The 144,179-nt window shown below is 44.3% G+C and overlaps 2 protein-coding genes across 2 annotated transcripts; both read left to right on the forward strand.

The window, feature by feature from the left end:
* The first annotated feature begins 47,508 nt into the window (after nucleotides 1-47,508).
* On the forward strand, nucleotides 47,509-87,019 carry LOC142203271 (vomeronasal type-2 receptor 26-like). The gene is made up of 8 exons (XM_075274286.1): nucleotides 47,509-47,567; nucleotides 51,654-51,945; nucleotides 59,049-59,837; nucleotides 70,321-70,551; nucleotides 83,220-83,343; nucleotides 85,455-86,354; nucleotides 86,535-86,634; nucleotides 86,875-87,019. The coding sequence occupies exons 1-8, from the start codon at nucleotides 47,509-47,511 to the stop codon at nucleotides 87,017-87,019; spliced, it is 2,640 nt and encodes an 879-aa protein (XP_075130387.1).
* A 12,979-nt stretch (nucleotides 87,020-99,998) lies between these two features.
* On the forward strand, nucleotides 99,999-137,217 carry LOC142203986 (vomeronasal type-2 receptor 116-like). Its single transcript, XM_075275550.1, has 5 exons — nucleotides 99,999-100,004; nucleotides 102,623-103,411; nucleotides 130,921-131,044; nucleotides 132,857-133,238; nucleotides 137,100-137,217. Exons 1-5 carry the CDS (start codon nucleotides 99,999-100,001, stop codon nucleotides 137,215-137,217), a joined length of 1,419 nt encoding a protein of 472 aa, XP_075131651.1.
* The last annotated feature ends 6,962 nt before the right edge of the window (nucleotides 137,218-144,179 follow it).

Below are 144,179 nucleotides of genomic sequence, written 5' to 3' on the forward strand. Positions count from 1 at the left end.
GTATTACATACTGATAATTTTCTAGGTGAGAGTAATATTGTATCAGATTTCTTTCCCTCCATTTCTCACAGAGATGTGACTGCAGAATTTTCAGACCGGTGAATACACATAGCCCCTCCCCTGCTGTCATGGTTTGTATAGGCAATGACATGGGGGCGGGCCTACATGTATTGCCTGATTGACTACTTCTTGTCCTTGCCATCTGGATTTGCATTCTTGAAGACTTATGGAAGAAGGAGGAGGGGTTATCAGGTTCAGATCCCTTTACTCAGTTACAATACAATAGCAGGGCAACTCCTCCATCATGTGTATTAAACATATCAACCTCAGCTTAGAAAGGGATGAGTCGATTATTATCAAGACATCTAATAAGCGAGGGAATGTGGTCACTATGGATAGGCCGGCGTACAAGTGTCTAGACATTGTCTCCAATCATTATGGCATTCTCACCGGTGACCCTTCGTCTACCTACACTCTCGAGCTCATTTGGATCAAAGTAACTATAAAGTAGAGAAAGTATTTCATTGAGTCAACGGAAACATGTTAATACACTGAATAGATGATGTTGATAACTATTAGAGATGAGCGAACACTAAAATGTTCGAGGTTCGAAATTCGATTCGAACAGCCGCTCACTGTTCGAGTGTTCGAACGGGTTTTGAACCCCATTATAGTCTATGGGGAACATATACTCGTTAAGGGGGAAACCCAAATCCGTGTCTGGAGGGTCACCAAGTCCACTATGACACCCCAGGAAATGATGCCAACACCTCTGGAATGACACTGGGACAGCAGGGGAAGCATGTCTGGGGGCATAAAAGTCACGTTATTTCATGGAAATCCCTGTCAGCTTGCGATTTTCGCAAGCTAACTTTTCCCCATAGAAATGCATTGGCCAGCGCTGATTGGCCAGAGTACGGAATTCGACCAATCAGCGCTAGCTCTGCTGGAGGAGGCGGAGTCTAAGATCGCTCCACACCAGTCTCCATTCAGGTCCGACCATAGACTCCGCCTCCTCCGGCAGAGCCAGTGCTGATTGGTCGAATTCCGTACTCTGGCCAATCAGCGCTGTCCAATGCATTCCTATGGGAAAAAGTTTATCTCACAAAAATCACAATTACACACCCGATAGAGCCCCAAAAAGTTATTTTTAATAACATTCCCACATAAATAAAGGTTATCCCTAGCTATCCCTGCCTGTACAGCTATCCCTGTCTCTTAGTCACAAAGTTCACATTCTCATATGACCCGGATTTGAAATCCACTATTCGTCTAAAATGGAGGTCACCTGATTTCGGCAGCCAATGACTTTTTCCGATTTTTTTCGATGCCCCCGTTGTCGTAGTTCCTGTCCCACCTCCCCTGCGCTGTTATTGGTGCAAAAAAAGTGCCAGGGAAGGTGGGAGGGGAATCAAATTTTTTTGGAGTTTGCCACGTGATGTTCGATTCGAATCGAACACATCGAACAGACTGATATCCGATCGAACATGTGTTCGATAGAACACTGTTCGCTCATCTCTAATAACTTTTAATTATTATTATTATTATTAATTATTATTATTATTATTATTATTATTATTATTATTACTGCTATGGTGCCCATGCCGCAGGAAAGCAGCTGCCATCTTTAAAGACTACTATTACAACAAATGTAAGGAACGAGTTACCAAAAATGTAGAGGTCTCTTCAACCGAAGCAACAATTCGCAAGTGGAAAAGACCATAGGATTCAGGTGACCCTAACCTGTCTATTAGTGAGCTGGTTTGATATTGATGAATTCTAGTGAAAAAAGTCAAACAGAATTGCAAAATGGTTCAGCCTAAGAAGACCATGTCTATGCAGTGCCTGCAGTGACCTCCACTCCTTGTAGTGCTCTAGCAGCAGGGCAGGCTTGAGATCTTTCTCAATTTAGGCTGAGACGCCGCTAGTAACTCAGTGCAGGATGTGCAAAGGGCATAGTGAGTAATGAATGTAGTGTACTGTATAATTTATTGAAGTTGGCTCAGTGGAGGTCAGAGAGGTCTCGCCTTTTCAGCAAGGAGCGGAGTTGGTCAGTGCTCAGAGGTGTTTGAGCAAGTCTTTTATGGTTATGTCATCTAACCTCAACCAGAAATCTATAATTAGACCCGGCAACTCGGAAAAGGAGCGGGGGATCAGGGAAGCAGGCATTAATAGAGATGAGCGAACAGTGTTCTATCGAACACATGTTCGATCGGATATCAGGGTGTTTGCCATGTTCGAATCGAATCGAACACCGCGTGGTAAAGTGCGACATTACTCGATTCCCCTCCCACCTTCCCTGGCGCCTTTTTTGCACCAATAACAGCGCAGGGGAGGTGGGACAGGAACTACGACACCGGGGGCATTGAAAAAAATTGGAAAAAGTCATTGGCTGCCGAAATCAGGTGACCTCCATTTTAGACGAATAGTGGATTTCAAATCCGGGTCATATGAGAATGTGAACTTTGTGACTATGAGACAGGGATAGCTGTACAGGCAGGGATAGCTAGGGATAACCTTTATTTAGGGGGGAATGTTATTAAAAATAACTTTTTGGGGCTCTATCGGGTGTGTAATTGTGATTTTTGTGAGATAAACTTTTTCCCATAGGGATGCATTGGCCAGCGCTGATTGGCCGAATTCCGTACTCTGGCCAATCAGTGCTGGCCAATGCATTCTATTAGCGTGATGAAGCAGTGCTGAATGTGTGTGTTTAGCTCAACTACACCGGTGGAGTAGTTGGCTAAGCACACAGATTCAGCTCTGCTTCAATCAGCGCTGGCCAATGCATTCTATTAGCTTGATGAAACAGAGTGTGCACAAGGGTTCAAGCGCACCCTCGGCTCTGATGTAGCAGAGCCGAGGGTGCACAAGGGTTCAAGCGCACCCTCGGCTCTGCTACATCAGAGCCGAGGGTGCGCTTGAACCCTTGTGCACACTCTGCTTCATCAAGCTAATAGAATGCATTGGCCAGCGCTGATTGGCCAATGCATTCTATTAGCCCGATGAAGTAGAGCTGAATGTGTGAGCTAAGCATACACATTCAGCACTGCTTCATCACGCCAATACAATGCATTAGCCAGTGCTGATTGGCCAGAGTATGGAATTCGGCCAATCAGCGCTGGCTCTGCTGGAGGAGGCGGAGTCTAAGGTCGGACCTGAATGGAGACTGGTGTGGAGCGATCTTAGACTCCGCCTCCTCCAGCAGAGCCAGCGCTGATTGGTCGAGTTCCGTACTCTGGCCAATCAGCGCTGGCCAATGCATTCTATTAGCCCGATGAAGTAGAGCTGAATGTGTGTGCTTAGCACACACATTCAGCTCTACTTCATCGGGCTAATAGAATGCATTGGCCAATCAGCGCTGGCCAATGCATTCTATTAGCGTGAACTGAGTTTGCACAGGGGTTCTAGTGCACCCTCGGCTCTGCTACATCAGATTGCTAGATCTGATGTAGCAGTGCCGAGTGTGCATCAGATGTGTAGTTGAGCAAAACTGACTCAGCACTGCTAAGTCTCTGCATTCGCATAGGAATGCATTGGCCAGCCTTCGGCCAATCAGCGCTGGCTCTGCCGGAGGAGGTGGAGTCTAAGGTCGGACCTGAATGGAGACTGGTGTGGAGCGATCTTAGACTCCGCCTCCTCCAGCAGAGCCAGCGCTGATTGGTCGAGTTCCGTACTCTGGCCAATCAGCACTGGCCAATGCATTTCTATGGGGAAAAGTTAGCTTGCGAAAATCGCAAACTGACAGGGATTTCCATGAAATAAAGTGACTTTTATGCCCCCAGACATGCTTCCCCTGCTGTCCCAGTGTCATTCCAGGGTGTTGGTATCATTTCCTGGGGTGTCATAGTGGACTTGGTGACCCTCCAGACACGAATTTGGGTTTCCCCCTTAACGAGTTTATGTTCCCCATAGACTATAATGGGGTTCGAAACCCATTCGAACACTCGAACAGTGAGCGGCTGTTCGAATCGAATTTCGAACCTCGAACATTTTAGTGTTCGCTCATCTCTAGGCATTAATAATAATGGGAAGGGAGCCAAAGCGATGCCACATTTTAGCAAGGGCTATCAATAGAGGACTGTCAATCTTGTTGCAAGTTCTGTGTGAACTGGGCAGCCAGAGGTCTTTCATAAAGTTGGGTCCATATGTGAGTCGCAGAAAGCGTTCCACTGAGGGGTTCCTAGAGGGACGGACTAATTCCAGCCACTGTATACAGCTTATGCATTTCCAAATTATTATTGCTATAACTGTTCATCAGAGGTGAGTAATCCTATCTGGCTAGTATTCATTCTATCTACAGTGTTGGCCAAAAGTATTGTCACCCCTGCAATTCTGTCAGATAATACTCATTTTCTTCCAGAAAATGATTGCAATGACAAATTCTTCGGTATTATTATCTTCATTTAATTTGTCTTCAATGGAAAACCACAAAAAGAATTGTCAAAAAGCCAAATTGGATATAATTCTACAGCAAACATAAAAAAGGGGGAGGACAAAAGTTTTGGCACTGTTTGAAAAATCATATGATGCTTCTCTAATTTTTGTAATTAACAGCACCTGTTACTTACCTGAGGCACCTAACAGGTGGTGGCAATAACTAAATCACACTTGCAGCCAGTTGAAATGGATTAAAGTTGACTCAACCTCTGCCCTGTGTCCTTTTGTGACCACATTGAGCATGGAGAAAAGAAAGAAGACCAAAGAACTGTCTGAGGACTTGAGAAGCAAAATTGTGAGGAAGCATGAGCAATCTCAAGGCTACAAGTCCATCTCCAAAGACCTGAATGTTCCTGTGTCTACCGTGTGCAGTGTCATCAAGAAGTGTAAAGCCCATGGCCCTGTGGCTAACCTCTCTAGATGTGGACGGAAAAGAAAAAATGACGAGAGATTCAACGCAAGATTGTGCGGATGGTGGATAAAGAACCTCGACTAACATCCAAACAAGTCCAAGCTGCCCTGCAGTCCGAGGGTACAACAGTGTCACCCCGTACTATCCAGCGTCAGCGTCTGAATGAAAAGGGACTGTATGGTAGGAGACCCAGGAAGACCCCACTTCTTACCCAGAGACAGAAAAAAGCCAGGCTGGGTTTTGCCAAAACTTACCTGAGAAATCCAAAAACGTTTTGGAAGAATGTTCTCTGGTCAGAGGAGACAAAAGTAGGAAAAGGCATCAACATAGAGTTTACAGGGAAAAAAGAGGCCTTCAAAGAAAAGAACACGGTCCCTACAGTCGAAAATGGCGGAGGTCCCTGATGTTTTGGGGTTGCTTTGCTGCCTCTGGCACTGGACTGCTTGACCGTGTGCATGGCATTATGAAGTCTGAAGACTACCAACACATTGCGCAGCATAATGTAGGGCCCAGTGTGAGAAAGCTGGGTCTCCCTCAGAGGTCATGGGTCTTCCAGCAGGACAATGACCCAAAACACACTTCAGGTCAGCACTAGAAAATGGTGGTGAGAGAAAGCCCTGGAGACTTGTAAAGTGGCAGCAATGAGTCCAGCCCTGAATCCCATAGAACACCTGTGGGGGAGGAGAGATCTCTTGATGGCAGTTTGGAGAAGGCCCCCTTCACATCTCAGGGGGGACCTGGAGCAGTTTGCCAAAGAAGAAGGGTCTAAGATTCCAGCAGAGACTTGTAAGAAACTCATTGCTGGTTACCGGAAGCGGTTGTGCGCAGTTATTGTGTCTAAAGGTTGTGCTACCAAGTATTAGGCTGAGGGCGCCAATACTTCTGTCCGGCCCATTTTTGAAGTTTTGTGTAAAATGATCAATGATTTGAATTTTTTTCATTCTCTTTTGTGTTTTTTCATTGCAAGCAAAATAAATGAAGATATTACCAAAGAATTTGTGATTGCAATCATCTTCTGGAAGACAACGAGTATTATCTGACAGAATTGCAGGGGGGCCAATACTTTTGGCCAACACTGTATCTATGAAGAGCTGTAATGCCCTTGCTCCCCTCGTCATTGTACCCCACCACTGTGAGATTACTATGAGCTCCCCTGCACTCAGGGTGTGAAGCGCTGCAGCTTGGATCACTGAGTCGTTCATCTAAATAACCCCAGCTGAAAGGAATTGTGACAAGGTTGTTCAGCCAGCAGGGATACTTCTTGCAGATGCACCCAGATGGCAGCATAGATGGCACTAAGGACGAAAACAGCAAACACACCATATTCAATCTAATTTCTGTCGGCCTTCGAGTGGTTGCAATACATAGAGTTAAGAGTAAAAATAGAAAAAGTAGGTCTTCAACGCTCCGAGTCTACGAAAATGCGTTCTTTATTTACTCCATGTAAAAGACAGATTTCACACAACAAATATTAGTGGCAGTAGGAAAAAACAGACATTGTGCAGATAAAAAACCGCTAACGCGTTTCAGAGTAGAGGTCCCCCTTAGTCATAGCGTACTAAACATAAGGTCTGCAACCGGATATAAAGTGTGTTGGGGGCACAAGACCCCCAGAGATTATGTTGTCTGTAATTGCAAATTAAATAACAGTCCTGGATAAGCTACCCCCATCCTTGAGGCCTGGAGAATCAAAGAGACACTTGTTATAATATATCAAAATGAATTCTGTTTATTAGGTACAGTGGAATGGTTTTTATACAATGCAGCTTGTAGAATGATGACATAGCCTGGCACCTGCTGATTGGCTAAGGCCTAATGTAATTTACATCTAATTAGTACATTCCAACAGGAAACTAACACCCCACACTCTCTAGATGTATTTCTCAAAGCTTGGTGCCAAGAACTGTTTATTTACCAGGAGTAATAATAAATACCCCTGATACCCCCCCCCCCCCCTCCCTTCCCATAGTCTGGTACATATATTTCATCATATAGGACCACATAGCTCTCTATACACTCAAGTAGAGAAAGCGTGTTCTCTGAGACTGATCATAGGTAACAATCACAATGTAATATATTGAGACAAATAATCTGCTGCAATGCATGTTGTGGCTCATGCTGAATCAGTTTATCCATCTCTAGTTGTATTCAAAGAGATTTAATTAGTACTTGAAGGACTTGCAGTCAGAAGAGTCAGAATCTGTGGAGGAGGGTACAAGTGTGAGCCTAGACCTCAAAAAGACAAAGTAATGATGTACACCATTACCAGCAGAGGGTGCCAAAGAGTTGCAGTAAATCCCAAATGTCCTGTACCCTATGACACTGCCATCTACAGTAACAGAAGAGAAAGTCAGGCACAGAAAGTGGGCCATGCAAGACAGAGGAGAACAGTGAGCTGTAGTTGCTGAGCATGGGTTTAGTTGGTCTAGTATCTGCAGCCACTGAGGTGCTATCACATGCACCCCATGTGATCACTGAGTCCTTATCACAGGCCTCAACGGTGACTTTGGGGCAGGTTTTGTCAGTAGAGGCCGGAAGACACCTTAAATTGACACTGATAGACCACCAGATGCCCAGTAGAGATGAGTATGAGTATTTATTTTTGCTCACCTCACTTGACATCCACTTATTACACTAAGAGAATAATAGTGTTTTGTGGATGACAAACTCCAAAAGTTTTGGATTTAGGTCAAACCTGAAACTTTTGGAAATTTCTTGTCTGATCTGGTTCTAAACGAATTAATTCCACAATTCCTAGTAGACCCCTGTCCTATTTTGTGGCAGCTGATAGATGCAAGTATGTTTTAGGTTGTCCTTGGCAGCATGAGATATGCGGAGGAAGGATTACAAGGGGGAGTTAACCCTAAATTGAGTACTTGGGTACAGCTGACCAACACCCTCAGACAGGGCCTAGTCAGCTGTCATAGCAGCAGGGAGAGTTTTCCTACCCCATTTCCATAGAGGTGCAAGCAGCATTCAGCATACGGTTGCTTAGGCATTGACACCACCATGACAAGTACTATCTCCAGATAAGAGTCATTGCTCTCTGGAGAGTGACCTGAATCCCCCCGGGATGTTCTCACAGTCCAGTATGTGAATTACACAGCTAGACTATGAGATTATTTCATATAATGCAGATAAAAGTCTGTAAAGTGTTAAATCTTCAGCAAATTTATTGAAAAAAATAGACTTTGTAGATTTATATCTTCTATGTATTAATATCCTCCTTGTTGTTGCTCAGTGTGTGAGTGTAAATGAGTCCCCGGCCCTGGATATAAGGAGCTGCAGACTGCCGGCTGAGCCTCGCCTGTGCTGAGCTGCTGCAGAGCTGGGGCTGCTGTGCTGAATGACAAGACCTTGTCTGTGGAATGACTCCATCTCCTGCTCTTACTGCCTCTTATCTGCTGATATTCTTATTACCTGTAATATCTGATACACGGAATCATTCTCAGTGCCAGATCCCAGGACTTCAGCCCTTATATGAGTATGAATATTACAAGGAAGGAGACGTCATTAATAGAGATGAGCGAACACTAAAATGTTTGAGGTTCGAAATTCGATTCGAACAGCCGCTCACTGTTCGAGTGTTCGAACGGGTGTCGAACCCCATTATAGTCTATGGGGAACAGATACTCGTTAAGGGGGAAACCCAAATCCGTGTCTGGAGGGTCACCAAGTCCACTATGACACCCCAGGAAATGATGCCAACACCTCTGGAATGACACTGGGACAGCAGGGGAAGCATGTCTGGGGGCATCTAACACACCAAAGACCCTCTATTACCCCAACATCACAGCCTAACAACTACACACTTTACACACTCAATACCACCTCTCTGACAGTAGGAAAACACCTTGAAACATGTGTATTTGGCACTTGCAGTGAGGAGAGCTTGTCACCAGCAGTGAATTTGGCCCTTGTAGTAAGTTGAGGTTGGCACCAACATTTGTTTTGAAAATCAGGGTGGATTGAGCCTCTAACCAGCAGAGTTTGGGCAAATTCATGGTGGAGGGAGCCTCTAAACACCCCAGTTTGGGCAAATTCATGGTGGAGGGAGCCTCTAAAAACCCCAGTTTGGACCAATTCATGGTGGAGGGAGCCTCTAAAACCCCAGTTTGGACCAATTCATGGTGGAGGGAGCCTCTAAAAACCCCAGTTTGGACCAATTCATGGTGGAGGGAGCCTCTAAACAGCCCAGTTTGGACCAATTCATGGTGGAGGGAGCCTCTAACCAGCAGAGTTGTGGGAAAACAGGGTGGAGGGAGCCTCTAACCAGCAGAGTTGGTGGAAATCAGGGTGGAGGGAGCCTCTAACCAGCAGAGTTGTGGGAAAGCAGGTTGGAGGGAGCCTCTAACCAGCAGAGTTGGTGGAAATCAGGGTGGAGGGAGCCTCTAACCAGCAGAGTTGGTAGAAATCAGGGTGGAGGGAGCCTCTAACCAGCAGAGTTGTGGGAAAGCAGGGTGGAGGGAGCCTCTAACCAGCAGAGTTGTGGGAAAGCAGGGTGGAGGGAGCCTCTAACCAGCAGAGTTGGTGGAAATCAGGGTGGAGGGAGCCTCTAACCAGTAGAGTTGGGGGAAATCAGGGTGGAGGGAGCCTAGTATTAGCAGAATTGTGCAACGCTTATGGTGGATGAGTATGAGGATGCGGAGGAATTGGAGAGGTTGAGTACAGACATGGAGTTTCATGTTGGGGTGCTTTACACAGGTGGGCACAAAAATGAAGGCTCTATCCAGTGGTGGTTCATTTTTATCAAAGTGAGCCGGTCGGCACTCTCAGCTGACAGACGGGTGCGCTTGTCAGTGATGATGCCACCGGCTGCACTGAACACCCTCTCAGATAGGACGCTGGCGGCAGGACAGGACAGCACCTCCAAGGCATATAGGGCAAGTTCAAGCCACAGGTCCAACTTCGACACCCAATACGTGTAGGGCGCAGAGGGGTCAAAAAGGACAGGGCTGTGGTCGGAAAGGTATTCCCGCGACATGCGCCTATACTTCTCACGCCTGGTGACACTAGGACCCTCCGTGGCGGCACTTTGGCGAGGGGGTGCCATCAAGGTGTCCCAGACCTTAGACAGTGTGCCCCTCGTTTGTGTGGACCGGTGAGAACTTGGTCACCTACTGGAGGAACTGCCCTCCCTGCCGCCAACGTCACATGCTGGAAACATCTCCATCATATTCTGCACCAATTGCCTGTGGCAAGCATTGATGCGATTGGCCCTCCCCTCTACCGGAATAAAAGACGAGATGTTGTTTATATACCGGGGGTCAAGGATAGCAAAGATCCAGTACTGGTTGTCCTCCATGATTTTGACAATACGCTTGTCGGTTGTAAAGCACCCCAACATGAACTCAGCCATGTCTGCCACAGTGTTAGTTGGCATGACTCCTCTGGCCCCACCGGAAAGTTCAATCTCCATTTCCTCCTCATCCTCCATGTCTACCCATCCGCGCTGCAACAATGGGACGATTCGAAGTTGCCCGGAAGCCTCCTGTATCACCATCACATCATCGGACAACTCTTCTTCCTCCTCCTCCTCCTCCTCCTCCTCCTCCTCCTCCATTAAACGCGATGAAGCGGACAGATGTGTGGACCTACTCTCCAGCTGTGACGGATCGGATGCTATCCCTAACTCCTCTGTGTGATCTGAGTTATCCCTGATGTCAATCAGGGATTCTCTCAGAACACACAAGAGCGGGATTGTAAGGCTCACCATCGCATCCTCAGAGCTCACTCTCCTTGTGGACTCCTCAAAGACCCGTAGGATGTCACAAAGGTCTCTCATCCATGGCCACTCATGGATGTGAAACTGAGGCAGCTGACTTTGTGGCACCCTAGGGTTTTGTAGCTGGTATTCCATCAAAGGTCTCTGCTGCTCAACCACTCTATTCAACATCTGAAACGTTGAGTTCCAGCGTGTGGGGACGTCGCACAAAAGCCGGTGTTGTGGCACATGCAGGCGTTGTTGGAGAGATTTTAAGCTAGCAGCGGCTACTGTCGACTTGCGAAAGTGGGCGCACATGCGCCGCACTTTCACCAGTAGCTCTGGAACATTGGGGTAGCTCTTTAGGAAACGTTGCACCACTAGGTTGAAGACGTGGGCCAGGCATGGAACATGTTGGAGTCCGGCAAGCTCCAGAGCTGCTACCAGGTTCCGGCCGTTATCACAAACGACCATGCCTGGGCCCAGGTGCAGCGGCTCAAACCATATTGCCGTCTCATCGAGGAGGGCATCCCTCACCTCGGAGGCAGTGTGCTGTCTGTCCCCCAAGCTGATCAGCTTCAGCACAGCCTGCTGACGTCTACCAACGCCAGTGCTGCAACGTTTCCAACTCGTAGCTGGGGTTAATCTAACAGCGGAGGCGGTGGCGGAGGAGGAGGCGGTGGCGGAGGAGGAGGCGGTGGAGGAGGAGGAGGGGGGTATTCTTCTCGTGTCCCTGCCAGGAATGTTAGGCGGGGAGACGAGGTACACCGGGCCAGTTTGGGAAGCTGTCCCAGCCTCAACTACATTCACCCAGTGTGCCGTCAGTGAAATGTAGCGTCCCTGTCCGCATGCACTTGTCCACGCGTCGGTGGTCAAGTGGACCTTTGTGCAAAGCGCAGAACTAAGGGCCCGCCTGATGTTGAGTGACACGTGCTAGTGCAAGGCGGGGACGGCACACCGGGAGAAGTAGTGACGGCTAGGGACGGCATAGCGAGGTGCCGCAGTTGCCATCAGGTCCAGGAAGGTGGGAGTTTCAACAAGCCGGAACGTCAACATCTCCTGGGCCAGCAGTTTAGCGATGTTGGCGTTCAAGGCTTGCGCGTGTGGGTGGTTAGCAGTGTATTTCTGCCGCCGCTCCAATGTCTGAGAGATGGTGGGTTGTTGTAAAGAAGCGCCTGATGGTGCCTTTGATGGTGCAGGAGAAGGAGATAAGACAGGAACAGGGGAGGATGAGGGAGAAGTCAACAAAGTGGCGGAGGCAGATGAAGTGGTGTCCTGGCTCGTCCTCTGGAGTGCATCACCAGCACAGTCAGCAGTGGCAGTGGCAGAGGCAGAGGCAGTGGCAGAGGCAGTGGCAGTGGCATGAACGGCAGGCGGCCTTTGTCCTGCCGTTGCTGCCTGCCACTGATTCCAGTGCTTGGATTCCAAATGACGGCGCATTGAAGTGGTGGACAGGTTGCTCTTCTCAGAGCCCCTAATCAATTTCGAGAGGCAAATTGTGCAGACAACACTATATCTGTCCTCGGCGCATTTCTTTGAAAAAACTCCACACCTTCGAGAAACGTGCCCTCGAGGTGGGAGTTTTTCGGGGCTGGGTACGAACTGGAACATCTTGGGAGATTCCGGGTGTGGCCTGGCTTCGCCTAAGCTGCTGACCTCTGCCTCTGCCTCTAGCTACCCTTTTTGGTGCTGCACCTGCCTCAACATCCACACTACTTTCCCCGCTTGACATCCCCCCTGTCCAGGTCGGGTCAGTGTCCTCATCATCCACCACTTCCTCTTCCAACTCCTGTCTCATCTCCTCCTCCCGCACAATGCGCCGGTCAACTGGATGCCCTGACGGCAACTGCGTCACATCATCGTCGATGAGGGTGGGTTGCTGGTCATCCACCACTAAATCGAAAGGAGATGGAGGAGACTCTAGTGTTTGAGCATCTGGACACAGATGCTCCTCTGTTAGGTTCGTGGAATCGTGACGTGGAGAGGCAGGTTGAGGGACAATGAAAGGAGTGGAGAACAGCTCTGGGGAGCAGGGACAGTTGGGGTTATTGTTCTGTGAAGCTTGGGAATTTTGGGAGGAAGGAGGACAAGACTGTTGGGTAATAGGAGGAGAGGAGGCAGAGTCTGACTGGCTGCTGGACAATGTGCTGTAAGCGTTCTCTGACAGCCATTGCAAGACCTGTTCCTGGTTCTCGGGCCTACTAAGGTTTGTACCCTGCAGTTTAGTTAATGTGGCAAGCAACCCTGGCACTGTGGAGTGGCGCAATGCTTGCTGCCCCACAGGAGTAGGCACGGGACGCCCTGTGGCTTCACTGCTACCTTGCTCCCCAGAACCATTCCCCCGACCTCGCCCACGGCCTCGTCCACGTCCCTTTCCGGGAGCCTTGCGCATTTTGAATTCCCAGTTAGAAACTGGCACTATATACCAGTAGCAAAAATTGTGGGTGCACGTAACCCCAATATATTCTTTGAATTACCAGTCAGAAACTGGCACTATATGGCAGCAGCAAGAAATGAGGGTATTTATAACCCCAATATATTCTTTGAATTACCAGTCAGAAACTGGCACTATATGGCAGTAGCAAAAAATGAGGGTATTTATAACCCCAATATATTCTTTGAATTACCAGTCAGAAACTGGCACTATATGGCAGTAGCAAGAAATGAGGGTATTTGTAACCCCAATATATTCTTTGAATTCCCAGTCAGACAATGGCACTATATACCAGTAGCAAGAAATGAGGGTATTTGTAACCCCAATATATTCTTTGAATTCCCAGTCAGACAATGGCACTATATACCGGTAGCAAGAAATGAGGGTATTTATAACCCCAATATATTCTTTGAATTACCAGTCAGAAACTGGCACTATATGGCAGTAGCAAGAAATGAGGGTATTTATAACCCCAATATATTCTTTGAATTACCAGTCAGAAACTGGCACTATATACCAGTAGCAAGAAATGAGGGTATTTGTAACCCCAATATATTCTTTGAATTCCCAGTCAGAAAATGGCACTATATACCAGTAGCAAGAAATGAGGGTATTTATAACCCCAATATATTCTTTGAATTCCCAGTCAGACAATGGCACTATATACCAGTAGTAAAAATTGTGGGTGCACGTAACCCCAATATATTCTTTGAATTACCAGTCAGAAACTGACACTATATGGCAGTAGCAAGAAATGAGGGTATTTGTAACCCCAATATATTCTTTGAATTCCCAGTCAGACAATGGCACTATATACCAGTAGCAAGAAATGAGGGTATTTATAACCCCAATATATTCTTTGAATTCCCAGTCAGACAATGGCACTATATGGCAGTAGCAAAAATAGTGGGTGTATATAGCCCCAATCCTATTGCTAGGGGACTTGCAGGGTATTTCTGGGGTGAAGGTGGGGGGGCACACCGTTGGAACGGGGATTTGGGGTGTATATATGGGGTATACGGGAATACACTGTCAGTGTATTCCATTCAGGATCCTGGGAAAGCTGGGTTGCGGCGATTGAGCCCGTCAGTGCCACGATACACTGACAAGCTTCTCCCTGGAATTTAGCTCTTATAAGAGCTGTTGTTGTCTTCTCCTTCCTATCCTAGCCTGTCCCTGCCTACCCAGAATCTAAGCCCTAGCTAGCTGGACGGAAACCTCCGTCCCCGGTGAATTGCAAGCTCAGAATGACGCGAAGCTGGGCGTCGCTGTTCTTTTAAATTAGAGGTCACATGTTTTCGGCAGCCAATGGGTTTTGCCTACTTTTTTCAACGTCACCGGTGTCGTAGTTCCTGTCCCACCTACCCTGCGCTGTTATTGGAGCAAAAAAGGCGCCAGGGAAGGTGGGAGGGGAATCGAGTAATGGCGCACTTTACCACGCGGTGTTCGATTCGATTCGAACATGCCGAACAGCCTAATATCCGATCGAACATGAGTTCGATAGAACACTGTTCGCTCATCTCTAATTATTATCTATATACTGTATATAGTGAGTATATCATTCCAATCACTGACATTACTTCTATATACTGCATACAGTGAGTATATCATTCCCTATCACTGACATTACCTTCTATATACTGTATACAGTGAGTATATCATTCCCCATCACTGACATCACCTTCTATATACTGTATACAGTGAGTATATCATTCTCCATCACTGACATTACTTTCTATATACTGTATACAGTGAGTATATCATTCCCTATCACTGACATCACCTTCTATATACTGTATACAGTGAGTATATCATTCTCCATCACTGACATTACTTTCTATATACTGTATACAGTGAGTATATCATTCCCCATCACTGACATCACCTTCTATATACTGTATACAGTGAGTATATCATTCTCCATCACTGACATTACTTTCTATATACTGTATACAGTGAGTATATCATTCCCTATCACTGACATTACCTTCTATATACTGTATATAGTGAGTATATCATTCCCCATCACTGACATCACCTTCTATATACTGTATACAGTGAGTATATCATTCTCCATCACTGACATTACTTTCTATATACTGTATACAGTGAGTATATCATTCCCTATCACTGACATTACCTTCTATATACTGTATATAGTGAGTATATCATTCCCCATCACTGACATCACCTTCTATATACTGTATACAGTGAGTATATCATTCCCCATCACTGACATTACTTTCTATATACTGTATACAGTGAGTATATCATTCCCCATCACTGACATTACCTTCTATATACTGTATACAGTGAGTATATCATTCCCCATCACTGACATTACTATCTATATACTGTATACATTGAGTATATCATTCCCCTTCACTGACACTGCTTTCTATATACTGTGTATAGTGAGTATATCATTCCCCATCACTGACATTACTTTCTATATACTGTATATAGTGAGTATATCATTCCCCATCACTGACACTGCTTTCTATATACTTTATATAGTGAGTATATCATTCCCCATCACTGACATTACTATCTATATACTGTATACAGTGAGTATATCATTCCCCATCACTGACACTGCTTTCTATATACTGTATACAGTGAGTATAACATTCCCCATCACTGACACTGCTTTCTATATACTGTATATAGTGAGTATATCATTCCCCATCACTGACATTACTATCTATATACTGTATACAGTGAGTATATCATTCCCCATCACTGACACTGCTTTCTATATACTGTATACAGTGAGTATAACATTCCCCATCACTGACACTGCTTTCTATATACTGTATATAGTGAGTATAACATTCCCCATCACTGACACTGCTTTCTATATACTGTATATAGTGAGTATATCATTCCCCATCACTGACACTGCTTTCTATATACTGTGTATAGTGAGTATATCATTCCCCATCACTGACATTACTATCTATATACTGTATATAGTGAGTATATCATTCCCCATCACTGACACTACTTTCTATATACTGTATATAGTGAGTATATCATTCCCCATCACTGACACTGCTTTCTATATACTTTATATAGTGAGTATATCATTCCCCATCACTGACATTACTATCTATATACTGTATACAGTGAGTATATCATTCCCCATCACTGACATTACTTTCTATATACTGTATATAGCGAGTATATCATTCCCCATCACTGACATTACTATCTATATACTGTATATAGTGAGTATATCATTCCCCATCACTGACATTACTATCTATATACTGTATACAGTGAGTATATCATTCCCCATCACTGACATTACCTTCTATATACTGTATACAGTGAGTATATCATTCCCCATCACTGACACTGCTTTCTATATACTTTATATAGTGAGTATATCATTCCCCATCACTGACATTACTATCTATATACTGTATACAGTGAGTATATCATTCCCCATCACTGACACTGCTTTCTATATACTGTATACAGTGAGTATAACATTCCCCATCACTGACACTGCTTTCTATATACTGTATATAGTGAGTATATCATTCCCCATCACTGACACTGCTTTCTATATACTGTGTATAGTGAGTATATTATTCCCCATCACTGACATTACTTTCTATATACTGTATATAGTGAGTATATCATTCCCCATCACTGACACTACTTTCTATATACTGTATATAGTGAGTATATAATTCCCCATCACTGACACTACTTTCTATATACTGTATATAGTGAGTATATCTTTCCCCATCACTGACACTGCTTTCTATATACTGTGTATAGTGAGTATATTATTCCCCATCACTGACATTACTTTCTATATACTGTATATAGTGAGTATATCTTTCCCCATCACTGACACTGCTTTCTATATACTGTGTATAGTGAGTATATTATTCCCCATCACTGACATTACTTTCTATATACTGTATATAGTGAGTATATCATTCCCCATCACTGACACTACTTTCTATATACTGTATATAGTGAGTATATAATTCCCCATCACTGACACTACTTTCTATATACTGTATACAGTGAGTATATCATTCCCCATCACTGACACTGCTTTCTATATACTGTATATAGCGAGTATATCATTCCCCATCACTGACATTACCTTCTATATACTGTATACAGTGAGTATATCATTCCCCATCACTGACATTACTATCTATATACTGTATACAGTGAGTATATCATTCCCCATCACTGACATTACCTTCTATATACTGTATACAGTGAGTATATCATTCCCCATCACTGACATTACTATCTATATACTGTATATAGTGAGTATATCATTCCCCTTCACTGACACTGCTTTCTATATACTGTGTATAGTGAGTATATCATTCCCCTTCACTGACACTGCTTTCTATATACTGTGTATAGTGAGTATATCATTCCCCATCACTGACACTGCTTTCTATATACTTTATATAGTGAGTATATCATTCCCCATCACTGACATTACCTTCTATATACTGCATACAGTGAGTATATCATTCCCCATCACTGACATTACCTTCTATATACTGTATACAGTGAGTATATCATTCCCCATCACTGACATTACCTTCTATATACTGTATACAGTGAGTATATCATTCCCCATCACTGACATTACTTTCTATATACTGTATATAGTGAGTATATCATTCCCCATCACTGACATTACCTTCTATATACTGTATACAGTGAGTATATCATTCCCCATCACTGACATTACTATCTATATACTGTATATAGTGAGTATATCATTCCCCATCACTGACACTGCTTTCTATATACTGTATACAGTGAGTATATCATTCCCCATCACTGACACTGCTTTCTATATACTGTGTATAGTGAGTATATCATTCCCCATCACTGACATTACTTTCTATATACTGTATATAGTGAGTATATCATTCCCCATCACTGACACTACTTTCTATATACTGTATATAGTGAGTATATCATTCCCCATCACTGACACTACTTTCTATATACTTTATATAGTGAGTATATCATTCCCCATCTCTGACATTACTATCTATATACTGTATACAGTGAGTATATCATTCCCCATCACTGACATTACTTTCTATATACTGTATATAGTGAGTATATCATTCCCCATCACTGACATTACCTTCTATATACTGTATACAGTGAGTATATCATTCCCCATCACTGACATTACCTTCTATATACTGTATACAGTGAGTATATCATTCCCCATCACTGACATTACTATCTATATACTGTATACAGTGAGTATATCATTCCCCATCACTGACATTACCTTCTATATACTGTATACAGTGAGTATATCATTCCCCATCACTGACATTACTATCTATATACTGTATATAGTGAGTATATCATTCCCCTTCACTGACACTGCTTTCTATATACTGTGTATAGTGAGTATATCATTCCCCTTCACTGACACTGCTTTCTATATACTGTATATAGTGAGTATATCATTCCCCATCACTGACACTGCTTTCTATATACTTTATATAGTGAGTATATCATTCCCCATCACTGACATTACCTTCTATATACTGCATACAGTGAGTATATCATTCCCCATCACTGACATTACCTTCTATATACTGTATACAGTGAGTATATCATTCCCCATCACTGACATTACCTTCTATATACTGTATACAGTGAGTATATCATTCCCCATCACTGACATTACTATCTATATACTGTATATAGTGAGTATATCATTCCCCATCACTGACATTACCTTCTATATACTGTATACAGTGAGTGTATCATTCCCCATCACTGACATTACTATCTATATACTGTATATAGTGAGTATATCATTCCCCATCACTGACACTGATTTCTATATACTTTATATAGTGAGTATATCATTCCCCATCACTGACACTGCTTTCTATATACTGTATACAGTGAGTATATCATTCCCCATCACTGACACTGCTTTCTATATACTGTGTATAGTGAGTATATCATTCCCCATCACTGACATTACTTTCTATATACTGTATATAGTGAGTATATCATTCCCCATCACTGACACTGCTTTATATATACTTTATATAGTGAGTATATCATTCCCCATCACTGACATTACTATCTATATACTGTATACAGTGAGTATATCATTCCCCATCACTGACATTACTTTCTATATACTGTATATAGCGAGTATATCATTCCCCATCACTGACATTACCTTCTATATACTGTATACAGTGAGTATATCATTCCCCATCACTGACATTACTATCTATATACTGTATATAGTGAGTATATCATTCCCCTTCACTGACACTGCTTTCTATATACTGTGTATAGTGAGTATATCATTCCCCATCACTGACACTGCTTTCTATATACTTTATATAGTGAGTATATCATTCCCCATCACTGACATTACCTTCTATATACTGCATACAGTGAGTATATCATTCCCCATCACTGACATTACCTTCTATATACTGTATACAGTGAGTATATCATTCCCCATCACTGACATTACCTTCTATATACTGTATACAGTGAGTATATCATTCCCCATCACTGACATTACTATCTATATACTGTATACAGTGAGTATATCATTCCCCATCACTGACAGTACCTTCTATATACTGTATACAGTGAGTATATCATTCCCCATCACTGACATTACTTTCTGTAAAGTTACATGAATTGCCGGAGTGACAGATTTTCCCTCTGATATAAACCATTCACTATAGAGAGGACACGCGGCTACTTTTGATGTCAGGAATAGTAATAATGGATTGGGGCAGTTTTATGGCATCTACAATTCTACTGCATAGTCCATGTGTATTACATGCTGAAGTTAAAGGAGTTGTCAGCAAATAAATAATATTGGTTGTATAATAAAAAGCTTTATACATTTTTGCAATTTTCTACCTTTCTTCACAGTTTTCTACAACTTTACTTGTTGCCATTTTTTAAATTACTTTGTGGATAAAAATCAGACCTAGGTCATGTGATATACAGTCCGTGGTCATGTGATGTACAGTCCGTGGTCATGTGATATACAGTCCGTGGTCATGTGATATACAGTCCGTGGTCATGTGATATACAGTCCGTGGTCATGTGATATACAGTCCGTGGTCATGTGATATACAGTCCGTGGTCATGTGATATACAGTCCGTGGTCATGTGATATACAGTCTGTGGTCATGTGATATACAGTCTGTGGTCATGTGATATACAGTCCGTGGTCATGTGATATACAGTCTGATGTCTGATTACTGTGCTGTGACTGTAGTGAGTTGTTCACCTCGGTTCCATCACATGACCATGGTCTGATTTTTATACACTGGCAGAATGAAAGACAGTCATGAAAGATCTGGAATCCTGTGAGGGACTGATACAGAGAGGATATCGGGACAATGCGGATTTGGAGTGGGCTTATTGAGGATTTCCTCCTTTGTTCAGGGGAAAAATCACAGTAAGTCTGAGGTAAATCTGCATCTAAATCCACCTGCAAGTAACATAAACACTTTAGACGTCCGCTTACTCAAAAGTGCCCAATTATTAAAATATTTATCCCATATGGTGAATAGCGTAGCAGGGGAAAAAAAAAAAAAAATTGCTAAATGGCGATTTCTTTATCAACACCTAAAAAAAAATTGAACAAAAAATGATCAAACCATCAGATCTTTCCCCAAATGGTATAAAAAACCCAAAAATTATCTTGTTCCGCATAAATAGACGCCGTTCTCTAGAGATGAGCGAACAGTGTTCTATCGAACACATGTTCGATCGGATATCACGCTGTTCGCCATGTTCGAATCGAATCGAACACCACGTGGTAAAGTGCGCCATTACTCGATTCCCCTCCCACCTTCCCTGGCGCCTTTTTTGCACCAATAACAGCGCAGGGGAGGTGGGACAGGAACTACGACACCGGTGACGTTGAAAAAAAAATACTAAAAACCCATCGGCTGCCGAAAACATGTGACCTCTGATTTAAAAGAACAGCGCCGCCAAGGTTTGCGTCATTCTGAGCTTGCAATTCACCGGGGACGGAGGTTTCCGTCCAGTTAGCTAGGGCTTAGATTCTGGGTAGGCAGGGACAGGCTAGGATAGGAAGGAGAAGACAACCAACAGCTCTTATAAGAGCTAAATTCCAGGGAGAAGCTTGTCAGTGTAACGTGGCACTGACGGGCTCAATCGCCGCAACCCAGCTTTCCCAGGATCCTGAATGTAATACACTGAAAGTGTATTCCCGTATACCCTATATACCCCCGATCCACGTTCCAACGGTGTGTCCCCCCAGAAACTAACTTGAATACACTGGAAGTCCCCTAACAATAGAATTGGGGCTACATACACCCTCAATTCTTGCTACTGCCATATAGTGCCAGGGTCTGACTGGGAATTCAAAGAATATATTGGGGCTATATACATCCTCAATTCTTGCTATTGGCATATAGTGCCACTTTCTGACTGTTAATTCCCAAAATATATTGGGGCCTTCATACAACCCTCAATTGTTGCTATAGGCATATAGTGCCAGTTTTGGAGTGTGAATTCCCCTAATATATTGGGGGCTGCATCCCCCCCCTTAAGAAATACACCGCTAACCACCCACACGCGCAAGCCTTGAACGCCAACATCGCTAAACTGCTGGCCCAGGAGATGAAACTCCGGCCTTCCTGGACCTGATGGCAACTGCGGCAGCTCGCTATGCCGTCCCTAGCCGTCACTACTTCTCCCGGTGTGCCGTCCCCGCCTTGCACCAGCACGTGTCACTCAACATCAGGTGGGCCCTTAGTTGCGCGCTTTGCACAAAGGTCCACTTGACCACCAACGCGTGGACAAGTGCATGTGGACAGGGACGCTACATTTCACTGACGGCACACTGGGTGAATGTAGTTGAGGCTGGGACTGCTTCCCAAACTGGCCCGGTGTACCTCGTCTCCCCGCCTAACATTCCTGGCAGGGACACGAGAAGAACACCCTCCTCCTCCTCCTCCTCCCCCACCGCCTCCTCCTCCGCTGTTAGATTGACCCCAGCTACGAGTTGGAAACGTTGCAGCACTGGCGTTGGTAGACGTCAGCAGGCTGTGCTGAAGCTGATCAGCTTGGGGGACAGACAGCACACTGCCTCCGAGGTGAGGGATGCCCTCCTCGATGAGACGGCAATATGGTTTGAGCCGCTGCACCTGGGCCCAGGCATGGTCATTTGTGATAACGGCCGGAACCTGGTAGCAGCTCTGGAGCTTGCCGGACTCCAACATGTTCCATGCTTGGCCCACGTCTTCAACCTAGTGGTGCAACATTTCTTAAAGAGCTACCCAAATGTTCCTGAGCTACTGGTGAAAGTGCGGCGCATGTGCGCCCACTTTCGCAGGTCGACAGTAGCCGCTGCTAGCTTAAAATCTCACCAGCAACGCCTGCATGTGCCACAACACCGGCTTTTGTGCGACGTCCCCACACGCTGGAACTCAACGTTTCAGATGTTGAGTAGAGTGGTTGAGCAGCAGAGACCTTTGAAGGAATACCAGCTACAAAACCCTAGGGTGCCACAAAGTCAGCTGCCTCAGTTTCTCATCCATGAGTGGCCATGGATGAGAGACCTTTGTGACATCCTACGGGTCTTTGAGGAGTCCACAAGGAGGGTGAGCTCTGAGGATGCGATGGTGAGCCTTACAATCCCGCTCTTGTGTGTTCTGAGAGAATCCCTGATTGACATCAGGGATAACTCAGATCACACAGAGGAGTTAGGGATAGCATCCGATCCGTCACAGCTGGAGAGTAGGTCCACACATCTGTCCGCTTCACTGCGTTTAATGGAGGAGGAGGAGGAGGAGGAGGAGGAAGAGGAAGAGGAAGAAGAGTTGTCCGATGATGTGATGGTGATACAGGAGGCTTCCGGGCAACTTCGAATCATCCCATTGTTGCAGCGCGGATGGGTAGAAAGGGAGGATGAGGAGGAAATGGAGATTGAACTTTCCGGTGGGGCCAGAGGAGTCATGCCAACTAACACTGTGGCAGACATGGCTGAGTTCATGTTGGGGTGCTTTACAACTGACAAACGTATTGTCAAAATCATGGAGGACAACCAGTACTGGATCTTTGCTATCCTTGACCCCCGGTATAAAAACAACATCTCCTCTTTTATTCCGATAGAGGGGAGGGCCAATCGCATCAATGCTTGCCACAGGCAATTGGTGCAGAATATGATGGAGATGTTTCCAGCATGTGACGTTGGCGGCAGGGAGAGCAGTTCCTTCTGTTATCAAAAATCAGAAGGACACCACTCCAGACCTCGATCTTCAAGAAGTATAAGGCTTTATTCACCCGGGTGGGAGAAAATGCTTATTACATTAGTAAAGTCAGATTCTCTACAGAACAAAGAACTCAGGACTTCTTATACATCAAAACTCTCGCTTATGACATCATTCTCAATTCCTATTGGTTGAAGATTACATCAATTATTATCAATCAACTTAAAAAAGAACATACTCATTATTCAAAGCACATGGTTTCATCTTAAAGGGCCCCATAGTCTAGCAGTTACAATAACAATCAAGAATGACCTTTGACATAGGCATTGGACACCCCTCTCCCGTAGGGACGTCTGGCAGGAGATACAGTCCTATGAAAAAGTTTGGGCACCCCTATTAATCTTAATCATTTTTAGTTCTAAATATTTTGGTGTTTGCAACAGCCATTTCAGTTTGATATATCTAATAACTGATGGACACAGTAATATTTCAGGATTGAAATGAGGTTTATTGTACTAACAGAAAATGCGCAATATGCATTAAACCAAAATTTGACCGGTGCAAAAATATGGGCACCTCAACAGAAAAGTGACATTAATATTTAGTACATCCTCCTTTTGCAAAGATAACAGCCTCTAGTTGCTTCCTGTAGCTTTTAATCAGTTCCTGGATCCTGGATGAAGGTATTTTGGACCATTTCTTTCTACAAAACAATTCAAGTTCAGTTAAGTTTGATGGTGGCCGAGCATGGACATCCCGCTCTCAAATGATCTGAAAACAAAGATTGTTCAACATAGTTGTTCAGCGGAAGGATACAAACGTTGTCTCAGAGATTTAACCTGTCAGTTTCCACTGTGAGGAACATAGTAAGGAAATGGAAGACCACAGGGACAGTTCTTGTTAAGCCCAGAAGTGGCAGGCCAAGAAAAATATCAGAAAGGCAGAGAAGAAGAATGGTGAGAACAGTCAAGGACAATCCACAGACCACCTCCAAAGAGCTGCAGCATCATCTTGCTGCAGATGGTGTCACTGTGCATCGGTCAACTATACAGCGCACTTTGCACAAATAGAAGCTGTATGGGAGAGTGATGAGAAAGAAGCCGTTTCTGCACGCACGCCACAAATAGAGTTGCCTGAGGTATGAAAAAGCACATTTGGACAAGGCAGCTTCATTTTGGAAACAAAAATTGAGTTGTTTGGTTATAAAAAAAGGCGTTATGCATGGCGTCCAAAAAGAAACAGCATTCCAAGAAAAACACTTGCTACCCACTGTAAAATTTGGTGGAGGTTCCATCATGCTTTGGGGCTGTGTGGCCAATGCCGGCATCGGGAATCTTGTTAAAGTTGAGGGTCGCATGGATTCCACTCAGTATCAGCAGATTCTTGAGAATAATGTTCAAGAATCAGTGACGAAGTTGAAGTTACGCCGGGGATGGATATTTCAGCAAGACAATGATCCAAAACACCGCTCCAAATCCTCAGGCATTCATGCAGAGGAACAATTACAATGTTCTGGAATGGCCATCCCAGTCCCCAGACCTGAATATCATTGAACATCTGTGGGATGATTTGAAGCGGGCTGTCCATGCTCGGCGACCATCTAACTTAACTGAACTTGAATTGTTTGTCCAAAATACCTTTATCCAGGATCCAGGAACTGATTAAAAGCTACAGGAAGCGACTAGAGGCTGTTATCTTTGCAAAAGTGAGGATCTACTAAATATTAATGTCACTTTTCTGTTGAGGTGCCCATACTTTTGCACCGGTCAAATTTTGGTTTAATGCATATTGCACATTTTCTGTTAGTACAATAAACCTCATTTCAATCCTGAAATATTACTGTGTCCATCAGTTATTAGATATATCAAACTGAAATGGCTGTTGCAAATACCAAAATATTTAGAACTAAAAATGATTAAGATTAATAGGGGTGCCCAAACTTTTTCATAGGACTGTACAGCCATTGGAACCTCCTAAGGCACCTTGGACTCATCTGTCTATGGATTTCATCACGGGCCTTCCGGTGTCTAAAGGTTTCACGATCATTTGGGTAGTCGTTGACCGCTTCACGAAAATGTGCCATTTGATCCCGTTTTCCAGGCTGCCATGTGCCAAGACACTATCAGAGGCATTTATTAAAGAAATTTTAAGGTTGCATGGTCTTCCTGAGGAGATCGTTTCGGACAGGGGTCCGCAATTTGTGGCTAAATTCTGGCGGGCTTTTTGCAGCAGGCTGGGAGTTACACTGTCGTTTTCCTCCGGGTTTCACCCGGAGTCTAACGGGCAAACAGAGAGGAAGAATCAGGATGTGGAACAGTTTTTGAGGTGTTTTGTTCGAGAGAATCAGAATAATTGGGCTGACTTTCTTCCCCTGGCAGAATTTTCCCTAAACAACCATGATTCCAACGCCACAGGTACCACACCTTTTTTTTTTGCTCCGGTGGTAGACATCCTGTTTTCGGAGTATTTTCTTCCATGTCTTCCCCAGTTCCGGAGGAGGAGCTATTTTCTAAAAAGCTGCAGGGGGTATGGTCCTGTATCCGAGAGAATCTGGTGCGGGCGTCGCACCAGGCTAAGGTCCAGGCGGATAGGAAGAGAGGAGAGTTGCAGTTCTTCCCTGGTGAGATGGTTTGGTTGTCCACCAAGAATATCAGGTTGAAGGTTCCTAGCAAGAAGCTGGGTCCCAGGTTTGTGGGTCCTTTTAAGATCATCAAGATGGTAAATGAAGTGGCGGCGCAGCTGCAACTACCTAAAAGGTGGAAGATAAACCGGGTGTTCCATGTCTCCTTGTTAAAGAAGGCCAAGAAGGGAACGTCTCCAGTTAAGTTTCCACCAGTTTCTGAGTCCGGGGAGTATGAGATATCCCGAGTTCTGGATAGCAAATATGTTCGGGGGAAGCTATGGTATCTGGTGGCATGGAAGGGATACGGTCCTGAGGATAATTCTTGGGTTCTGGAGTCGGATATGTCAGCCCCCAGACTTGTGGAGAAATTCCACAAGGAGTTCCCGAAGAAGGATGCTCCTAGAGAATCCGGAGTCTTCTCCTTGAGGGGAGGATCATGTTAGGAGTATTTTGGTTCATTGCTTTCTATTTTTCTTACCTGGGGAGTTTCTGGCTGCGCGGTGTCTGGGGTGGCATCCTGGCGCTGCAGGGTTGTCCTGTCGTGGGTATTGGTGCACACCTTCTGACTTGCATGCGTGCACTGTTGGTAGGCAGCTTTATTTCCTGGTTGATTAGTCTGTCCTCCCATTTGCACCTGGGAGGAGTGGTCTCTACTCTGTATTTAAACCCATGCCTCCCATGGTTCTGTGCTGAGTGTCTCTTTTACAGAGCTAGGCCTTAGCAGGAGGAGTAGGTGGTTATCTGGGATAGAGGAAGTTCCGTGGTTGGTTTTTGGGAGGTTTGGGTGAACAAGTTGGTTTGTGTGTTTTCCCTTCTGTGTTCACCAATCCTACCTCTGTGTATAATTGACTGTGTGAGTGAATTGCCTTATCCTTTGATTTCTACTGTTTCCCTGTGTTTGTTTCCTAGTGTAAGGTTCCTTCCCATATTGCTTTGGGGGAATCCTTTTCCACATTTTTCCTGTGTGCTGCTTGTGTTGTTAGTCAGCGCACACCCTTGTCAGTCCCTGTCAGTAGCAGCTTCACTTGTTCGTTAGGGGTGACCCCCTTTTAGTCTCCAGTCCCTAGAGATCTTATAGGGCATTCCTTCTCCCACTTCCCTCTAGGCCTACGGTATCAGTGAGAGAGGAGCTGTTGGGGTCAGGCTTAGCCTGAGAACAGCCGACCCACACCCGTGAGGCAGGGACCGGGTTAGCTAGTGGGAGTAGTGCAGGGCGAGATTTCCTACTGCTATTCCTTAGCCCCGTTGCAGCTACCTGGACTGACATAACAATTAGAGTTTTGCTCTCGGTTTCTATAACAACCCAGCTATTTTTCTTCACTGCTTTATGTCATCTTTAAAGGAGCAGGGCGCTGTGGATGACATTGTTACACAAGGTCACATACACACAGCTTTACTCCAGGTCTCCATAACAACCGATTGCAGGTTTTTCACTAATATCCAAAATGAGATGCTTATAGACACACACACACACACACAAAATATACAAAATACACCAGAGCAAAACTGGACAATTCTTACGGGGCCACTACACAAACCAAAAATGAAATATACCCGTGCGAAGCCGGGTCTTCGTGCTAGTGTTTTATAAAAATGTTTCCTTCAAGTCCTAAGAGTGTTCTGCACTATGTTTTATAGATAGGTTCCTAGGAGCCCTGACAGTGTTCTACACTATGTTTTATAGCTAGGTTCCTAGGAGCCCTGACAGTATTCTACACTATGTTTTATAGTTAAGTTCCTACAAGTGTTAAGAGTGTTCTACACTATATTTTATAGATAGGTTCCTAGGAGCCCTGACAGTGTTCTACACTATGTTTTATAGATAGGTTCCTAGGAGCCCTGACAGTGTTCTACACTATGTTTTATAGATAGGTTCCTAGGAGTCCTGACAGTGTTACACACTATGTTTTATAGATAGGTTCCTAGGGGCCCTGACAGTGTTCTACACTATGTTTTATAGATAGGTTCCTAGGAGCCCTGACAGTGTTCTACACTATGTTTTATAGATAGGTTCCTAGGAGTCCTGACAGTGTTCTACACTATATTTTATAGATAGGTTCCTAGGAGCCCTGACAGTGTTCTACACTATGTTTTATAGATAGGTTCCTAGGGGCCCTGACAGTGTTCTACACTATGTTTTATAGATAGGTTCCTAGGAGCCCTGACAGTGTTCTACACTATGTTTTATAGATAGGTTCCTAGGAGTCCTGACAGTGTTACACACTATGTTTTATAGATAGGTTCCTAGGAGCCCTGACAGTGTTCTACACTATGTCTTATAGATAGGTTCCTAGGAGCCCTGACAGTGTTCTACACTATGTTTTATAGATAGGTTCCTAGGGGCCCTGACAGTGTTCTACACTATATTTTATAGATAGGTTCCTAGGAGCCCTGACAGTGTTCTACACTATGTTTTATAGATAGGTTTCTAGGAGCCCTGACAGTGTTCTACACTATGTTTTATAGATAAGTTCCTACAAGTCCTAAGAGTGTTCTACACTATATTTTATAGATAGGTTCCTAGAAGCCCTAAGTGGTCAGAAGTCTTGTTCCTCTGCCTTCCTGATGATCTGACTCTTGGTCACATGACTGACTCTGCTCTACACTGTGGTTCTATAGTAGAAGTAGAGCAGAGTTGATGATGTCACATAGAGCTGGAGCTGCAGAGTCCTCTGGCGCCTCCCACTGCACTGAAGCTTTATTTAACTCTTTAATTATGGGTATTTTATCTCTTAATAACACTGTCATGTTTGGAATGTTTTCCCCCTTTTTTATAAACATAATGAATACAATGTTATAATACCAATCCTATTGTTATCACATTATTTCATGTAGTTCTGTATATTTAGGATTCTTTTGCATTTCCACAAGTTCTACCTTTTTTATATAAAATCTAACACAATAATATTTTTCTTTCTATAACTTTAGACAGTGATATTTGTCACAAATGCCCTGAAGGTGAATGGTCGGATGAGAAGAAAGTGAGATGTGTCCCCAAGCCCTATGAGTTTCTATCTTATGAGAAGGATGTTTTATCTCTAATCTTTTTAGTCTTAGTTTCATTTTTTTCTTCTATAACTTTGTTTATAATCGGCATTTTCACTTATTATTTGGACACTAAAATTGTTAAAGCCAACAACCGGGCTACGAGCTTCATTCTCCTGGCCTCCATCTTGCTGAGCCTCCAATGTGTCTTCTTCTTCATTGGTGTTCCAGTGCACACAACCTGCTTACTGAGACAGATTTCATTCGGAATCTTTTTACTATTGGTATCTCTTCTGTTCTGGCCAAAACTATCACAGTCTGCATTGCCTTCAAAGCCACCAAACCTGGCAGTTTCTGGAGGAAGTTTGTCTCTCCTAAAATAGCCAATGGTGTCGTCTTAGTTTGCTCTTCTGTACAACTTCTCATTTGTGTTATTTGGCTTTGTGCGTCACCTCCTTATGTAGAATTTGACTCTCACACTTATCTGGGAAAGATCATCATTCAGTGTAATGAAGGCTCAGTCATTGCCTTCTACTCCATGTTGGGTTATATGGGGCTCCTGGCCGCTGTCAGCTTTCTTCTGGCTTTCATGGTGAGGACATTACCGGACATTTATAATGAGGCCAAGTACATCACCTTCAGCATGCTGCTGTTCTGTAGTGTCTGGATTGCCATGATCCCGGCTTATCTGAGCACTAAGGGAAAGTATATTGTGGTTGTGGAGATATTTGCCATAGTCACCTCTTGTGCTGGGGTTCTTGGATGCATATTTTTTCCAAAATTGTATTTTTTGCTTTTACAACCACAATCGAACGTCCAAAAATATATTGTGGAGAAAAGTAAGACAGAGCATTAAATATGGACGAACATTGTTAGATTAGTTTTACAAATATTCACTAGGTCCAACCTCTAGTTTTCTTTCAATCTAAGTATAAAGTGATTTCATTGTCCTCTGGGGCCTCTTCGGACTTTGGATTATGATAAGCAGAGCCCTAGGGTAGGTGCGATAAAATTAAAAATGCTATTACTCACCATTAGAGATGAGCGAGTAGTGAAATATTCAAGATTCGATATTCGTTTCGAGTAGAGCTTCAATATTCGACTACTCGATCGAATATGGAATCCCATTATAGTCTATGGCAGGGGTGCTCACACTTTTTCAGTATATGAGCTACTTTATTAGCTGACCAAGGCAAAAGATCTACTAGGGGCTGGGGCGGGCCTGTGGGCGTGGCCGGGCGGGCCTGTGGGTGGGGCCGGGCAGGCCTATGGGCGGGATTGAGCCGGCTTGTGGGCGGAGCGGGCTTGTCTGTGGGTGGGGCAGGCATGTGGGTGGGGTCCAGCAGATCGTGAGAGCAGGAGACAGCAGCGTTCTGTGGTCGCCCAGGGATCCCTTGTGTCTGTTCACAGCGCAGGCTGAGAGTTATCTCTGTGCACTGGCAGGCTGGGGCTGCAGCAGCCCCGCCTGCCAGTGTCCGGAGAGGACTCTCAGCCTGCACTGTGAACAAACAGACACCGGGGATCCTTGCATCCCGCGATCGACCCATACGTCCTTTGCGATCTACCAGTAGATCGCAATCGACTTATTGGGCACCCCTGGTCTATGGGAATAAAACGCTCGTTTCAGGGGAAACCACTATTCGACTAAAGGAGAGTCACCAAGTCCATGAGTAGCAGGAGGAGTGAAATGCAGTTGAGGAGTGTTGAGGAGGAGCGCTGTGCAGTTAAAGTGCATGGACCCCATAGACTATAACGGGGTCCGTGTGCTTGCAGCGTAGCACCCGCACTAATGATTCGTGCGGGCAGTGTACGGCAATGACACGCGCCCCATTATAGTCTATGGTGTCCGTGCGCTTTAACTGCACAGCGCTTACAGTTGCGCTTGTACTCCGTCCGGGGGGGGGGGGTGTTCTCATGCGGACTGCTTCTGGACGGAACACATAAGCTAGTGTTAGGATCACATCCTCCATCTTGTATTCTGTCAGCCATCTTGTAACCTTTTTCTTAAATAAACTTTATAAGAATGTCTGTTTAGAGTCTAAGAGAGCCCTTTAGGGGATAAGGCGTGTGGAATGTTAATGGTTGGGTTATAACTCCTTATCTGTTTGTGGTAAGGGTCTCATATTTGAAGGTGTGTGTAGAAACAGGTTCTATAACCTGTTGTTCGTTAGCCCAAAACCAGAGTGGTCAGACAGCATGTGATCATTATCTCTCTTGCTGTGATATATACATCTAGAATTAGTGTAAGATGTTGGTTTACACATAAATATTTTAGATTCTTCTTTATGTCATGAGAAAGGTCATCCCAGTTTGGAAAGTAATAATGAGATGCAGATTACATTAGGCCTTATCCAATAGTCATGTGCCACAGCTTATGTTATAACCAATCATGTCATTGGAATAGTCCAACCTGCTTTTATCTGTATAAATACTACCTCTCTGTAACAATAAATCAGAATCCATTTTGATACACCACCATCTGTGTCTTTGTGATGCTCCAGGCCAAAGGATGGATGTACCCAATCCAGGCCTGTTATTTAATTTGAAACTACAACATAAGCTCTGGGGGTCTTGTGCCCCTAACAGAAATTGTCACCCAACGTGAGGGCATCGATGATCGTTTGATGTGCAGCCGATAGTGTACTGATCCACTCACCAACCGATTTGGAGCCGGGCCTGGAGGACCTCAGATGAATAAATCAGCGCTGAAAGAAAGGTAAGCCCTTGCTTTACCAAATAATTAATCTGAGTTCCTACGTGTCCTGGATCCTGTGTGTTGATAAGTGAGGTTAGTGCTGCATATAGTATAAAATCGACGCCATTTTTATATAGCTCGGAAGAACCAAAAGAGTATGTTGTTGTAGCGGGGTGGGAAATGTTATACCTCATTCTTTGTATACTGTCCATGCTGTCATTTGATTGATACATCTGTTATAAAGTGTATAAGGAGGAGGGAGAGGGAGAGTCAGTCTTTATCCTTAATCCATAGAATTGTGTAGAGGTCTGTGTGGCCCTAGAATTGTGGAAAGATCAAAGGTCTGTGTGGCCGTGGAAGGGTCTGTGTGGCCCTAGAAAAATCTGTGACGGGTCTATGTGGCCCTAGAAAATGTGACAGGTCTGTGTGGCCCTAGGAAAATGTGACGGGTCTGTGTGGCCCTAGAAAAATCCGCGAGAGGTCTGTGTGGCCCTAGAATTGTGGAAAACATAGGTTGCCACCCAAAAGTAAAAATGAAAAAAAAAAATAAGAGATAGGACTGTTTGATAGTAAATTTTGGAACCAATGGAGATTAGATCATGCAGGACAGATACAGGACCATAAGTTACAAAGAGGAATATATGCTCTGATTGAAGGTAGTAACAGAACAGAGAAGGGACAGTCTGCTGAAACATATTATGGCAGACTACTCATCAAGGTAGTAGATTCTGGGTGAAATCAGGTCTATAATGCTTTGAAAAACACCATGATTGTTGAAGCATTTATGCAAGGAATCAGACCAAAAATGGCCGAAAGGATCAGAAGCTGCCTCTTGCCTGTCTCTGATTGAGATCAGGATAATCCACAATGAAGGTCAGGCCCCTCCCCACCTCCTAGTGTCCTTTGTATCCACAGCAGAGGTATGGTATACAGTATATAAGGTTTGGTAGAAGTCAGCAAGAAGGGGGAGAGGTAGATAGGGCAGGTAGTTAAGAGGTCAGCTATAAGTGATAGATTGTAACACCACTGGTATAATGTATGGACAATTATGAATATATGGTTTAATAATTTATAACTGTATAGTGTAAGCTGTTTTCAGTCAATACCAGTATTTGACGTGTAAGCCTTGTGTAAGAGTATTGTGATGTGTTACAGTGATAAAAACTTTGATTGGAATATTTGTAAAGTAAAGTGTTACAAGTCTGGCAGTTGGCCCTCAAGGCAAACCTCAAATATAGTGTAAGAGGTTCTGAACATCTGTGGTAACGAGATTCGTGAGGTTTGCCATGGAAATATTCAAAAATTGCACAAAGATATTAATATGTAATGTTGGTATCAGTATTGGCTGTTTAAATCATATTTAATGTTTTTAGAATTGGATTAATGGCATAAATTTTAGTTAATCATTATTATGTTTATTTAATAGTGATACACATTGATGAGAAGACGAAGGCATCTAATTACTTGTTTTGTTAATTTTTTTTCCCCTCAATATTCAGCTGTGCAGGAATTATAACTAACTCTGATTATTTGTAGGAAAAGAAGAATAAGATTTGGCCATCCTGAGACAATAAGTGATATCACTGTACAAAATATATGAATTTATGATTTTATGGATGTGTGTTGTCTGGAGCTCCAGTGTGAAGTTTGCATGTATGTATGGAAGTGAATGGGCCCATATGTGTGTCAGTTATAAGTACATGTTACATGTGTTTGCTATATGTACATGCTCTGTTTGTCTATGTCTGTATGGTTACATTTTCAGTCTCCACAGCAAGCAGATGAAGATATTGATAACTCCACAGAGGGTGTTGACAAGTAGATCTGAAAGAGAGATAAAAGTTCTTTCCATTGTTGAATACATATATGTGTGTGTTCTGGTGAATATGAGATGTACTTGATATACCATGTACATGTACTATGTACTCAGTGTTTATTGGTTATGGGTTTATACTATAAATCCATGAATGTTAACAATCGGGAATTATTTTGTGAAAAAGGTTTATCTAATACTTGTACAATGTTATTGGCCATTTTTATTCAGATGATCCTTCAGATAATTTACTAGATAGCTGTCTAAGTAAATCAGAAGTCACTCACATATCTGCCCTATAATGTGTTTTTGTGTATAAATTTTGTTATGATGGGGGAGGGGGAGATAGATTTGATCCCTTAAGGTTTTTGCCTTCTCTGCTGATATATTTTGAGCATTTAATGAATTGTTTGTAATTCTGGAGTGTTTAGAAGTTTTAGAGAATTGAATTTACTTAGGATTGTATAAACAAGTCTGAATACAGGTTTGGCAAGTTTTAGCCAGCCAGCCACTTACAATGGCTGGACCCTCAGACTACAGAGTGTCTTAATTAGGTCTCAAAAGTCCTATTGTATAACTGCTAAGGGCAAATAAAGTATTGTACTGCTCTGAATAGCTTAAAGTGAGACACTGGAAATCTAATTAGAAGTGTCTGTTATTATCACCTTAACTAAAAGAGTCAAAAGAAGTGATAGTCGCTGCCAGAGATAGCCAGAGTATGAACAAGATTAGACAAATGTTTTATGGGAAATTAAGTGAATATTATTGTGATATGTTAATAATTTTATTTTATTTTATTTTTTTTTTGTGCCACAGATCGACAGACATGAACCTGCTGTGTTTCCTCTACTAGAACGGTTGTAAGGCCAGTAAAGGCAAGCTGCAATTTTGTAAGCAAAAAAGGTGGTGTTTTTAGGTCATTGTCTGAGCAAAAGTACCAAACATCTTTCAGATGAACAGATCATAGTGGTGAGAGAGCTGCAGGTGCCACCCCCCCCCCCCCCCCCTGCTCAGTTACATACCTTTTTGGCCATAGATCAGATAAACTGTGAATGGGCTTGTAAAACCAGTTTGACAAGGGCTTGCCTGACTATCAGAAACCCTTTTCAAATCTATGTCACTGAGGTAGAGGGACAGGCCACTGCAGTCCTGAGGCATATTATAGTACACGTTTGTATACTGTTGCAAGGGGAACGCCCTCTTGTGCAAGGGTTGTACTCTTCATACAGGCCCTGCTTGAGACAAGCTCAGACATTGTCCTAGACCACCCCCTGGTGGTATACAAACCACATGACATCTATGCAATCCTCACACAGATATACAGATGTCATATTTCTTTGGCAAGATAGAGCAAGATGAAATTTGCTCTACAATCCTAATCCAACATCTCATTTCAGCGTTATTTGACTTTTGAATCCTGCAACTCTTTTACCAGTAGGAGTTCATGATTCAAAAGGGGGGAGTAGATGATGAGATATTTAGTAGATGAGAATTTTTTTTAATTTTTTTTATTATTAATGAGATATTTTTAAACTCCCTCTCACAAGAGGCGGCTTCAGTCATGTTATTGATGCCCCATTGGAGAATCCTGACTATGAGATGTTTGTGGACGGTTCCAGGTACCTAACAGAAAAAGGCAAATTTGTTACAGGGTATGCTGTAGTCATTATACATGATATATAAGAAGCCCTTCCACCACACGTCAGTATAAGATGCTGACCTTATAGACGCCTGATAGCACAGCAAACATTTACACTGACTCCAGGTATGTGTATGGCATTGCACATGGTTATGGTCCAATATGGAGGTCCAGGAACTTCTTGATGGCACAGGGCAAACCAATTAAGAATGGAGACTTAGTAAGTCAGTTGATGGAGGCCATATTGCTAACTAAGCAATTGGCAATTGTGAAAGTCAGAACTCACACAAAGGGAAGAGACCCTGAGAGTATTGGAAATGAAAAGGCTGATTAAGCAGCGGCACTACTGCCATGGAAGGGTCTCAACCAGGTGAGCAAAATAGACATTGATCTAGAAGACCCTAAGGGGCTGTACTCTAAGGTGGCTGGTGCCAGAGAATGTGAAGGAATGTGGAAAATGGGGGATAGATTGTGTCTGCCCGCAGCAGTATACCCCCAAATGGCTGGTTTGGCCCACGGTAAGTTGTATGCCTCTTGAAATGCCATGGATTCACTAGTGGGTAAGTTATGGGTCGCCTCAGGTTTTGGAAGGGCTGCAGGGAATCACGGAAAAGCATGTCACATATGTGCTCTACACAATCCAGGGCAGGTAGTTAAGACACACCACATGCACACCAAAATCCCTGTATCCATTCTTGAAAATACAAGTAGTTTACATACAATTGCCTGAATCTGGAACGTACAAATATGTGTTGGTCTGTGTGAATTTGTTCTCAGGTTGGATCCGGTCAGCCGAGCAACGACACAGGTAACTGCCAAGAAACTGATATCTGAGCTTGTGTGTAGATTGGGGATACCTGAGATGATATAGTCTGGTAGAGGTACATGTCTGTATTGGGGATTGAGCAGAGTTCAGGCGAAGTAGAAAGGTTGAAGAGCACACTCAAGGTGCTTTATGGAAGGGTGACGATAAGCACTGCCAGATGTGTCCAGAACTTGTGACAAAGACTGAAAGTAACACATGAACAGGTGTTCTCTTGTATTCCAGACCCTGTTTGTTTTTTCAGGAGCAAATAGCTTGCAGGTGGTGATTGGGTGATCGTGAAAAGACATATCAGAAATCCTCTTGAACCAAGATTGCCCTCCAAGTGCTGCTAACTACTAATACTTCTATGAAAGTTGAAGGAAAGAGTAACTGTATCCATGCTTCACATGGCAAATAAGTCTCTACACGAAAAGCGATGAAGATTCTCCTGATAAATGCTGTTACAGATGGTCCTGGCAATAAGCCCACATAGAATATTTGACAATGAGTGGGACAATAAGTTTCGTGAACATCATATGATCTTGAACGAAGATCTGAATGTGTCAGATTGTAGGATATATACTCACAGCCCTATATTAGCCTCAGTCATGTTATATATCTCTGTTTTTATAAAACAACAGGAAATGTTTGAAGTAGTGATACATAGTATAAGCAAGTGAATGTCAGTAAAGTTGCAGTAATAATCTTATGTTTATTTTGTTTGAAACATACAAAACAGACTGAAAATAACAGGCCAGAACTATGATTGAGATTAGGTTGGAATACAGGAATATATGACGGGAATCTGGAAAAGTCCAGCAGTAGACGTTAAGTCACTGAAGTACCTAAATATGAATTCCTGTATCCAAATATCTCAAAATGGGGGAATTGTTAGGATCACATCCTCCATCTTGTATTCTGTCAGCCATCTTGTAACCTTTTTCGTATATAAACTTTATAAGAATGTCTGTTTAGAGTCTAAGAGAGCCCTTTAGGGGATAAGGCGTGTGGAATGTTAATGGATGGGTTATAACTCCTTATCTGTTTGTGGTAGGGGCTCATCTTTGAAGGTGTGTGTAGAAACAGGTGGTCAGACAGCATGTGATCATTATCTCTCTTACTGTGATATATGCATCTAGAATTAGTGTAAGATGTTGGTTTACACATAAATATTTTAGATTCTTCTTTATTTCATGAGAAAGGTCATCCCAGTTTGGAAAGTAATAATGAGATGCAGATTACATTAGGCCTTATCCAATAGTCATGTGCCACAGCTTATGTTATAACCAATCATGTCATTGGAATAGTCCAACCTGCTTTTGTCTGTATAAATACTACCTCTCTGTAACAATAAATCAGAATCCATTTTGATACACCACCATCTGTGTCTTTGTGATTCTCCAGGCTAAAGGATGGGTGTAGCCCATCCAGGCCTGTTATTTAATTTGAAAGTACAACAACATAAGCTCTGGGGGTCTTGTGGCCCTAACACTAGTGTGAACCAACCCTAACCTAGTGTGAACCGACCCAAAGAACCGTAAGTAGCAATCCCTGTATCCATCCTGCAGAACCAGCGTTTATTGGCCGAATGCTATACAGTGTACAGCATTCGGCCAATCAATGCTGGTTCTGCAGGACGAGTAAAAGCAAATTGGAAGGAGTAGGACATGGCACGGGGAAAATGATAGACCCGCAGGATAGTATTGTATCATCCCTCCTGCAGAACCAGTGTTGATTGGCTGAATCCTTTACAGCGTATAGCATTCAGCCAATCAAAGCTGGTTCTGCAGGAGGCTCGTCTTTGAGGAGGCAGAGTCTAAGATTGGATCACAATCTATACACTGTATAGGATTCAGCCAATCAACGTTGGTTCTGCAGGAAGGATGCTGCAATACTATCCTGTGGGTCTATTATTCTCCCCGCGCCGTGTCCTACTCCCTCCAATTTGCTTTTACTTGTCCTGCAGAACCAGCATTGATTGGCCGAATGATATATACTGTATAGCATTTGGCCAATCAACGCTGGTTCTGAAGCAAATCTTTACTGAGAATAGCGAGTACTATTCGATCAAGTACGAGTATACCATTCGAATACCTACTCATTCGAATACTACTCGCTCATCTCTACTCACCATCCCTCACCTATTCTGGACTCCTATGAACACGTCCTAGCATTTTGAGTTCTCTCCGGGCCTCTTCTGTGTCCTCACGAGCCTGCAAGTATCATGACATGACCCACATGACCTCTCACGTCTCAGAGGTTCCTGGGGGTCGGTGATATCACAGAAGTGGCTGGAAAAGGCCCAAAGAGAACTAAAGATGTTGGGGAACAAACACCAGACGTCCAAATGGAGTTTTTATACTTTAAAAGCTATTTTAGAATAAACGTATGCAATAAAGAAATTTTTTTAAATATGGCAACAGCAAATTTCTATTTTTTTTTTAAATTCCACGTACAATAAGAAAAGAAGACGAAGGATTTTTTGAAAAAGGTAAAGAATAAATTTTCAAACCTGCATGTAGTAGATATCTATGTATTATCTGTGAATAGTTATTACAATAGCAAAAAGATTGTAGAGGATTGAAAGCACAATTGGCAAAACCAGGTAGTGATTGGAAGCAATGTATCGTGTCCTTACCAGGGATGTGTTGCTGGTAGGCCGAACCACCGACTCCGAGCCTGACTCCTCTAGTTTTCCGGCACCTTTATAAATGGCTGACAGACTTTGTAAGACTCTTGTAATAAAATACATTGAATATTTTGTGTTACCACTTGGGGGCTGTCGCTACAATATCTGTTTCTGACTAATCAGTCATCTTATTAGGAAGGAGAATGGTAATTCCCAATTGTCAGTTTATTTATTAAAGGGGTATTGCAGTTTATTCTTATTGATGACCCATCCCTTGTAAAGGTTATCAGTAAGAGATCACTCGGGGGCCGACACCCGGGACTCCTGTCTGTCAACTGTGTGAGGGGCTGAAGTGTTCAAGCAGATGCAGGGACCCTTCTCTCTTTCCATTGCAAGTCATCTGTTATATAGCAGCTTATTAGATAAAAGGGTCTGTTCTGCCATCTCTGTTGTAGATCATCCCAAAGGTGTTCCATGGGGTGAGGTCAGGGTGCTTTTGCAAGTTTCTCTGTTGAGAGTATTTTTGTATCGCAGGGTATTGTATTACATACTGATAATTTTCTAGGTGAGAGTAATTTTGTATTAGATTTCTTTCCCTCCATTTCTCACAGAGATGTGACTGCAGCATTTTCAGACCGGTGAATACACATAGCCCCTCCCCTGCTGTCATGGTTTGTATAGGCAATGACATGGAGGCGGGCCTACATGTATTGCCTGATTGAGTACTTCTTGCTGCATCTGGATTTGCATTCTTGAAGACTTATGGAAGAAGGAGGAAGGGTTATCAGGTTCAGATCTCTTCAACAGCAAGGCAACTCCTCCACCATGTGACACTAAACATATCAACCTCAGCTTAGAAAGGGATGAGTCGATTATTATCAGGACATCTAATAAGCGAGGGAATGTGATCATTATGGATAGGCCAGGCGGCGCTATGCCAGGGCCTCAGGGAGGGCGGCATTTTTGGTTACCTAAGCCAGTCCAGGACAAGCTGTCTTGGACTGGCTTAGCACCGAACGATGGTTTGGGGAGGCCACTAGAGCAGTGCTGCTCCAGCAGCCTCCCCTCACACTCAGGCAGAGAGCAGGTCGTCTCCGTGCCTGCTCTCTGCCTGCGAATGACACTAAGCCCCGCCCACTGCACTTCACCACGCCCCTCCGCTCCGCCACGCCCCCTCCTTCTGGCGGGGGGGGGGGGGGGGGGCGGCCTTCTGTAGTTCGTCTCGGGCGGCGAAAGGGGCAGGTTTGCCCCTGTGCGCCTGTTAGTTCTCCAGCACGTCCCATCCTAAGTTGTCTCTGTTTGCAGCTGCACCTATTCTTTCCATAGGGGTGACCGCCTTCAGCTTCCCAGTCACTAGTCTCTTTCAGCTCTCAGCCCTCCTCTCTCTTAGGTCTCCGCGTTTAGAGAGCCAGAAGTTGTCAGGGCCAAGCTTAGCTTGGGTACAGCTGACCAACACCCTCAGGCAGGGCCTAGTCAGCCGTCGTAGCAGCAGGGAGAGTTTTCCTACCCCATTTCCATAGAGGTGCAAGCAGCATTCAGCATACGGTTGCTTAGGCATTGACACCACCATGACAAGTACTATCTCCAGATAAGAGTCATTGCTCTCTGGAGAGTGACCTGAATCCCCCGGGATGTTCTCACAGTCCAGTATGTGGATTACACAGCTAGACTATGAGATTATTTCATATAATGCAGATAAAAGTCTGGAAAGTGTTAAATCCTCAGCAAATTTATTGAAAAAAATAGACTTTGTAGATTTATTTCTTCTATTTATTAATATCCTCCTTGTTGTTGCGCAGTGTGTGAGTGTAAAATGAGTCCCCGGCCCTGGATATAAGGAGCTGCAGACTGCCGGCTGAGCCTCGCCTGTGCTGAGCTGCTGCAGAGCTGGGGCTGCTGTGCTGAATGACAAGACCTTGTCTGTGTAATGACTCCATCTCCTGCTCTTACTGCCTCGTATCTGCTGATATTCTTATTACCTGTAATATCTGATACAAGGAATCATTCTCAGTGCCAGATCCCAGGACTTCAGCCCTTATATGAGTATGAATATTACAAGGAAGGAGATGTCATTATACCTGGACTCATTTCTGCTCATATGTTCATTGAAAGAAATAATATTTATAATATTTGGACATTTTTACAAATATACTGTATACAGTGAGTATATCATTCCCCATCACTGACATTACTTTCTATATACGGTATATAGTCAGTATATCATTCCCCATCACTGACACTACATTCTATATACTGTATACAGTGAGTATATCATTCCCCATCACTGACATTACTATCTATATACTGTATATAGTGAGTATATCATTCCCCATCACTGACACTACATTCTATATACTGTATATAGTGAGTATATCATTCCCCATCACTGATGTTACTTTTTATATACTGTATACAGTGAGTATATCATTCCCCATCACTGACATTGCTTTCTATATACTGTATACAGTGAGTATATCATTCCCCATCACTGACATTACTTTCTATATACTGTATATAGTGAGTATATCATTCCCCATCACTGATGTTACTTTTTATATACTGTATACAGTGAGTATATCATTCCCCATCACTGACATTGCTTTCTATATACTGTATACAGTGAGTATATCATTCCCCATCACTGACATTACTTTATATATACGGTATATAGTGAGTATATCATTCCCCATCACTGACATTACTTTCTATATACGGTATATAGTGAGTATATCATTCCCCATCACTGACACTACATTCTATATACTGTATATAGTGAGTATATCATTCCCCATCACTGACATTACTTTCTATATACTGTATACAGTGAGTATATCATTCCCCATCACTGACATTACTTTCTATATACTGTATACAGTGAGTATATCATTCCCCATCACTGACATTACTTTCTATATACTGTATACAGTGAGTATACCATTCCCCATCACTGACACTGAATCAAATCAAACAAGCTTTATTGGCACGTCCGAATAGATATTTGGCATTGCCAAAGCTAATAAAGTGTGTGTGTGTGTGTGTGTGGGGGGGGGGGGGGGGGGGGTAGGGGGCTTGGATTCGGGTGGGTGAGTGGTGGGTATGGGGGGGTGGGGTGGGTGGTTTGGGGTATAACAGTCCATGTGTCTCATCTTCTTGTTTGGTGACAGCTGGACACGTATTGGGCAGCGATCTCCACAGTGGCCTCTTCTTCTCCCAGTAGGATGTAGAGTTTCCTCTTCTCATCTACAGATATGAAGTCTGGGATGTGGGCAGAGAGTCTTTGGTAGTAGACGGCCCTCACAGCTGAGTATTTGGTGCAGTGTAGCAGGAAGTGGGTCTCATCTTCTAGGGCCCCCTGGTCACAGTGCTGGCACAGTCTGTTCTCCCGTGGCTTGTACGTCTGCCTGTATCGCCCCGTCTCTATCTCTAGGTTGTGGGCGCTCAGTCTATACCGGCTCAGGGTCTGTCTGTGTTTGGGGTGGCGTATTCTCTCCAGGTAGGTGGCCATGGTGTAGTCACTTTGTAGGGATTGGTACACGGTGAGTTTCTTGGAGTTATTTATTTAGTTTCTCCATTCTTCAATGTACCGCTCTCTGTTTTCCTCTGTGGTTGCCTTTATTTCGGTCTTGGTTATCATCTGTTGGTGTTTTTCGTTTGGTGGTTGGCTGCTGTTTGGTTGGGGGGTGTCTGGTTTGCTCAGGTGGCTTAGCCATGCTTGGTGGTGGTAGGAATCGGGCTTGCTCCCCTGTATGTGTGCCTGGAAAGCTAGTGCCCTCTTCTGTATGGTGAGCCATAGGGGGAATCTGCCTAGCTCTGCCCTGCAGGCCATGTTGGAGGTGTTGCGATGGACATGGAGCAGGTATTTGCAGAACTCCATGTGGAAGTTCTCTGTTGGGCTGGAATCCCACTTTGACTGGTCTGGGTAGGTGGTTGGGCCCCAAACCTCGCTGCCATAGAGAAGGATCGGGGAGATGACTGTGTCAAATATCTTCAGCCAGACCCTCACCGGTGGTTTGAGGTAGTACAGTTGTCTTCTGATGGCGTAGAAGGTTCTGCAGGCTTTTTCTTTCAGGGTTTCTATTGCTGCTTTGAAGCTTCCTGATTGGCTGAGCTCCAGCCCCAGGTAGGTGTAGCTGTTGGTTTTCTCCAGTGTGGAGCCGTTCAGTGTGAATTGTGGGGTGGAGGCTTTATTGTGGCCCTTCTTCTGAAATACCATGACTTTGGTCTTCTTCTGGTTGATGGGTAGGGCCCATGTGGTGCTGAATTTTTCCAGCCCTTACAGGCTTTCTTGGAAGTCTTTCTCGGTGGGGTCAGGAGTAGGAGGTCATCAGCGTATAGCAGGAACTTCACCTCCCGGTCGTTCAGGGTGAGGCTTGGGGTTGGTGAGGCCTCCAGGGCTGTAACTAGTTCATTGATATAGATGTTGAAGAGCGTTGGGCTCAGGCTACAACCTTGTCTGACCCCTCGGGCCTGTTGAAGTATGCTGTACTTTTCCCATTCACCTTCACATTGCACTGGTTTCCGGTGTAGGAGCTCTTGATGAAGTCGTACGTTCTTCCTCCTATTCCACTCTCTAGGAGTTTTAGGAGCAGGCCTGGGTGCCATACTGAGTCGAATGCCTTCTTAAAATCTACGAAGCCGGCGAATATCTTGCCTCTTCTGGTGTTGTGGACGTGCGTCTTGATGAGGCTGTGCAGGGTGTAGATATGGTCTGTGGTGCGGTGGTTTGGCATGAACCCTTCCTGGCTCTTGCTGAGGACCCCGTATTGTGTGAGTAAGGTGAGGATTCTGTTATTGATGATGCTGTTGAACAGTTTCCCCAGCGTGCTGCTGACGCAGATCCCTCTGTAGTTGTTGGGGTCATATTGGTCCCCATTCTTGTAGATGGGGGTTATGAGCCCTTTGTTCCAGTCTTCGGGGAAGTGTCCAGCATTGAGCACGAGGGTGAATAGCTTTGCCAGTGCCGCATGTATTGCTGGAGGGCTGTATTTGATCATCTCTGGTAGGATGCCGTCAGGGCCACTGGCCTTTTTGCCTTTCAGCAGGGCAATTCTTTCCTGTATATCTTTTATGGTGATTGGCAAGTCCAGAGGGTTCTGGAAGTCTTTGATGACTTTCTCCATGTCCCTCAGTTTGGTGGTTATCTGTTGCTGTTCTGGAGTTAGTTCTTCTTCTGGGATGTTTTTGTAGAGACCTCTGAAGTAGTTGGGCCAGATATTGCCATTTTGGATGTGGAGAGAGTTTTTCTTGGGTTTTGTGCCCATGTGGTGCCAGGTCTCCCAGAATGAGCTGTCCTGGAGGGAGTCCTCTAGTTGCTCTATTTTGTGGGAGAGGTACCTCTGTTTCTTCTCTCTGAGGGTGCCTTTGTATTGCTTCCATAGATTGTTGGAGGCTTCCCTCACCTCCTTGTTTGGGTCCCTGTGTTTTTGGTTGGAGGCTGTTCTTGGGGTACGGCGTAGTGCTCTGCAGTCGCTGTCGAACCATTTGTGGGACTGTTTGTTGGTTTGTCTTATTGGTTTGGTTCATTTCAGGCCTGCTAGTTCTGCTGTGGTCTGTAGGATGTACTTGAGATCCTACACAGCTCTGGTGTCTCCCTTTTGGTCTGGCTGATAGGTGCTTGTATGGAAGTTTGTGAGTAGTGTCTTGATTTCGGGTCGGTTGGTTGCGTTGGTATATTCTATGGCCTGGTTGTTGGCCCATTTGAAATGTCTTGGTAGGTTGTAGAGGCCGGACTGTTGGGGCTCATGTGTGGGTGTTTTGTTCATGGTTCTCATGTATAGTAGCATCTGGTTGTGGTCGATGGGAGTCAGGTGCGATTGTGAAGTCTTCAATGTCTGACAGGTCTGCGTCTGTAATGGCATAGTCCACCACGCTGTTGCCCACTTGGGAGTTTAGTGTGAAGCGTCCTCTGGGATCGCCTGTGGTACGTCCGTTTATTATGTACAGTCCTAGGCTTCGGCACATGTTCAGCAGTTGTCTCTCGCTCTTGTTGACAATTCTGTCTTGGTTGTTTCTTCTTGTCTGTGTGGGTTCTGGGTGGTGGAACTCACTACCGTGCATATGTGGGTTGTCGTCAGGGGGCAGGTAGTCTATCTCTGTGCCTGTCCTTGCAATGAGGTCTCCGCATATTAGTACTCTGCCTTTGGGTTGGAAATGGGCGGCTTCCCTTTGTAGGATCCGGTAAGTGTCGGGGTCGTGGTAGGGGGACCCTGGTGGGGGGATATATACTGCACAGAGATAGATGTCCTGCTGGCCGCTGAGGATGGAGCTGCTTATTTTTATCCATATGTGATTAGTTCCACGTTTGGTAGCTTTTACGTGTTCTTTGAGCTCTTCCTTAAACGATATTAGTATGCCTCCTGAGTGGCGGCCTTGTTTGGTGGTCTTATTTTCTGGGTTGGCACAGAGAATTCCTTGTAGCCCTTTGGCATTAGGGACTCATCTTCTGCTCGGGTCCATGTCTCTAGGAGGATTTGGATGTCTATGTTTTTTAGTCTGTCTATAAAGTCTGGATCTTTTGGTTTAGATCCAAAGGCTGAGGCGTTCAGACCTTGTATGTTCCAACTACTGATAGTCAGTGGTATCATCTTTGGTGGGTAAACCTTGTAATGAGCTGTCCTGCAGAGGATGGGCTGGATTTTTGGTTGATAGCAGTGTGGCAAGGTATTGGTTCGTGTGTGTCACTGTTGTGGTCATTGTAGTGATTGCAGTCTCTCTATTCTCTTTATTGTCTCTATGTCAGTGCTCTGGGTTGCTCTGGTTGGCTTTTTCTTGCTAGGTGGCCTCTTTGGGGGGTTTTGTCTTGTATATTGGCAGTTGTCGGGTATTTCCATGAGTCTTTGTCTCGTTTGGCGTCTAGGCCCAGAATCTCTGTTGAGCACTAAGTCTTTGAATTCCTTCGCTAGTAGGCTGACGCCATGTTTATTGAGGTGTTTGTTATTATATAGGTGACGCTTGTCTATGGAGCGGTGTTGTGCCAGGGTGATGTCTATGTTTGTCTGATTCTGGTCGCCAGCTCTTTGTTGATCCTCATGATGGTAGTTTCAGAGATGTCTTCTCGTGGGAGCAGAGATGACAGGATGATACTACAGTGTAGGAACTGTTGCTTTGCTTTCTCTGCTAGTTGGACCAGTTGGCCCGCTATCTGTTGGTGCTGGTCAGTGAGATCTTCTGTGCCTGTGTGTATGACAATGTGTTTCGGGGTGGTGAAGAAAGGCTTGCAGATGATGGTATTGGCTTTTTCAATAGTTGGGCTGTGGATTTTCTTGACTCTTTGCCATGGGAATAGCTTTCTTGTATTAATGTACTTGCCATTGGAGTCTATGATCAGGACTATATCTGGGTTTAAGGTTTTCGTTGTTTGGGTTTGCCCTGCCTCTATTTCTGAGGTTTTGGGCAGTTCTGATTTTTCTTGTGATGTGTGAGGCATTTCTGGTTTATTGATACCTTGATCAGAGTCTGTTCTGTTTTCCTCCCCCTCTTTCTTAGATCTTATCTCTTGTGTCTGTAGTTTCAGGCCTGTTAACTCTTTCTTCAGATCTGTGATTTCCTGTAGGCACTGTGTCATTTTATCCCACAGTTTTGAATTCTCCTGGTGACAGGCTGCTATCTCTTCTTTCAGATTTTCATTTTCCAGGAGAAGTCTGTGAATGGCTTCTTCTATTGTGTCTCCATTTATGCTAGGCAGTTCTGTGGCTGTTTGGGTGTGTGTGTCGTTGCCATTACAATTTCTCTGACAGTTCTGTTTATGAATAGTAAAGTCTCTCTCCAGCCGTGATACAATCTCTGTGAGGGACTCCAGTGAGATGTGTGAGGGAGCGGGGGAGGGCTTGCTGGCTTGTGTCTGTGTGCTGGTGGTTATGGATGGCTTCCTTGGGTTGGGGGAGGTTACAGGTAACTCTCCTGAGTCGGGGTTAGTGGGTGGTCCTGTATCTGTCCCCTCTTTGTTTAGTTGTGCCAGGTTCTTGATCTCCGGGAATTTTTCTATACACTGCTGAAGGTTGTCCTCTTTCCCTTGAATCATTAAAGTCCCATTAATAAATATCGATGTTGTGAGAATCACTTCGCCAGACCCTTGTGGGTTTTTAATTCTGATTGTTATTTTGCCTGTAGCCGCATCTTCTGTTGCTGTGCATTGTCTATAGTAGCCACATATTGCATTATGCCAGGCTCCTGTATAATTGGTGTGCATAATAAGGTTGGTCATTCTATGGTTTGTTGTGTAATCAGAAAACAGGGTCTCAGCATGGGCTCTGATGAGTGCTTTCTTTGCATTTTTTTTGTCCTTAAGACTCATGACACTGCTTTCTATATACTGTATATAGTGAGTATATCATTCCCCATCACTGACACTGCTTTCTATATACTGTATATAGTGAGTATATCATTCCCCATCACTGACATTACTTTTTGTATACTGTATATAGTGAGTATATCATTCCCCATCACTGACATTACTTTCTATATACTGTATATAGTGAGTATATCATTCCCCATCACTGACATTACTTTTTGTAAAGTTACATGAATTGCCGGAGTGACAAACCATTCACTATAGAGAGGACACGCGGCAGGAATAGTAATAATGGATTGGGGCAGTTTTATGGCATCTACAATTCTACTGCATAGTCCATGTGTATTACATGCTGAAGTTAAAGGAGTTGTCAGCAAATAAATAATATTGGTTGTATAATAAAAAATGTTATACATTTTTGCAATTTTCCACCTTTCTTTATCAATTCTTCATTTTTCTACAACTTTACTTGTTGCCATTTATAATTTACTTCCAGTGGATAAAAATCAGACCAAGGTCATGTGATATACAGTCTGTGGTCATGTGATGTGATGTAGAGTCTGTGGTCATGTGATGTGATGTACAGTCCGTGGTCATGTGATGGACACAGGTGACACCTCTTCACCATATTACTGTGCTGTGATTGTAGCGAGTTGTTCACCTCGGTTCCATCACATGACCATGGTCTGATTTTTATCCACTGGCAATAAGCATAATGAAAGACAGTAATGAAAGATCTGGAATCCTGTGAGGGACTGATACAGAGAGGATATCGGGACAATGCGGATTTGGAGTGGGCTTATTGAGGATTTCCTCCTTTGTTCAGGGAAAAGTTCACAGTAAGTCTGAGGTAAATCTGCATCTAAATCCACCTGCAAGTAACATAAACACTTTAGACGTCCGCTTACTCAAAAGTGCCCAATTATTAAAATATTTATCCCATATGGTGAATAGCGTAGCAGGGGAAAAAAAAACAAAATAGCTAGATGGCGATTTCTTTATCAACACCTAAAAAAGATTGAACAAAAAATGATCAAACCATCAGATCTTTCCCCAAATGGTATGAAATGAAAGAAATTTTTGAGAAAAGTCCTCAGTAGTTGATAGCTTTTTTAATGGGTAACTTAAAAAGTTTTTGGATGACATATCGAGCTTTTGAGACTCTATAAAGGTCCCTTCATCAGGATAGTATAACACAATTTCTGAAGGTAGGCATATACAGTCCTATGAAAAAGTTTGGGCACCCCTATTAATCTTAATAATTTTTAGTTCTAAATATTTTGGTGTTTATAACAGCCATTTCAGTTTGATATATCTAATAACTGATGGACACAGTAATATTTCAGGATTGAAATGAGGTTTATTGTACTAACAGAAAATGTGCAATATGCATTAAACCAAAATTTGACCGGTGCAAAAGTATGGGCACCTCAACAGAAAAGTGACATTAATATTTAGTAGATCCTCCTTTTGCAAAGATAACAGCCTCTAGTCGCTTCCTGTAGCTTTTAATCAGTTCCTGGATCCTGGATAAAGGTATTTTGGACAAACAATTCAAGTTCAGTTAAGTTAGATGGTCGCCGAGCATGGACAGCCCGCTTCAAATCATCCCACAGATGTTCAATGATATTCAGGTCTGGGGACTGGGATGGCCATTCCAGAACATTGTAATTGTTCCTCTGCATGAATGCCTGAGGATTTGGAGCGGTGTTTTGGATCATTGTCTTGCTGAAATATCCATCCCCGGCGTAACTTCAACTTCGTCACTGATTCTTGAACATTATTCTCAAGAATCTGCTGATACTGAGTGGAATCCATGCGACTCTCAACTTTAACAAGATTCCCGATGCCGGCATTGGCCACACAGCCCCAAAGCATGATGGAACCTCCACCAAATTTTACAGTGGGTAGCATGTGTTTTTCTTGGAATGCTGTTTCTTTTTGGACGCCATGCATAACGCCTTTTTTTATAACCAAACAACTCAATTTTTGTTTCCAAAATGAAGCTGCCTTGTCCAAATGTGCTTTTTCATACCTCAGGCAACTCTATTTGTGGCGTACGTGCAGAAACGGCTTCTTTCTCATCACTCTCCCATACAGCTTCTATTTGTGCAAAGTGCGCTGTATTGCTGACCGATGCACGGTGACACCATCTGCAGCAAGATGATGCTGCAGCTCTTTGGAGGTGGTCTGTGGATTGTCCTTGACTGTTCTCACCATTCTTCTTCTCTGCCTTTCTGATATTTTTCTTGGCCTGCCACTTCTGGGCTTAACAAGAACTGTCCCTGTGGTCTTCCATTTCCTTACTATGTTCCTCACAGTGGAAACTGACAGGTTAAATCTCTGAGACAACGTTTTGTATCCTTCCCCTGAACAACTATGTTGAACAATCTTTGTTTTCAGATCATTTGAGAGCGGGCTGTCCATGTTCGGCGACCATCAAACTTAACTGAACTTGAATTGTTTTGTAGAAAGAAATGGTCCAAAATACCTTCATCCAGGATCCAGGAACTGATTAAAAGCTACAGGAAGCAACTAGAGGCTGTTATCTTTGCAAAAGGAGGATGTACTAAATATTAATGTCACTTTTCTGTTGAGGTGCCCATATTTTTGCACCGGTCAAATTTTGGTTTAATGCATATTGCGCATTTTCTGTTAGTACAATAAACCTCATTTCAATCCTGAAATATTACTGTGTCCATCAGTTATTAGATATAACAAACTGAAATGGCTGTTGCAAACACCAAAATATTTAGAACTAAAAATGATTAAGATTAATAGGGGTGCCCAAACTTTTTCATAGGACTGTATATATATACACAGAGAAATGGAGTGTTAGATGCAAAATAGATGGAGAACAGAACACAATGTAAATAAACAGTTTAAAACAACATACATATCAGTTCACAGGAAAGTTCTCTGGGTTTGTAGCTTCTTTGATCAGTGACATGGTGTCTAGTGGTTATAAAAGGTCATAAAACCCTGGGCCTGATTTAACCCCTTTTGGAGAGTGTTGAAAGTCATCATAAGTTTAAACTCCCATATGCGGCGATCTTTTTTGTTCCTAAAATTCCCTCTTAGTACCAGGATCTTCATATCTTGGGTCATATTATGATTTTCATTGCAGAAGTGTTTTGGCACAGGGAGGTCTATTCTCTGTTCTCTAATCGTATGTCTGTGTGAGTTCATCCTCATCCTAAGTAACTGTCCTGTCTCACCTACATACAGGCCCTCAGGACACACTTAGTACACAATATCAAATACACTACATTAGGTGTGCTGCAGGTGAAGTTACCTGGGATCTTGTAGTGTCGATCAGAGTTCGGGATCTTTATTTTATCCGTGGTCAGTATGTGCGGGCAGGTTTTGCACCTCTTCTGTCCACATGGAAATGTTCCTGTGTTAGTTGAAGGTGACAATGAGCTGCTGACAACCATATTCCTGAGGTTTGGTGTCTGTCTGTAGCACAGGAGAAGGGGATCTGGAAATATGGATTTTAGATGGTTGTCTTTTTGCAGTAGTGGATGTAGTTTGTGTGTAATTCCTCTCAGCATCTCCAGGTGGGGGTTATATGTGACAACCAGGGGCACCCGATTGTTCTCCTGTTTGGTATTGTATTCTAATAACTCCGATCTTGGTATTCTCGTGGACCTGTTAATTTGGTTTTCAACTGTTCTTGGATGGGTGCCCCTGGTTGTCACATATAACCCCCACCTGGAGATGCTTAGAGGAATTACACACAAATTACATCCACTACTGCAAAAAGACAACCATCTAAAATCAAAAAAATCTAAAATCCACTGGCTAACACGGTACAAGGAATTTTTTTCTTTCCCAAATGGTATAGAAAACCCAAAACATCATCTTGTTCTCAGTTCCATACTTGTAAATTAGTGAAAGTTGCAGATGTGAGAATTGGGCAACACAATCTTTATATATATATATATATATATATATATATATATATATATATATATATATATATATATATATATATATATATATATATATATATATATTGCAAAGTTTTAATGTTTTAAAAAGGTATCAAAACATTACAAATATTATATGAATTTGGTATTGCCATGTTTGGACTGACCCACAGAATACAGGTAACGTCAATTTTACCCCACAATTTTACCCCACAGTGAACTGAAACTCATATGAAATTGGAGCTAATTTATTTATTTTTTTTGAAATTCCACTTCTTTCTGAATTTTTTTCCAGCTTCCCAGTACATTATACAGGATATTGAACGGAGCTATTAAAAAATTTCATTTGTCCTGCAAACAATAAGTCATCCTGTGAGTCTGTGAACTGAAAAAAACACAAAAAAACCCAAAACAAATGGCTCTTGGAAGTTGAGGAGGAAAAAACGGATATGCAAAACAAAAATTGGATGTTTTTAAGGGGTTAAAAGATATTATGTGTATTGTGTCGCCATATTCTGAGAACCATGACTAATGGAGTTACATCAGGGCTTGTTATTTTGTAGGGAAAACTTTATTTTTTATATGTATTTTTTTTCATCCAATTTTGATTTTTTTTTTTTTGCAATAAACAAAAATTAACATTTATATGTTTTTTAATTGATTTTTCCATTTATTTTTTTTATTTACACTGTTCATCTTGTCTTGGGTGTACGGTCTGTGGTAAGTAGTGACTCCAGAAGGTACGCTATAGACCTCTCTCCATCCATATACTGTACATAGTAAATCAATGACCATCTTTACTTTACTTTACTTTTGGTAGAGTTGGAAGGGACCTCAAGGGCCATCGGGTCCAACCCCCTGCGAGTGCAGGTTTTCCTAAATCATCCCAGCTATATGTTTATCCAGATTCCGCTTGAAGATTTCCATTGATGCAAGCTTTCATGTTAGATCTTGTTTTCTGATTATTTCTTTTTTCATTGAAAATGTTTCCAGTGTTCAGGTTGAGAAATACAGAAGTGTCTTGTCCTTCATCTTTGCCGTTGATGAGATTAATAATGACCCCGACCTCCTGCCCAATATCACCCTGGGGTATCATATAGTGGATACATGTGGGAACTCGCTGAAAACCGCCCATGCCTTCTTCAGGATCCTGTCAGGAAGAAACATGGCGGCTCCAAATTACTTCTGTGGAGATCACGGTGAAGTGGCGGCTTTTGTGGTCGATTCTAACTATCATACAAGTCACACCATGATCCCTTTATTCAACCTATACAAGTACACACAGGTGAGTGATAACTATATAGCGTCATGTAGAACCTTTCAGTACAGCTCACTTATATTATAAATCAGGTTTTCATGTTATGCATATTTCATAAGACATTTCTGTGTCTCACTATCTATACACTGTCTACTAATAAGTATTTGGACACCCATGAAAATGCAAATGAAGATATCTGCGGTTGTGATGTACGTCCCGCCTTCTGCCGTTAAATATTGTGTAGGAAACAGCATTGGCATTATTCACATGCAAGATTCCACGAAATGTAGAGTGGTCTCATTTCGAGAAAGGGGTACTTATGGGGCACCACAGAAATGGTCAATCCTTAAGGGACATAGCAAGCGAACTGGATTACCCAAAATCAACAGTGGCCTAGGTGATTACAAAGTGGAAGTTGAAGTTGAAATGGTGATTGTTGGAATATGCCCCGAGTTGGCAGAAACTGCAGCTGTCCAAAATTGGTGAAAGAACTTACCTGTCTTCTCCAAGCCGAATGAAATAAAATACCACTAGCCGTCATACAAGGACTTGTGGAAAGCCCCGGAGGGATGAGGCTGTAATTGTCGCTCGTGGAGGCTCTAACAACTAGTGAGTATGAATAAATGATGTTTTGTATTCTACTACAGATGTCCAAATACTTATTGGTAGAGAGTGTATTATCAAATAATTACAAAATCTTGCATTTTTCCTTCCTGATTTGTCGAGATTACTTTTAAGCAGCAATCTTATTATCATCATAGGCAGGTTTGCAATGATTGCTATCACATATATATAACTACACAATTCCCAGTAGGTGATGACCACAACTCACCTCCTCCACATCCCTGCACGGTGACCTCTGCACAGGTCTCAAAGTATGCCTAGAAAATGTGTCATATAATCCAATGAACTCTGTATGTTAACAGCACTTAATAACATACAGTAATTAATAGTTTTAACCATATATATATATATATATATATATATATATATATATATATATATATATATAGAAAATAGAACACATTTAAAAACATGGATCATGCTATGCTATCTGGTTTTAATTGTCATATATATAGACTCCCACCTTGGCAACAACAATGGGTGCAACGGGTACCTGCTCTGTAGATTTGGTCTGGACAGGTGTTAGGATTGGATCCCGCAGGTTTTCATCACATCGCCACCTGCGGGCCAGTCCAGGTCCAGCTTTTGACCGCCCATGCTCAGACCTATTGGAGCTGCTCAAAGAACTAAGTGCCATTTCTCCGCTACTGGGCATGAGCGGTGAGATCATCCCCACCGCCTCTACTGGGCGGGGACTTCCCTTTAAATAGTGTGAGCCGACGCCGGCCGGGGGCTCACACTTTGACTAAAAACTCCAAAGTCCACGGAGTGTTTTTGAAAGACAGTAGTGTCAGGGATAGGCTCCAGCATTACAGGCAGCTTTCAGACTAGGCCTCTGTGTGGGGTTCCTCTGCTTCTCCTGGGTGCTGTTAGTTAGGACCTGTAAATCCTGAACCGCTAGATCGACGCAAGGGCTGGGAGCGGTAGATGCCGTTCCAGCCTGTAGATCTGCGGCAGGTATGGTCACTGAGATAGCCTATGGTACTGTCTGACTTCACGTATGGCTCCCAGCTGTGTGCAGGAGCATGAGTGTTTATGGCTCCAAGCTGTGTGCGGAGCATGTCCTAAAACTTCCGTGGTGGCCCCTAGCTGTGGCAGGGGTAAGTGTGTCTGTGTCTGCTGGCCTGGGGTGAGTGTTTAACCCTAGGCATCCATGTGTGTGTTCCACTTGTACTGGTGCACCTGGCCAGTGAGCTAAACTGGCAGGTTATTTGCACCCTGTTCACATTAAGTATCACACAGTGCACACAGTTCATATTAGAGTACTTCTGCAGTGTTTTCAGTAATTCACACTTAGTATGCGCTGCAGTATCTTGGCAGCTGTTCACACTAGTATCGCTGCAGTAATGCACATTAAGTACCACTGTAGTGTTCTACAGTTATGCACATTAAGTTTCACACTGCAGTCCTTGGCAGAAGTTCACATTGAGTTCCTTTTGAGTTCAGACATACAGCCGCCCATCATTGGGCCTGTGGACCTCGTCTGCAGTGTCTTGCAGACTAGCGGGTCTGTTTAAAAAAAAATAAATATATATATATATATATATATATATACACAGAACCGTAACAACAGGTCTGTGTGGTGCCACACCTAGTCCTCACACACAGACTATTATCAGGCCTTAGTCAGCTGACCTCCCTGGTGTGGGTCTTTACCATACACCCTTTAGGTGCATGGCTGGAATATACCTGTTTTCCCAGACCACACCCTTCACTCTCTCACATACCCCCCCCCCCCCCTCAGTTCTGACCCCTCGGGGGGAACTCCAGACACCAAACAATAAGCCCGGGACAAGGCATCCGCATTGCCTTGCAGTTTCCCGGCTCTGTGCTCCACTGTGAATATAAAGTTCTGAAGTGAAAAGAACCACCTGGTCACCCTGGCATTCTTGTCCTTGGTCCTGCTCATCCAAGTGAGGGGCGAGTGGTCGGTCACTAACCGGAACTGTCTCCCCAGCAAGTAGTACCTCAGGCCTCTAATGCCCATTTTATGTCCAGGCACTCCTTCTCCACTATGCTGTAGTTTTTTTCTGCTGGTGTGAGTTTCCTGCTCAGGTAGGTGACCGGATGTTATTCTCCATTCACCTCCTGAGACAGGACACCTCCCAGCCCTACATCTGATCCATCCATCTGGATCACAAACTCCCTCCTAAAGTTGGGCGTAATGAGGACAGGAGATCCACACAAGGCCACCTTTAGCGCCTGAAAAGCACTTTCGGCCTGGTCATTCCACTGCACCATAACGGACTTTTTACCGTTTAGAAGGTCTGTCAGGGGAGCAGATACTGTGGTAAAGTTGGTTATAAACCACCTATAATACCCAACTATGCCCAGGAATGACCTTGAACTTGTTTGGTGTTCAGAGGTCGAGGCAATTCCCTTATAGCATCGACCTTGTTGACCTGGGGTTTGATTATATCACGGCCAATCACATACCCCAAATAGCGTGTCTCCTCCATCCCCAAAGCACACTTCTTGGGGTTGGCAGTCATGCCGGCTGCTCTCAGCGAATCCACTACAGCTCGTACCTTGGCCAAATGACTCTCCCAGTCATTGCTGAAAATGATGATGTCATCCAGATAGGCTGAGGCGTATTTTCTATGAGGTTTGAACACTATGTCCATTAACTGTTGGAATGTAGCTGGGGCCCCATGGAGCCCGAACGGTAACACGACATAGTGAAAAAGTACCTCAGGGGTGATAAAGGCAGTCTTTTCTTTGGCGTTATCTGTCAGGGGTATCTGACAATATCACTTAGTGAGATCAAGCGTAGAGAAGTACCGGGCCCCTCCCAGCCGCTCAATAAGTTTAAATACGTAGAAAAAATAAACAATGGGGGCACTCACCTAGGCACCTTTTCTTTAAAAAAACAATTCTTTATTCATTTTATAAAAACATCTTAGGAGAGATCGACCATACATCAAGGCATCGATGGAAAAAGGCGACAGCCGTTTCGTGCAGAGCAGTGCTTTTTCAAGCCATGTAAATTTCTACGTATTTAAACTTATTGAGAGGCTGGGAGGGGCCCGGTACTTCTCTACGCTTGATCTCACTAAGTGTCTGGAGATCCTGCATGTAGCCAGTATTCTTTTATCTACTCCTGGTGAGAGCTGCTGCAGCTCAAGGACACAGCAGGACTGCATGCTACTAGAAAAAACATCTCCTAGGAAATAAGGAAGGAAAAGTGAAGAGGTTGTAGAGCTGGAGTCCTTTGGGGGACTAGAAAGAGATGGTATAGACCTGTTTTACCCTCCATCATTAAAGACAATGTGAGATCTATTGTGAATAAGATGGATGAACTGGTGGTGCTGACAAGGCATCATCAGAAATTTTGTGAGTGCAGCATGATGCTGTTTACAGAGACTTGGCTTACTGAAGTTGCTCCAGACACTCTTGTCTCCTTTAATGGCTTTAACCCCTTCCCGACATGCGCCGTAATAGTACGGCGCGTGTCGGGTCTGTAACTATGGCGACCGCCCGGGAGACGGGCGGCCGTCATAGCCGCCGGGTGTCTACTGCTTTAAGCAGTAGACAACCGGCTCTAATGCCTCCGATCGGTCCCCGGACCGATCGGAGGCATTAACCCCTCCGGCGCTGCTGTCAAAGGCGCCGGAGGCGCCATCTTCCCGGCGGCGCATGGGCGCCGCCATTTTGGCAAGGATCGCCGGCTCCTGGAGCATGCTCCAGGGCCGACCCCCCGTTGCCATGACAGCCGGGAGCCTTGTTAAGGGCTCCCAGCCGGTCTGCAAATTCTCTCTTTTGCAGGCTGGTGTATACAGCCTACAAAAGAGAGGATGATTTTTTGCAATGCATGTGCAATGCATTAGCATTGTAATGCATTGCATTAGTGATCAGACCCCCTGGGGTTCAACACCCCTAGGGGGTCTAATAAATGCAAAAAAATAAATAAAAAAAAAGTAAAAAAAATATAAAAAAATATAAAAAGTATTAAAAGTTCAAATCACCCCCCTTTCCCTAGAACACATATAAAAGTAGTTAAAAACTGTGAAACATATACATGTTAGGTATCTCCGTGTCCGAAATCGCCCGCTCTACAAATCTATAAAAATATTTTTCCTGTTCGGTAAACGCCGTAGCAGGAAAAATAGTCAAAAGTGCCAAACCGCCGTTTTTTCACTGTTTTAATTCTGATAAAAATTTGAATAAAAAGTGATCAAAGCAATAACATTTCCCGAAAATGGTAGAACTAAAAAGTACACCCGGCCCCGCAAAAAAAGACGCCCTATGCATCCCCGTACACCTATGTATAAAAAAGTTACGGCCGTCGGAATATGGCGACTTTTAGAAAAAAAATTTTTTAACACCGTTTTGGAATTTTTTTTAGGGGTCAAAATGTAAATAAAACCATAGAAATGTGGTATCCCTGGAACCGTACCGAAACACAGAATATAGGGGACATGTTATTTTGGCTGCACAGTGAACGCCGTAAAACCAAAGCCCGTAAGAAAGTCGCAGAAATGCATTTTTTCTTCAAATCCACCCCATTCTGAATTTTTTTCCTGCTTCCCAGTACATTATATAGAATAATTAATGGTGGCATCATGAAGAAAAAATTGTCCCGCAAAAATTAAGACCTCATATGACTCTGGGAGCGGAGAAATAAAAAAGTTATGGGGTTTAGAAGGAGGGGAGTCAAAAACGAAAAACGAAAATCAAAACATGCCATCGGCGGGAAGGGGTTAAACTCTTTTGGGTGTATAGGGAGAGGGGTAAGAGGAATGGAGGAGGGCTGGCGATATTTGTGAATGATAGATGGTGTAACTCTAGGCACATTGTGATTAAAGAGCAAACTTACTGTTAGGATATTGAACTATTAGCTGTGAGCATGAGACCTTTCTACTTACCAAGGGAACTATCACATGTCATCATGATAGCTGCATATGTTCCCCCTCTGTGAAAACTAAAGCTGTCAGTGAGTTCCTATAAGCAGCAGTAAGCCAGTTGCAGTTGTTACACCTCAGGCCCTCCTTCTTGTATCTGGAGATTTCAACTATGTCTCTCCATCATCCACTATTCCAGGTTTCACACAGTATGTAACCTGCCACACAAGAGACAACAAAACAATGGACTTGCTGTTTGCCAGTGTAAGGGAGGCATATATCTCATCAACCCCACCGCCCCTGAGAAGATCGGATCACAACCTGGTGCATCTTTGTCCTGTCTACAAGCCACTTGTGCATAGAGAACCAGCTGTCACCCGCATAGTGAGGATATGGTCCTAGGAGTGTGAATAACTAGAGAGTTCCTATGAGGAGGAAATGGAAGGTCTTACACACTGCATATGAGACTGCATTAATTTTTGTGTGAACAACACAGTACCCACAAAAGTGGTGAGTGTAGTGTTGTAGTGAGGATGCAGGTCTTCTGGAATAAGTCCACTATGAGATGGTTACTCTTGTAGATCAGAACACTTTATTCCATGCTCCATCATGGCTCCCTGTCTAACAACTCCTCCCCCTAAGCTCAGCTCCTCCTCCCTTACTACCTCACTGTTGCTAGGCAGACAAAGCAGAATAAGTAAGCAGAACAGAACATACAGAACTTACTTATAACAACATCACAGTGAGGTGCTTCTCTAACAGCAAACCATGTAATAACCCTGATATAAAAGCTCTTCTCAAGGAGATAAAGATGGCATTTAGGTCTGGTGACAAAGAAATTGTCTCCAGACAATTATGTCTTTCTTTAACTAATTTCAATTAGTTAAAATCAATTTCAAAATTGCACTATGGTTTATAGATAGGTTCCTAAGAGTACTCTACACTATGTTTTATAGATAGGATCCTATTAGCCGTGACAGTGTCCTACACTATGTTTTATAGATAGGTTCCTAGGAGCCCTGACAGTGTTCTACACTATGTTTTATAGATAGGTTCCTAGGAGCCCTGACAGTGTCATACACTATGTTTTATAGATAGGTTCCTATTAGCCCTGACAGTGTCCTACACTATGTTTTATAGATAGGATCCTATTAGCCCTGACAGTGTCCTACACTATGTTTTATAGATAGGTTCCTAGGAGCCCTGACGGTGTTCTACACTATGTTTTATAGATAGGTTCCTATTAGCCCTGACAGTGTCCTACACTATGTTTTATAGATAGGTTCCTAGGAGCCCTGACGGTGTTCTACACTATGTTTTATAGATAGGTTCCTATTAGCCCTGACAGTGTCCTACACTATGTTTTATAGATAGGATCCTATTAGCCCTGACAGTGTCCTACACTATGTTTTATAGATAGGTTCCTAGGAGCCCTGACAGTGTTCTACACTATGTTTAAAACCTAAAACAAACCTTTGGATTGAACCATCCAAGCCCGAAACAGCATGAGCATTCAGAGGTTTGCACATCTCTATTGCTTGCTGTTTGCAATTATGGAAAAGCCTGAAATCTTTCCTTTTCTCCAAACCGTACAAATATACTCCCTTAACCAAGTAATAGCAGAACAACTTGTATCTGTAATACCGATGTGTTCTGTCTCTGCAGCTCATTTTTGGTGTCAGTCACCCCATCCTACATGACAGGGACTTATATCCAACATCATATCAGTTTACTCCTGATGACCGGAATAGATATGATGCTATTGTTATGTTTTTTCAAGATTGCAGATGGAACTGGGTTGGGATTATTACAACAGGTGAAGGGAGCAACGAAATGGGAGTAAAAGAGCTGAGGAAACTGATGGCCAAGAGCGGGATCTGCATCGAGTTTGTTATTAATCTGGGAAATGAAAATAATTTAATGGAGAAAATATCTGTTATCGATAAATCTACGACTGAAGTTGTCGTGGTCTGTGGACCTTACTCGATAAAATATTTTAACTTTATCAGACAGTCTATGAAGCTTATTGAGAATATCACCCTGATCCTTCACGAGTCCTGGGCGCATCTTTTAGATACCAGACATGTTTTGGTAGGACAATTTCTTAACTGCAGTATAATTTTTATGCCTCCAAGAAGAACAATAGGTAATGTTGAAGATTCTATTTATCACGTGAACCCAATAACTCATCCAAATGACCCACTGCTGGAGGAAATCTACTTCAAGGTCTTCAGATGTCTGACCAAGGATAAGAGTAAAAATTATTTCTATCAGTATTCTTATAAAATGCCTGGTATAAACTGCACCAAGATGCATTTTATTCCTGTATCAGCCTACGACATGAAAGACACAAGCTTATACTATACATATATGTCAGTGTATATACTGGCCCATGCCTTACACAAAATGAAAGTAAATGGTAAGAAATTGAGCATGTACCAAATACAAGACAAGGTAAGGACAAGTCTATGTGTGGGCATTTTATTGAATTGTATGTACAGTATACTATAACATTGCAGTACAGTATACAGTAACACTCATCACCACCATATGGCTATATATTGAATTAACAATAATCATTCCAAGACCCATTGCATATAATTCTACAGTCATGGGCAAAAGTTTTGAGAATGACACAAATATTATAGTGTCACATGATCTGCTGCCCTCTGGTTTTTCTGTGTGTTTGTCAGATGTTTTGTCAAACCAAATCAAATCAAATCAAAAATGCTTTATTGGCACGTCCAAATAGGTATTTGGCATTGCCAAAGCTAGTAAAGTGGGCGGGGGGGGGGGGTATGGGGGGGTTTGGGTTATAACAGTCCATGGAGTCTCATCTTCCTCTTCGTTGGTGGCTGCTATATGGGGGGGGTTGGAGGTGGGGTGGGGCGGGGCGGTTGGTTTGGGGTATAACAGTCCGTGGAGTCGCGTCTTCCTCTTCGTTGGTGACTGCTATATGGGGGGGTGGGGGTGGGGTGGGGTGGGTGTTTTGGGATAAATATTACAGTCCATGGAGTCTCATCTTCCTCTTGTTTGGTGACAGCTGGACACGTATTGGGCAGCGATCTCCACAGTGGCCTCTTCTTCTCCCAGTAGGATGTAGAGTTTCCTCTTCTCGTCTGCAGATATGAAGTCTGGGATGTGGGATGTGTCACATACAGAAATATAACTGCAATCATATTATGAGTAACAAAAGCTTATATTGACAGTTAGAATGAGTTAATGCAGCGTTGCAATATTTGCAGTGTTGACCCTTCTTCTTCAGGACCTCTGCAATTCTCCCTGGCATGCTCTCAATCAACTTCTGAACCAAATCCTGACTGATAGCAGTCCATTCTTGCACAATCAATGCTTGCATTTAGTCAGAATTTCTAGGTTTTTGTTTGTCCACCCGTCTCTTGATGATTGATCACAAGTTCTCAATGGGATTAAGATCTGGGGAGTTTCCAGGCCATGGGCCCAAAAATTCTGTGTTTTGTTCCCTGAGCCATTTAGTTATCACCTTTGCTTTATGGCAAGGTGCTCCATCATGCTGGAAAAGGCATTGTTGATGGCCAAACTGCTCTTGGACGGTTGGGAGAAGTTGATCTTGGAGGACATTCTAGTACCATTCTTTATTCATGGCTGTGTTTTTAGGCAAGACTGTGAGAGAGCCGATTCCCTTGGCTGAGAAGCAACCCCACACAGGAATGGTTTCAGGATGCTTTACAGTTGGCATGAGACAAGACTGGTGGTAGTGCTCACCTCGTCTTCTCCGAATAAGCTGTTTTCCAGATGTCCCAAACAATCAAAAAGGGGATTCATCAGAGAAAATGACTTTACCCCAGTCCTCAGCAGTCCACTCCCTGTACCTTTTGCAGAATATCAGTTTGTCCCTGATGTTTTTTCTGGAGAGAAGTGGCTTCTTTGCTGCCCTCCTTGAGACCAGGCCTTGCTCCAAGAGTCTCCGCCTCACAGTGCGTGCAGATGCACTTACACCTGCCTGCTGCCATTCCAGAGCAAGCTCTGCACTGCTGGTAGCCCGATCCCGCAGCTGAAACACTTTTAAGAGGCGGTCCTGGCGTTTGCTGGTCTTTCTTGGGTGCCCTGGAGCCTTTTTGCCAACAATGGAACCTCTCTCCTTGAAGTTCTTGATGATGCGATAGATTGTTGACTGAGGTGCAATCTTTCTAGCTGCGATATTCTTCCCTGTTAGGCCATTTTTGTGCAGTGCAATGATGACTGCACGTGTTTCTTTAGAGATAACCATGGTTAACAGAAGAGAAACAATGATGCCAAGCACCAGCCTCCTTTTAAAGTGTCCAGTGGTGTCATTCTTACTTAATCATGACAGATTGATCTCCAGCCGTCCTCATCAACACCCACACCTGTGTTAATGGAGCAATCACTGAAACAATGTTAGCTGGTCCATTTAAGGCAGGGCTGCAATGATGTTGAAATGTGTTTTGGGGGATAAAGTTCATTTTCTAGGCAAATATTGACTTTGCAAGTAATTGCTGTTAAGCTGATCACTCTTTATAACATTCTGGAGTATATGCAAATTGCCATTTGTATCATTCGCAAAACTTTTGGCCATGACTGTAGAAGCCAATCCTACACAAGCACTCTGGAGACCATATCAGTGGCTACAGGGCAGGTATATCTTATTGCACATATGTAACATTATCATGACGCAAAAGATATAGATCCCAAATGGGACACTTCTCGGGGATTTCAAATGTACTGATATCTCAGTGACATTGCATATGGAACCTGCTGCTCATAAACCATTCTAATCAAATCCATGCTCCACAGGCACTCCTTCCATTATAAGCCCTGCCGTATACACAGGCAGTAGATGTCAGACATACGTAGGATATTTCCATGTCCAAGAGAATCCAAATAACTTATGGAGTCAGTGGCGTAACTACCACTATAGCAGCGGAGGCGGCTGCCACAGGGCGCGGGACATTAGGGGCCGGGTGACAGCTGCTACTGCTGCTATGATTATACTCGGGGGGTCTTTTCAGACCCCCAAGTATAATGATTGGTGGACCGGGAGAGGTAAGAAACATAAAAAACATGTTACTTACCTCTCCACGATCCTGCCAGGCCTCCTTCCTGACGTCTCTGACTTCACATGAACCTGGCCTGCGTCCCGGGTCATGTGACATCCGATGTCATTAAACATGGACAGCAGCGGAGAAGGCAGCGGAGAAGACCACGTAGGAGCCAGGGACAGGTAAGTAACAGTAGTTTTTTATGTTTTTATCCCCCCGGGTCTCCAATTATTATACTCTGGGGTCTGAAAAGACCCCAGGGTATAATAATTGTTTATGGGTGTCCACAGTGGGACATAATACTGTATACAGGGGACACCATGGGGGATAATATTGTGTGCAGGGGCCACTACGGGGGATAATACTGTGTGCAGGGGCCACTATGGGGGATAATACTGTGTGCAGGGGTCAGTATGGGGCATGATATTGTTTGCAGGGGCTACTAAGGGACATAATACTGTGTGCAGGGGCCACTATGGGGGATAATACTGTGTGCAGGGGCCACTATGGGGGATAATACTGTGTTAAGGGGCCACTATGGGCCATAATAGAATGCGCAGAAATGCGTAGGAGGAGGTCGGTCGAGGTCTTCGGCGTCCATGTCGGTCGGGGGGGGGGGCATGTCAAAAGTTTGCCATGGGTCCCCCCCATTCCTAGTTACGCCACTGTATGGAGTGCATGTTTACTGTGGTGTGGGCTCACACCTTAAACTTGTAACCTGTGTGAGGGGTTAATTCCAGTTCCTAAACTGTAACTTAGAAAAATAGAGAAAAATAAGCTATGTAACCACTAACCCTGAGCGTATAGCCAGAAGTAACAGATAAGAGGCTTCCCCAGTAACCCTGAGGCTTATGTTTTGACTAAATGTGCTGATCTTTGTGTCTATGTGCGTATTAGAATATAACTAGTTAAAACCTGTTTTTCGTTGCCCCTCCGTGCTACATGTTGGTGGATGTAAGTTACCATATTTGTACATAGTAATACGTGATGGCCATAACAAGACGCATAACGTTCACAAGATATGAAGTCAGTTCTAATCTCTTGTTTTGTCTGTCATCCACTAGCATGAAACCTGGAAGGTCATGGCATCCATTTCTTCAGACTGTGCTAACATAATTACACACTAAAATGGATGACACGGACAACCATGTGTTAACTCGTGTATTGCTTATACACATATTTATAGTTTGTAAACGCCAATTTTGTACTTGTAATTCATATTTCTAATATGATGTAGTTTGTTATGCCTAAATTAGCATACAACCATTATTTCTCTATAAAAACTAAGTAATGTGTAATAAACTTGGGAACATTCTGATTACGATACTTGAGTGTCAGTCTGTCTGTTCTCCGAGCACTCGTGATTACATCATTAATTTGGACTACGACAACATATCCAGGGGCAGTTGCCCCCTAACACCTGTTACATTGGAAGGGATTGACCTCTGTCCATACTATACACTATGATATGAGTTTAGTGTGCCAGTTTGGCATAGCATGGTTTATTGTTATGTTGTTGAATTGTGTGTTATAATTTGAGATGACAAAAACTTGGAAGATTTGATTCAATTTAGATACATATTCAGAACTTAAATTGGATTAAAACATAGTGTATGACACTGTCAGTAGAGATGAGCAAGTAGTGAAATATTTGAAATTCAATATTTGATTCGAGTAGCCCCTCAATATTTGACTATTCGACCGAATACCGAATCCCATTATAGTCTATGGGGAAAAAATGCTAGTTTCAGGGGAAACCGCAATGCAACTAAGGAGCGTTACCAAACCCACAATGACACCCCAGGAAATGATGCCAGCCCCTCTGGAATGCAACTGGGACAGCAGGGGAAGCATGTCTGGGGGCATCTAACATGCCCAAGTCCCAGAATTATGCCACTATCACAGCCTATCAACTACACACTTTCCAAACTCAATAGAATCTTTATGAAAGTGGAAAAATTCCTGAAAACCTTCTTTCCTCTACATTAGTATGGACAGAAACACAAATGTAAAGCTAAAGAAACATTAGCATGCACCCCTTTAAATCGAATTGCTCGTGACAACCACAGATGGCATAGGCAATGGGAAACCAACAGCCCCCAACCTTAACTGTCATTGTGTATGCTGAGCTAGCAGCAGAGATTGAGGCACTTGAGGTGAGTTGAGCCTTTAACCAGTAGAGTTTTTGGCCCTTGAGGTGAGATGAGCCTTGTAACAGCAGAGTTTTAGTTTTTGGCCCTTGGGTGAATTGATCCTTTAACCAGCAGTGTTTTTGGCCCTTTGGGTGAGTTGAGCCTTTCTAGGGGCAGCCCCCTTAACATCATGCATGACTCAGTTAATAAGCCTAGAGGGCAGCATACAGAGGCCTGTTCTCCTAATTACATCCTGGAGAAGGATTTGCATATTTTTTACCCAGAATCCCTAGCGGAGCAGGAATGACTTGTAAGTCTGCGTATGCCTATGTAGGCACACACTCTCCCTAATGTGTATGAGTATCCCCTGACCCTGGTCTATAGTCTCTCACTCTGCCAAATTAATATCCCTGCGCTATGCTGATGAGGTCCAAAAGACCGAAACAGAGCTGTCCATAGCTGGGAATCTGTTCCTTTTGGAATAGAAATACTAATTTGGCAATAAACCCTGCATCATGTCAGTAGGCTTATTAACTATTAACATATTTTTTACCCAGAATCCCTAGTGGAGCAGGAATGACTTGTAAGTCTCATACACATATGTAGGCGCACACTCTTCCTAATGTGTATGAGTATCCCGTGATTGTAGGAGCACAATATTATTCTCCTATGGGATAAATTGAGCCTTTTCAGAGCATAATATTATGCTCTTGGTATGAATTGAGCCTTAAAGCAGCAGAGTTTTAGTTTTTGGCTCTTGGGATGAATTGAGGATTGTATTAGGCCCTTGAGGTGAGCTTTAATGGGGTGATTTTAAATGTTTTTTTTTTTTCAACTGTGATGGTGGAGGAGGAGGAGGAGGAGGAACTGGAGAGCCAGAGCACACACATGGAATTTGTGGAGGTGATTGACACTGGTGGACATGCAATTCTTCTCTCGCCTCCTCCTCCTCCACATCGCACATGGCAACAGGCTGCCCTGATGGCAACTGTGTCTCGTCATCGTCACTGAGGGTGGATTGCTGGTCAACCGCCACAAAAACAGCAGGAGATGGAGGAGACTCCAGTGTTTGGACATCTGGACACAGAAACTCGTCTGGTAGCTCCGTGGAATCGGGAAATGGAGGGACAGGGAAAGGGACAGTTAAAGGACCGGAAAACAGCTCCTGGGAGGTGGGAAAGGTGGGATTACTCTGCTGAGAAGGTTGGGCATTTTGGGAGGAAGGCGGAACAGAATGTTGTGTAGGAGGATGTGTTGAGGTAGAGGCTGACTGGCTGGTGGAGAATGTGCTGGAAGCATTGTCCGCCAGCCATTGTAACACATGTTCCTGTTGCTCGGGCCTGGTTAGGTTTGTGCCCTGCACCCTACTTAATGTGGCCGTCAAGCCGGGGACTATGGAGAAGCGCAATGCTTGCTGCCCCTGAGGAGATGCGCTGTGGCTTCCCTGCAACCTTGCTCACCAGCTGCATTCTCACGCCCCTGGCCTCGCCCCCGGCCTCGTCCACGTCCCTTACCGGTAGCCTTGAGCATTTTTTGTATGGTTTTGATGGTTTGGTGGGTACACACTGTTACAACCTGGATAAAGCGTATACAGCCTGCAAATTAGAACGTATATCTGACTTCGTTTTTTTGGGGAACACACCGTTACAACCTGGATTAAACGTATATAGTGTATATAGGCTGACAATTTCAGTGTATCCCACTTAGTTTTGGGGGGCTACACATCGTTACAACCTGGATTAATCGTATATAGGGTATATAGGCTGACAATTTCAGTGTATCCTACTTTTTTTTTTTTTTTTTTTTTGAGGGGGGTACACACTAGAGATGAGCGAACACCGTTCGATCGAATATCAGGCCGTTCGATGAATTCAATTCCAATCGAATACCAGGCCGCAAACGCAGTAAAAATTTGTATCCCCTCCCACCTTCCATGGTGCTTTTTTTTGCACCAATAACTGCGCAGGAGAGGTGGGACAGGAACTACGACAACATAGGAATTGAAAAAAAAAAAAATGGAAAAAGTCATTGGCTGCCGAAAACATGTGACCTCTGATTCAAAAGAATAGTATCGGCCATCTTCGTCTCATTTTCGTCTTGGAGCGATAGGGAAAGCTTGGTCTCAGGGCAATACAGTGCTTTTAGCTTTGACTAGGCAGGAAAAAACAGCTCTTTTCAGAGCTACACATACAGTGAAACTGCAAGTCATGCAGCAGGGTAGCAGCAGGGGACATGGGAGAGGACGTGGATTTCCAGCTGGGTATCCAGTCACAGTCCAGGTACTGAAGAGGGGCTGCCAGCACCCAATTCACTCCTCCTCCTCCTACAACCTCAGCCCCTTCTCTGTTATGTAATTGTCAAAAAACATTATTTTTTAAAAAAAATTCAATTAATTTTTCATGGATCCCCCAAGGGCCTGCAAATCAATTTTTTAGGGCTCCAGCCCAAAGGCCTGCAAAATAATTTTTATGGATCCCCCAAGGGCCTGAAATCTATTTTTTTAGTCACCCCAAGGGCCAAAAAATAAAACACTGCTGGTGCATAGCTCAACTCACCTGAAGGTCAAAAACAATGCTGGTGAGAGGCTCTACTCACTCCAGGGGCCAAAAACACTGTATTTTAAAGACTGTACTCACTCCAAGGGCCAAAAACGAAATCTCTGCTGTTTAAAGGCTCCACTCACCCAAAGAACCAACAAATCTCTGCTGGTACAAGGCTGAACTAAGTTAAAGGACCTGAAACTCTGCAGGTAGAAGGCTGAAGTCACCTGAAGGGCCTCAATCTCTGCTGGTAGCTCAGCTTAAGGGCCTGTAACTTAATTTGGAAGGGCTCATGTTAAGGGCTAGAAAAGTGAATTTTGGAAGGTCTTACCACATCACACACACACACACACACACACACACACACACACATCCACAATGACAGTTCAGGGTGGGTACTGTTGGATTTCCCATTGCCTATTCCATCTGTGGTTGTCATGGGCAACATGATTTAAAGGGGTGCTTGTTAATGTTTGTTGAGCTTAAATTGGGGTTTGTGTCCATCCATTTGGGGAGTAAAGAGGATTTCCAGGTATTTTCCCACTTTGATAGAGGTTTTTTTTTTGAGTGTGGACAGTGTGTAGTTGTTAGGCTGTGATAGTGGGGTAATACAGGGACTTTGGTGTGTTAGATCCCCCCAGACATGCTTCCCCTGCTGTCCCAGTTGCATTCCAGGGTGTTGGCATCATTTCCTGGGGTGTCATAGTGGACTTGGTGACCCTCCTGAGTTGAATGGTGGGTTCCCCTGTAGCGAAGCATTTTCTCCCATAGACTATAATGGGGTTCAATATTCGATCGAATAGTCGAATATTGAGCAGCTATTCGAAACGAATAATGAATATCGAATATTTTACTGTTCGCTCATCTCTAGTACACACCATTACAACCTGGATTAAGCTTAGTTTTGGGGGTGGGGATACACACCGGTGAACCCTGGATTAAGCATATATAGGGTATATGGGCATACAATTTCAGTGTATCCCACTTAGTTTATTCCACACCATAGAAAGCTGGGTTGAGCGGATATAGCCTGGTTTAATTGCTGTTTATCCCACTTTGGCGTTTGTGGGTACACAAAGCTGGATTGAGCTTCTCTCTTTAGTGTAGCTCTTAAAAGAGCTGTTGTTCTTCTTCTTCTTTGCTGTTCCTGCCTAGCAGAATCTAAAACCTATCTAGCCCTCAGCAGGTGTCTGTCTCTAACTAAGTGCAAGCCGCAAATGAATCGGAGCTGATGCAGCCTGTTCTTTAGAATCAGAGGTCACATGTCCTTGGCAGACAATGGCTTTTATCTAGTTTTTTCATGGCCTCCGTTGTCGTAGTTCCTGTCCCACCTCCCCTGCACAGTTATTGGTGCAAAAAAAGCGCTGGGGAAGGTGGGAGGGGATACAAATTTTTAGTGCGTTTGCCGCGTGGTATTTGATTGGAATCGAATACCTATTTGATCGAACGGCGTTCACTCATGTCTAATAAAGAATTGACTTTATTAAAAAAAAAAAAGCCACCAAAAATTATCCCTTTATGGGAGCAGATGCAGCATCAATGAATGACTATTACAGAATTTCAAGAAATTTTTTTAGTGCATTTGCCACGCGGTGTTCGTATCAAATCGAACACGGTGAACAGCGTGATGTCCGATCAAGCATATACTCAATAGAACGCTGTTCACTCATCTCTAATGATGACCAAAGTCTCATGCTTTTTGAAAAGACCACCTCCCTCTCCCACCAGCCCAGGTACAAATTTGCGTAGGTTGGGGAACAGGGAGTCTCCATTTCCACGCCCCTGATCTGGTGGAAGAAGCAGTGGGCAAACATAAATGTGTTGTGTCTCAATGTGAAATCCAGGAGGTCAATAACTAGTTTATTATGCACCCTCAAATGTGTCCCTCTGGACCTGAGGAGGACCCCCACAGCCCCCTATCATGGGGTAGGAAGTAATAGATGGCCTTCACATCCAAGCTATCCAGGTAAGAGTCAGCTGGCAGTGACACATCTTCCAATCATCTTAAGACATCTGCAGAGTCTTTTACAAATGAGGGCTTCAATCCCACCCCGGATGTCTTATCTAAGCACTCCTACATGTCACGTTAGGAGAACTATCTGGGCGTTCCCATCTCAAGTCCTGACTGGTCCCTTATTTGGAACAGAGCACCCAAGACTTCTGGATGTGTTGTCAACAAAGAAAAATTTAATAAATGACTGATGTATTGTTACCACACGCCAGTCCTTTAAGAGGTCTGTCCTGGATTGCTGCTGGTGCTGTGGTACCTATCCTGCACACACCTTCCATATTTTCTGGACCTGACCTTCTCTCCAACCTTACTGGTGGAAGGTCCAGGGCCTTTTGGAACGGGTGTTGGGGGTCTCCCCTTGTCCCCTAAAACCCATCTTCTTAACCTCCCCTCCATCAAACTGTGCAAGCCCGCCCTCTGACTCTTCTTACTACTCCTCACTTCTGCTTGATTGCCAATCACTGGCTATAACCTGGCCCTCTGGCCCTCGACGAGCTGTATTCCAGGATTATGGGTGCACAATCTAGTAAGGATTTTGTTTTCCTCCTCAAGGAAAATTCCCATGAGTCACAAAAAGATCTCAATGAATTCCTTTTCCCATTTATTTAGAAGGATCTATGACCTAAGGCGTAGGGCTGGGAATATGCTAGTTTTGAGCCCTCAGGGAACAACATAACATCTAATGTAGCTCTCCAACGTCTGCACTTCCCGCAGACCCTTCTAAATAAATAGAAATTGTGGGGACCTAACCTTGCGGTTCATGTCGGGGCTTGCAACTCCATTAAAACCAGTAAATCGTTTAAAGGCAATAACACAATGAAGTGGCATAAAATGAAAATGTAAAAGACAGGGGTGATATATTTGGCGACCTGTTCCTCCTGCGGACTCCAATAGGTGGGGAAGACCATCAGGGAGTTTCTCAGGAGGATCAGGAAGCATGTGAATAACATAGAACGCGGAGATGACACCTCTGTAGCACGTCATATGTGTAAATAGCATGGGGGAAATGCTTCACTTCTGGTATTTCAGGGAAATCCACTCAATTTGGAAATTGATATTTCAGGCCTTACGTATTGATGAGTTAAATCAGTTGAGCAGTGAAGACACCGCCTACCCCTCTCCAACCTCTCGATGCCCACTTTTTGAAACAGAATTGAGTTTTGGGAAAATTTTTATGTTGCTTCATCCTAAAATTTTTGTTGCCTTTGTTGGCAGTTTCAGAAGTACATCAAGTATGTTCACTTGAAAGTCCCCAGTGGAAGAGATATATTTTTTGATGATGAAGGCGACGTACACTTTCGCTGGAACATAGAAAACTGGGTTCTGTACAACATTGATAACATTTTTCATTTCATTGTGAAGATCCCTGCATACATTGAAGAAACCTCAAAGGGGAAATATAACCTACATTTAGGAGAGGAAGAAATAATATTGAAAAATGACCGGGTAAGTGACAACAAGATTTCATGATACTCAGTTTCTATACAAGTCATTTCCGCATTGTATCCAGGGGTGTAACTACGGGGGTAGCAGTGGAGGCAGCTGCCACATGGCTCGGGATACCAGGGGGCCCGGTGACAGCCGCTACCGCTGCAGATTTTTTTTTTTAAATAGGCCGTTACCTGTTCTGGGTTATAAGCTGTGAGGAAGAGGGGTACATGGGTGTGCAGGCTGTGTGTGAGAAACTCTGCAACCCCATTCCTTCCTTTCTCACATACAGTCTGCACACCTATGTACCCCTCCTACTCAGTCTGAACCCCCCATTCTGTCCTATGTGAGCAAGAGGAGAGAATGGGTGGTGTAGGCTGTGTGTGAGCAAAGAGGGTGACCTGGGGGCGCAGGCTGTGTGTGAGAAAGAAGGGGGAATGGGGGTGAAGGCTGTGGGTGAGCAAGATTGTGGTGGAATGGGGGGTCCCCCTCCAGATCACCCTCTTGCTCGCACACAGCTTGCACCCCCATTTCCCCACTTGCTTATACATACCCTACACCCTACGCCACCCTCTTATTTACAAACAGCCTGCACGCCCATGTACCCCTCTTGGAGGGGGCCCCATGTCAAAAGTTCACCACGGGGCCCCACCATTCCTAGTTATGCCACTGATCGTATTGCTGATTACACTTTAATGAATGAGATTGATGAGGACTTTACTGTTATTTATGAGCAGATTAGAATGAGATTTGCTAATAATAATAATAATAGTAATACATTTTATTTATATAATACTAACATATTCCGCAGAACTGTACAATTTGTAGGATTCAAGTACAGACAAAATGACATGAATAAAGTATTTGAGTCCATCGATAGAAAAGAAAGTTTCACTGTTGTGGGTTAATGATGCTGGAAAGTCCAAAGAAGTGCAAAAAATAAAACAAGAATAATAAGTAAAGGACTTTACTATGTGTGATTGGTAAGTTCCAAGACAGTGAAGAGAATCCAGAGCCCTGCAGGCTGCAGAACAAGAGTTACGGAAATACCCCTTTAATTAGTCACCTGACCTGCCTGTTGTCGGTTTTTACCAGACACCCTTTAACTTCCTGGCTGGAACATACCTGTTCTCCCAAACCACACCCATCACTTTCTCACTATATATCTATGACACTAAACACGAAAAAAAGGGTTGGGGAGGTGTACGCATATTAATTATATGTTTAACTACTAGCACATTACAAGCTTCACATTGCTTGAAAAAAAGCCTACAACTTTCCATGATATTAGGAGTAGAGATGAGCAAGTAGTAATTGATGGAATACCTCTCCTGCATAGTTATTGGTGTAAAAAAGCGCCGGGGAAGGTGGGAGGGGTATTGAATTTTTACTGCGTTCACCGCGTGAAATTCGACCGATTACACCAATAACTTTGCAGGGGAGGTATTTGATTGAATACTACTCACCCATCTCTAATTAGGAGTAGTAGTCTCTCTGATTAGATACTTATTTTATTTGCCTAATAGGATATTTTCTAATACAGACATCAGTAATAGGAGATAGTGAGTGTGATGGAGGAAATCTTCTCGGTAAAGAGTCATCGGTACCTGGCACAGAGGAGATATGACTGTCCATAGTTCTACATTGTTTACACAAACTACATAAAAATGATGCACAGTCCTGAGAAATACAAAGTCTGCCCTCTTTGATTTTTATGGTTTTACATTATAAGACATCAGAGGTAACAGAAGATTCTAAAATCTGGTAAATCTGAATAACAGCACACAACAGATTCCACCAGTTCATTATTTTTCACCAAAAATGAAGCCAAATCTAAAAACAATGTGTGAAAAATGAAATGTCCCCCCTCCCCCCTCCATAAACCAATACCCTGTAGATACACTTTACAGCAATAATGTGAAGAAATTTCTTTTTGGGTGACTTTATCATTTCTCATCATTCTGGAGGAATTTTGGACAACTCTTATTTACAACATTTCTGCAGATCATTAAGGTTTGTGGCCAGTCGTCTCTGCACAGATCTCTTAAGGTCCCATTGTCTGGGTGAAGGAAATCCCAAATACAGCTCAGGCTTTGGGTTAGTTTTGTTAGATGAAGATAAGATAAGATAATCCTTTAATAGTCTCACAATGGGGAAATTTCAGTGATACAGTTTCATAGATGGTACAGTAGTATATGACAAGAGAGAAACACATACAGCTCATGGCAGATAGAGAAATCCTAGGAATCAGAGCAACTAAAAAGAAAGAAACACAGACACACTGCAGGATCATTTAGTTCTCTGTGCAGAGTGATGTTAATAATAATACGGCCGAATGTGGTTGGAGGACACGAGGAGGGGGGTCACAGCATGTAGATATAACAGGCGGAAATGTTTTTTTTGTAGAGGTGGGGGGACATAGTCAGCTAACATGATTAGAGATGAGCGAACAGTGTTCTATCGAACTCATGTTCGATCGGATATTAGGCTGTTCGGCATGTTCGAATCGAATCGAACACCGCGTGGTAAAGTGCGCCATTACTCGATTCCCCTCCCACCTTCCCTGGCGCCTTTTTTGCTCCAATAACAGCGCAGGGTAGGTGGGACAGGAACTACGACACCGGTGACGTTGAAAAAAGTAGGCAAAACCCATTGGCTGCCGAAAACATGTGACCTCTAATTTAAAAGAACAGCGCCGCCCAGCTTCGCGTCATTCTGAGCTTGCAATTCACCGAGGACGGAGGTTTCCGTCCAGCTAGCTAGGGCTTAGATTCTGGGTAGGCAGGGACAGGCTAGGATAGGAAGGAGAAGACAACCACAACAGCTCTTGTAAGAGCTAAATTCCAGGGAGAAGCTTGTCAGTGTAACGTGGCACTGATGGGCTCAATCGCCGCAACCCAGCATTCCCAGGATCCTGAATGGAATACACTGACAGTGTATTCCCGTATACCCCATATATACACCCCAAATCCCCGTTCCAACGGTGTGCCCCCCCACCTTCACCCCAGAAATACCCTGCAAGTCCCCTAGCAATAGAATTGGGGCTATATACACCCACTATTTTTGCTACTGCCATATAGTGCCATTGTCTGACTGGGAATTCAAAGAATATATTGGGGTTACAAATAACCTCATTTCTTGCTACTGGTATATAGTGCCATTGTCTGACTGGGAATTCAAAGAATATATTGGGGTTACAAATACACTCATTTCTTGCTACTGCCATATAGTGCCATTGTCTGACTGGGAATTCAAAGAATATATTGGGGTTACAAATACACTCATTTCTTGCTACTGCCATATAGTGCCATTGTCTGACTGGGAATTCAAAGAATATATTGGGGTTACAAATACCCTCATTTCTTGCTACTGGTATATAGTGCCAGTTTCTGACTGGTAATTCAAAGAATATATTGGGGTTATAAATACCCTCATTTCTTGCTACTGGTATATAGTGCCATTGTCTGACTGGGAATTCAAAGAATATATTGGGGTTATAAATACCCTCATTTCTTGCAACTGGTATATAGTGCCAGTTTCTGACTGGTAATTCAAAGAATATATTGGGGTTATAAATACCCTCATTTCTTGCTACTGGTATATAGTGCCATTGTCTGACTGGGAATTCAAAGAATATATTGGGGTTACAAATACCCTCATTTCTTGCTACTGGTATATAGAGCCATTGTCTGACTGGGAATTCAAAGAATATATTGGGGTTACAAATACCCTCATTTCTTGCTACTGCCATATAGTGCCATTGTCTGACTGGGAATTCAAAGAATATATTGGGGTTACAAATACCCTCATTTCTTGCTACTGGTATATAGTGCCAGTTTCTGACTGGTAATTCAAAGAATATATTGGGGTTACGTGCACCAACAATTTTTGCTACTGGTATATAGTGCCAGTTTCTAACTGGGAATTCAAAATGCTCAAGGCTCCCGGAAAGGGACGTGGACGAGGCCGTGGGCGAGGTCGGGGGAATGGTTCTGGGGAGCAAGGTAGCAGTGAAGCTACAGGGCGTCCCGTGCCTACTCCTGTGGGGCAGCAAGCATTGCGCCACTCCACAGTGCCAGGGTTGCTTGCCACATTAACTAAACTGCAGGGTACAAACCTTAGTAGGCCCGAGAACCAGGAACAGGTCTTGCAATGGCTGTCAGAGAACGCTTACAGCACATTGTCCAGCAGCCAGTCAGACTCTGCCTCCTCTCCTCCTATTACCCAACAGTCTTGTCCTCCTTCCTCCCAAAATTCCCAAGCTTCACAGAACAATAACCCCAACTGTCCCTGCTCCCCAGAGCTGTTCTCCACTCCTTTCATTGTCCCTGAACCTGCCCCTCCACGTCACGATTCCACGAACCTAACAGAGGAGCATCTGTGTCCAGATGCTCAAACACTAGAGTCTCCTCCATCTCCGTTCGATTTGGTGGTGGATGACCAGCAACCCACCCTCATCGACGATGATGTGACACAGTTGCCGTCAGGGCATCCAGTTGACCTGCGCATTGTGCGGGAGGAGGAGATGAGACAGGAGTTGGAAGAGGAAGTGGTGGATGATGAGGACACTGACCCGACCTGGACAGGGGGGATGTCAAGCGGGGAAAGTAGTGTGGATGTTGAGGCAGGTGCAGCACCAAAAAGGGTAGCTAGAGGCAGAGGCAGAGGTCAGCAGCTTAGGCGAAGCCAGGCCACACCCGGAATCTCCCAAGATGTTTCAGTTCATACCCAGCCCCGAAAAACTCCCACCTCGAGGGCACGTTTCTCGAAGGTGTGGAGTTTTTTCAAGGAATGCGCCGAGGACAGATATAGTGTTGTCTGCACAATTTGCCTCTCGAAATTGATTAGGGGCTCTGAGAAGAGCAACCTGTCCACCACTTCAATGCGCCGTCATTTGGAATCCAAGCACTGGAATCAGTGGCAGGCAGCAACGGCAGGACAATGGCCGCCTGCCGTTCACGCCACTGCCACTGCCTCTGCCTCTGCCACTGCTGACTGTGCTGGCAATGCACTCCAGAGGACGAGACAGGACACCACTTCATCTGCCTCTGCCACTTTGTTGACTTCTTCCTCATCCTCCCCTGTTCCTGTCTTATCTCCTTCTCCTGCACCATCAAAGGCACCATCAGGCGCTTCTTTACAACAACCCACCATCTCTCAGACATTGGAGCGGCGGCAGAAATACACTGCTAACCACCCACACGCGCAAGCCTTGAACGCCAACATCGCTAAACTGCTGGCCCAGGAGATGTTGGCGTTCCGGCTTGTTGAAACTCCCACCTTCCTGGACCTGATGGCAACTGCGGCACCTCGCTATGCCGTCCCTAGCCGTCACTACTTCTCCCGGTGTGCCGTCCCCGCCTTGCACCAGCACGTGTCACTCAACATCAGGCGGGCCCTTAGTTCCGCGCTTTGCACAAAGGTCCACTTGACCACCAACGCGTGGACAAGTGCATGCGGACAGGGACGCTACATTTCACTGACGGCACACTGAGTGAATGTAGTTGAGGCTGGGACTGCTTCCCAAACTGGCCCGGTGTACCTCGTCTCCCCGCCTAACATTCCTGGCAGGGACACGAGAAGAACACCCCCCTCCTCCTCCTCCTCCACCGCCTCCTCCTCCGCCACCGCCTCCTCCTCCGCTGTTAGATTGACCCCAGCTACGAGTTGGAAACGTTGCAGCACTGGCATTGGTAGACGTCAGCAGGCCGTGCTGAAGCTGATCAGCTTGGGGGACAGACAGCACACTGCCTCCGAGGTGAGGGATGCCCTCCTCGATGAGACGGCAATATGGTTTGAGCCGCTGCACCTGGGCCCAGGCATGGTCGTTTGTGATAATGGCCGGAACCTGGTAGCAACTCTGGAGCTTGCCGGACTACAACATGTTCCATGCCTGGCCCACGTCTTCAACCTAGTGGTGCAACGTTTCCTAAAGAGCTACCCCAATGTTCCAGAGCTACTGGTGAAAGTGCGGCGCATGTGCGCCCACTTTCGCAAGTCGACAGTAGCCGCTGCTAGCTTAAAATCTCTCCAGCAACGCCTGCATGTGCCACAACACCGGCTTTTGTGCGACGTCCCCACACGCTGGAACTCAACGTTTCAGATGTTGAATAGAGTGGTTGAGCAGCAGAGACCTTTGATGGAATACCAGCTACAAAACCCTAGGGTGCCACAAAGTCAGCTGCCTCAGTTTCTCATCCATGAGTGGCCATGGATGAGAGACCTTTGTGACATCCTACGGGTGTTTGAGGAGTCCACAAGGAGGGTGAGCTCTGAGGATGCGATGGTGAGCCTTACAATCCCGCTCTTCTGTGTTCTGAGAGAATCCCTGATTGACATCAGGGATAACTCAGATCACACAGAGGAGTCAGGGATAGTATCCGATCCGTCACAGCTGGAGAGTAGGTCCACACATCTGTCCGCTTCATCGCGTTTAATGGAGGAGGAGGAGGAGGAGGAAGAAGAGTTGTCCGATGATGTGATGGTGATACAGGAGGCTTCCGGGCAACTTCGAATCGTCCCATTGTTGCAGCGGGGATGGGTAGACATGGAGGATGAGGAGGAAATGGAGATTGAACTTTCCGGTGGGGTCAGAGGAGTCATGCCAACTAACACTATGGCAGACATGGCTGAGTTCATGTTGGGGTGCTTTACAACCGACAAGCGTATTGTCAAAATCATGGAGGACAACCAGTACTGGATCTTTGCTGTCCTTGACCCCCCGTATATAAACAACATCTCGTCTTTTATTCCGGTAGAGGGGAGGGCCAATCGCATCAATGCTTGCCACAGGCAATTGGTGCAGAATATGATGGAGATGTTTCCAGCATGTGACGTTGGCGGCAGGGAGGGCAGTTCCTCCAGTAGGCGACCAAGTTCTCACCGGTCCACACAAACGAGGGGCACACTGTCTAAGGTCTGTGACACCTTGATGGCACCCCCTCGCCAAAGTGCCGCCACGGAGGGTCCTAGTGTCACCAGGCGTGAGAAGTATAGGCGCATGTTGCGGGAATACCTTTCCGACCACAGCCCTGTCCTCTCCGACCCCTCTGCGCCCTACACGTATTGGGTGTCGAAGTTGGACCTGTGGCTTGAACTTGCCCTATATGCCTTGGAGGTGCTGTCCTGTCCTGCCGCCAGCGTCCTATCTGAGAGGGTGTTCAGTGCAGCCGGTGGCATCATCACTGACAAGCGCGCCCGTCTGTCAGCTGAGAGTGCCGACTGGCTCACTTTGATAAAAATGAACCACCACTGGATAGAGCCTTCATTTTTGTGCCCACCTGTGTAAAGCACCCCAACATGAAACTCCATGTCTGTGCTCAACCTCTCCAATTCCTCCGCATCCTCATACTCATCCACCATAAGCGTTGCACAATTCTGCTAATACTAGGCTCCCTCCACCCTGATTTCCCACAACTCTGCTGGTTAGAGGCTCCCTCCACCCTGCTTTCCCACAACTCTGCTGGTTAGAGGCTCCCTCCACCCTGATTTCCACCAACTCTGCTGGTTAGAGGCTCCCTCCACCCTGCTTTCCCACAACTCTGCTGGTTAGAGGCTCCCTCCACCCTGCTTTCCCACAACTCTGCTGGTTAGAGACTCCCTCCACCCTGATTTCCACCAATTCTGCTGGTTAGAGGCTCCCTCCACCCTGCTTTCCCACAACTCTGCTGGTTAGAGGCTCCCTCCACCCTGATTTCCACCAACTCTGCTGGTTAGAGGCTCCCTCCACCCTGCTTTCCCACAACTCTGCTGGTTAGAGGCTCCCTCCACCCTGCTTTCCCACAACTCTGCTGGTTAGAGGCTCCCTCCACCCTGATTTCCACCAATTCTGCTGGTTAGAGGCTCCCTCCACCCTGCTTTCCCACAACTCTGCTGGTTAGAGGCTCCCTCCACCATGAATTGGTCCAAACTGGGCTGTTTAGAGGCCCCCTCCACCATGAATTGGTCCAAACTGGGTTTTTTAGAGGGTCCCTCCACCATGAATTTGCCCAAACTGGGCTGTTTAGAGGCTCCCTCCACCATGAATTGGTCCAAACTGGGGTTTTTAGAGGCTACCTCCACCATGAATTTGCCCAAACTGGGCTGGTTAGAGGCTCCCTCCACCATGAATTTGCCCAAACTGGGCTGTTTAGAGGCTCCCTCCATCATGAATTGGTCCAAACTGGGCTGGTTAGAGGCTCCCTCCACCATGAATTGGTCCAAACTGGGCTGTTTAGAGGCTCCCTCCACCATGAATTGGTCCAAACTGGGGTTTTTAGAGGCTCCCTCCACCATGAATTTGCCCAAACTGGGCTGGTTAGAGGCTCCCTCCACCATGAATTGGTCCAAACTGGGCTGGTTAGAGGCTCCCTCCACCATGAATTGGTCCAAACTGGGCTGGTTAGAGGCTCCCTCCACCATGAATTGGCCCAAACTGGGCTGGTTAGAGGCTCCCTCCACCATGAATTTGCCCAAACTGGGCTGGTTAGAGGCTCCCTCCACCATGAATTTGCCCAAACTGGGCTGTTTAGAGGCTCCCTCCACCATGCATTGGTCCAAACTGGGTTTTTTAGAGACTCCCTCCACCATGAATTTGCCCAAACTGGGCTGGTTAGAGGCTCCCTCCACCATGAATTTGCCCAAACTGGGCTGTTTAGAGGCTCCCTCCATCATGAATTGGTCCAAACTGGGCTGGTTAGAGGCTCCCTCCACCATGAATTGGTTCAAACTGGGCTGTTTAGAGGCTCCCTCCACCATGAATTGGTCCAAACTGGGGTTTTTAGAGGCTCCCTCCACCATGAATTTGCCCAAACTGGGCTGGTTAGAGGCTCCCTCCACCATTAATTGGTCCAAACTGGGCTGGTTAGAGGCTCCCTCCACCATGTATTTGCCCAAACTGGGCTGGTTAGAGGCTCCCTCCACCATGAATTGGCCCAAACTGGGCTGGTTAGAGGCTCCCTCCACCATGAAATTGCCCAAACTGGGCTGGTTAGAGGCTCCCTCCACCATGAATTTGCCCAAACTGGGCTGTTTAGAGGCTCCCTCCGTCATGAATTGGTCCAAACTGGGGTTTTAGAGGCTCCCTCCACCATGAATTGGTCCAAACTGGGCTGGTTAGAGGCTCCCTCCACCATGAATTGGTCCAAACTGGGCTGTTTAGAGGCTCCCTCCACCATGAATTGGTCCAAACTGGGGTTTTTAGAGGCTCCCTCCACCATGAATTTGCCCAAACTGGGCTGGTTAGAGGCTCCCTCCACCATGAATTGGTCCAAACTGGGCTGGTTAGAGGCTCCCTCCACCATGAATTGGTCCAAACTGGGCTGGTTAGAGGCTCCCTCCACCATGAATTTGCCCAAACTGGGCTGGTTAGAGGCTCCCTCCACCATGAATTGGCCCAAACTGGGCTGGTTAGAGGCTCCCTCCACCATGAATTTGCCCAAACTGGGCTGGTTAGAGGCTCCCTCCACCATGAATTTGCCCAAACTGGGCTGTTTAGAGGCTCCCTCCATCATGAATTGGTCCAAACTGGGGTTTTAGAGGCTCCCTCCACCATGCATTGGTCCAAACTGGGTTTTTTAGAGACTCCCTCCACCATGAATTTGCCCAAACTGGGCTGGTTAGAGGCTCCCTCCACCATGAATTTGCCCAAACTGGGCTGTTTAGAGGCTCCCTCCATCATGAATTGGTCCAAACTGGGGTTTTAGAGGCTCCCTCCACCATGAATTGGTCCAAACTGGGTTTTTTAGAGACTCCCTCCACTATGAATTTGCCCAAACTGGGCTGGTTAGAGGCTCCCTCCACCATTAATTGGTCCAAACTGGGCTGGTTAGAGGCTCCCTCCACCATGAATTTGCCCAAACTGGGCTGTTTAGAGGCTCCCTCCATAATGAATTGGTCCAAACTGGGCTGTTTAGAGGCTCCCTCCACCATGAATTTGCCCAAACTGGGCTGGTTAGAGGCTCCCTCCACCATGAATTTGCCCAAACTGGGCTGGTTAGAGGCTCCCTCCACCATGAATTGGTCCAAACTGGGCTGGTTAGAGGCTCCCTCCACCATGAATTTGCCCAAACTGGGCTGGTTAGAGGCTCCCTCCACCATGAATTTGCCCAAACTGGGCTGGTTAGAGGCTCCCTCCACCATGAATTTGCCCAAACTGGGCTGTTTAGAGGCTCCCTCCATCATGAATTGGTCCAAACTGGGGTTTTAGAGGCTCCCTCCACCATGCATTGGTCCAAACTGGGTTTTTTAGAGACTCCCTCCACCATGAATTTGCCCAAACTGGGCTGGTTAGAGGCTCCCTCCACCATGAATTTGCCCAAACTGGGCTGTTTAGAGGCTCCCTCCATCATGAATTGGTCCAAACTGGGGTTTTAGAGGCTCCCTCCACCATGAATTGGTCCAAACTGGGTTTTTTAGAGACTCCCTCCACTATGAATTTGCCCAAACTGGGCTGGTTAGAGGCTCCCTCCACCATTAATTGGTCCAAACTGGGCTGGTTAGAGGCTCCCTCCACCATGAATTTGCCCAAACTGGGCTGTTTAGAGGCTCCCTCCATAATGAATTGGTCCAAACTGGGCTGTTTAGAGGCTCCCTCCACCATGAATTTGCCCAAACTGGGCTGGTTAGAGGCTCCCTCCACCATGAATTTGCCCAAACTGGGCTGGTTAGAGGCTCCCTCCACCATGAATTGGTCCAAACTGGGCTGGTTAGAGGCTCCCTCCACCATGAATTTGCCCAAACTGGGCTGGTTAGAGGCTCCCTCCACCATGAATTTGCCCAAACTGGGCTGGTTAGAGGCTCCCTCCACCATGAATTTGCCCAAACTGGGCTGTTTAGAGGCTCCCTCCATCATGAATTGGTCCAAACTGGGCTGGTTAGAGGCTCCCTCCACCATGAATTGGTCCAAACTGGGCTGTTTAGAGGCTCCCTCCATCATGAATTGGTCCAAACTGGGGTTTTAGAGGCTCCCTCCACCATGAATTGGTCCAAACTGGGTTTTTTAGAGACTCCCTCCACCATGAATTTGCCCAAACTGGGCTGTTTAGAGGCTCCCTCCACCATGAATTGGTCCAAACTGGGGTTTTTAGAGGCTCCCTCCACCATGAATTGGTCCAAACTGGGGTTTTTAGAGGCTCCCTCCACCATGAATTTGCCCAAACTCTGCTGGTTAGAGGCTCAATCCACCCTGATTTTCAAAACAAATGTTGGTGCCAACCTCAACTTACTACAAGGGCCAAATTCACTGCTGGTGACAAGCTCTCCTCACTGCAAGTGCCAAATACACATGTTTCAAGGTGTTTTCCTACTGTCAGAGATGTGGTATTGAGTGTGTAAAGTGTGTAGTTGTTAGGCTGTGATGTTGGGGTAATAGAGGGTCTTTGGTGTGTTAGATGCCCCCAGACATGCTTCCCCTGCTGTCCCAGTGTCATTCCAGAGGTGTTGGCATCATTTCCTGGGGTGTCATAGTGGACTTGGTGACCCTCCAGACACGGATTTGGGTTTCCCCCTTAACGAGTATCTGTTCCCCATAGACTATAATGGGGTTCGAAACCCGTTCGAATACACGAACATTGAGCAGCTGTTCGAATCGAATTTCGAACCTCGAACATTTTAGTGTTCGCTCATCTCTAATCATGATAACATGTGGCAGTTCCTTTGGTAGGTGGTGAGATCTCCTGCTCACAGCTGATAGTTCGGTATCTTGCATCAGCGCTATTGTCCATTAATCACAAAAAATGCCCCAAATTTCCTTCATCACAAGCCCTCCTCCTCCTCCTTTCTTCTTTCCATTGTGTTCTACTGCCCAAAGAGGTCTGAAGCCATCCAGGTAGACAGGGTGCTGCTCTTTTGCCAAGCTTCCATAAACACATGGGTAGGTGGGTGATGGTAGGTTCCCAGGCTGTAACAGAGTCCCACGTGTCCACAGTAAAAGAAAGAAATACCAGTCAGCTGTAGCATCTTCACACATCAGCAATAGACACCAAAAATCATCTCTTTGAAAGAAGAAGTCCACACTTCCATGCAGGTTTCTCCTCCAGCTTTCTCTGTCTCATGGTGGCCATGCTGTCCTTAGCTCGTGGGGGGATGGTAACAGGCACATGTGCACACAGGAAATTCCAGGTCTTCAATCTTGTCCATGCTTTAACAATAAAAACAAAGGGAAAAAAATACTCCACATGGTCTTCCATTCGATTTATAGCTGCTAATTCATAGTGCTAGGTTGCTTGAGTAGAGGATTCTTGAAGATACAGACAAAAGAGTGAAAAGGAAAGATAAAGGTTGCTCTCAGCTTGGAGCTCTGTATCGAGGCTGCCACTCATGCGGCGCCATCTTGGAATAATGACGAGCTGTAATTTCTCTTGTCTTTTTCTTCATCTGAATTTGGATTTACCCAATTTTAGGACCTTCTAAGAACCAGAAGTTTTTATTTGCATTATGTCCTGATATTTAGACCTATAGGATTCAGTGAGGATGGATTTTGTTTTTATCTCATGACTTTATATATTTTTTTATGTTTTTATGGAAATATTTATTTACCAGAATCCCCGCTGTGACATCTCACATTCACTCTGTGAGAATCTCAATGTCCATTCTTGGTAATTTTACCTGCATAAGTTTCAGATAGAACCAATGGGAACAGTCAGTATCGATAATGTAATAGAGTAAGACTTAATGATATTTATGGTTTTTTGTTTCCTATATAACAGAAGCCGAAGTCTCGCTGTAATGATCGATGTTCTCCAGGATTAAGAAAGGCTCCTAATGGAGGATATCACGTCTGCTGCTATGACTGTGTCCCGTGTTCTGAGGATGAAATGTCCAATAAAACAGGTAAGAATATATTCTACTACAGATATACCATCATATAGACACAAACAGAGGCTGAAACGTATGCAGGTAAAATTACCAAGAATGGACATTGAGATTCATGATCACATTTCTTACACCAAACACTTGCCAAACCCCTCTTTCCACACCTCGCTCACCACATTGTGGGCATTTCCCAGCCATATAATATGTCAAGTCAAATTTTTCTACATCTGTAGATAGAAAGACATGGCGATTAGAGATGAGCAAACAGTGTTCTATCGAACACATGTTCGATCAGATATCAGGGTGTTCGCCATGTTCGAATCGAATCGAACACCGCGTGGTAAAGTGTGACATTACTCGATTCCCCTCCCACCTTCCCTGGCGCCTTTTTTGCACCAATAACAGCGCAGGGGAGGTGGGACAGGAACTACGACACCGGGGGCATTGAAAAAAATTGGAAAAAGTCATTGGCTGCCGAAAACAGGTGACCTCCATTTTAGATGAATAGTGGATTTCAAATCCGGGTCATATGAGAATGTGAACTTTGTGACTATGAGACAGGGATAGCTGTACAGGCAGGGATAGCTAGGGATAACCTTTATTTAGGGGGGAATGTTATTAAAAATAACTTTTTGGGGCTCTATCGGGTGTGTAATTGTGATTTTTGTGAGATAAACTTTTCCCATAGGGATGCATTGGCCAGCGCTGATTGGCCGAATTCCGTACTTTGGCCAATCAGCACTGGCTCTGCTGGAGGAGGCGGAGTCTAAGATCGCTCCACACCATTCTCCATTCTGGTCCGACCTTATACTCCGCCTCCTCCAGCAGAGCCAGCGCTGATTGGCCGAATTCCGTACTCTGGCCAATCAGTGCTGGCCAATGCATTCTATTGGCGTGATGAAGCAGTGCTGAATGTGTGTGTTTAGCTCAACTACACCGGTGGAGTAGTTGAGCTAAGCACACAGATTCAGCTCTGCTTCAATCAGCGCTGGCCAATGCATTATATTAGCTTGATGAAGCAGAGTGTGCACAAGGGTTCAAGCGCACCCTCGGCTCTGATGTAGCAGAGCCGAGGCTGCACAAGGGTTCAAGCGCACCCTCGGCTCTGATGTAGCAGAGCCGAGGCTGCACAAGGGTTCAAGCGCACCCTCGGCTCTGATGTAGCAGAGCCGAGGGTGCACAAGGGTTCAAGTGCAATTGAACCCTTGTGCACCCTCGGCTCTGCTACATCAGAGCCGAGGGTGCGCTTGAACCCTTGTGCAGCCTCGGCTCTGCTACATCAGAGCCGAGGGTGCGCTTGAACCCTTGTGCAGCCTCAGCTCTGCTACATCAGAGCCGAGGGTGCGCTTGAACCCTTGTGCACACTCTGCTTCATCAAGCTAATAGAATGCATTGGCCAGCGCTGATTGAAGCAGAGCTGAATCTGTGTGCTTAGCTCAACTACTCCACCGGTGTAGTTGAGCTAAACACACACATTCAGCACTGCTTCATCACGCCAATAGAATGCATTGGCCAGCACTGATTGGCCAGAGTACGGAATTCGGCCAATCAGTGCTGGCTCTGCTGGAGGAGGCGGAGTCTAAGGTCGGACCAGAATGGAGACTGGTGTGGAGCGATCTTAGACTCCGCCTCCTCCAGCAGAGCCAGCGCTGATTGGTCGAGTTCCGTACTCTGTCCAATCAGCACTGGCCAATGCATTTCTATGGGGAAAAGTTAGCTTGCGAAAATCACAAGCTGACAGGGATTTCCATGAAATAAAGTGACTTTTATGCCCCCAGACATGCTTCCCCTGCTGTCCCAGTGTCATTCCAGGGTGTTGGTATCATTTCCTGGGGTGTCATAGTGGACTTGGTGACCCTCCAGACACGAATTTGGGTTTCCCCCTTAACGAGTATATGTTCCCCATAGACTATAATGGGGTTCGAAACCCGTTCGAACACTCGAACAGTGAGCGGCTGTTCGAATCGAATTTCGAACCTCGAACATTTTAGTGTTCGCTCATCTCTAATGGCGATCACTATACTGTATACAACACTGTATTATTATTATTATTATTATTATTATTATTATTATTATTATTATTATTCTTTGGATCCTCAAAGAATATATGTGTTTTACTCTAATTGTAGACAGTGACAGCTGCTATAAGTGTCCAAAAGAAGAGTGGCCTGATGAGAAGAAAGTGAAATGTATCCCCAAGACCTACGAGTTTCTCTCCTATGGGAAGGACATTTTGGTTTCAGTTTTTATCTCATTTTCTTTACTTTTTTCTATTATAACATTGTTTGTATTGGGAATCTTCATCTATTACTGGGACTCTCCAATTGTTAAAGCCAATAACCGGACAGTGAGCTTCATCCTCCTGGTCTCCATCTTGCTTGGATTCCTTTGTGTCTTCTTCTTCCTTGGTCGACCAATGGACATAACCTGCTTACTGAGACAAACCTCATTTGGGATCTTCTTTTCCATTGGTGTCTCTTCTGTTCTGGCCAAGACTATCACAGTTTGTATTGCCTTCAAAGCCACCAAACCTGGCAGTGTCTGGGTAAAGTGGATCTCACCCAAAGTCTCTTATTCCGTGGTCTTGGTGTGTTCTTCTGTACAAGTTCTCATTTGTGTTATTTGGTTGTTGGTGACTCCTCCCTATTTAGAGTTTGACCATCAGTCTTATCCTGAGAAGATCATCATTCAGTGTAATGAGGGCTCAGATCTCTGGTTCTACTCCATGTTGGGTTATATGGGGCTCCTGGCTGCTGTCAGCTTTCTTCTGGCTTTCATGGTGAGGACATTGCCGGACAGTTTTAATGAGGCCAAGTACATCACCTTCAGCATGCTGCTGTTCTGTAGTGTCTGGATGGCCATGATCCCGGCTTATCTGAGCACCAGAGGGAAATACATGGTGGCCGTGGAGATATTTGCTATACTGACCTCATGTGCTGGCATTCTTGGTTGTATATTTCTCCCTAAACTGCATATTCTGCTTATAACACCAGGTTTGAACTCAAGAATTATAATAATGAAGAAAAATAGTCATAAAAATAATACAACTATTAGACTAGGTTAAAGGGGTTGTCTACAATTTTCAGGATTCAGGGATGCTAGGGGAGGTGAAAAACAACAAAATAATATCCTATTCCCCCGACCTCTTCCCTGAGTCCTGATGTGCATAGGCAACCCATTTAATATGATGATTTTTGTTTATGTTTCAGATCATAGAAATAATCTTCATATGAAATCACAAAACTACCAAACCGTCCACTCCATGACACCGTCTCTCACTTTTCTTTTGCCCAGTAGTAATACATTCAGGTAGTTTGATGGTTTTCATAACCTACAAGTACAAATAAGACAAGACTGAGAAATAGAGAAATAGAGCAGAGTACAGAACGGATGGTAAAATATCTGAAACTTCACTTTTAATGCAGCAGTTAGGAAGCGATGAAACAAAAACACTACTAATACAAATGGGCACAACTGAATTAAAATCAATCCACCAAACACCTTTTCTATCCTGGACCTTTCTAAATGTTGTTCTTCTCCCACCATTAGTGATCATCTACTGTATATGGATAAGATTCAGACATTTTTATCTCATGTTTATGACAAGGATCCAGCTTGGATTGAGTGGGTGGAGAATAATCCACTATCAGTGGATGCCGAGAAGGTGTTTGGTGTAGAGATGAGCGAACAGTAAAATGTTCGATATTCAATATGCGTTTCGAGTAGCCGCTCAATATTCGACTATTCGAATCGAATATCGAATCCTATTATAGTCTATGGGGGGAAAATGCTCGATTCAGGGGTAGGCAACGTTCAATGAAATTATACTTAACAAGTCCACAAGTGAGGGTCGGGCTGGATCCTCTGAGAAGTCTTCTCCCTGCGCAGAGTCCCCGCGGCATCTTCCGGCTCTGAGTTCACTCTGCCAGGCATCGGGCCTGGGCAGAGCCAACTGCGCATGTCCACACTACAAGCTTACAGTCAAAGCGGCCATTTTCTTGTAGCGCGGGCATGCGCAGTCAGCTCTGCCCAGGCCCAATGCCTGGCAGAGTGAATTCAGAGCCAGAAGATGCTGCGGGGAAGCTGCACAGAGAAGACTTCTAAAGGTAGGAGAAGAACCAGCGTTGATTGGCCGACTGTATAGCATTCGGCCAATCAATGCTGGTTCTGCATCAAACTTTTCCATTCGAATAGCGAGTGGTACTAGTACTCGATCGAGTACGAGTATTTCGAATACCTACTCGATTGAATACTACTCTCTCATCTCTAGTTTGGTGTATTGTTCTTAAGTCACTTTTTCTTGTTCATGTTAGTTGATCAGTTGAATTTTATTTATTTATTTATTTTTTTTTTTGGGGAGGGATGGGGAGATTTTTTTTATCTGTTGTATTAAATGTTAACTTTTAGATATTTTTGTTGTGCTGTCCTTTTTTCTGTAACCTTCCATTTTACCAAGAAGATCACATGACCAATACTCATCGAGCCTGAACCTAATTCATGATAATATTTATTAATTATTTATTTCTATTTGCATCATTTGGCTTAACAACATGCTGGGATATAATCCACACAGTCATAAATGTATAAAAAAAAATGGAGAGCATATAAACTTGGCTTTAATCCTTTGAAGACCCAAAACCTTCATCCCAAATTCTTTGTATCATCCTTTATATTTCCATTTAATTAGTGAAAATAAACATATTTATTCCATCAGAAAAATTCCAGACTCTTTAATAAGTAAGAGTGAGCCAAGGGTGGGGGAGGGGCAAAATCATGGCATCTCATAGAGGAGTGTTCCTGAGGAGGAGACTTCAGAATTATTATTGTGGAAGAGTTGTGGGTACAAATCCAGATAATACAATAGTGCTATCTGTGGGTAAACCATGGGGTCTATATAGATAAGTATTTGCAGAGATTGTAGCCAGGCAGTTCAAATCTTGATATCTGGTTAGTTTTCTCACACTATTTGGAAACAGTCGGAGGCATTGGTTGTAACCAGTACATTAGAGTGAGTGTTTTTTCAGCCACAGTAAGGTGATGGATCAAGTCTGAGATGGTGCATCAAGACTGACAAGTGGTTAGGTGAAAGCAATGTTCTTGGGTATTAGTGAGAAGGTCACAAATCCTATATGTTTGATTACATAAATACAGCCAGAGAAAGGTCCATGCCAGACAAAATAGTACAGTAAACTGGAAAATGTTTGTTCTCGTACCATGTTAGCCAGTGGGTAGGAAATATATATATAAAAAAAAAATAACAAAAACTTGATAGTCTTCAGTAGTTGATATCTTTTTGATGGCTAACTAATAATGATGACAGATTACAGCGTTTCGGAACTCTCGGCTCTCGGAACTCTCGGCTCTCGGAACTCTCGGCTCTCGGAACTCTCGGCTCTCGGAACTCTCGGCTCTCGGAACTCTCGGCTCTCGGAACTCTCGGCTCCTTTCTTAAGTAAATTACTTGAGAAAGGAGCCGAGAGTTCCGAGAGCCAAGAGTTCCGAAACGTTGTAATCTGTCATCATTACTAGTTAGCCATTAAAAAGGTATCAACTACTGAAGACTATCAAGTTTATTTATTTTTTTTTTTTTAATATTTCCTACAGTAAACTGTACATGATGAGCATGGGTTTAGTTGTTCTAGTAGTTGCAGCCACAAATGTGCTGTCTTTCAGCTGGACTATCCCAGTTTGTGTTTAGTGCTCCAGTACTTCCACCAGTTGTACTCACCTTTCTTCAGCTCTGCTTGACTTTCTTATAGCATCTGGTGTTCCCCCACTGTCCTCTTTTGGCCTCTTCTGGTATCTGGCTCACATCATGCACCCCATGTGACCACAGGCCTCAACAGTGACTCTGAGAAAAATTACGTCAGCAGAGGCTGAAATGCACATGAAGTTGACACTGGGAGACCACCAGATGCCCAGGAGAGGTGAGTATAAGTATATATTTTTACTCACCTCTCTTGACATGCACTTATTATAATTATACTCAATGAATAATAGTGGGGGTAAAAAGTAGAGATAAGTAAAGTTTTCAAAAATTTTGTTTGCCGGATTTCCCAAACAGACTCAATTCTAACCTAATAAATTTGCAGAAAATAACATAAAACAAATCTATTTCCTTGCTGCAAACAGCCTGTATAGTGGTATTGAACACTGTGCTTTGCAGTAACACATAGGGAGTATGCTGTGGCAGTAAAACAATGAATTACAGTATGACACACACATGATAAGCTTTGCTTTTAGAACCATTCTACACTTCCCTTATTTGGCTAGTTGTCTAGTAGAGCTGCCCTGAAAGAGTGGAAAGGGCATCATAATAACATAGTGTTGAGGTAGCAGCAGCATGAGGAGGCCAAAGAGTAGCAAAGTGACATAATTGGGCGTTGGTAGCAGCAGAGGTAAGAGGCCATACAGTGCCTGGTGACATAATGTTTAGGTAGCAGCAGCCTTAGGAGGCCATACAGTGCCTGGTGACATAATGTTTAGGTAGCAGCAGCCTTAGGAGGCCATACAGTGCTCGGTGACAGAGTGTTGAAGTGGCAGTAGCAGGAGGAGGCCACAGAGTGACCTGGTGATAAAGTGTTTAAGTGGCAAAAGCATCAAAAGACTACTAAGTGGTAAAGTGACATAATGAGGAGGTTTCAGCGGCCTTAGGTGTTCATACTTTGCCCAGTGACAGAGTGTGGAAGTGGTAGCAACGTGAGGAGAACACAGGTGACATATTGTGGAGGTGGAAGCAGCCTCAAAAGGCCATAGAAAGGTCTGGTAACAGAGTGAGGAGGTGGGTGGTACAAACAGTGCCCGCTGACGATGGTGGCTCTAAGAAGTAGCACTTATCATCAGATGTGTGGCATCAGGTGGGTGGCAGCATTCAAAAAGTATCTGAGGCAGGTATCAAGAAGAAAAAGGTCCCCTTTGTCAAAGTTTGGGTGAGGCAGCATGGATGATTTAATCTGATGCATCTGGCATTGGTGGGTGGAAATCCTGGAAGATTCTCACCTGATTCATTTTGACAAAAGTTAGTCTCTCCACACTTTGGGTGGACAGGCAAGTTCTCCTTTGGGGTAAATATGACCCTTACAGCACTAAACACCTGTTCCAATGCCATACTACGTGCTGGGCAGGACAGCTATTCCAGGGCAAACTCGGCCACTTGAGGCCACAATTCCAGTTTGACTGCCCAGTAGTCCAGCGGATCTTCGATGACAGGTGGCAGGGCTCACTCAAAGTATGCCACTACTTACTGTTTCAAGTTCTGCTGTATGTCTAATTACTTATGAGTAGTTTCTTCACTATGTAGGTGAAGAAATCTGCTAGGCTAAGGCTGATGCTGATGGAGCTGAAACTGCTTCTACCCAACCTTATCCTCTCACAGCTGCTATGGCAGTGCAAAGTGAGAGGATGAATGATGGTGCAGATAGGCAGCCGCCATTTGAATAGATAAGATGTCTCTATAGTAGTTCAGTTTACCCTCTCAGCGGGTATCAAAATCGCCCCCATTTTAGACCGGTAGCGAGGGTCTAACATGGTGAAATGTGGAGTTCACATCTTCAGTCCCCTTACTAGCCAGATTTAACAACATCTTTTCCAGGATGTCTTGCAGATGGGTGGAAGGATGTGTCGGTCATCAAGGTTCTGATTTAGAGTTGTTGCTGTGACATCACAAGTTTGTTTGGCTACTGATTAGCTGCATGCATGGCATTGTGGGTGATCCCGCGTTACTAGAGTTCTTTGCCCCTTGACCTAACATATGCAGCAGCCACATTAGAAAAAGATGTTATTTGATACATCTAAGCATGAGGAGGAATTCTGGCTTTTTGGTGAATCAAAGTTTTCCTGAAATTCAGATCAAATTCCACTTTGTCAGCTTCGATTCACTCATCTGTAGTAACAAAGCCCAAACCATTTTGGGTTTAGCTCAAACTTGAAATTTTTGGAATTTACCAGTCTACTCTGGTTCTAAATGAATTGTTTTACTAATTCCTAGTAGACCCCTGTCTTATTTAGTGGTAGTTGACAGATGAAGGTATGGTTTAGGTATCTCTTGGTAGACTGAGGGTTAGTTCACATCTGCGTTTGGTAATCGGTTTGCGGAGTCCGCATGGGTCCCTCCCGATCAGAATACCAAACACATTAACAAGTGGTGTGCAGTGAAAGAACACAGACCCCATAGACTATAATGGGGTCCGTATGCGTGTGTTAGGATCGGGTCTCGCAGGTTCCCATCACGGTGCACAGCGCCACCTGCGGGCCAATCCGAACCTCGCCCTCGGCGTTGTGCAGGAAGATGTCTGGAGTCTAAGTCCAGCTTTTGGCCCACTGAGCATGCTCAGACATTTTGGAGCCGCTCAGAGGCTAAGTTCCGTTCTCTCCCCACTGAGCATGCTCAGACATTCTGGGTCCGCTCTGAGGCTAAGTCCCAGTTTAGCCACACTGAGCATGATCGGTGACGTCATGCCACCGCCCCTGTTGGGCGGGGACTAGACTTTAAATAGTGTGAGCCGACGCCCGCCCGGTGCTCACACTTTGCTTAAAATTTGTTGAGACAGGAGGTTAGGGCCAGGTTCCAGACAAATCTAGGAGCTGAGTAGGGATCCATTTAGTTCCCCTTGGCTCTGCCCTTTGGAACCCGTCAAACCCGTTCCCAGTCCAACTGCCTTGTTTTTCCTTGCAGGATAGGAGTTTGTTGTTTTGACTGACCAGGAGTGAAGTTAACCCCTGGCAGTCTTGTGTCAGCAGTGTAGTGTAGCACATGCAAGGTCTGGTACTCCTGCTGTAAATAGCAGGGGCTGCTGACAACTTCATTTGCTCAACTGCTGTACATTGTCACGCTCTCCCAGTGACGTTTAACTGGAGAGAGTCGGTTGCCGCCTGTTCACATTTGTGTTGCACAACGTCTCTGCCAGTGCAGTTCAAGTGGTGATGCATAATTAAGACATACGGCTGCCCATCTGGGCCTGTGGACCTCGCCGCAGTGCTCTGCGGTTTAGCAGTTCTGGTTGTGTTTATTATAATTTTTATACATACACACAGTACCATAACGTAAGCCAAGGTCTTGCCGAACATGTCTGAACAGGCGCAGTTGCACCGCTACGTGCAACAGATGGAGGCTCGTCTGCAATCACTGGAGCAGCGACCGCCAGCTAATGGGGACGCCGCCCTCACCGCACAAGTGCTAGCACAAGCCCTTGCTCAAATTCCATCAGCTGCTGGCGCAACCCTCCGCCTGGCCCTCCCCAATAAATTTTCAGGGGAACCTAAGGAATGTAGGAGGTTTATAAGCCAATGCACTATATATTTTGAGGTACAAGCGGCCACATTCCCCACGGAGAGAAGTAAGGTGGGGTTTATAATCTCTCTCCTAGCAGGCCGGGCACTAGAGTGGGCTACGCCATTGTGGGAGCGGGAAGATCCTGTCACCACGATTACTTTTGACTCTTCCCTGCACCTACTAGACCTAAGGCAGGGTTCGGGTACTGTCAGTGCTTATGCCGTGCAGTTTAGGACTCTGGCATCCGAAATTGATTGGCCGGATAAGGCTTTGGTGCCAGTGTTCTGGAGAGGCTTGGCTTCCCACGTCAAGGATGCATTGGCAACCCGTGAGGTCCCAAAAACTTTAGAGGCTCTAATCGCTCTAATCTAATCTAGCGGTTCTGGTTGTGTTTATTACAATTTTTATACATACACACAGTACCATAACAGCATGCTCTCCGCTCGGTGTCTGCACAAATCATATGGACAGAAAAGTACTTTGTGATCTACTTTCATGTCCGCATGACTCATGCGGGGAGCGCACAGAAAGCACACACACCCCATTATAGTCTATTGAGTCCACTACACACCACTTTCCAGTGTGTTTGGTAGTCTGCTTGGGGGAGGGGGTCACCATGCAGACTCCTTGATCGGATTACTGATGCAGATGTGAACCAGGCATGAGAGTTGCACTGTCCTTTATTAAGAAGAGGAAGTGTTACAGGGGAGACAATCTCAGGTAACAGTTCAGTGTATATCCACATAATGTGAGTTTTTCTTAGAGAAGACATTAAAGAACTTATATATCCCTAGTGTGCTGAGAGTGACCTGTGGGGCCCCTTGGGTTCTGGGCCTGGTCGTAGCTGCAACTACTATGACTTTAGATACGACACACAGACCTTTAGAAGTATCCCCGAGCTTGAGCCAATTAGATAACCAGAAATGAGAAATCAGTCACTTATCCTGTAGTACTACCTGCAGATAAGAGTCATTGCTCTCTGGGGAGTGACCTGAATCCCCCCGGGATGTTCTCACAGTCCAGTATGTGAATTACACAGCTAGATCATGAGATTGTTTCATATAATGCAGATAAAAGTCTGGAAAGTGTTAAATCCTCAGCAAATTTATTGAAAAATATAGACTTTGTAGATTTATTTCTTCTATGTATTAATATCCTCCTTGTTGTTGCTCAGTGTGTGAGTGTAAATGAGTCCCCGGCCCTGGATATAAGGAGCTGCAGACTGCCGGCTGAGCCTCGCCTGTGCTGAGCTGCTGCAGAGCTGGGGCTGCTGTGCTGAATGACAAGACCTTGTCTGTGTAATGAATCCATCTCCTGCTCTTACTGCCTCTTATCTGCTGATATTCTTATTACCTGTAATATCTGATACAAGGAATCATTCTCAGTGCCAGATCCCAGGACTTCAGCCCTTATATGAGTATGAATATTACAAGGAAGGAGACGTCATTATACCTAGACTCATTTCTGCTCATATGTTTGCTGGTAAAAATTCTGAGTTTGACATTTGGACATTTTTACAAATATACTGTGAATTGTGAGTATATCATTCCCCATCACTGACATTACTATCTATATACTGTATATAGTGAGTATATAATTCCCCATCACTGACACTGCTTTCTATATACTGTATACAGTGAGTATATCATTCCCCATCACTGACAAAGTCGGAAAAAAGAATTGGCTGGCTAAATCCGGTGACCTCCAATTTAAACGAATGGTGGATTTAACATTTGATTAATTTAGGACTGTGAACTATATGACTGTGAGACAGGGACAGATCTACAGGCAGGGTTAGCTAGGGATTACCTTTATATAGGTGGGAATGTCACTCACACAGCTCTTTGGGGCTCTATCTGGTCGGGATCCCTGTCAGCTTGTGATATGCGCAAGCTGACTTTTTCCCATAGGAATGCATTGACCAGCGTTGATTGGCCGAATGCCATACAGAAGTACGGCATTCGGCTAATCAACGCTGATCAATGCATTCCTATGCCGAGATGAAGCAGAGCTGAACATGCTACTCACGCAGCTGCATCGAACACTGCTACACTGCTATATCGGCCAGCACTGCTACATCGGGCCGTGTGCACAGCTTGGCTACTCCGGAGTAGCCGAGCTCAGCGAATGGCCAGCTCTGCTTCATCTCCAATGTAGGTAGTGCTGGCCGATGTAGCAGTGTCTGATGTAGCAGTCCGATGCAGCAGAGCTGAGTGTGTAGCAGGTCCAGCTCTGCTGCAGCGGACACTGCTACATCGGACACTGCTACATCGGACACTGCTACATTGGCCAGCACTTAGGTTTGGGCTGATCTTGACATTTCAGGATCGTTTTTAAAATCCAGTTTACGATCATTCGGAGATTGGATTTTAAAAATGATCCTATTCACTACACAGCATGTAGTCCAAAAATTGTTTCAATTTTTGGACCCCACTCTGTGTAGTGATTAACCCCCACCACCACCACCGGTGTCCACTTACCTGCAGCTCCCAGTTCTTCTTGGTCCAGTCCATTGTCCGCTTCAGAGCGCCCTGCGCCCCACCTACCAAGATTACTTTCTGTATATAGTGCTTGTGCTCCCACTTTGGCAAGTCTACAGTACCTGGTGCTAGCCTCAATACACTCCAGCAACGCCTACATCTGCCTGAAGCCCTGGCTGTTGTGCGAGGTCACCACATGCTGAAACCCTAGACACCATATGTTGAGCAGGGTGTGTGAGCAGCAGAGACCTTTGATGGAGTTCCATCTCCAAAACCCAAGGGTTCATCAATGTCAGCTCCTGCAGTTCCTGCACCATGAGTTTCCATGGGTGGCAGACTTATGTGAAATCCTATCCCATCCTTTCCACTGGACAAGAAACATTAGCATGCGCTCATCACAATTCCTGATATGACAGCTGCGTTAAGCAGGATGCAGGGACCAGCAGACCAAGCCCGAGCACCAGGAACAGGTGTTACAGTGGCTAGCGGATAATGCTTTCAGCAGCTTTTCCAGCAGTCAGTCAGCCACTACCTGCAGTCGTGTTCATACCCCAGAGTCTGCCCCTCCTTCCTCCCAACATGCCCAATCTTCCCCGCACAGTCATCCCATCCTTGCCCCCTCCTAGGATCTCTTTTCGGGGCCTTTTACTGTCTCTCCCTCTCCCACCACTTCCTGAATCCCAGGAGCTACCAGGCGACTTTGTGTGTACTGATGTCCAAACACTGGAGCATCCACCATCACCTGGCAATTTTGTAGTTGTGGACGGCGTTTTCCGTCCTCAGTGATGATGATGATGATGATGATGATGATGATGAGACACAGTTGCCATCAGGGCAAGCTGTGGTTATGTGTGGTTTGCAGTAAGAGGAGAGTGAGCAATTGGAAGAGGAGTTGGTGGACAACGAGGCCACTGACCCTAAATGGACAGGGGTGATGTATAGCGGGGAAAGCAGTGTAGATGTGGTGGCAAGCTAAGCAGGAAAAAATGTGGCTAGAGGCAGAAGCATGGACAGGGGTGATGTATAGCGGAGAACGCAGTGATATGACAACTGCTTTTATGGAAAAAGAATAAAGATTAAATTTTCTTTATCATCGCTTGGCGGATGCTGGGTCTATGTTTCCCTTAGTCTGTGAACAATTTGAATACGCTTTGCTATCTTCTTATAGCCTTCTCCCACTTTGCGGCCTCCACCATTTTCATTTTCAGAGTGCTTGGCAGCTGCTTACAAGAATCTATGGCTGCTGTATTTTGCACAGGGTTAGAGGAGGCCGGGGATTTATAAAGCTGTAAAGTTTCCATCACTTGGCCTTTCCTAACAATGATAGTGAACAAGCCATAACCCTAAGTGGCTAATGAAGGTCTGAGACCTTGGTCAAAGTTATCGGAGCACAAAAATCTACAAGGGTTCCCAATCCTTTTTAAGGTACCCTCTTTTCACTCAAAAATTGTGCTCAAAAATAATAATACCCTGATAGTGTTTAAAATTATTAACAAGTGTGTTTTAATCTTCAACGTTATGCCTTTTATGGATCACCTTATCTTCAAATCGCTTAACTGTTCTCAATAAAAGCTATTTTGACCTGGGGTGTCCACATTTTTCATGCCACTGCCCAAGCAATAAATGCATTTTTTAATGGAAAATCTACAGTTTTCTTCTGCTGAGTTTTTCTCTCTATTATACTTATACAAAAAAAAAAAAATGCCAGCGTTTCCATAGGTATAATTGACATTTACACACTTTTTTTTTTTTTTTTTAAATTGCAGCATTTCTGCTGCAAATTATTTTCTGAAATGTGTGGATAGGATTAGCCAAATTCCCTACTCCCCATCTCCCCATTCATGACCATCTCACCTCATGTGTAACTTTCGTGTTAGATCTTGTTTTTTGATTATTTCTTTTTTCATTGAAAATGTTTCCAGTGTTCAGGTTGAGAAATACAGAAGTGTCTTGTCCTTCATCTTTGCCGTTGATGAGATTAATAATGACCCCGACCTCCTGCCCAATATCACCCTGGGGTATCATATAGTGGATACATGTGGGAACTCGCTGAAAACCGCCCATGCCTTCTTCAGGATCCTGTCAAGAAGAAACATGGCGGCTCCAAACTACTTCTGTGGAGATCACGGTGAAGTGGCGGCTTTTGTGGTTGATTCTAACTATCATACAAGTCACACCATGCTTCCTTTATTCAACCTATACAAGTACACACAGGTGAGTGATAACTATATAGCGTCATGTAGAACCTTTCAGTACAGCTCACTTATATTATAAATCAAAGTTTTACGTTAAAGGGATAAAAGGATACAGAGCAATTCAGTCCGGCTATATACACTCAACCCAGCTTTCCACGGGGTGTCCCCCCAAACACCTAACAAGGCTACAGAGCAATTCAGTCCGGCTAGATACGCTCAACCCAGCTTTCCAGGGGGTGTCCCCTCAAACACCTAACAGGGATACTGTAACATTTTTGGCTGTCCGGGCTTTGGCGTCATCATCCGGCCGAACACTGCCCTATTCTTTCACCTTGGTAATCCCCTTCACCTTCATTTCTCTCTGCTCCTCTAATGGTTAATCTGGCCTTGCCCTGTGATTGACAGCCTGCCTTCCTTTCAACTCCAGGGGTGGGTTCTTCCTTCCTATTTAGTTTTGGCTCTCATTCACACCAGTGCTTGCAATTGCTCTATGCGTACTTGCTTTTTGCTGTCACTATTCTTGCTTACATTCTAATCCTTGACCTCTGGCTTTCCCTACTGACTATTCTTTGGACTCCGATTTGGCACTGCATCGCTCGACTGTTTACTGACCCTTGGCTAGCTGACCTCCCTTTGTTGTTGTCTGTCTTCTCTGCGTTTTGTGTCTCACATATACAGGAAGGGACTGTCTTGGTGGTTGCCGCCTATTACGTAAAATAGGGCCTGGCAATAAGAAGGAACAGTTGCGGGATTCAGCTTAGGGCTCACTGTCTCTTGTGTCCCGCCCCAGGATTTTCAACAGCTACCGGGGAATTGCTGTCCTAGCAATTCCCTAACAGATACAGAGCAATTCAGTCTGGCTAGATACGCTCAACCCAGCTTTCCACTGTGTGTCCCCTCAAACACCTAACAGCGATACAGAGGAATTCAGTCGGGCTAGATATGCTCAACCCAGCTTTCATCAGTGTATAGACTATAAAAATCGCATTACTATACATCTAAAAATGCATAAAGCTAGTGCAAAGGGAAGGGGACGAGGATGGGGACGAGGACGGGGGCGTGGAAATGCAGATACGGAGCAAGTTTGCGGTCAACCAACAGCGTCTCCCATGCTTACTTCTCTGCGGCAGCAAGCATTGCGCTTCCCCACAGTCCCTGGCTTGATGGCCACATTAAGTAGGCTGCAGGGTACAAACCTAACTAGGCTCGAGCACCAGGAACAGGTGTTACAATAATGCTTCCAGCACATTCTCCACCAGCCCGTCAGCCTCTACCTCAACTCCTCCTACCCAATCTTCCCAGCAAAGTAATCCCACCTTTCCCACCTCCAAGGAGCTGTTTTCGGGTCCATTCACTGTCCCTCTCTGTCCCACAACATCTTGAATCACCGGAGGTACTAGATGAGTTTCTGTGCCCTGATGCCCAAACACTAGAGCATCTGCCATCTCCTGTTGTTGTTGTTGACGAGCAATCGGCCCTCAGTGACGGCGATGACGAGACACAGTTGCCATCAGGGCAGCCTGTTGCCATGGTTGGTGTGCAAGAAGAGGAGGAGCTGAGAGAGGAATTGGAAGAGGAGGTGGTGGACAACGAGGACACTGACCTGACCTGGACAGGGGGGATGTCAAGCAGGGAAAACAGTGTAGATGTGGAGGGAAGTGCAGCACCAAAGAGGGTGGCTAGCGGCAGAGGCATGTCCATAGGCAGAGGACATCTGCTTCACCGAAGCCAGGCCACAGCCAGCAAGGCCAAAAATGTGCTCTATTCTAGCCAGCCTGTGGAGGACAATTATAATGTGGTTTGCACACTTCGCAACTCGAAATGGAGTAGGGGCTCTGAAAAGAGCAACCTTACGACCACTGTCATGCGTCGTCATTTGGAATGCAAGAACTGGGCTCAGTGGCAGAAAGCAAATGCAGGACAATTGTCATCCAGCGTTGCCGCCACTGCCTCTCCCACTGTTGCCAGTGCTGGTGCTGCAGTCCAGACCATCAGCCAGGACACCTCCACATCTGCCTCCGCCACTTTGTAGACTTCTCCCTCATCCTCCCCTTTTCCTGCCTCAGCTCCTTCTCCTGCCTTATGTCCGTCTCCTGCCTTAGCTCCTTCTCCTGCACCATCATGCGCCTCCTCAAAAGAACTCACCATCTCCCAGATGTTTGAGCGCAAAAATACAGCGCTACCCAGCCCCATGCACAAGCCTTAATCGCGCACATCTCCAAACTTCTGGCCCAGGAGATGTTGCATTTCCGGCTTGTGGAAACTCAGGCCTTCCGTGACCTGATGGCAAGTGCGGCACCTCGCTATGCCATACCTAGCTGTCCCCACTTCTCCAACTGTGCCGTCCCCGCCTTGCACCAGTACGTGTCATGCAACATCAGGCGGACCCTAAGTTCCACGCTTTGTACAATGGTCCACTTGACCACCGACTCATTTCACTGAGGGCACACTGTGTGAATGTAGTTGAGGCTGGGATCGGGTCACAAACTGGGACGGTCTACCTCATTTCCCCGCCCAGCATTCCTGGCAGGGATTCTGAACCACCACCCTCCTCCTCCTCCACCATCACATCGACCCCAGCTACCTGCTGGAAACGCTACAGCACTACTGGAGGCCATGCTGAAGCTCATCAGCTTGGGGGACAGACAGCACACTGCCTCCAAGGTGAGAGATGCCCTCCTCGATGAGACGTCAACATGGTTTTCACCGCTGCACCTGGGCCCAGGCATGGTCGTAAGTGATAATGGCGGGAACCTGGTAGCGGCTCTGGAGCTTGCCAACCTCCAACACGTTCCATGCCTGGCCCACATTTTCAATTTAGTTGTGCAACGGTTTTTAAAAACGTACCCCAATTTAGCCGAGTTACTGGTGAAAGTGTGGCGCTTGTGCGACTACTTTCGCAAATCTATAGTAGCGGTTACTATCCTCAAATCACTTCAAAAATGCCTCCATCTGTCATAACACCGACTGTTGTGTGACGTCCCCACATGCTGGAACTCGACATACCACATTTTGAGCAGAGTGTGTGAGCAGCAGAGACCCTTGATGGAGTACCATCTCCAAAACCCAAGGGTTCCTCAGAATCAGCTCCCCCAGTTTCTGCACCATGAGTGGCCATGGATGGCAGACTTATGCAAGATTTTGCGTGTCTTTGAGGAGTCTACCAAGAGGGTCAGTTGTGACAACGCACTTGTGAGTGTCACAATCCCGCTCCTGTGTGTGATGCGAGAATCCCTCATCACCATCAGGGATAACGCATTGGACGCTGAGGAGTCGGGCATAGGAGCAGAAACATCCCAGCAGGATAGTCAGTGCACACTCCTCTCTGCTTCACAGCATATATTGACGGAGGAAGAGGAGGAGGATGACAAAGTGGCAGATGATGTCATTTTCACACAGGAGGCTAGCAGGGAAGTTCAGTGTGTCCCATTGCTGCAGCGTGGATGTGGGGCTGGAGTAACGAGGGTCACACCTAAGCAGAAAGCATAGTGTAAAATGCAATGCAAAACCAAAGACAAAATAGCATGGAACAAGGGAGGACAACAAGTCCCAGCAAAAACACAGAAGAGAAGGCGAGGTCAGACGAGCAAGTGGTCAAGCCAGGAGATAAGAATAAAGTACCAAATCAGAAGACAAGGAATAGTCAAATACAAGCCGGGTATACAAAACCAATAAACAGACTGGAAGACACATAGACTGGAAATCTGACAGAGCAGGAGACCAGGAAACACTAAGTGAATGGCTGGCAAGGATCCATGCCTGGGTGGGGTTTAAATAGCAGCAGAGAAAGCACATCCACAACACCTGTGATGGCTAATGGCATGGAGAACTGAGAGCAAGGAAAATATTTAACCCTTAATCACCTAAGCACAACCAATAGAACTCCTAACACATCTCCCAGGGAGGCGCCGCGCAGCAAAGAGACCGCGGCGACTCTGTATCCTGACAATGATGGAGATGTTTCCATCAACTCTCGTAGGCGGCAGAGAGGAGAGTTCCTCTAACAGGCTAACAACTGCCATCTGGTCCACACCCGGCAGGAGCACACTCTCCAAGGTCTGGGACACGTTAATGGCACCCCCTCACCAAACTACCATCACTGAGGGGCCTAGTGTCACCAGGAGGGACAAGTATAGGCGCATGTTGCGGGAGTACCTGGCCAACCACAGCCCTGTCCTCTCTGATCCCTCTGCGCCCTACACTTATTGGGTCTCCAAGTTGGATTTGTGGCTGGAACTTGCACTATATGCATTGGAGGTCCTTTCCTGCCCTGCCGCCAGCGTGCTTTCGGAAAGGGTCTTCAACGCAGCCGGTGGCATAATTACAGATAAGCGCAGCCGGCTCTCAGCTGACAGTGCTGACCGGCTGACGCTGATCAAAAATGAACAGCCACTGGATAGACCCATCATTTTCATGTCCACCGGTGCCAAGCACCCTGACATGAAATTTCCTGTGTGTGCTCACCCTCTACAATTCCTCCTCCTCCTCCTCCTCATACTACTCCTCCACCATCAGCAATGCACAATTCTGCTCCTCCTAGGCGCAATCCACCCTGATTCCCCCAAACTCTGCTGGTTAGAGTCTCAATCCACCCTGATTCCCCCAAACTCTACTGGTTAGAGGCTCAACTCACTCCAAGGGCCAAAAACACTGCTGGTGCAAGGCTCTACTCACTCCAAGGGCCAAAATCTAAAACACTTCTGGTGCAAGGCTCTAATCACTCCAAGGGCCAAAAATCATATTGGGCTTGTTAGATGCCCCCAGACATGCTTCCCCTGCTGTCCCAGTTGCATTCCAGAGGTGTTGGCATCATTTGCTGAGGTGTCATAGTGGACTTAGTGACCCTCCTGAGTCGAATAGCATTTTCCCCTGAAACAAACAATTTTTCCCCATAGACTATAATGAGGTTTGATATTCATTCATTCGAAACAAATAACGAATATTGAATATTTCACTGTTCGCTCATCTCTAGTCTTTATCACTTTTTGCTTTTCAAGTTGCAGGCTTGGCCTGAGAGAGCTAGAAATTGCATGGATAGAATCCTAGGAGCCCTTAGCGTGTTCTACGTTTTGCTTTATAGATAGGTTCATAGGAACAATGACAGTGTTATACTCTAAAGTTTTAAGCCAGCTTACACTATAGTTCCTACTATACTTATTCGAACCAAAACAAATTTTTGTACTGAACCTCCCACCCCTGAAACAAAATAAACCATCTCTTTTACTTGTGTTTTGCAATATAAGAAAAACCTACAATCTTTCCTTTTCCCCAAATTGCACAACTAGTCCTCTCTACTCCAGTAATAGCAGAACAACTTGTACCTCTAATACCGATGTGTTCTGTGTCTGCAGCTCATTTTTGGTGTCAGTCACCCCATCCTACATGACAGGGACTTATATCCAACATCGTATCAGTTTACTCCTGATGACCGGAATCAATATGATGCTATTGTTAAGTTTTTTGAAGTCCGTGGATGGAACTGGGTTGGGATTATTACAACAGGTGAAGGGAGCAACGAAATGGGAGTAAAAGAGCTGAGGAAACTGATGGCCAAGAGCGGGATCTGCATTGAGTATGTTATTAATCTGGGAAATGTAAAGGAAGAAAGAGAGCTAACATCTCTGATCAATAAATTTACGACTGAAGTTGTTGTGATCTGTGGACCTTACTCAACACATTATTATAATTTTATAGAACACTCTAATAAGCTTTTCAAGAATATCACCCTGATCCTTCATGAGTCCTGGGCTAGTCTGTTAGATACCAGAAATGTTTACACAGAACAATTTCTTAACTGCAGTCTAGTGTTTATACCTGCAAGAAGAAAAATAGCTAAGGTTGAAAAATCTATTCATTATGTGAACCCAATAACTCATCCAAATGACCCACTGCTGGAGGAGATCTACTTCAAGGTCTTCAGATGTCTGACCAAGGATAAAGGTAAAAATTATTTCTATCAGTGGTTTTATAAAGTGTCTGGTAGAAACTGCACCGAGATGCATTATATTCCTGCATCATCATACGGCTTAGACGACACAAGCTTATACTATACATATATATCCGTGTATATTCTGGCCCATGCCTTACACAAAATGAAGGTCATTTATAAGAAATTGAGCCTGTACCAAATACAACACAAGGTAAGGACAAATGTATGTGTGTGTACATTTTATTGTACTGTATATATGTAATGTCCCGGTACTGCTCGTCCCATTCCCTTAGTCCTTGCAGACCGAGATGGTATGGACATTTGCATATAAGGTAAAGAGGTTCCTCCCCCTTCATTCCTTCTATATATTTACCAGTGTTTCTATTTTACTAGAGCCAGCACACATAGGGGTATATTAATGCGCCATCTTGTGGATGTTTTGTGAACTACACCTGCCTATACTTGCCATTTGTAATTTGAGTTGCCAGTGTAAAGGAGTGTCCAGTATGATCAGGTGACCTTCAGGACCAATCAGGCTCCCTTGACTAGCCTGGAGGAGGAGTTACAGCCCCCTCTAGGGGGGTTGGGGACCTTTTGTCTTAGTCTTTTGTGTGGAGCTAGCTACACATGGGAAGCTGAAAATGGCAGCCAAGTCTCAGGTCACTCCAAACAGAGATGTCTTTTCCTCTGTACTCAAGATTCTCCTCAGAGAACACTTTCCTCTGAAACTCCAAGCCTACAAGCACTAAAGTTTACGGACCTGCTTATCCATCTCATCTGGGCCTTCTACATGTATCTCTCTATTCAAGTAAGTCTTTGGGACAAATCTAAATTTAAGAAACCCGTAGCTAGTCTGGCAGAATTTGAGGGTCTCCCGCTGTCAACAATTGTATTTGCTCTTCTACATACGTGTACCCAGTTTGTTGCGGACTAACCCCCTGGATACAGGCCATCTTTACAAGTATATACAAGTTTAACTACCCAAGCAACTTCTAATTAAACTATCCAAAGCATTCCTGCTCCAAACTCTATCACCTGCCTAATTGGACACTGCCTACAAAGATCGCTGTATTGTATGTGAAGAATTACTCCATATGTACATTTGTATTACCTTTTCCTGCTAGTAAAAGAGCAACGGCTACCCCCGAGACCTGGTTGTCTGTTGTCATTGTCAGATATCACGTGGGGGTGGGTAGTCGGGGACATCAAAAAGGAGATTTTGTGCACATTTGGGACCCAGGAACCTCCTAAAAGCCGGCCATATCCGATATATTACCTGTGATACCAGCCCTGGCCCTCCTGAGTGTTATATATACAGGATACTATAACATTCTTGTGCATTATACAGTAAAACATATTATAGGTACATCCACTCAATACCACCATATTGTTATATATTGTGTTAAAATTGATCATTCCAAGACTAATTACATATAATGTTAGAAGCCAGTCCTACACAAGCACTCTGGAGACCATATAAGAGGTTACAGGGCAGGTATATCTTATTACACACCTGTAATATTACCTATGAATTAAAATATTTAGCTTCCAGAAGGGTCACAATTCAGGGGTTACAAATGTACTGATATCCCAGTGACCCTGCACATGGAACCTGGTGCCCATAAACCCTTCTAGCCAAATCTATGCTCCAATAGGCCATAGGTACTCCATCTTTTCTAAGAACTGCCATGTAACCAGTCAGTAGATGTCAAATTTATGTAAAATGTTTTCATATCTAAGGGAATCTAAATAAGTTATGGGGTGTGTGTTTACTTTGACATAAGGCGGTGTGGAGTCCTTGAACATGTAACTTGAACTTGGACCTCTGTTGCAATATTGATATTAGTTTATTGTGCCTGTTACTGTTCTGTTGTTGTATTGTGTGTTATAATTTGAGATGGGAAAACCTCTGAAAATTTGTTTCATTTTGGATTCAGAACAATAACTTAAATTGGCTTAAAACATAGTGTATGACACTGTCAGGACTCCTAGGACTATATATCTATAATACATAGTGTATGACACTGTCAGGACTCCTAGGACTATATATCTATAATACATAGTGTATGACACTGTCAGGACTCCTAGGACTATATATCTATAATACATAGTGTATGACACTGTCAGGGCTCCTAGGACTATATATCTCTAATACATAGTGTGTATACATATTGTGTATACATATTGTGTATACATATACTATCCCTGAAGAAGACCTAACTTTCCTAAATTTCCCCACTGTGGGACTATTAAAGGATTATCTTATCTTATCTTAACCCCAGAACAGCAACAGATAACCACCAAACTGAGGGATATGGAGAAAGTCTTCAAAGACTTCCAGAACCCAGAATGGAGACCAATATGACCCCAACAACTACAGAGGGATCTGCATCAGCAGCATGCTGGGGAAACTATTCAACAGCATCATCAATAACAGAATCCTCACCTTCCTCACACAACACGGGGTCCTCAGCAAGAGCCAAGCAGGGTTCATGCCAAACCACCACACCACAGACCATATCTATACCCTTCACAGCCTCATCAAGACGCACGTCCACAACACCAGAAGAGGCAAGATATTCGCCTGCTTCGTGGACTTTAAGAAGGTTTGACTCAGTATGGCACCCAAGCCTTCTCCTAAATCTCCTAGAGAGTGGAATAGGAGGAAGAACGTATGACGTCATCAAGAGCTCCTACACCGGAAACCAGTGCAGTGTGAAGGTGAATGGGAAAAGGACAGCATACTTCCAACAGGCCCGAGGGGTCAGGCAAGGCTGTAGCCTGAGCCCAACGCTCTTCAACATCTACATCAATGAACTGGCTACAGCCCTGGAGGCCTCACCAAACCCAGGCCTCACCCTGAACAATCGGGAGGTGAAGTTCCTGCTATACGCCGACAACCTCCTACTCCTGTCCCCCACCGAAAATGACCTCCAAGAAAACCTATCAGTGCTGGAAAAATTCAGTACTACATGAGCTCTACCCATCAACCAGAAGAAGACCAAAGTCATGGTATTTCAGAAAAAGGGCCACAACAAAGCCTCCACCCCACAATTCAAACTGAACGGCTCCACACTGGAGAAAACAGCTACACCTACCTGGGGCTGGAGCTCAGCCAATCAGGAAGCTTCAAAGCAGCAATAGAAACCCTGAAAGTAAAAGCCTGCAGAACCTTCTACGCCATCAGAAGACAACTGTACCACCTCAAACCACCGGTGAGGGTCTGGCTGATGATATTTGACGCAGTCATCACTCCGATCTTTCTCTATGACAGTGAGGTTTGGGGCCCAGACACCCACCCAGACTAGCCAAAATGGGACTCTAGCCCAACACAGATCTTCCACCTGGAGTTCTGCAAGTACCTGCTCCATGTCCATCGCAACACCTCCAACATGGCCTGCAGGTCAGAGCTAGGGAGTCTCCCCCTATGGCTCACCATACAGAAGAGGGCGCTAGCTTTCCAGGTGCACATGCAGGGGAGCAACCCCCACTCCTACCACCACCAAGCATGGCTAAGCCACCTGAGCAAACCAGACACCCCCCCACCAAACAACAGCTAACCACCAAACCAAAAACACCAAAAGATGATAACCAAGGCCGAAATAAAGGTGACCACAGAGGCAAACAGAGAGCTGTACATTGAAGAATGGAGAAATGAAATAAATAACTCCAAGAAACTCACCATGTACCAATCCCTACAAAGGGACTACACCGTGGCCACCTACCTGGAGAGAATATGCTACCCCAAACACAGACAGACCCTGAGCCGGTACAGACTGAGCACCCACAACCTGGAGATGGAGACGGGGTGACACAGGCAAGATGTACAAGCCCCGGCAGAACAGACTGTGCCAGCACTGTGACCAGGGGGCCCTAGAAGATGAGACCCAATTCCTGCTACCTGCACCAAATACTCAGCTGTGAGGGCCGTCTACTACCAAAGACTCTCTGCCCACATCCCAGACTTCATATCTGCAGACGAGAAGAGGAAACTCTACATCCTACTAGGAGAAGAAGAGGCCACTGTGGAGATCGCTGCCCAATACGTGTCCAGCTGTCACCAAACAAGAGGAAGATGAGACTCCACGGACTGTTATACCCCAAACCAAACTAGGACAGGGCTGGGGTCGGCCAGGTACTCCCGCAACATGCGCCTATACTTGTCCCTCCTGGTGACACTAGGCCCCTCAGTGGTGGTAGTTTGGCGAGTGGGTGCCATTAACGTGTCCCAGACCTTGGAGAGTGTGCCCCTGCCGAGTGTGGACCGGATGGCAGTTGTTCGCCTGTTGGAGGAACTCTCCTGTGTGCCGCCAACAAGAGTTGATGGAAATATCTCCATCATATTCTGCACCAGTTGCTTGTGGCAATGACTCATGCGACTGACTCTCCCCTCTACCGGAATAAAATTGGGGTCGAGGATTGCAAAAATCCAGTAGTCGTTGCTCTCCAGGATTTTGACAATGCGTTTGTCACTTGAAAAGCACTCCAACATGTATTCAGCAATGTGTGCCAGAGTGTTACTTGGCATGACTTGGCTACCCCAACGGAATGGTCACTCTCCATTTCCTCCTCCATTTCGCACCAACCGTGCTGCAGCAATGGGATGCACTGAACTTCCCCGGTAGCCTCCTGTGTGACAATGAGATCTGCCGTCATCCTCCTCCTCTGTCAATATATGCTATGAAGCGGACAGGAGTGTGCCCTGACTATTCAGCTGGGATGGTTGTGCTCCTATGCCCGACTCCTCAGCATCCAATGCGTTATCCCTGATGGCGATGAGGGATTCTCGCATCACACACAGGAGCGGGATTGTGACACTCACGAGTGCGTCGTCACAGCTGACCCTCATGGTTGACTCCTCAAAGACACGCGAGATCTCGCATAAGTGTGCCATCCATGGCCACTCATGGTGCAGAAACTGCGGGAGCTGACTCTGAGGAACCCTTGGGTTTTGGAGATGGTACTCCATCAAGGGTCTCTGCTGCTCACACACTCTACTCAACATGTGGTATGTCGAGTTCCATCATGTGGGGACGTCGAACATCAGCCGGTGTTCTGACAGATGGTGGCGTTGCTGGAGGCTTCGGAGGCTAGCAGCGGCTACTGGAGCCTTGTGAAAGTTTGCGCACAAGCGCCGCACTGTCACCAGTAACTCGGGTACATTTGGGTACGTTTTTAAAAAACGTTGCACCACTAAATTGAACACGTGGGCAAGGCATGGAACGTGTTGGAGGTTGGCAAGCTCCAGAGCCGTTACCAGGTTCCGGCTGTTATCACACATGACCATGCCTGGGCCCAGGTGCAGTGGCAAAAACCATGTTGCTGTCTCATCGAGGAGGGCATCCCTCACCTCTGAGGCAGTGTTCTGTCTGTCCCCCAAGTTGATGAGCTTCAGCACGGCCTGCTGATGTCTCCCCACGCCAGTTCTGCAGCATTTCCAGCAGGTAGCTGGGGTCTATGTGATGGCGGCGAGGAAGGTGGTGGTTCAGAGCCCCTGCCAAGGATGTTGGGTGGGGAAATGAGGTAGACCGACCCAGATTGTGACCCGGTCCCAGCCTCAACATTCACCCAGTGTGTCGTAAGTGAATGTAGCATCCCTGTCCGCATGCACTTGTTCACGCGTCAGTGGTCAAGTGGACCTTTGTACAAATCGCAGAACTTAGGGCCCGCCTGATGTTGCGTGACACGTGCTGATGTAAGGCAGCGACGGCACAGTGGGAGAAGTAGTGATGGCTAGGGATGGCATAGCAAGGTGCCGCACTTGCCATCAGGTCACGGAAGGCCTGAGTTTCCACAAGCCAATACAGCAGCATCTCCTGGACCAGGAGTTTGGAAATGTGTGCGTTTAAGGCTTGTGCATGGGGGTGGGTAGTGCTGTATTTTTGCCTGCGCTCAAAAGTCTGGGAGATGGTGTGTTGCTGTGAAGAGGCGCATGATGGTGCAGGACAAGGAGCTGAGGCAGGAGGGGAGGATGAGGGAGAAGTCTCCAAAGTGGTGGAGGCAGATGTGGAGGTTTCCTGGCTGCTGGTCTGGACTGCAGCGCCAGCACTGGCAACAGTGGGAGAGGCAGTGGCGGCAATGCCGGAGGACGATTATCCTACATTTGCTCTCTGCCACTGAGCCCAGTGCTTGCCTTCCAAATGGCTGCGCATGCCAGTGGTCGTAAGATTGCTCTTTTCAAAGCCCCTACTCAGTTTGGAGTTGCAGAGTGTGCAAACCGCAATATATTTGTCCGCCGCATACACATTAAAAAAATTCCACACCACCAAAGACCATGGCCTTGATGTGGGAGTTTTTCTAGCCTGGCTACAAGAGGGTACATTTTCGGCACTGCTGGCTGTGGCTTGGCTTCGGTGAAGCAGCTGTCTTCTGCCTCTGGACATGCCTCTGCCTCTAGCCACCCTCTTTGGTGCTGCACTTCCTTCCACATCTACACTGCTCTCCCCGCTTGAGACATTCCCCCTGTCCAAGTTGGGTCAGTGTCCTTGTCTTCCACCACCTCCTCTTCCAATTCCTTCTCCTCTTGCACATTGACGATGGCAACATGCTTCTCTGATGGTAACTGTGTCTTGTCATCGTTGTCACTGAGGGCCGATTGCTGGTCAACAACAACAGGAGATAACGGTTGTTCCAGTGTTTGGGCATCAGGACACAGAAACTCATCTGTTTCCTCTGATGATTCAGGACGTAGTGGGACAGAGAGAGGGACAGTGAATGGACCCAAAAACAGCTCCTGGGCGGTGGGAAAGGTGGGATTAGTTTTCTGGGAAGATTGGGCATGTTGTGAGGAAGGAGGACCAGACTGTTGGGTAGGAGGAGGAGTTGAGGTAGAAGCTGACTGGTTGGTGAGAATGTGCTGGAAGTATTGTCCACCATCCATTGTAACACCTATTCCTGGTGCTCCGGCCTGGTTAAGATTGTACCCTGCACCCTACTTAATCTGGCCATCAAGCCAGGGATTGTGGGAATGCAGTAGGCAGAGTAGATGCTGTTGGTTGAGCGCAACCTTGCGCCACATCTGCATTTCCACGTCCCCGTCCTCGTCCCCTTGCACTAGCCTTACGCATTTTTTGATGTATAGTAATGCCCTTCTTATGGTCTATACACCCCTAATAAAAGCTGGTTTGCATGTATATAGCAGGAGGTAACTGCTCTGTATTCCTGAAAATTTGTGGAGGGAAATCCCAAAGAAAAGATGGTTTGCACGTATAAAGCAGGAGGTAACTGCTCTGTATTCTTGCAAATTTGTGTGTGTGTGTGTGTGTGTGTGGGGGGGAGACACCCCAAAGAAAAGCTAGTTTGCACGTATATAGCAAGAAGTAACTGCTCTGTATTCCTGCTATTTTGTGTGGAGACACTCCTGAGAAAAGCTGGTTTGCACATATATAGCAAGAAGTAATGTAATCTGTATCTTATTTCCCACCATCCGTGGAAAGCTGGACTCCTGTCCCTGCAGTGTATAGCTCTGAGAAAAGCTGTTGTTGTTCTTCATTTTTTCCCTGCCTATCTGAAGCTAATCGCTATCTAGCCCTCAGCAGATATGTTTCTCTCCCTATCTCTCACCGCGAAATGACACGAATAAGGCGGCGGCCGTCATATTCTTATGAATGAGAGGTCACATGTTTTTGGCAGCCAATGGGTTTGTTCAATTTTTTTCACTGCCTCCGTTGTCGTAGTTCCTGTCCCACTTCCCCTGCACAGTTATTGGTGCAAAAAACGTGCCAGGGAAGGTGGGAGGGGATACAAATTTTTACTGCGTATGCAGCCTGGTATTCGATTGGGAATGAATACCTCGAACAGCCTGATATTTGATCGAATACCTATTTGATCGAACAGTGTTTGCTCATCTCTAGTCATCACACTTGAGGCTGGACAAGAATAAACTCCCATGACAAACTGGGTCAGCTCTAACTACATCTCTGACCTAATGGCCCAGAATTCCATGGGATCAAAATTATGTGATGGAATATAAGAGTACTCTAAGTATGACAAGACCTGCTTGTACTGTGGGAATCAGTTTCTTGCTGTGGGTCAGGATGGCACTGTAAGTTGAAAATTTTTTGGTACTGGCTGCCGATGTTACTGTCCTCCTCCTGCTACTTGTAGCTGAACACTGACTGGGAGCAGAGAAAGACCTGCTGAGAAGATAAGTGGCTGGAAGTTGCAGTGCTCTCCCTAAATTTTTGCCAAGCTGGGTATACAGCCTATCCTGGTAATATATTAGTTTTGCTCCTTTTCGTAGTCAGGGAAGTATGAATCCCATTTTGAACAGCGAGACTCTACAAATATGGTGAATTAAGTACTGATTGTTCTGCTTGATGATAATAATACGCTATTCACTATGGAAGCAGTGGAGCATACAGCCTACCATACCTGGAAGTGTTTGTATGGATCCAGGGGCCTACTATTGTCGGTTTTCTTGGCAAGCAGGTTTGTCATAATCATAAACATCTTGAAACAAATAAAAATCAGCCTCCTCCCCTGGCTGTGACATATCAAGGCTTCAGAGGAGAGTCTTCTTCTTCTTCTTCATGTCTTTCCAGTTTAGGTGTACCAAGTACTCCATGACGTTGACCCTGACACAGTTCTGCATTGAGCAGCACAGTGGCTCAGTGATTAGCACTGTACCCTTGCAGCTCTGGAGACTTAGTTTTGAATTCAATCATCTGCAAGGAGTTTGTATGTTCTCCCCGTAATTGTATTTTTTTTTTCCTTTGGTTCTCTGGTTTCCTCCCACACACCAAAGATAAACTGAAATCAACCCTCTTTGTGTTCCCTGTAAGACATTTAATGAAGGGATCACATCAATGATTCTGCAGTTGTCTCTGTTGACAAATTTAGAGGCATCTTCACATGGTTCCAGAAGGTAACACATTTACCATAACACATGGTAACATCCTTGTGCCGCAACCCAGATGGAGGAGACCATATGATGGGAGTTGTAGTGGCAGATGATATGCTACTTGCTTGGCCGAGTACACTCTACCTAAAACTCCAGTCTTGCTCCTGGGCCAGACACCTTTGAGGGGAGTCCTGTAGCTCTACCGGATGGTGAAGGTATTAGTTCCCCAGAGGCACTTCCAGTTGGAGTTGGGACCTCACCTCTCTGAGCCAGTTGGTCGGAAGGGCCCAGATGGTAATGCAGGCACGCCTCAGGTAGCAGTTTATTTTGCAACTGGAACAGAGGTAACGACAGCTTCCAGATGGGGGTAGTAGTGCACTTTCCAATCCCCCAGCCTTGGTTATAGAAGGGTGTCCATGGATGTTACAGGCTCTATGAAATACTCCACCACTACTACTTCTCTCGTGCCTCTCTCAGATGAGTATGCTGGAGATAGTGGTTCAGGGAGACCTGACAGGAATCCAGTTACCTGACTACTAGGCCTGAACTTGTTCATTCTGTCAGGCTACTCTCCTGTTCCTCTTGGCACAGCATAGATACAGTCCAATACTGCAGACAGCAGCAATTCCCTTCTCAGGGCTGTCTTTAGTTGAGCTTGGGGGCAGAAGATAATCCTCATTGAGGCTGGAAGAGTCACCATTGGGTTTGTGTCCATAAGCTGGATGCAAGAAACCTCTACACAAGGTAACTTCCATGGTAACTTCATCAGGTAAGGGGCCCTATTTACTTACCAATACTTGCTCCTGCTCACAGCCGGCGTCCTTCTGCAGAGGCAACTGTGATCTGCAGAGGGAATCAGTAAATAAGGCCACGGGCCCACGAACCCCACAAACACCTTTATCATTATACTCGGGGGGGTCTTTTCAGACCCCCAAGTATAATGATTAGAGGTCTAGGAGAGGTGAGAGAACATAAAAACCACTGACATAACGTAGGCCAGGCATCTTCCAGGGGCAACACAGTGGCTCAGTGGTTAGATCTGCAGCCTTGCATCACTGGAGTCTTGGGTTTGAATCCTGCCAGGAACAACATCTCCAAGGAGTTTGTATGTTCTCCCCACGTTTTTGTGGATTTCCTCCAATTCTAAAGGGACATTGTCATGACCTGATTGCGTGCGTGTGTTGGTGTATGTTTCTGTCGGGGATTCGATCCGGGCTTCTGTGATCTGCTGGTGGGTTCCCTACCATTGAGCCATCAGTGTGTACATGGTGTTCTGGTCTTCTGAACACACTTGGGGTTATAAGTGTAACCTCAGGTGTTATGTATTGCCATTATCCTATGGAAGGAGGCTGGGGCCTTTATTAGGCAGAGGGCTGTCTCCACCAGTTGCCGGTTTTCATGGTCCCAACTTAGAATTCTTGGCCTTAGGAGGAGGAGGGGTGTTCTGCTTGTGCTTACAGACTAGAAAGGAGTTTGAGTGTTGTTTGTGTGTGAGTTGGTTTTTCCCTCCACACTTCTACTCTGCCCTTCACGTCTGTTTGTTTGGCACTGTCTGGTTGTTTGAGGTGGGTTCCAGTTTATTTTACCCCAGTCTCGTGTTTACCCTTTCCTCACCTCTCCACTGTCCCTCTCCTCATTCCTCTTGTTTTGTACTTTGTTGTGCTGTGTGTCAGTTGTCCAGCACCTCCCGTACTGTTTGTTTGTCCGCAGCTGCACCTTTATTTCTGCAGGGGTCACCACCCTAGAATCCCCAGTCCCTAGCTTCTTGCAGCTCTTGCCCTGTCTGTCTGTCAGGTCTTCGTGCTAGAGAGCCAGGAGTCGTCGGGGCCAAGGTTAGCTTGGAGACAGCTGACCACCACCTGTAGGCAGGGCCTAGCTAGCCACCGTAGTGCCAGAGATAGTCTCCTTCCCCTGTCTCCTTAGCGGTGCAATCTGCAGCCTGGAATCTGTGTCTGGACTCTGACACGAACGTGACAGACATCTCTTGGATCATTGAAGATGGTAAACATCTGTGGGGAGTGCGCCAGAGACCAAGAGAGGTTATTAACAATGTTTTTTATGTGTGTATCCTCCCCTGGGTCTCTGATCATTATAGTCTGGGGTCTGAAAACACCCCAGACTATAATAATTGATCATGGATGTTCCACATTTGGGGCATAATACTGTGCCCAGGGGCCATGTGGGCCATAATATTGTGTGAAGGGGCCACTATGGGGCACAATACAGTCCTATGAAAAAGTTTGGGCACCCCTATTAATCTTAATCATTTTTTGTTCTAAATATTTTGGTGTTTGCAACAGCCATTTCAGTTTGATATATCTAATAACTGATGGACACAGTAATATTTCAGGATTGAAATTAGGTTTATTGTACTAACAGAAAATGTGCAATATGCATTAAACCAAAATTTGACCGGTGCAAAAGTATGGGCACCCTTATCATTTTATTGATTTGAATTCCCCTAACTACTTTTTACTGACTTACTGAAGCACAAAATTGGTTTTGTAACCTCAGTGAGCTTTGAACTTCATAGCCAGATGTATCCAATCATAAGAAAAGGTATTTTTAAGGTGGCCAATTGCAAGTTGATCTCCTATTTGAATCTCCTCTGAAGAGTGGCATCATGGGCTACTCAAAACAACTCTCAAATGATCTGAAAACAAAGATTGTTCAACATAGTTGTTCAGGGGAAGGATACAAAAAGCTGTCTCAGAGATTTAACCTGTCAGTTTCCACTGTGAGGAACATAGTAAGGAAATGGAAGACCACAGGGACAGTTCTTGTTAAGCCCAGAAGTGGCAGGCCAAGAAAAATATCAGAAAGGCAGAGAAGAAGAATGGTGAGAACAGTCAAGGACAATCCACAGACCACCTCCAAAGAGCTGCAGCATCATCTTGCTGCAGATGGTGTCACTGTGCATCGGTCAACTATACAGCGCACTTTGCACAAATAGAAGCTGTATGGGAGAGTGATGAGAAATAAGCCGTTTCTGCACGTACGCCACAAATAGAGTCGCCTGAGGTATGAAAAAGCACATTTGGAGAAGCCAACTTCATTTTGGAAACAAAAATTGAGTTGTTTGGTTATAAAAAAAAAAAAAGGCGTTATGCATGGCGTCCAAAAAGAAACAGCATTCCAAGAAAAACACATGCTACCCACTGTAAAATTTGGTGGAGGTTCCATCATGCTTTGGGGCTGTGTGGCCAATGCCGGCATCGGGAATCTTGTTAAAGTTGAGGGTCGCATGGATTCCACTCAGTATCAGCAGATTCTTGAGAATAATGTTCAAGAATCAGTGACGAAGTTGAAGTTACGCCGGGGATGGATATTTCAGCAAGACAATGATCCAAAACACCGCTCCAAATCCTCAGGCATTCATGCAGAGGAACAATTACAATGTTCTGGAATGGCCATCCCAGTCCCCAGACCTGAATATCATTGAACATCTGTGGGATGATTTGAAGCGGGCTGTCCATGCTCGGCGACCATCTAACTTAACTGAACTTGAATTGTTTGTCCAAAATACCTTTATCCAGGATCCAGGAACTGATTAAAAGCTACAGGAAGCGACTAGAGGCTGTTATCTTTGCAAAAGGAGGATCTACTAAATATTAATGTCACTTTTCTGTTGAGGTGCCCATACTTTTGCACCGGTCAAATTTTGGTTTAATGCATATTGCACATTTTCTGTTAGTACAATAAACCTCATTTCAATCCTGAAATATTACTGTGTCCATCAGTTATTAGATACATCAAACTGAAATGGCTGTTATAAACACCAAAATATTTAGAACTAAAAATGATTAAGATTAATAGGGGTGCCCAAACTTTTTCATAGGACTGTATATGTTCAGGGGCCATTATGAGGCACAACAGTGCATGCAGTAATGTGGTTTGTCTGCCCGAGTGCAGGGGGGGTGGTCGGTCACAGTTGGCATGTTAAATGTTCGCCTTGGGGCCCCAACCATTCTAGTTACGTCAATGCCTCTGCACACTGAACTGAACTGACACTAGACTCTAGTCTAAAGACCCACGGTCACTGTGGATACTAAAATCTCCTACAAGTAGAATCTCCTACAACAGGTGAAGCAGTGTAAGTACAAACCATTTTCCACTGAAAGTTCAACAGATCTTTAGCCACAAAAGTATGACAGAAATGCATGAAGACAATTCAGGCCATGAGAAGCACCTCCTCTAAGCCACTATATATGCAAAGGTTGGGACATCTGCCATACAGGGACAATGTGCTATGCTAACCAATTGCAATGCAGCCACAATGTCAGTGCCATTGTCCAATGCCAGTTGTAGTTGGTAAGGAGCCATCCAACAGGATGGTTGTTACAGCTCCTCTGCTCCAGGATCATTATAAAATGTAAAACTGCGTGGCAGAGCTTCACCTTCCAGCCATGAAATGAGAGAGGGGGAGTAGAAGTAATGCCCTTTTCCTGGTGAAGATGTTGGCAGAAAACAGTCCAGTGAGGAGGATCCAGAGGAGGTAGATGGTCTCTACTTGGTGTTGGAACTGAGTCTGTACAATCGAGAGGAAACTGAGTTGTGGTGCCACATCATTACTATGGATCTATGTCAGTGAAGATGAAGAATACATGGTTGGCAGTTCAGAAAGGCTCTATGTTAATTAAGTGCTAGAGGGGGAGGAACACACAGAAGCCTGACCCAAGGTTAAACTCACAGCATCATTATTAGATGTGATATCCTCCTGTGACTAAAACGAGAAAGTCAAAAACTTTTTAATTTTCAAGAACTGCAAAAATCCTGCAGTTGCTGACAGCATCTCCAGAAACAGAAGTAGTGTTGCTGTTGCCACCCACATTCTTACTGTCTGTACTTGTATAAGTGTTTTCTCCAGCTTTTTTTAGGATATCCCTTGTTCTTTTTTCTTAGTTATTGTAGGGCATTGTTTATATAATATTAATTTGTAACAATTCTAACACTGTGGATAATTATTTGTTTAAAGTGCATTTCAAGAAAAATAACAAAAAAAAAAAACATGATCAAAGTGCAGGAAATCTATTGGCAGGTCAACACTCCTCTATTGCAAAATTTTTTAAAAAAAAACAACTCAAAAAAATGATCAGTCATCAGCTGATCTGTACATGGGCTTGGTGTCAGACCCCAACAGATTACATACAGATGATCTATGCTTGGTTAGACTGTGTGTGTTTTTACCAAGTGTCTTCAATTAAAATCTGTGTTTTTTACGGATATTGGTTCAGCGCAGTTTTCTATTTAATTTTTTGGGTTTTACCCAAATTGGTGTATCGCTTGATCTATGCTTGGTTAGATCATCAGTATGGAAATAACCATTTGCATCTGAAAAACCACTTTTTATTATTTTGGAGCATCCTGGGTCAGTTCACCAAGAGAATGACAGGTCTTACTTACGTCAGGTTTCTGAGTTAAATCAGTTTTGTAATGAAGGCACTGCTTACACCCCTCCCCCCACACACACCATCTCCATGCCAACTTTTTAAAAAAAAGCCTTGAGTGATGGGAAAAATGAAAAATTTGATGTTGCTTCATCTTCAAATTTTTGTTGCCGTTGTTTACAGTTTCAGAAGTACATGAAGTACATTCATTTCAAAGACCCCGGTGGAAGAGATATATTTTTTGATCATGAAGGTGATGTGCCTTTTGACTTGGACGTAGAAAACTGGGTTATGTACAGATATGGTGACTTTATTGATTTCGCAGCGAGGATCATTTTAACCATTAAAGAAACATCAAAGGGGAGATATAATGTATATTATGGAGAAAGATAATTCATATGGAAAAATGACCGGGTAAGTGACAACAACAATTCATGATACTCAGTTACAAGTCATGTCCGCATTGGATCGCTGCTTAGAGGAGCTCCAAGTCGTTTGTAACTGAGCACATACTTGCATAACCTTTAGAAAGACTATTCCACACACACCTTTTGGTATGTAAATCGCCTCAGTAGTTTTTGAACGAGCCCGTTTTTAACCATATGCTAATTAGCCTCCAGTGTGCACCCCGGAAGTCTCATTGAGCACTGTGTGCTGTGTGTACAGTACAGGCTGTTTCTGCGGATGACTCCTCCCCCCTGCTCTCATAGACAGCGCACAGCAGAGAGAGGAGAGCTCACTGAGAACTTTCTGTGCTAGATGGAGCCTAATTAGCATATGAACAAACACGATCTCATTCAAAAACTACTGTGCTGATTTACATACAAAAGGTACATGTGATTTAGCCTTTCTAAAGGCTATGCAAGGATGTGCTTAGTTAGAAATGACTTTTGCCAATGATAGAATCCCTGATTAATGATTTATGGCTAATATTACAACTGTCTACTGAAACATCACCCGTCCACATGAAATATCTCTTAGATGAATGCTCAGGCAACCAACAGTTGTCTAGCCCCCAAACACTGCAAACATTGCAAACAGGGCTCATATGTCCTGGAAAGGAGAGAAAAATCTGTATCCAGACATTTCTGGCAATAGCTTATCTACAACTTCAAAAAATGGCAAATTAAAACTAAATTTTATTGATAAAATTTAAAATAGTGTCGGAGTCGTATTCGACTATATCCTGGATCAATGAGTCAGTCCAAATTAATGCGCATGTTTGTGCACAATTGCTAAAAATGAGACAGACACTGAGTTTCCGTATCAATATCAGCTAGATGCTCTTCTCAGCCCTTCCAAACAGCATTGCTGACGTTTATTCAAAGCTCACACACACTTATTAGACAAAGCAAGGAGGAGTTAATGAATCTTTGACATTCCTGAGTGTTGTCCATCTCTCATTGGCTTCAGACCTCTGACATCCAGCTGGGCACCGCCTCCTCTGACCTAAGAATTCCACCACGAGGCATGGCAAACAGGAAATAAGCTCCATCTTGGTTTTAAGATCCTTTGTCTCAGAGCTAGTTAACCTCATTGAGGAAAAAATAGTATTTCTATGACATAACATACAATATAAAGTATAAGAATCTTAATTCATGTTCTCAGACTTGACAATAGAATGTCTCAGAAAGATGAAAGACAGAAACAGAGGTCTTCCTCTCTATACCAGAGGTGATTTGGCATGCTTGTAGTCAGCGAAATTTTTTATCTAGAGCTGCAGACCTGCCTTTTTTTCACACATTTGGGTTCATTTGTAACTAGAGATGAGCGAACAGTGAAATATTCAATATTTGTTTCGAATAGCCGCTCAATATTCGACTACTCAAATCGAATATCGAATCCTATTATAGTCTATGGGGGAGAAATGCTCGCTTCACAGGTAGGCAACATTCGATCAAATTGAACTTACCAAGTCCACGAGTGAGGGTCGGGCTGGATTCTTTGAGAAGTCTTCTCCGTGCAGCGTCCCTGCGGTGTCTTCCGGCTCTGAATTCACTCTGCCAGGCATGGGGCCTGGGCAGAGCCGACTGAGCATGCCCGCACTACAAGAAAATGGCTGCTTATGGTCAAAGCGGCCATTTTCTTGTAGTGCACGCATGCGCAGTCAGCTCTGCCCAGGCCCGATGCCTGGCAGAGTGAATTCAGAACTGGAAGACGCCGTGGGGAGAAGACTTCTAAAGGTAGGAGAAGAAAAAGCGTTGATTGTCCGACAGTATAGCATTCGGCCAATCAATGCTGCTTCTGCATCGAACTTTTACATTCGATCAAATAGAACTTACCGAGTCCACGAGTGAGGGTCGGGCTGGATTCTCCGAGAAGTCTTCTCCGTGCAGCGTCCCCGCGACATCTTCCAGCTATGAATTCACTCTGCCAGGCACCGCACTACAAGAAAATGGCGCTTACAGTCAAAGCGGCCATTTTCTTGTAGCGCGGGCATGCGCAGTCGGCTCTGCCCAGGCCCGATGCCTGGAAGAGTGAATTCAGAGCCGGAAGATGTCGCGGGGACGCTGCACGGAGAAGACTTCTAAAGGTAGGAGAAGAACCAGCGTTGATTGGCCGACTGTATAACATTCAGAGAATCAACGCTGTTTCTGCATCAAATTTTTCCATTCGAATAGTGAGTGGTACTCGATCGAGTACGAGTATTTTGAATACCTTAGTATTCAATCGAATACCTACTCGATCGAATACTACTCGCTCATCTCTATTTGCAACCAGTTTAGTGAGCAATAGCAACTGAAGCTGTGTTGGTTGAGCAGCGTCGAGCCGGTGCTTTCCACAGTTAATTTGCATATATCTTGATGTGCATCTATGCTTTCTATCCATATGGCTCTTTTGCTCATGCTACCCATAATATAAGCGGTTTGTGGAGCCATATAGTGTGGAGATGTTTTATCTATTGGGGCCATTATCCCAATAAGATATAGTGTTTGATGGGATGTTCCGTGTATATGAGATAAACGGCCTTTAATGAGATTTTTTGTTTCCACACTATCTATTGCAACATTTAATTGAACCTATATATACGCCGGGGTAACATATTTTCCTGAGGTATCCCAAAACATCTGTACATTGAGGTTCAATAAGAGAATATTAGTTTGCTACTGATAGCTGTTATATTGCTCCTTGGTGGTCAAGATATTACTGTACCATAGAAATCTGTAGCAAAAAGGAAAAATCACTCCTTCACGATATTTCATTATACATTTATATCCGGGACATTCTATTTTAAAAATGATCAATAAAATTTAGTTTTATTTTGCCATTTTTTGAAGTCATATATTTGTCAAATTCATTCCCCAGATTGGTGTTGTTTGAATAGCTTATCTACACCGAACACAAAAGATTCGGTAATTGGATTCTATTCCTAGACCTCTAACTTCGGGGAGAATTAGAAATTCCAAAAACACATAAAATGGTTGGACAATCCCACTGAAATTTAGTTCAATCGCACTAACTGTTAGACATGAGAGGAAAATCTGCCCTACTGAGCTTATTGTAGATTCCAAGGTTATAGAGATTTTACTCTTTAAGCCCCTTGTGATATGTTTATGCCTCAGACCCTCCATCGTTGCTGCAGCCCACCTTTGCAGCCTTTCTACAGTATATTACCTTTGTCTTTTTGTAGGTTGGGTCTCTAGGACTGGACACAGTTTTCCAGATGTGACCTCAGCAGAGCTCTATACCGCAGGATTGCAATCTATCTCTTCCTATTGGTTATACACAGTCCAGTCCTATTAATGTGACCACCGCCTACTTTTGACGTCAATGTTAAATAACCAATGGCAGAAGGCGCGTGTCATCAGCCATCTGGGTGCACTCATCATTGTGGAAGGAACGATGGATCAACACAAGTATACATCCATCTTTGCAGACCGTGTTCACCCCTACATGCAAAATGGTTTTCCTCAGGATGATGGCATCTACCAGCAGGACAATCTGATGTGTCATAAAGCTCACAGTGTATGTGCGTGGTTCGAGGAGCACCAGGATGAGTTTACTGTACTCCCTTGGCAAACAAATTCCCCGGACTTGAACCCAATCGAGAATCTGTGGGACCACCTCGATCGGGCTGCTCGCGCCATGGATGCTCAACCACGAAATTTAGCGCAGCTGGCCAACTGGAGTTGGCATGGCTCAACATCCCAGTGACCATCATCACATCCACTCTCTTCCTGCACGTCTCGCAGCGGTCCGCTCTGAAAAAGGTTGCTATTCTGGATTTTGACAGGTGGTCACATTAATGTGACTGGACTGTGTACCTCTAGCTTTACAGCTGAACATCTTACTGGTTATACTTGTAGTTATACAGCTGAGCTGCCTACTGGTTATACCTCTAGCTATACAGCTGAGCCTCCTACTGGTTATACCTCTGTATATGTAGATGAGCATCCTACTGGTTATACCTCTAGCTATAAAGCTGAGCCTCCTACTGGTTATACCTCTGTATATGTAGCTGAGCATCCTACTGGTTTTACCTCTGTATATGTAGCTGAGCATCCTACTGGTTATACCTCTGTATATGTAGCTGAGCATCCTACTGGTTATACCTCTGTATATGTAGCTGAGCATCCTACTGGTTATACCTCTATCTATACAGCTGAGCCTCCTACTTGCCTTCCCTGCTGTCTAGATGCACAGTTGACTAATTTTGAAGCTGTCTAATCCAAGGACCCCTAAGGGCTTGTACACACGGAGTTAACAAGAGCGTATTTTAGCATAATACACGTGCCTCATTTTTGGCACTTTTTTTTTACATGTGTAAAAGATTTCATTGAAGTCAATGGGAGTGTTATTTTTACACTTGTATTCTATACACGTGTATTATGCTAAAATACGCTTATGTTAACTCCGTGTACAAGCCCTAGGTCCTAGTTAATACAAAGCTACCAATATTATACTTAGATAGAGGGCTCCTTCTCCCCAAGTGCATTATTTTGCATTTGTAAACACTAAACCTTCTCCATTCTTAGGCCCATTCCTCCAGTAAGACAAGATATTGAAACTCCTCTAGAATTTTAAATTGAACAGAATTGTCTCATTGGAAAATAGACAAATGTTACCTAGCAAACCTTCTCCTACATCACCTACAACAATATTAAGAAGAATAGGACTCAGGACTTGTCTATCCTCAGACTACACGCCATTAACCCCTTAACACATTTTCACTTTCATATACATCAGGTAGCGTGGTTAGTTACCACATCCCCACATACATGTACATGACAGTGATCAGCGGGCTCAGAAGCAGAGCCTATGCGATTACCATGGGAGCTACAGCTGTATCTGACAGCCAGGCTCCCACTGCAAGACTGATAACACTGATCCCTGCTGTCTAACCCTTACAATGCCACAGTCAATAGTGATCTAGGCATCTTAGGTGTTTCTACCATGGGCAGAATCTAGAATTGGTGTTAGATGTAACTCACAACTAAAACCCGGCTCCTTAACCTCCAATCAAAGCTAAGCTCTGATCGGAGGTTTTAATTGCAGCATCCAAGGGGTTCCAGCATGCAAAATGTCTCCCTTGGCACCCTCTTTAGCGGGATCAGGTGGTATCCATATATATATTTTGCACCCTGGGGTTTGGCTTGTGACCCCAGACTGCCTGGAGCCCCAGTACCTGGTTGATCCTGCCAAGTGGTGAGGAAATCAGCCTATTCGTCAGCATAGACTGACTTCCTCTATAGACAGCAATACACATGTATTGCAGTCTATAGTGCTGAATCAGCAATTATTGCATCATTGATTTAAGTCTCCTACTAGGATATGACTGAAAAGTAAAAAAAATAAAATAAAATAAAAAAGTAGTGAACTGTATGAAAAAAAAAAAATTAATAATTAATCAAAAAAATGATTTTTTGCCATCTTGCCTTAAAAAAATCCTATAAAAGGTGATCAAAAAGTCACATGTACCCCAAAATAGTACCAATAAAAAGCAAAGGTTGTCTTTCAAAAAATAAGTTCTCAATCAACTCTGTCAATTGAAAAAAAAATTGCTCCACATCTCAGAAGATGGTGATGGTAAAATAATTGATCTCTTTCCCCAAATGGCTTTAGGTTCTGCAAAATTTTTAATGAATAAACAAACAATATAAATGAGGTATCGCTGTAATCGTACCGACCAGCAGAATAAATGTAACATGTTACTTATTCTGTACTAGCTGGTACCCGCGACTTCGTCTGCGGTGATTGTAGCAGTGGGTATATACAGGCGTGGGTAAGGTTTTCGTACTGTGTATAAGGTATGGGATATGAAATGTAACTTTGTATCTTGTTTTTGCTGTAATTTAGAGAATACGTGAGACTTTTGTGTTGAAATTAATTTGTATTTGCGCTGCTATATATACGGTGTTGTGATAAACTTTACATAGTGACTTTGGGACAGAAGTATTTGAAGTTAACCCCTTCCCGTCGATGGCATTTTTTGATTTTGGTTTTTCATTTGTGACTCCCCTCCTTCTAAACCCCATAACTTTTTTATTTCTCCGCTCCCAGAGCCATATGAGGTCTTAATTTTTCTTGGGACAAATTTTTCTTCATGATGCCGCCATTAATTATTCTATATAATGTACTGGGAAGCAGGGATAAAATTCTGAATGGGGTGGATTTGACAAAAAAATGCATTTCTGCGACTTTCTTAGGGGCTTTGGTTTTACGGCGTTCACTATGCAACCAAAATGACCTGTCCCCTGTATTCTGTGTTTCGTTACGATTCTGGGGATACCAAATTTATATGGTTTTATTTACATTTTGACTCCTTAAAAAAATCCAAAACTGTGTTAAAACATTTTTTTTTTAAAAGTCATCATATTCAGACAGCTGTAACTTTTTTATACGTCCGTGTACGGGGATGCATAGAGCGTATTTTTTTTGCGGGGTTGGGTGTACTTTTTAGTTCTACCATTTTCGGGAAATGTTATTGCTTTGATCACTTGTTATTCAAATTTTTATCAGAATCAAAAGAGTGAAAAAACGGCGGTTTGGCACTTTTGACCATTTTTCCCGCTATGGCGTTTACCGAACAGGAAAAATATTTGTATAGCTTTGTAGAGCGGGCGATTTCAGACACAGGGATACCTAACATGTATGTGTTTCACAGTTTTTAACTACTTTTATATGTGTTCTAGGGAAAGGGGGGTGATTTGAATTTTTAATCCTTTTTATTTGTTTTTATATTTTTTTTTACTTTTTTTAAAACTTTTTTTTTTGCATTTATTAGACTTCCTAGGGGTATTGACATGGGTGGGGGGTGTCGCAGATTGTCAGAGCGATGGGGGTCGGCAAACATGGCTGCTCCGGAGCGTTAAAGAGCGCCTCCTGGAGTATCGTTATGGGGAGGGGCAAAGTGGTAAAGTATATGTATATGAGATTGTGTGGGGTTAGGGGCGAGGCTGCAGAGGGCAATAGGAATTTTGTGGCTTGCTATGGTCCAAAGTGTGTGAGATTGCAGAGATGGTGGTGTGAGTTTGGGTTTTGTGGGGGTCCTGGCACAAACGTATGTGCGCTATTGTGACGAAAAGTAGCCTATTGCGCAATCGAGTGTAGTGACTATGTTTGTGGAAAATTTCAGCCAAATCGGTCGAGCGGGTTTTGCGTGATTGAGGAACAAACATCCAAACATCCAAACATCCAAACATCCAAACATCCAAACACACAAACCCACAAACATCCAAACTCACAAACTTTCACATTTATAATATTAATAGGATACCGCTTGGAAAAAAAATATTCTATAAGTTATAAGCACCCCATATAAGTGGTGTCATTACAAAATACATCTCACCCCACATACAACAAGCCCTGGTCATATCACCAGAGAAATAAAGAAAATATACAAAAACTCCAAAAATCGCCAAATCTTTACAACACAACTGGCTCTGGCAGGATGGTAATGTATCAGCTGTGTGAGCGTATATCAGAGGAACCAACCCATCATAGGAGCTACTGGGGATATAGTAGGAAATTTGGTGTTTGCAATGTACCCCGCACAGCTTACATATTCACATCTGGTATACTAATACTCACTACAACCCTTCATTTCACTTTTCTGGCACCTTAGAGGTTCTGCAAACATGACATGGTGTCCAGATACCAAACATATAAGTAAACACTTCAAAAGCCACATAGCGCTCCTTCGTATCTGCACCCTCAGTGCGCCCAAACAGCAGGATAACCCAGGATAACGCACCTAATGTCATATGTGGGTATAAACTGGTTTTTGGGCACAGCCGGGCACAGAAGGAAATGAGTGATATTTGGTCTTTGAAGCACAGACTTAGATAGTTTGGTTTTTGGACACCATAACACTTTGCAGAACCCTGAAATGCCAGTAAAGCGGAATCCCTTGACCTGTGACCCCAGTTTGGAAACTACATCACTGAAGGAATTTATCCAGGGGTACAGTGAGCATTTTTAACCCACAAGTGTTGCTAAATGTATCCTATTAATATTATACATGTGAAAGTTTGTGAGTTTGTGGTTTTGTGAGTTTGTGGGTTTGTGTGTTTGGATGTTTGGATGTTTGTTCCTCAATCACACAAAACCCGCTCGACCGATTTGGCTGAAAGTTTCCACAAACATAGTTAATTCACCCGATTGCGTAATAGGCTACTTTTCGTCACAATAGCACGCATACGTTTGTGCCAGGACCCCCACAAAACCCAAACTCACACCACCATCTCTGCAATCTCACACACTTTGGACCATAGCAAGCCCCCAAATTCATATTGCCCTCTACAGCCTCGCCCCTAACCCCACACAATCACATATACATAGACTTTACCACTTTGCCCCTCACCTTAACGATACTCCAGGAGGCTCTCTTTAATGCTCCGGAGCAGTCATGTTTGCCGATCCCCATCGCTCTGACAATCCGCGACACCGCCCACCCATGTCAATACCCCTAGGTGGTCTAAATGCAAAAACAAAAACAAAAAAAAATAAAATAAAATAAAAAGTATTACAAATTCAAATCCCCCCCCCCCCCTTTCCCTAGAACACATATAAAAGTAGTTAAATACTGTTAAACATACATGTTAGGTGTCCCTGTGTCCGAAATCGCCCGATCTACAAAGCTATACAAATATTTTGCCTGGATGCTTAACACCGTAGCGGCAAACATACTGAAAAGTCCAAAACCGCTGTTTTTTTCACTATTTTCATTATCATACAAATATCAATCAAAAGTGATCAAACCAATAGCATTTCCCGAAAATGCAACAACTAAAAACTACACCTGGCCCCGCAAAAAAACACATCCCCCGACACAGACGTATACAAAAGTGACTGCTGTCAGAATATGGCAACATGTCAACACACTGCTGGCAGAAAATAACAAATCATACAATGTCGTATATCCAAGTATATTCACTTGTAATCCCTCTGTCCCAAATACACTATGTACAGTTTATACCAACACCGTATAGCAGCTCAAATACAAATTACATTCAACACAAAAGTTTCATGTGCTCTCAGAATTACAGCAAAAACAAGATACAAAGTTACATTTCATATCCCATACCTTATACACAGTACAAAAACCTTACCCGCACCTGTATATACCCACTTCTACAATCACCGCAGACGAAGTCGCGGGTACCAGCTAGTTATCCGTAAATGAATACACAGCTGATGGTGAATGATGAAAATGAAATTTTTCCCAGAATGTAATTTCATTGTGTAATATGTTGTGTCTGGCTTGTATTATAGACCAATGTTCCAAAAGCTGTTGTGCCTGGGATACCTGTTTACCAGGTTTTGCAGTGTGTGTCTCTGCTGACACAAGCTGGGTACAACGTATCGGGCACTGAAATGGCATATTTATGGAGAAATTGCAATTTTAACTTTTCATTATCAGCTGCGCATTCCTTTCTGCAATAATGCTCAAGGGTTAAAAATGCTTGCTATCCACTTGATTAAGGCGATATTGTCATTCCTTAGGGAGAGACCACCATGTAGGTGTGTGGAGTCTTATAAAGCCATTTTCGCTGCACTGTTGGATTGTGGGAAGAATATGCAAATGTGTTTCCCAGGATGTAAACTATATCTGATTTATTTACTTATTTATTTTTTTATTTTATTTATATATTTTTTATCTTTTTACTTTTATTTTTTATTTATTTATTTATTTGTTTGTTTTATTTATTTATTTTTTGTGGATATAGTAACACCTGACTATGTAGATGCGCTGTGTCTGCTGCTTGTTTATCAACATGCAGGTTTACACATGCGCACTGGGTAGTCTGGGTGGATGCCAGCATTTGGTATGCCACACATGACTTTAGTTTACTCTGTGCGTACAGGGATATACTATGATTGATATATTCAGCCTGGGAAGGCATGTTTTTTCTGATTTTGCGCAGTAGTCACTTGTGGACACTGCGATGTATGAATAAACGCCCATGATACTAGTGAAAGCAAGTGGATGTTCCTCCTCCTCATATTTATAAATATTTTTATATATGGTGTGATCTTTTTACATATATGTATCACTTATATTGATCTGAAAAATGTTACTACATCATCGTATATTTATAACACTTTGCTACACTGTATCTTTCACTCCACCTAAGTGTGTTTTGATGTTGTGATACATTGTTTCCACATGCTGAGTAATTAATTGTAATTATGCACCATATGATGTGGTTGTTATTTGTACTGCTGTTTTTCCCACTTCTTTGCTTGAAAAAGGTTCAGATAAGAACCGAAACGTCGCTGCTTGGAATAAACCCACACTTTTTCTAAATATTGGAGTGCTGCCATTTTTTCCATTTCTTAGATAGATAGATAGATAGATAGATAGATAGATAGATAGGAGATAGATAGATAGGAGATAGATAGATAGATAGATAGATAGATAGATAGATAGAAGATAGATAGATAGATAGATAGATAGATAGATAGATAGATAGGAGATAGATAGATAGATAGGAGATAGATAGATAGATAGATAGATAGATAGATAGATAGATAGGCGATAGATAGTGTAAGGGAATTGTTAAGACAGCTATTCCCAGAAATGTTAAACCCTGGGAGGGGCACAAGGGACAGTGAGCCCTAAGCTGAAGCCCCCAACTTTCCCTTCCTATTGCCAGACCCTATCCTAGGTAATAGGCGACAACCACGAGGACAGTCCCTCCCTGAATACGTGAAACACAAAAAGCAGACAAGACGAACAACAACAATGGAAGGTCAGCTAGCCAAGGGTCAGTAACAGTAGAGCGATGAAGTGCCAAATCGGATTCAAAAAGAATAGTCAATGAGGAAAGCCAAAGGTCAAGTATAATAGTATAAGCAAAATAGGGACAGTAAGAGCAGGTATGCACACGGCAATAACAAGCACTGGTGTGAATGGGAGCCAAGGCTAAATAGGGAGGAAGAACCCGCCCATAGAGTTGACAGGAAGGCAGGCTGTCAATCACTGGCAAGACAAAATTAACCACTTAATGGACAGAGGCAACAAGGGCAGAAGACGGGTGTGGTGCAATCACAGAACTAGAGCAGAGTTCACACAGTGCGACCAAAAACTTTAAGCCAAGACCCAAACTGCACATGCCTCCTGTGCCGCAGCACACGAGCAGAGGGTGGTGCAGTGACCCGAACAGGCAGAGATGTTACAGATAGATAGATAGATAGATAGATAGGAGATAGATATGAGAGATAGATAGATAGGAGATAAATAGATAGATAGATAGATAGATAGATAGATAGATAGATAGCAGATACAGTGTTGGCCAAAAGTATTGACACCCCTGCAATTCTGTCAGATAATACTTGTGTTCTTCTAGAAAATGATTGTAATCACAAATTCTTTGGTATTATCTTCATTTAATTTGTCTTCAATGGAAACCTACAAAAAGAATTGTCAAAAAGCCAAATTGGATAGAATTCCACACCAAACATAAAAAGGGGGTGTACAAAAGTATTGGCACTGTTTGAAAAATCATGTGATGCTTCTCTAATTTGTATAATTAACAGCACCTGTTACTTACCTGAGGCACCTAACAGGTGGTGGCAATAACTAAATCACACTTGCAGCCCATTGAAATGGATTATAATTGACTCAACCTCTGTCCTGTGTCCTTGTGTGACCACATTGAGCATGGAGAAAAGAAAAAAGACCAAAGAACTGGCTGAGGACTTGAGAAGCAAAATTGTGAGGAAGCATGAGCAATCTCAAGGCTACAAGTCCATCTCCAAAGACCTGAATGTTCCTGTGTCTATCGTGCGCAGTGTCATCAAGAAGTGTAAAGCCCATGGCACTGTGGCTAACCTCCCTAGATGTGGCCGCAAAAGAAACATTGACGAGAGATTTCAACGCAAGATTATACGGATGGTGGATAAAGAACCTCGACTAACATCCAAACAAGTCCAAGCTGCCCTGCAGTCCGAGGGTACAACAGTGTCACCCCGTACTATCCAGCGTCAGCGTCTGAATGAGAAGGGACTGTATAGTAGGAGACCCAGGAAGACCCCACTTCTTACCCAGAGACATAAAAAAGCCAGGCTGGAGTTTGCCAAAACTTACCTGAGAAAGCCAAAACCGTTCTGGAAGAATGTTCTCTGGTCAGAGGAGACAAAAGTAGGAAAAGGCATCAACATAGAGTTTACAGGGAAAAAAGAGGCCTTCAAAGAGAAGAAGACGCCCCCTACAGTCAGACATGGCGGAGGGTCCCTGATATTTTAGGGTTGCTTTGCTGCCTCTGGCACTGGACTGCTTGACCGTGTGCATGGCATTATGAAGTCTGAAGATACCAACACATTGTGCAGCATCATGTAGGGCACAGTGTGAGAAAGCCGGGTCTCCCTCAGAGGTCATGGGTCTTCCAGCAGGACAATGACGCAAAACACACTTCAGGTCAGCACTAGAAAATGGTGGTGAGAGAAAGCCCTGGAGACTTGTAAAGTGGCAGCAATGAGTCCAGCCCTGAATCCCATAGAACACCTGTGGGGGAGGGGGAGAGATCTCTTGGGGGCAGTTTGGAGAAGGCCCCCTTCACATCTCAGGGGGGACCGCGAGCAGTTTGCCAAAGAAGAATGGTCTAAGATTCCAGCAGAGCCTTGTAAGAAACTCATTGCTGGTTAGCGGAAGCGGTTGTGCGCAGTTATTGTGTCTAAAGGTTGTGCTACCAAGTATTAGGCTGAGGGGGGTCAATACTTCTGTCCGGACCAGTTTTGGAGTTTTGTGTAAAATTATCAATGATTTGACTTTTTTTCATTCTCTTTTGTGTTTTTTCATTGCAAGCAAAATAAATGAAGATATTACCAAAGAGTTTGTGCTTGTAATCATTATCTGGAAGACACTGAGTATTATGTCACAGAATTGCAGGGGGGCCAATACTTTTAGCCAACACTGTAGATAGATAGATAGATAGATAGATAGATAGATAGATAGATAGATAGATAGTAACAATGGAATCAATCAGTATCTATCATGTAATAGAGAAAAACTTAATGATGTTTATGTTTTTTTTTGTACCATTATAGACGCCAAAGTCTCGCTGTAATGATCGATGTTCTCCAGGATTCAGAAAGGCTCCTAATGGAGGATATCATGTCTGCTGTTATGACTGTGTCCCGTGTTCTGAGGATGAAATGTCCAATAAAACAGGTAAGAATATATTCTACTACAGATATACCATCATGTAGACACAAACAGAGGCTGAAACTTATGCAGGTAAAATTACCAAGAATGGACATTGAGATTCCCACAGAGTGAATATGAGATGTCACAGCGGGGATTCGCTAAAACCTACAATATATAAAGTTATAAGAAAAAAGGTCTGCCCTCTCCTAATCCTATAGTTCTATATATCTGGTTCTGGGAAGGGTTTAAAATTGGGTAAAATCAACTTCAGATGAACAACACAAGATAAATTATTTATCAAAACTAACCCAAAGCCTGAACTGTCATTGGGATTTCTGTCACCCAGGCAGCAGGTCAGGACATCTAAATATATAAAAATGACTTGTTGATGCCGCACTGACAACCAGCGTAAAGTACAACCCCCCAATAATAATATAATTTACCGATATAGCGCCAACATATTCCGCAACACTTTACAAATAGTAGGGTTCAAGTAGAGACAACATGAAACATTACAGAGTAATAATTCAGTTCACACAATGGGAGTGAGGGCCCTTACAATCTGTGAGTTAGAGGGGACTGCTGACTGCTTCCATAGGAATTAAGAGGACAAGTAGCCATCAGATGTCCATGAATAATTGGTCATCAGTCAGGATTGGCACCTTTATAAAAGCCAGACATTATGTTCACTGGTCTGAAACATTTAGATGTGTTAGGAGGAAAGACATCAGCAATGATCTTAAAAAAGCAATTGTTGATGCCTGTAAATCTGCAAAGGGTTATAAGTAGAGTTGAGTGATCGGGATCGGAAAAGATCGAATTCCGATCAGCGATCGAGTAAATTTCACGATCGCGATTGGAATTCCGACCCGATCTTTTCCAGCGGGATCGAGATCGGAGGTTATCTCAAGATCGGCTCAACCGTAAGAGTGACTTTTCCCATAGAGAAGCATTGACTAGGGTTGAGGATCAGGATTGTAAAAGATCGGATTCCGATCGGCGATCGAGCAAATTTCACGATCGAGATCGGGATCGAGATCGGCTGGAAAATGATTGGAAATCGGATTTTAAAATCGATCTTGAAATCTCAAGATCGGCTCAACCCTAGTTATAAGACCATTTTCCCCAATTTGGAAGCCATCATTCTACAGTGAGAAAGATTCTTTACTATTAGAAAAAATTCTAGACAATTGACAATATTTCCAGAGGTGAATGTACCAGCAAATTCAGCACAAGATCAGACCATGTGATGTTCAGAGAAATTTCCATTTTGGGGCTGAGACATGCAGGTGATTTGTGAAGAAGTGAGATCTTTATGAAGACTGGCATACAATACGCCAGCTTTAATCAATCTGCCCAAATGATTTCAACCACAACGGCAAATCTACAACAGAATGACTGATAAAAAAAATCTATTGAGTTGTTGTGAAGGCCGAATCACAGAGATCATGTGGTGGGAGCTTAAGAGATCTATACAGAAGTGAATGGTCACAAACCTCTATGATCTGAAGCAACACTCTAAATAAAAGGTGCCCAAAACTCCTCCAGAAGGATGATAAAGTGATAAAGTCCACATTTCAGTTGTGTGTTGTTCTACATCTAAGGTTGGATTTACCAGATTTTAGAATCTTCTATGAGCTCTGATGTCTTATAATGTAAAACCATAAAAATCAAAGAGGATGGATTTTGTATGTCTCAGGACTGTCCATCATATCTAGTTATTTTTTCTACATGTTGTAGCTAGGAAGACATGGCGATCACTATACTGTATATAATACTGCAATATTATTATACTCTGGGTCCTCATAGATAATATATTTTTTACTGTAATTGTAGACAGTGACAGCTGTTATAAGTGTCCTGAAGAAGAGTGGCCTGATGAGAAGAAAGTGAAATGTATCCCCAAGACCTACGAGTTTCTCTCCTACGAGAAGGACATTTTGGTTTCAGTTTTTATCTCATTATCTTTACTTTTTTCTATTATAACTTTGCTGATATTGGGAATCTTCATCTATAACTGGGACACTCCAATTGTGAAAGCCAATAACCGGACTGTGAGCTTCATCCTCCTGGTCTCCATCTTGCTCGGCTTCCTCTGTGTCTTCTTCTTCCTTGGTCGTCCAGTGGCCATAACCTGCTTACTGAGACAAACATCATTTGGGATCTTCTTTTCCATTGGTGTCTCTTCTGTTCTGGCCAACAGTTTTAATGAGGCCAAGTACATCACCTTCAGCATGCTGCTGTTCTGTAGTGTCTGGATGGCCATGATCCCGGCTTATCTGAGCACCAGAGGGAAATACATGGTGGCCGTGGAGATATTTGCTATGCTGACCTCATGTGCTGGCATTCTTTGTTGTATATTTATCCCCAAACTCTATGTTCTGCTTATAACACCAGGTTTGAACTCAAGAATTATAATTATTAAGAAAAATTAGTGATAAATATAATACAACTATTAAACTAGGTTAAAGGGGTTGTCTACAATTTTCAGGACTTGGGGCCGAGGCTAGGGGAGGTGAAAAACAACAACAACAAAATCACACAAGCAAAAAATTATAATACAATTTCAGCATCACAAACAATAAAATATTACATGTAATCCATGTTGTAAAAAGAGGTTAAAACCTCCAAAATATCAAGGACACATGAAAGACTAGCTTACACATTTAGGGGTAAAAACAACTAACCCCTTAAGGTAAGTTCACACAGGTTTTTTGGTCCAGAACGTAAGGTGGAGGCTGCCTTAGGTTCCGGAGCAAAATACGGGTAGCTGCGAATGGATGCTGATGCAGTACACCGGCATCCAGTCGCCCACTCTGACCCGGATTAGGTCCAAAAGAATGGGCCTAGTTGGGAGGAAGTGACTTCAGGCGGATGTCACGAGGCGCATGTCGCTTCTTTATTCCAGGAGCCGGAACAAACGTCTCCCGGAAAAAAAGAACTGACCATCTCCCATTAATTTCAATGGGAGCCATCTTAAAATTTGCCGGCAGGACTCAATACATGTCACTCAGTACTGAAGTCACATGATCAGTCACATAAATTCATAGTTCCTGGGAAATATGAAATTGAAAATCATACCGGCATTTTAACAAGAGTATGAAGCAAACACGAATACGCAATGGAAAATGAAGAGAAATATCTTATAGAACAGTATATATTGGATGAAAAAATGCATCTAACACCATCAGTTAACCATGTGAGCACCACAATAGAAAAAAATCTTCTACAGATACTAGATGTTATATCGTTTCAACACTCAGCGTGACAATTATTAAATAAATATGGTGAAATGTTCACATGAACAACCGATAAAATAAAAAAAATTATCACAATGTTATAACATGAAAAATATCAATAAATCAATGAGAAATCAGTCCTAATTAGAGATGAGCGAGAAGCTAAATACTCAATATTTGTTTCAAGTAGCCCCTCAATATTCGACTACTCGAATCGAATATCGAACCCTATTATACTCTATGGGGGAAAAATGCTCGTTTCAAGGGTAGGCAACATTCGATTAAATTATACTTACCAAGTCCACGAGTGAGGGTCGGGCTGGATTCTCCGAGAAGTCTCCTCCGTGCAGCGTCCCCGCGGCGTCTTCTGGCTCTGAATTCACTCTGCCAGGCATCGGACCCGGGCAGAGCCGCCTGCACATGCCCGCACTACAAGAAAATGGTCGCTTACAGTCAAAGTGGCCATTTTTTTGTAGCATGGGCATGCGCAGTCGGCTCTGCCCAGCCCCGATGCCTGGCAGAGTGAATTCAGAGCCGGAAGATGTCGCGGGGACGCTGCACGGAGGACACTTCTAAAGGTAGGAGAAGAACCAGCGTTGATTGGCCGACTGTATAGCATTCGGCCAATCAACACTGGCTCTGCATCAAATTTTTCCATTCGAATAGCGAGTGGTACTTGATCGAATACGAGTATTTTGAATACCGTAGTATTCTATCAAATACCTACTCGATCGAGTACTACTCGCTCATCTCTAGTCCTAATGTTAAGTCCATAAGAAAGTCTACTGTTTAACTTCCTGAAAGCTTCACATTTGAGGAAGAGCTTCCGCCAATCACCTCATTCAATAGGTTTAGGAACATATTCAATAACAAAAAAAAACAAAAAGAGGAAATATCACCTTTATGGGAAGCAATAAAGTGTTTAGATGTATCAGCCATTCCACCAGATATGGATCTACAGTCATGGCCAAAAGTTTTGAGAATGATACAAATATTAATTGTCACATGATCTGCTGCCCTCTGGTATTTATGTGTGTTTGTCAGATGTTTTTATCACATACAGAAATATAATTGCAATCATATTATGAGTAACAAAAGCTTATATTGACAGTTAGAATGAGTTAATGCAGCGTTGCAATATTTGCAGTGTTGACCCTTCTTCTTCAGGACCTCTGCAATTCTCCCTGGCATGCTCTCAATCAACTTCTGGACCAAATCCTGACTGATAGCCGTCCATTCTTGCACAATCAATGCTTGCATTTTGTCAGAATTTGTAGGTTTTTGTTTGTCCACCCGTCTCTTGATGATTGACCACAAGTTCTCAATGGGATTAAGATCTGGGGAGTTTCCAGGCCATGGACCCAAAATCTCTATGTTTTGTTCCCTGAGCCATTTAGTTATCACCTTTGCTTTATGGCAAGGTGCTCCATCATGCTGGAAAAGGCATTGTTGATGGCCAAACTGCTCTTGGACGGTTGGGAGAAGTTGATCTTGGAGGACATTCTGGTACCATTCTTTATTCATGGCTGTGTTTTTAGGCAAGACTGTGAGAGAGCCGATTCCCTTGTCTGAGAAGCAACCCCACACATGAATGGTTTCAGGATGCTTTACAGTTGGCATGAGACAAGACTGGTGGTAGCGCTCACCTCGTCTTCTCCGAATAAGCTGTTTTTCAGATGTCCCAAACAATCGGAAAGGGGATTCATCAGAGAAAATGACTTTACCCCAGTCCTCAGCAGTTCACTCCCTGTACCTTTTGCAGAATATCAGTCTGTCCCTGATGTTTTTTCTGGAGAAAAGTGGCTTCTTTGCTGCCCTCCTTGAAACCAGGCCTTGCTCCAAGAGTCTCCGCCTCACAGTGCGTGCAGATGCACTCACAGCCGCCTGCTGCCATTCCTCAGCAAGCTCTGCACTGCTGGTAGCCCAATCCCGCAGCTGAAACACTTTTAAGAGACGGTCCTGGCGCTTGCTGGTCTTTCTTGGATGCCCTGGAGCCTTTTTGCCAACAATGGAACCTCTCTCCTTGAAGATCTTGATGATGCGATAGATTGCTGACTGAGGTACAATCTTTCTAGCTGCGATACTCTTCCCTGTTAGGCCATTTTTGTGCAGTGCAATGATGACTGCACGTGTTTCTTTAGAGATAACCATGGTTAACAGAAGAGAAACAATGATGCCAAGCACCAGCCTCCTTTTAAAGTGTCCAGTGGTGTCATTCTTACTTAATCATGACAGATTGATCTCCAGCCCTGTCCTTATCAACACCCACACCTGTGTTAATGGAGCAATCATTGAAACAATTTTAGCTGGTCCTTTTAAGGCAGGGCTGCAATGATGTTGAAATGTGTTTTGGGGGATAAAGTTCATTTTCTAGGCAAATATTAACTTTGCAATTGCTGTTAAGCTGATCACTCTTTATAACATTCTGGAGTATATGCAAATGGCCATTAGAAAAACTGAAGCAGTAGACTTGATTCTCAAAATTTTTAGCCATGACTGTAGACCTGAAGCCTTCTGGAGCCCATGAGAGGTAAGTTACAGTGTTTTTTTTTATGTTCTCTCACCTCTCCTAGACCTTTAATCATTATACTTGGGGGTCTAAAAAGACCCCCCGAGTATAATGATAAAGGTTTTTTGGGGGTTTGTGGGCCTGTGGCCTTATTTACTGATTCCCTCTGCCGCTCACAGTTGCCTCTGCAGAAGGACGCCGGCTGTGAGCAGGAGCAAGGATTGGTAAGTAAATAGGGCCCCTTACCTGATGAAGTTACCATCGTAGTTACTTTGTGTAGAGGTTTCTTGCATCCAGCTTATGGACACAAACCCAATGGTGACTCTTACAGCCTCAAGGAGGATTATCTTCTGCCCCAAGCTAAACTACAGACAGCCATGAGAAGGGAATTGCTGCTGTCTGCAGTATTGGACTTTTGCTATGCAGTGCCAGGAGGAACAGGAGAGTAGCCTGACAGAATGAACAAGTTCAGGCCTAGTAGTCAGGTAACTGGATTCCTCTCAGGTCTCCCTGAACCACTATATCCAGCATACTTATCTGAGAGAGGCATGAGAGAAGTAGTAGTGGTGGAGTATTTCATAGAGCCTGTAACATCCATGGGCACCAAGGCTGGGGGATTGGAAAGTGAACTACTACCCCCATCTGGAAGCTGCCGTTACCTCTGTTCCAGTTGCAAAATAAACTGCTACCTGAGGTGTGCCTGCATTGCCATCTGGGCCCTTCTGACCAACTGGCTCAGAGAGGTGATATCCCAACTCCAACTGGAAGAGCCTCTGGGGAACTAATACCATCACCATCCGGTAGAGCTACAGGACTCCCCTCGAAGGTGTTCGACCCACAAGCAAGTCTGGAGTTTTAGGTAGAGTGCACTCGGCCAAGCAAGTAGCATATGACCGGTATATTGCATGTAATAATTTGTGGGAGTTATCTTTCTCCTCTCTATTTATGATGAAGCCAGATTGCTCTTCGTTGATGAGGGAAGGTAGGAGAGGTTGAAGCCTGGCGGCCAACAGTTTGACCCAAAGTTTTAGATCCAAATTAAGTAGGGAAATCGGGTGGTAGCTCCCGCAGTCGGTAGGATCTTTGCCGCTTTTAGCAATGAGCGTTATATGGGCTTCTTGCGTCTGTCTGGGGAGAGGGGAACCTTCAAGTAGGAGTTACAAAATTTTGCAAGTCTGGGTAGTAGGACATTTTCACATTTTCTATAATATAAGACCATCTGGGCCTGGGCTCTTGCCAAGTGAGAAACTTTGTATAAACATTTTGAGTTCCGCGTGGGAGATTGGGTCCAATCACCTATTTGTTTTCTTCATCCACAGCTTTGGTAGGTTTAAAGAGGCCAGAAAGTTGGAAGTGGCTTCTTTGGCATCATTCGCTACGGGTGCATCACAGGGAGGGGAGATGTAAAGTTTGGAATAAAATTTCTGGAAAGCGTTAGCTATTTTGTCAGTGTCTGTAACAATGTTGCCTTTGATTTTGTCTATGTGAGTCTTTGCCTGAGATTTCTTGATCATCTGTGACATCATTTTCCCACCTTTGTCTCCATGTGCGTAGAGGCGAAATTTAAAGAGAAGGTGGTTTTTGCAGTTTGCATATGGAACAGCCCTTTAAGCTTGTCCCTGAGCGCTAAAAGATCAGACAAAGTGGAGGCAAGTCTCATGATTTTATGTGTCCTTTCAAGTGCTCTAATCTGGGCAAGAGAGTCAACTTCTTTTTGTCATTGTTTTTTGATGAGAGTTGCTTTTGAGATAAGAAGACCTCTCACATAGGCCTTGTGCGCTTCCCATGTCGTAATTACAGAGACGTCAGGGGTAGAATTAATCGAGAAATATTCTTTGAGACTTTTAGAGATATCTGAAAGCAAAGAATTATCATTTAGGAGACCGTCATTTAACCTCCAGGACCACTGACGGCGGGATACCTCTCAGATGAGGAAGGAAGGTGCATGGTCTGATATCGTAGCACAATCAATATCTGCGGATTGAGAGAAAGGCAACAAAGTTTGGGAACAGAATAGGTAATCAAGACTCTGGTGCGAATTGTATTTTGGTGAAAAATGGGAGAAGTCCCTCTCGGAGGGGTGGAGAGCTCTCCAAACATCTGTCAGCTGTAAATCCTGGAGGGCTGATGGCCAACTGGGAGATCGCTGATTTGCCTGATGACGAGCCTAGTAGTGGATTCATTGTGACATTCAAGTCGCCACCCAGAATGTCTCCTACCGCAAATTGGCGTAACTCCTGGAGTGCCGATTTTATCCACGAGACTTGACCTTGATTAGGTGCGTAGATGTTAGCAATTGTCACTGGTCTCGAGGCCAGTATCCCTCTCAGAAAGATGAACCTACCATTTGCATCAAAGTGTTGTTGGTGGAGAGTGAAGGGTAACTCACGGAGAATCACGATCAAAAATGAATCGTATCAATTTCTTATTAAATAGTATCACGGAAGGGCAGATGACACTGACTGCCCAAGAAATTAAAACTTGACTTTTATTAGTTTACTTAAAAAACGTTCTAAAAATAGAAACTGCTGATAATACCCTTTGGGGTGACAACTATTTGTGAAGTCATACACAAAATAATTTTATAGAAACATGTGGGGGAGACCTGTCTCTGATATATCCCTTGAGACTGAGAACAACCTCACTCCCTCAATCACATGTACTGCGGGGTATAGTGCTACCAAGCTGCATCCACGGGACCTTGCATAAGGCTCAGCGAGCTCCCCCTCCTCCCCTCTGAGGTTACTGGCCTAACGCCACGCCAACAGAGGGAATGGAAGGACCCACTGGCCAGGTCACCTATTTAAACAGACGGTATATCTTAACTCCCGCACTAGCTACTAATCGCTGACCCTACGCGTTTCCTCCGTATATAGATTCATCAGGGGTCACTAATGTAGAATTCACAATTAAAAGCAGTCACAACTACTCTTTAAGCGGTATAATGGGCTGACCGCTGGCAGGACCGCCGCTCCACATTCAGCGGTGAGTTGCCCTGCACAGACACGGTCTTTTAAACCTCTAGCCCTTCCCACCAAGATCACTCCCTCCAATCGTGGAGCGGTATCAGGCACACCCATCTACGTCACTCAAACTTGTACCTTATTGGGCATCCAGCCGGAGTGTGACGATGAATACACGCCCATCTTGACGTGTTGTTCCACACGTGCTAATTCTTCACGCATGCGCCAGAACTTAGATGCTGAGGACATACTGATGAAATGTCATCTAGTATGTAGCCCACGCGCATGCGCTAGCGTGACAGCCTAGACCGGCATCTTTTTCTTGCTAGCTGGCCTGCTCACGCACGCGCAGGAACTTAAACTTGCATATCAGTGTGTTAAATGTTCATGTCTAGCGCAAGCGCGAGAACTTAGACTCAGCAGATCTACTGACATAATGTTTGTCATATGTCTGCTTCCCACGCATGCGCAAGGACTTAGACTTTTTATCATACATCTACGGCACATACGCGCTAACTTTGGCTACGTAGATCTACTGACATGTTGCAAATCATATGTATCATACCGACGCATGCGTGAAACCTTCGACTTATTATACACATCACTACCCCCGGATAAAACCCCTAGCTGTTAAACCCAACTACCAACAAGATGTACATACTACTCGGGTGCTTTCATACTAAATTTCCAGGTACCACTATAACAATGCCCCCATAGTGGGGTGCATCGTTTAAATAAAGCAACACTGGTGTACCTATACCCACTTGATGTGTGATATCGAGTAGAGATTTCTAAACAAGTGAGAGAACAGCAACATTGTTGCCGGACAGAATTTTTGTATCACAGATCATATACTGATCCTCAGAGAGGACAAATATGCCTACATGGTTTCCTTCCAGTTATTCCTACACATTTTTGATAACAATACAGGGAGGATGTCATAATGTCATACTTTCCCAGGTACAAAGTACCTCAAAATTATTCGATGAAACAGGTGAATTCCAACTGTTCATTAAGTCCTTTTGGTGACAATGAGTCTAATCTATAGATCCATTGGGCTTCCTTCTTTAAAATAAATCTGTCCCAGTCACCTCCTCTTGGCGGTGGTTTTACCACCTCAACCACTTGCACTTTAAGACCTGTAACATCTCCTGAGTGCACTGTACAGAAGTGGCGAGCCACTGAGGTGTCCCTTTCCGCTTCGATGTCACAGATGTGGTCCCTGATTCTCCTTCTCAGCTGCCTCCTGGTCTTACCCACATAATTAAGTGGACATGGGCACCTGAGGAGGTAAACCACCCCCATTGTGGAGCAGTTTGCAAACTCCCTACATTCGAATGATGCCCCCGTAGCAACACTCGAGAACTACGAACTGTTATCAATGAAAGGGCAAGCAGAACATCTGCCACATTTGAAAGATCCCTTTGGTCTACTTTGAGACAACCATGTCTCTTGTCCTGGACTACGTAGCAAAGCACTATGGACTAGTCGGTCTTTAAGGTTTTTACCACGTCTAAAGGTTATCATTGGATTTTTCCCAATCACTTTTGTTAGGTCCTGGTCTGCTTCCAATATACCCCAATACTTTTGTAGAACTTTTCGCACTTCTACATGGTGTGTATCAAATGTACCAATGATTCTTATCGGACCCTGTTCAACATCCTTTTTCCTGGGTACCAACAGTCCACTACGTTCAGTCCTTCTTGCTCTGTCAAATGCCCTAGTTATGACTGGTTTAGGGAAGCCTCTCTTTAAGAAGCGTTCTGTGAGGCCTTTAGATTCCGTCAGAAAGTCTGCATTTGAAGAACAGTTCCGTCTCGCTCTAAGGAACTGCCCTACCAGAATTCCCTTCTTTAGAGGGTCCGGATGGCAACTCTGCCAGCTCAAAAGACTATTCGTCGCTGTGTCCTTCCTATGTACCGTAGTACTGATCCTCCCATTCTCCTGTCTCCTCAACCTGAGATCCAGAAAGGTCACGGAGTCTCTGTCAAAATCCGCCGTGAATCTCAGCCCAAGATCATTTCTATTCAGACCTTCCACGAACCTATCAAACTGACTCCTGGTTCCTCTCCATAAAACAAGAATGTCGTCTATGTATCTGATCCAAAGATCAATACATCCAGACCATTCCACGTTTTCTTCTGAGTGGACTACGGTTTCCTCCCACCAGCCGAGGTACAAGTTAGCGTACGTGGGGGCCACCGGGCTCCCCATCGCTGTTCCCCTCAGCTGGTGGAAGGTCCGCCCCTCAAATGTAAAGACGTTTCTCTCCAGGATGAATTTCAACAGCCGCATGATAAAGTTATTATGATCCTGCAACTGTACCTTTCTGGACCTCAGGTAATAGTGAATGGCTTCATAGCCCTTCTCATGGGGGATCGAGGAGTATAATGCCTCCACATCAAGGCATGCGAAGGGTATCTCTTCTTCCAAAGTCACACCCTCCAACCTATTCAAAACCTCCATGCTGTCCCTGGTATAGGATGCCAGCCCCAGTACAAATGGTCTTAAAATTGTATCCAGGTACGCATAAAAGGAGGCCATGATATGTGCCGGGCTCTATTGAATGATACTGACTGTTACACTGTGATTGACAGAGAAAGAGTGAAGGAGTTCACTGTGGAGTTTAAATCTATACTGGAAGAGGTGTTCCAAATGGAGCTAATTGACAAAAAAGAAAGAGATTTTTTGTGGCCACAACATCCAGTCATGGCCTCCTTTTATGCGCTCCCTAAAATTCACAAGGGGCTTACCCCGCTTAGGGGGAGGCCCATTGTATCGCAGATTGGTAGTATGACTCAGAATGCCAGTAAGTACCTGGATACAATTTTAAGACCATTTGTACTGGGGCTGGCATCCTATACCAGGGACAGCATGGAGGTTTTGAATAGGTTGGAGGGTGTGACTTTGGAAGAAGAGATACCCTTCGCATGCCTTGATGTGGAGGCATTATACTCCTCGATCCCCCATGAGAAGGGCTATGAAGCCATTCACTATTACCTGAGGTCCAGAAAGGTACAGTTGCAGGATCATAATAACTTTATCATGCGGCTGTTGAAATTCATCCTGGAGAGAAACGTCTTTACATTTGAGAGGCGGACCTTCCACCAGCTGAGGGGAACAGCGATGGGGAGCCCGGTGGCCCCCACGTACGCTAACTTGTACCTCGGCTGGTGGGAGGAAACCGTAGTCCACTCAGAAGAAAACGTGGAATGGTCTGGATGTATTGATCTTTGGATCAGATACATAGACGACATTCTTGTTTTATGGAGAGGAACCAGGAGTCAGTTTGATAGGTTCGTGGAAGGTCTGAATAGAAATGATCTTGGGCTGAGATTCACGGCGGATTTTGACAGAGACTCCGTGACCTTTCTGGATCTCAGGTTGAGGAGACAGGAGAATGGGAGGATCAGTACTACGGTACATAGGAAGGACACAGCGACGAATAGTCTTTTGAGCTGGCAGAGTTGCCATCCGGACCCTCTAAAGAAGGGAATTCCGGTAGGGCAGTTCCTTAGAGCGAGACGGAACTGTTCTTCAAATGCAGACTTTCTGACGGAATCTAAAGGCCTCACAGAACGCTTCTTAAAGAGAGGCTTCCCTAAACCAGTCATAACTAGGGCATTTGACAGAGCAAGAAGGACTGAACGTAGTGGACTGTTGGTACCCAGGAAAAAGGATGTTGAACAGGGTCCGATAAGAATCATTGGTACATTTGATACACACCATGTAGAAGTGCGAAAAGTTCTACAAAAGTATTGGGGTATATTGGAAGCAGACCAGGACCTAACAAAAGTGATTGGGAAAAATCCAATGATAACCTTTAGACGTGGTAAAAACCTTAAAGACCGACTAGTCCATAGTGCTTTGCTACGTAGTCCAGGACAAGAGACATGGTTGTCTCAAAGTAGACCAAAGGGATCTTTCAAATGTGGCAGATGTTCTGCTTGCCCTTTCATTGATAACAGTTCGTGGTTCTCGAGTGTTGCTACGGGGGCATCATTCGAATGTAGGGAGTTTGCAAACTGCTCCACAATGGGGGTGGTTTACCTCCTCAGGTGCCCATGTCCACTTAATTATGTGGGTAAGACCAGGAGGCAGCTGAGAAGGAGAATTAGGGACCACATCTGTGACATCGAAGCGGAAAGGGACACCTCAGTGGCTCGCCACTTCTGTACAGTGCACTCAGGAGATGTTACAGGTCTTAAAGTGCAAGTGGTTGAGGTGGTAAAACCACCGCCAAGAGGAGGTGACTGGGACAGATTTATTTTAAAGAAGGAAGCCCAATGGATCTATAGATTAGACTCATTGTCATCAAAAGGACTTAATGAACAGTTGGAATTCACCTGTTTCATCGAATAATTTTGAGGTACTTTGTACCTGGGAAAGTATGACATTATGACATCCTCCCTGTATTGTTATCAAAAATGTGTAGGAATAACTGGAAG

This window comes from Leptodactylus fuscus, chromosome 1 (genome assembly GCF_031893055.1).
Source record: "Leptodactylus fuscus isolate aLepFus1 chromosome 1, aLepFus1.hap2, whole genome shotgun sequence".
Taxonomy (NCBI): domain Eukaryota; kingdom Metazoa; phylum Chordata; class Amphibia; order Anura; family Leptodactylidae; genus Leptodactylus; species Leptodactylus fuscus.

Bases quoted from the DNA above. Each gene is read 5' to 3' on its own strand.
- LOC142203271 (XM_075274286.1), top strand. From the start codon at position 47,509: ATGCGGATTTGGAGTGGGCTTATTGAGGATTTCCTCCTTTGTTCAGGG. The intron at 83,344-85,454 runs GTAAGAATATAT...CTCTAATTGTAG, and splicing joins TGAAATGTCCAATAAAACAG to ACAGTGACAGCTGCTATAAG. The intron at 86,355-86,534 runs GTCATAAAAATA...TTTATGTTTCAG, and splicing joins TATAATAATGAAGAAAAATA to ATCATAGAAATAATCTTCAT.
- LOC142203986 (XM_075275550.1), top strand. The intron at 103,412-130,920 runs GTAAGGACAAAT...GTACCATTATAG, and splicing joins TGTACCAAATACAACACAAG to ACGCCAAAGTCTCGCTGTAA. The intron at 131,045-132,856 runs GTAAGAATATAT...CTGTAATTGTAG, and splicing joins TGAAATGTCCAATAAAACAG to ACAGTGACAGCTGTTATAAG.